The sequence below is a fragment of the Poecilia mexicana genome, unplaced genomic scaffold (assembly GCF_051168715.1).
Source record: "Poecilia mexicana isolate PSO_F unplaced genomic scaffold, ASM5116871v1 scaffold_2, whole genome shotgun sequence".
Classification (NCBI taxonomy): Eukaryota; Metazoa; Chordata; class Actinopteri; order Cyprinodontiformes; family Poeciliidae; genus Poecilia; species Poecilia mexicana.
In genome coordinates, this window is record NW_028263371.1 from 29194369 (window position 1) to 29338547 (window position 144179).

Here is a 144179-nt window from a genome sequence, read left to right on the forward strand (position 1 = left end):
GTGGCTTAAAGAAAAGCAGATCAGTTCCCGCATGTAGTTTTAGGCCTTGCATGAATGTACAATCCAAGTTTTATTTTCCAGCTCTAACCTTTCCGCCTCCATTACAAATTGGCTATAAACCAGCCTGCACATTTACTGATGAAAACTCAAACTTAAAAGCGACTTAAATGTATTTAATGATTACCGTTACATAGCCAATGTGAGATCTAATGGTGGCTTTTGTTTTTTACTCAAAATACCACCATATCAGGACTCACAAGTAAATTTGAAGTGTAAAACATAGTCTTATGTGTATTTATAACAGGTATTTGTATTGCTGCAAAGATGCCGAACTGCAGTGATTTTTACTTGAGATGCACTGAGAACGTGCCTGGTGACCAGAACTGGTCATAAACAAATGGAGGTTCATTTATTTTGTAATCCAGCAACGCCTCATAATTCCTAAAAATAACTATCTATGAGACATTAAGTCCTTCCTAACAGCCAGTAATAATAATAATACATATATTTTTAAGGGAATAAAATGTAGGCGAAGTAAAAGTAAAAGCCTTCTTTCAGTTTTTTCATAAAGCTTGAAAAAAACTGATAATTCTTACACTTTCTCTGGCATCTCTCTAAAAGGACTCTAAAAAATTGTTTACCTTATTTTTTTTTTAAACCAGCCCTTTCTCACTGACACCAGTAGTTAATTAATTGTTCTGAAATCCCCAAAGTAACACTTGAGTTTGTGAGAAAAAATCCTAAAGCCAACCTCTCACTGTGAAAGCCAGTTTGTTCTGGGACTTTTCTGTTTCCTCATATTTCTTTGACCGCAAGACTAGACGCCAGTCGCTTCCTCCTCCAGATATCCCAGGAGGAGATACTGTCATACTGTGATCCCACTTTGAGATTAATGGCAGGCGCATATTAATGCATTCAGGATCTGCTTATTAAAGCAATTAAAACAGACACTGTGTATCCCTTCTCGCTTTGAATCTCAATTTTGGACCAAAATAACCCCTTTTGCATTTTAATCAGATGATTGAAACACTGTCCTGTTTGCGGAAGATTAATGACCTTCGTCGACGTTGCCACAACTACAAAGCGGCAACGCGACAAAGCAGCCTCCCTGCAGAAATCAAGGCTGCTGTGATTCATTCGCACATCAAACGAGCAGCGGCGTCTCAAGCCTTGGCAACAGGTCTGTATCTGTTCAGCAGGTGAAGCGGCGCGCGCGGACGTTGTTTATCTGAGTCGGACGTAGCCGGGTGCTACAGACCTCGCAGTGTTTCCAATTGACATTTCAAAGATTCGGTTCTCACGTACACCACGTAATTTCTCTCCTTCGCCGCCGAGCTCATTAGCTGCTTCTCGCATTCATGCACAAATGTGGTCGAGCAGCACATCTTATTACATGAGCCATCATTGGGACTGATGTGGTCACCGAGGTGTTGTCTTTTCGCCTTTAAATGGGGGGGGGGCTTAATGAAATATAAACCAGTTTTTGTGCTAATTTGTAAAGACAATAAAAAAAGGAGAGGAAAATGAAAAGAAATGGCAAAGCGAGTGCCTCTCATTAACCCAGCTTGGGTCAAGCTGTAAGATCCAGCTGTGGCTCTTTAATTTCTCTACCCTCAAAGTTTGACTTTAGCTTCGTTCTGTCTAATGTTCTATGGAATAATGTTAATGAGGAAAAAGTCTGGTGCTGTGCTCGTCTCATGTCAAAGAAATGTGGATATAACATTTATTTATTAACTGTTGTGTCACAGTTGGGGGCAAAAAAAAGATAAAATAAACCCTGACAATCACATACAGTGGCTTGGAAAAACTATTTATATCCCTTAAATGTTTTCACATCTTGTCACGCAAAGATTTCAAAACATTTTATCAGTTAAAGTGAGTTCATTCAACGCAGCTTTATTGGGTTTTTGCGAAAAAACAAACAAAAAAACAACAACAAACAAACAATAAAATGAACAAATCCATGGTGACAGAATGTGAAAAAGTTTCAGAGGTACAAATAATTTTCAAGTCGGTATACTCCCATTTATTTTTTTTGTGTCTTGTATTGTCTCAGCTGTCCGTCTCTAAGCAGAACCTTGTCTGTCAGACATGATACGAGGTGATTTGACTGTTTTTGTTCAAATATTACGCGACACTCGCAAAACCTTCAAATCTTACCAAGTATTTTTTGCTGTAGTTTCTAGCACAAACATCTTAGTACACTTGAAATAAGACAAAACTAACTTACAAGTAACTTTTCAGGAAGATATAGGTGTATGTTTTAAGTCAATAATTCCTTAACATTGATAAAAAAAAAAGTTCCAGTTCTACTTGCAGATTATTTCATATGTAACATGGGGGAAAAAAGTCTAACAGGAAATAATTTGCTACTGGAACTAGCACTGTTTTTAATCAGTATTAAGGAATTATTGGCTTAAAACAAAATAAAACATTCTGTTTAATGAAAGATTTAAAGTAAACATGACGTAATTCTTGTCAACTTGTTGTTTGTGCTCATCATAAACAAATGGCATGAACTCTTGGATAAATAGATTAAGTTGAGTCCATGCAAAAAAGTATAGTATTTGACTGGCCAACAAGCTATCCCACAATGCAATGTGCCATGAGCAGCAGCAATTAATTAAACCACTTTTTTATTTGTCACAAAAAGTAGCTTGTTTTGTCAAAGTTTGAGCAGAGATACAAATAAAACATTTTACCTTCTAGAAAATACTACATACTCAGATTTATTAAGTTAACTTAAGTTAAACTGTAAACCCAACTTATTGTATTGTTTACAGTGTATATCTTGCTGAAAAGCTACTTGTGAGTTAGCTTTGTCTTATTTCAAGTGCACTAGGATATTTGCACTAGAAACTGGACCAAAAGTACTTGGTGAGATTTTATTTTTGCAGCTGATAGCTTGTCCTTTTTACTGCTGGCCAGCTTAGCGAAGCAGCTTTACGTCTCCAGTCAGAGCGGCTCTGCTTGTTAGGGCAACACCAGGGTTCCCATCAAGCCAAAGTGGTTTGTGAAGATCTGTGGGGATACGCTCACAAATTAATATGGTTTAAAGGCGGAGGGAAAAAAAGGGAAAAATGAAGAAAAAGGCCCGGTTTCCTGGATACTGACCAAAGACGCTTCTCCAATATTTTCTTCTTTTTCCATGCTGCTAATCAGAGTTCAAAGAACCACTGGCGCAATTACTGTCAGCATCTCCTGAGAGATTTCCTTTCCGCTGGTGGTTAGCCAGGTGCCAGGGCTACAATTATGAGCGACTCCGCTCCACACAGGAAGAGAGCAGCTGATTTAATTAGAAGTGAGCAATCGCAGCAACCAGGGTGACTTTTAATTTCCACATACAGGTACCCACTCATGCTCTCGTGGCAGCATGCATGTACCCATCTTAGTTCGCCTGCAAGTCAGGAGGCACAAAATGGACACGAGAAGAAAGAGGTAGAGATACACACACACACACACACAAATCCCTTTGTGATCTGACCACTGCAGCGCAGGAGCACTTTAGAGCCACGGGAACATGTAATGGTTAGCGCTTATGATGTAGCTGGCCTCCCTCAGGTTTTTTTCTTCTTTTTCTTTTTCTTCTTCTTCTTCTTCTTCTTCTTCTTCTTCTTCTTCTTCTTCTTCTTCTTCTTCTTCTTCTTCTTCTTCTTCTTCTTCTTCTTCTCCGCTTTAGTCCTTTTTCAAAAGACTGCCTTATTACATCTGAATCTAAAGACAGCTCTCTCATTCCATTCTCTCCAGGCACTTAGATCCCACACTCTCATAGAAACACATGCAGCAGATACAACTTCAGCCTATTTTACTTTTCAAATATCCTTTGATCCCCCTCCTCCTCCACCAATCTTCTGTTCACTGGAACCGCGCTTGCCGTCGCTCTCTGCTTGTTGTGTAATCAAGCATCCGGAGATCTTTACTCCCACCTTCGTCACCTCCTCCTCTGTCTCGTCCTTCCCTCCGTTTGGAACGGTTCCCACTTGTTGCATGGATTTGAAAAGAGGAAAGATGGCAGAGGTGGTGTTTGTGGGGGTGGGTGGGGCTTATGCATGTGGTAATTTTATGAAATCAAAAGAAACACCAGTGATACTTGGGTCTTTTTGGCTCATATCTTGCTGCTAGTTTGCACAGTCGGAGAACATATAGGTGTTTTACCGTCGGACATGACTGGAAATCCACAACCGCAATAAAAGAAACCAACAGGAGGAATCCAGAGGTACTCTAATGCATGCCTAAATTTTACACCGATGGCTCAAAACGTCACAATTATTAAAAATAAGTGCATGATTATGAAGCTTTCACATTCTTTGTGTCCCTTTAACTGTGATGGATTAAAATCAGCTTAAAAATCAAATTTCTTGCAAATTATACAACACATTTCTTTAAAATCCACTTGTCTCACTTGAGCAGAATTCTGTTTATTTTTTTTTAGGTTTGCTTCTACCAGATGCACACACTTGGTTAAATTAGACACATTTTGCAATGCATGAAATACTATAATATCCAGTTTTCCCTCTGTAATACAGGGTACCTGTGCGCTGAATATTAAGCCGGCTCGAAGAACATCTAATGTCAGAGCAGTGGCGTGTTTTATCCTCCCTGTGCAAACCCCCACCAGCTATCAGCCAAAAGCTAAAGTGACTGGTGCCAACCTTTAAAGGAGATTACCTTGTGTGTCGGTAAATGTACAGTTAACTTTACATATTATGCAAACAGTTTGTCTGCACTGTACAGTTTGTGTCCAACCTATTGAATACACAAAAAACAATATTGAATAAAGGCTTTATAAAAAGGAGATGAGTTTGGAGTTGTTCATTTCCTGAGGTATTGTGTTTCCTGGTGTAAGATTATCGCAAGAGGATTTAACTTACATTTTGCATAATAATAATATATATATTTTTTCAACAGATAAGCAGTGTTCCAGCCTGGAAAACTGATGAAAAGTGTGGAATCTGATGTCAGTATTCGATCAGTGTGGAGAAAGGAAATAAAAGTAGGGAAGAACATGTGTACTTCTGCGCTGTTGTCTAAAAGCCGTGAGATGATTTATTTTTTCCATGTGTCCTTCCTCCCTCTTTCCATCCCTCCCTTATGACCTTACTTTTTCCTTTCTTGCTTTCATTCTTTTATCTGCTTTCTTTCTTCTGTAGATACACCAAATTAGCAAAGTTTGTTTACTTATTGCACAATTGGAAGCCAACTCTAGTTACCTTTGACAAATGTTAGCTCAGTAATATCTGGTAGTGTGTGTGTATGTGAGAACAGGATGAATTAGATTTTGTCTGAGTTAACTTGTTTTAAAGACCTTATTAAACCTCTTTTTACTAGTTAGATTTAATTAGAGATATCGTAAATGGCTAGTTTGTACTAGACGCTGCTTTTGGCGCAGATAATGTGAAGCGACTGTTAGGCTGTTGAACTAACAAGGCGCAGACATTTAATTAAATGCGGCCCCATAAAGGAGGTGATAATGTCAGTTTCTTGTAAAGGTAGAACATATTTTTTGTCAAGTATGTGTAATAGAAGCCAATAGAGATGCAGCTACTGCAGTAAAATGGGTTTTAATTGAGCTCCCTAATGCTACCACTCCCATCCCATTGTGTATCTGTCTCCTTTAAATAGTAATCATGTGGAGTGGGCCCAGCAGACTGCATTTAGCTGCTTCACTACAATTTGATATCCAGGAACAGAAACCAAGCATCATGCTGGCTTACAGCCCTTCTTAATTACCCAAATTGGCCCGTATGTTTATAATTTGTTTTAAATCTGAGCCCACACCTCGGAAGACATAAAATGCAACAGGAAGAGCTGGATCCATGAGCATAATTTGTGTCGTATCTGCAAATCGGCACCGTTTGAGACGAAATTCTCGTGCAAGTGTGTCGAGCCTCCAGAGCACGGCGCGACCCAGGTTGCTTTTGTTTGCAAATAAAATACGCCGAAGAAACATATTTTTAATCGAAACTACAAATCTCCTTGGGGCCACCGCCGCTCCCCCCTTGTTGCAGATCCAAGGTCTGCAGACGGAGATGCAGAGAGAGAGAAGCTCCAGCGGCCTGAAGGCACCATTAAGCCCCTCCACTATCACAGAGACAGATTGGCAGCTTGACAGGCAGGAACACTCATCCCTCACCCACACTGTAACGCCTGGCCTCTTCTAAATGACAGGTGAACCAGCAAATACTGTAATTAGGTGGATGTGATTAAAATTTGCATATGTAAATGTAATATAAATGAAGTGCACTCTAAAGAGCAGCACTGTGTTTAATTAGTGAGGAAGGGGTGGGGGAGCTGTGGAAAACCTGCAGCATTCACATGATGGAGAATCTCGATTGCGTTTTTTTTGGTTTTTTTTATTAAAATCTTTCAACATCATATATCTTATATGTCTGTCTTGAGATACTTTATTACTTCGGGGCATTTTGTTTCACCTTTTCTAATATAAGCTCATAAGTTTCTGTCTTAGTGAGATCAGAAGGTCCCTGCATATATTTTGGTCAAAAAAAATTTCACACCATGTCCTCGGTCGCACTCGTAGATTCATCGCCCTGCAGATAAAGTCAACCAGATCAATTTAAACTGAGCAAAGAGATGTTAGGAATAGATTCAGTTGCTCATTTTATGCATTTTCTGGATGGCTTTTCAATCATCCCATCAATTCCAAAACTTAAGTTTTTCTGTTGCTGATGAAGGACACTGTGATATTTCCACCACATTTTCTGCACGTATGCCATGGAGCACCTTCTTCCACATGCAGCGTTAATTTATAATATAAAATCTCAGTAAAATATGTTGAACTTTGTAGCTGCACTATGTCAAGATGTGAGAAGAGCTATAGGGAAATTTATTTACACTTATAAAACCTTCATTCACACATTCATTTGCTACCTTAAGTGAGATTTACACAATTTATTAAGAGTCCTATTATCCACAATCTATGTTTTACGAATTTCTGAAATGACCACAAAAAATACTGAGTTGCAATAGATGAAGCAAATTGCCTCTTTTAGGGTCTCTATTCTTCAGTTAAAGTCATAATCAATTCACCAAGATTAATCTGATTGATCGTTTCAGCTCAACTCCAAAAGCTCAGTATTTCGAAGCCTAAAAGTGATAATACCTTAATTCTTCATCAGGAACACTGATCATCCCGATTTATTTTTGCAAATAAATCAGATGTGTTTCGCTCAGTCCATCATTTCCATCCAAGCATCAACTAAACCAAAACTCCACGCACACACACGTCAACGTTGTGAACACGCGGCGGCGGCAGCAGCGTGTTTGAGGTGGCACTGAGAGCTCACTTGAGAGCCTGTTTCTGTCTGCCTCATTATCATCAAAGACAACAGACACTCACACGCTCTCTCGCTTTCCTGCATGCACATGCACACGACGGGTGGTTTTCATGGCCGCTTCAAGCTGCCCTGTCCCTCGCTGCTGCTGTCAGGAAAAAACCTTGAATCTCCAAACTGTCGACAAATAAGAAACAAGAGGGGCCGCGTGTTGCACTGACCCTCTCCCCCACTTCACTCCCGACGCTTCATGTTGTTTTCAGCAGACTCGCCAGTAATGAAAACCGCCTCAATTCAAGAGCAATGCGAGAGTCTTTAATAGGAGCTGGAATGAATTTTTCTTTAATCAATAATGACTTTAGAAAGGCTTTCTGCTGTTTAGCCCCCACCAGTGAGGATTTTTCCCATTTTAACCTTTAAAGAGACTCAAAGCAAAAGGCTGAGAAACATGGATAGTTCACACATCTACACTGGATATGAATATGATTGATGCAGTTTATGAGTCTAATAAGGGATTTAAAGAGATCTAAGATGGAAAAGTTGTACATAAAATAGTATATAGAGGACATACATATATATATATATATATATATATATATATATATATATATATATATATTAAAATATATAAATTTAAATATATATATATATACATATATATATATATATTTAAATTTAAATGCTCTTTAAAGTTAATTATGTTTTCTCCACTGAGGCTAAAACTCAGTCTACAGAAGGCAGCCTTGTCTTTTCCCCTCCTAAAAACATTTTAATGCCTTCTAAATCCTTGACGCATGCTTCCTGCTTATTTGAAAGAGACCAATAAAAATATACATATTTTACTTCATGGGATTTGTGTCTTTTTAATACAAACTGATGCTAACCCTTGCGTGTAAGCTCAGGTTTCTGATTTTATGAATTCAGCCTGAAGATTGACATTTCTTCCACTTTTTGCAAGACAAAAGCTCAACTTTGCAGAGCAGCAGGTGCCTTTTTTTCCAGCTCAGCGCCAAAATGGAGGCCGACATGACTTGAAAGGCTGACAGCATGTCAATACGTTTTCAGTTCGCTCTAACCTAAAGCTATGCATGACATTTTCTCTGCATGGTGACCTTTTAAACTTTCTTAAACCTTTTGAGCACAGTTTCATGGTTGGGTTGGATTTGGTACCAAATATTATTCTCAAGCAGAGCAGTTTGAAAATGCTGCACCCCTTTTTCCATAGCATGTAATCTCGTTTTTGCGTTCACGTCAGCTTCACAAACGTCTAATGCTCTGATTTCGTGCCATTTTGGTATCTGGGAAACTAATCAGCTCATTTTAAATGACTTATTTGAAATAAGGCTCAGCCGACGATAGGAAAATTGATTGATACAAGTTTTAATTAGCGCGTTTTTTTACACGAGCGTCAGTTCTTTGCATTATTTAGTTCTCGAGAACGGATCTGTTCCGGATTGCAGTCTGGACGGCGGGTTGGGAAGGGGCCTCCCTTTCATGACAGCAGCTCATCTCATTATCTGAGAAGCACCGAAAGAGAGAAATGAGAACAAAATCAGAGACAGGCAGCTTTTGTCTCGCTGCTTTGGCAATATTGTTCTCAACTGTCATGCAAATGAGGAGCAGTGGACTGAAAAAAAAAACTGTGAGGGATTGAATGGGAGGAGATAGTAAGAGAAAATTACTGCCCCATATGGAAGAAAGGACCGCTGTAATTTCTTTTGGCAAATTGTAATCAATTAGGTCCTGAAAAGCAAATATGGATCTGAAGTCAACAAATATAAACATTTCATGCACATTGATGCATTTCTGCTTTACGTGTCAGCAGTCAGTTTCGGCTTTATATATTATTTGACAACCGCTTCATGATTGCACATCCACTTCCCAAGATTAGGATTTGTCTCCACATCCTGACTTAAATAAGGACTCGCAAAGCTGTGAGTCATGGGGAGGTTTTCACAGCAATCACCGTCACTTCAGGAGCCGCATCGTGTGGAGCTTGACCGCTCTGAAGCTTTTGAAGCATCGCCTTAATCTGAGACTAGATGTAAACTTTGGAAAATTGTTGCCATGAGTTGAAGCTGGAGTGGAAATCTCTACTTGAAATCATCCTTACAGCTGACGTTCGTCCCCCTTTCTGTATATTTGGCTGGAACCTTTTTCTCAAGACAAAAAAAAAGTGACAGATTTCACTCGAAAATTGGCAGCACTAAGCATAATTTAGAAGAAGTGCGGTTCATCAGGGTTTGACCCAATCTCAGAACCTTTTTCGGATCTCTTTCGTCTTTCTTTCTGTTTCTGCCCCCTTCCTGTATGCAAACTGAATAAAGTCCGCTACTAGCACAAAAATCCTAAAAAGTAGTAAGCAAGAACTAAAGAGGCAACATACCAGACAAAAAAAAACACAATGTAAACAGCCCCTGTGTGCACACTGCGTCTCGCAGACCATCTTAGGTGCGGTGCACATTTTCAGAGATTACTACTGACAGACAAATTGGAGAAGAAATCTGACATAAAAGCTTTTTTTTTTTTTTTTTTTTTTTACTGGAGAAAAAAGCTGCTGCTGCCTGAGTGGAAGCATTTTTCTCAGCTGAGTTCAGCAACCTCCAGCTGTTGCTTCTCTCTCCTCTGATTCTGTAATATCTGAAATATCACATTTTGTCTCCATGTCTGAGTCAGGTATGCTAGGAATCGGCGCCGCTTCTTCCGCCACCGTGACTCAAATGAAAATTGAACAGTGAAATGTGTGACACAGCTGAAAAAGGCAGGTTAGCACTTGAGCACATTATTGTTGACTAATACAGCCGTGGGGTATGGGACACGAAAATGTGGCTTAAAATTTAATATGGATGTTTCTTCTGTTTTTATTCTGGAAAAAAATAGAGTAAATGCATTTTTTTCTAACCATTTCTTTGCCTTGATATTGTTCATATTTTTGCTGTGTTGCACGAACCACCTTCACTGCATTTTAATGGGTTTTATTTGATATAAACCTGGATATCTGAACACATTATGACATGACTGCACCATGCTTTGGGAAGGCTTTCGTTTAGCAGGGGCAGGGAAGCTCAAAGAAGTTTTCAAAGGGCTTCGAGAACAAATGCTTGCCACACTTTTCAGATTTTTATCTTTAAAAAAAAAGAAAATCTTGTATCTATTTCCTTCCACTTTGCAGTTTTGCACCACTTGGTGTTAATCACATATTTGAGGTTGTAATATTAGGATTTTGGTAATTGTAGATGCAGGCAAAATATGACATATTTCTTAAAGCTACTGAAGCATGAAAATACTCTAGCCTTGCGCTTGGATATGTTATTTTCTGGATAATATTACTGAGAAGTAAGATGTGGGTTATTATAAAGTCATGAAGGGCACCTCAGCCGCTTTAATATTAAAGTTTTGAAGAAGCCTTCAATATCAGAATTCATAAATATTACATTTTATATGAATGGGATTCCCCCGAATGACTCTCATTTGACAAACACCAATATTCATTCATAATTTGGTATAGTCACGTCTTCTGTTATGGAACCATGCACCAGTTTCTAGCTCTCTAATAATAAATTAAACCTTAAGTATTGGAGCTTGAAACCTGAGCTTATAACACATACAACATGTATGTGTTCACTGCTAAATATTTGACTGATCCGATGTTTTCAATTGCTTTTAATTCCTTGAGTTTGTGAATATTTTAAGATTGCAAAAAAGCCGGGTTAATTATTGTTTTGCCTTACCGCAGTTATGGAAAGCTGAGGTGAAGCAGAGCCCTTCCAGGGGTGAGGAAACCTTTGAGATATCTCGACTGACATCTAAAATAAATCACATCGCAAGAATACACTCCCAGCAATATGTTCCCACTATGTGACAAGATAAGCACAGTGGAAATATCCGAGTGTAATATTTCCTCTTTTAGCAGCATTCACTAATCTTTTTTTTTTTTTTTTTTTCCCCCACAAGCCTAAGACCTTTGGCGGGTAAATGTCACCAGCTTGCTGGGAGACCTGCTGAGTGGCTCTGCCTTTTGAGACTCGGCTGTAATTGTTGCAGGTTGCAGACGACTGAACGAGTAGAGGTCAGGTTCAGACCCAGGCCAGTTTGTCTGGAGTCCTCACAGCTTAGGGAAGGGCAGACAAGGGCTTCCCCTGCTGGGTTGTTTGTTTTAATTTAGCATTTTAATGAATTTGTGAATGAAGCGGGAACACTGCATCTGAGAGTGGGTGGTGTTCTCCCAATTTAGAAAGTAAAAATAGAATTTCAGACTCCTTTGTCGATCATTTATGACGAATGCATAAATTTATGTTCCACGCTGAAGAGCAGGAAGTCAGTGTTACTCAAAATAACAATACTTTTTCGTAGAGAGAATTTTCCTTTTATAGACCAACACAAAGTAGTGAAAATTGTGAATTAGAAAAAAATTATCCCTGTTTTTTATTATTATTTTTTAAATGCTTTAGAATAAAATTGTCGATGGCATTTGTATAAATTCCACTTTAATTTGATACTCATAAGTAAAGTCCAGTGCAACCGACTGCCTTCGAATGTAATCTGATTGCTGCATGAGATAACAGTGAATTTAGAGTTGATTCATTTTGTTATAACTTTAGGAAATTTAGTATTTCAGTAAATCATAGCCTCTGAGCTGCTACTAGCATATTTGACAGAGTTGGTTAATGTAAGCTAACACAAAAGTCTCAGGCAAAAACCTAGTTTTCGCATTAGAAAAAAATAACATTGTGGCGACTGTGTGAGCTACTGCTAGCATAGCAGTGTTAAGTCCAATTAGCTGGCATGTTATTAGGGCCCTTTCAGCCAATACTTGTTGTGATCTGTGTTTCTCTGTGTAGTTATTTTGAGATTTTCTGCATTTAGTCCTGTTTCCCTGTGAGGATCTGTCCTGTCCTCCCTGTTGATTGATCCCAGCTGTGTCTAGTTTCCTGATTACCCTCCCTGTGTATTTAGTCCCACCTGTTGTCTTTGTCTGTTGTCGGATCCTCGTCGTGTGTACGTCATTCTTAGTTTGTCTGCATACCTTCACAGTCGTACTGTCAAGTCCTGTGTTGGTATAGCTCTAGTTTTCCGTCTTCAGTTTTTTCAGTTGCTACCGGTATTTAGCTGTGTGCTAACTTTCTGCCGTGCTGCCTGATCTGGACTGTTTTGAGCATCTTCATTAAATTCATCGTTTTCTTCTACAACCTGGGTCTCTGCGTCTCTCCTCACCACCTCTCACTCACTGCATCTGACAATACTAGCATATTAGCTATATACTATATGACTTTAGTATACCAGATATTGTTTGCTATTGATTGCTAACATGATAATCTAATAGTTAATGTTAAATTTTAGCTAATGGCAGTATAAACTGTGACTAGCATGGCAGGTTCTTTTGGCTAATATGCAAATAGTAACTTATCTTGTACTAATTTGAACATAATACCTAAACTTTGTACTTTGGATGTTTGTTATGAATAGGAAGAAACATATTAGTGTTAGCATGTTTGATGATGTTGGCATTAGTTCAACAGATCAGCTAGCTGTTGCAGGAATCTAGAAGAGTAAAGGAGTCTCAGATTGTTAATCCTTCAGATTGTTATAACTTATTTGGATTTATTTCACTTTTTCAAGTAATTGTTGCAGAGGTCTTCAGTAATCATTTGATGAGGACATTGATCTAATATTGGCAAATAATAGACACTAGGAACAAAATTTCTCAAAAATCTATTAGGATAAAGATTAGATCAGAATTTGTCCTGTTGAATTTCGTCTCATCTGGAAGAGTCGTCATCTTTGCATTTGACAACAGAATAAGAAACCATCCCAGTGTCGTGTATTTTGGGACAAATGCAGTTAAAATGGACCAGAGAGACCTTTGGGAGCAGCCTGTTCTTGACAGGTTTTGTTCCACACTGATAAAGGCAAAAAGTGCATGCATGGAGCAAAAGAAAAAGCCACAGCATGGTCAAAAGTACTAACAGGTAACTCAGCATGTTGATTCATTCAACAAAAAAAACAACACTGCGATGCCAAGTAGCAGCCATATCGAGTGCTTTTTATCCCTCCATTTTTAGAGGTTGGCTTTGAAGCCACGGCTTCACGGTCTGAGAGCGAGGGAGAGAAAGCACTTCCTTTGGAGATTTCTGAGAATAGGCGGCTTTATTTTTGTCTACCTCTACGCGCAGAATGGAGAAAAATGGACTGGAGCAGAGAGTGAAGAGAGTCAGACAAATAGAGAGATCAATGCCTGACCGCAGCAAAAACACCACGCAAAAGAAAAGTGTTGTTTTTGTGGTTAGGTGACCTTGGAAGATGCCTGTGGAGTGAAACATAATTGAGGACGAAGTCAAGAAAATGATACTTTTAATTTGCAGTCCTTTACACACAAAAAATCTCCTTTTGTTATAATTTTAGTTTGATGAATCAGATTCAGACAGTAGATCACATAACGAGACTCTCAGCCTTTTGGTTGCAGTCATCATTCAACCATTTTTAGCCATTTAAGACAGGAAAGTGTGTTCACATTTGCTGGCAGCAGTTGGGAAAGTTGTGTTTGTTTTGTTGCTCTTGTTAACATTTTAAAGCCTCTCATTTAAAGCAGTTGAGATGGTTTGTGACTCAAATCTACCCAAGTCAGGCACCCATGTTACGTCTCAAGGATATAAAAGATAAAAATGTGTGAATAACGGTCATTGTCCATGATTTCTAAATATGTCCCGACAAACCTGAATGGAATGATAATTGGAATTTTTATTTCTCTGACTTGTGTCGAAGGAGTTGGGGAGTAATAATAAAACACCAAGCAGTATTTCTGTCAGAAACTTGCAAGACGGCCAAGCATAAACAAATAAACCCACCTGTTTCCTCCCACATCCCCTCTGCCTGGCGATCTGGCTCTCCTTCTGTTTTTGCTGTCTGTCAGTAAAAGAGACGGTGGCATTTCCAGCTCGCAGACAGCTTCTCCCATCAGGCCTCATGACTGATGGGAGAAGTTCTGTGCATGCGAATGAATGCGAGGGTGCGAATAAACGATTCTCGGCCCGTCCTTTAACACGTCCATCAATCCGTCTGACCATCCGGGCTGAATAAATATCTTTAAAGTTTGAATGCAGCACAGATGCCAAAGTCAGTGACTGAAATCACAGTTGCCTAGAGCCATGTCTGCTGTGGAGATTTTGATCAGCTGTTACTTCACTCAGTACTTTGGTGTGTTGCAGTAAATAACTTAACTAAATGTGTTAAGTTTTGGTATGGATGTGCTGTGAATTTAATAGCATTGGCATCTGACTGATGTTTGGAGAGAGATTTACTTTTGGACATATTTTTACATTTTTGTGCTCTTACAGATGATCCCTTTTTAAGGTTTGTTTATGATCTTTTCAAGGGGAAGTGTGTTTTGTGCTTTATGCCATCTATGCTAAAAAAATTGTAAAATGAAACATAATTATGTTTGTCTCATCCAGAGGACATTGATAAAGTTTGTATGGATCAAATAGCACTTAGCAGAGGAACAGCAATGTCTCCCCTGCAGCCTACGTCCAGTTTCCATGGTAACCAGCTGTGGTACTGTTCTTTGGGTGGTGAAAGGTTTCACTATTTTCATTACTTTCTGCATCTCATGAGTTCATCAGTTTAGCTGACAAACTTAGGGAATATATAAAAAAGAAAGTGTGTGGCAAACCTTTCTTTGACAGTCAATTACTGATTATTTACTAAAGACTTATGGCAATAAAGGAGAAATGAAACAAAAAGTCCTTAAAAATTATAAACATTTTGCATTTAAAATAACCATTGACTGTAAATATGTTCAACCCTTGAAATCCTCAAGTGGTGTAGCTCTAGTTTCATGTGGCTTAAATTCTATAAAAATGAAATCTAATAATCACCTTTTGCTATCCAATCACTAATCGATTAATCTAAAAAATAATCAACAGGTCAGCTCAACGCTGTATTGATGTGTCCAGCAGAAAGGGCTGAACTTGTCACATGTTGATGGTCTAAGTATTTTTTAGCTGCAGACGTATAATCAAGTGTTCACTAAAGGAATGCTGTGTTGTTGCATTATCAGCAATGAAATGTATATTTTTGATTTTGAAAAATACATGTAATTATTAGTTTATTTGCATCCCTTAATGTATTTCTAATGTAGTCTGCAGAACGTGCCATTTCTTTTATCCAACTAATTGTCAGAATAAGCAATTACAAAAATAATCGTTATTTGCAATCTCATTCATCAACAGTGTTTTACAGCACCACCATCCATTTTAACAGAGTTATTTTCATCTCTGAGTTTATACTTTTATACATATAAAAATGAAGACAGAACAAAATACAAAGCACATTTAAGCTCCTTAATCGTCCCAGCTTTCAGACGCACTTGTGGGCCTGTGAGAGGAATCTGTCACAGCTCCGAAAAGTGGGACACAGGACTGTCAGTCACAAAAGAACAGGGGAGGGGACTAAAAAAATTATTCCGCCCCCCCAAATTTGTCAGGCCTGACTTGAACTAATGATGGGTGAGATTCCTGAAGAGATCCTCCCCGTAGCAGAAGACTATAAGTCTCTGTAGCCCTGAACAGAGAGGATGTGGTGGGTGTGAGCCGAGTCTGACAGCTTCCAGCCAAGCCTGCAGCGTCATGTTTCTCCACAGAGTGTTGACGAGCGGCTCTGCTGTCATGCGGACTCCTTTTACAACTGAAAATACTTTGATCAGAGGGCGATGGCAGCTCAGCTGGAACTGTCTGAGAAACCCCCTGCCCCACTCGCTGCCTATCTGCTTGGCTGACCACCCTGAGATATCTCCCAAAACACAATTTCAGGAGGCTGACTCCTCAATGAGATCTTGTAAGGGATATTTAACTTTTTTTCCTCCCCCTTTCTTCTTTTGCTTACTTGGTTTCCAGGTGAACACAACACAGTCTCGGTGCAGCACAAACGCCGCTTTATCTAACCGACAGAGGAGTGGCTGAGGCAGATGATAGATGAGACGCATAAGCCAGGGCTGAATTGTATGGGTGTGAGGCTTGCTTAAAATTCAAAATGGGGAACATCAGAGCAAGGCTGTCAAGCAGTGTGGAGGAGTCGAGATAATACAGAAACGAGAGAGAGAGAAAAAAAGGAGGTAACTCTGTTGAAACATCAAGAAATCCAGCTGATTTGAAGTAAGCCCACCTGTCTGAGGGTTTGAAAACAGAAAGCAGAGGAGAAAGATGGAGATTCAGATGTGCTGGTGATTTGTCTTCTTTTCAACAGCTTATTCTGCTCCGGCTTTTTGTTTTTCCTTTTGGATTCACATCATCGATAATCGGTGTCAATAATAGCAACAGCCTCTAGTGGAGCACTCACTGAAATTTCTGTAGAAAAGTCTGTTTGGGTGTGTGGTTGGAACCAAGAGTGGTGGGATAGGGAAGTGATGCGCTTCAGTGGAACGGGCTGCTTTCATAAGTTCATAACTAGGATATTTTTTTTTTGAAGCATTATGTCTGATCTGGCTTCTGCTGGTGCAGAATTATGATGTATGTCTCACATCAGTTACGTAAAAATCCGATAAAAAGTGACTGCAGACATTTGAAATCTATTGGATTCGTATCTAATTTAGATCCACGTATAGAAGTGGCACAGATCGTATTTTTTTGGGTGAAGAGATCGGAATTGGGTTGTTTAGTCTACCCTGAGAAAATCACATTTGGACCACATTTGCATGCAGTGTGAACATAGTGTTAGCCAACCTCATGTTGTCAGACAGGTTCTCTTTGGCTTATTTTTTTATATAGATAAACATTTGAGAAGACATTTTGTATTTCCTTGGGTTTTCTTCGTCTGATATTACAATTTCTTTGATAATCTTTGTAAGTGTGACATAGAAGCCAAAAACCGACAAAAAGTCTGTAATACTTTGACAGCAGTATATTGTAATGTCTGAGAGCACCGAGGTCTCTCGTTAGGCCTGGAGAGTATTTATTTATTTATTTTTACACAGGGACTGAATAAATAAATAAATAAATAAATAAATAAATAAATAAATAAATAAAGGTATGAACTCCAGGGCCACATGAAGAGGTCAACGTCATGATCATAAAATCCTTCACTGTTCAGCTGTAGAAATGTCTGCAAAGCCTGCAAAACACAAAACCTGATATTATCACCTTCTCTTTGTTCTTTATGTTGCAAAAGCATTTCACGTAATTACAGAAAGCAGCTCCAATAAACCTAATCGTAATTCAACAAATGCAAAAGCATTTTCTTTTTTTTTTTTTTTTTTATGCAGATCTATCCTCCAGACTCTTGTTAAAGCAAACAGCAAACAAGGGAGGTGAAGGTCTTGGACACAGTGAATCATTCCCCAACCTGCAGAAATCGCATGCTCAATGGCATGTTGTGTATTGTAGCCGCTATGTTTTACATCAAAACCCGGGTCCAGCTGGCAGCGATCAGAAACAATAGCAATGAAAAGGAGCGACAAGAATTCATCCTTTTGATAAGATTCTCTCAAACACACCTGCTGCCGGAAATGCCAGTAAAATGTCATCTGTCTGTTTTAGGCTTGACAACATACACAGAGACATTCTTGTTTTTTTCTTTTTTTCTTTCCTGTCTCACCTTCAAACCCAGCTGGAAGGACAAACAACAGAAAATCGCGGTTTGAATGAGTCGCAGGGAATTGAACCAGCTGTGTCTTTCACACCGGATAAAATTGGGAACGGTGAAAAGATACAAAGACTGCTGGGCTATTCTTCATCCCTCAGTCATGCATCTTTGCAGCAAGGCCATAAAGACGTGACTTGGTTTTGTCATTCTTTTTTTTTTTTACATTAGGTCAAGCAGTTTTTATTGTGCTGCAGAAATAAGCCAAAATGTTGACCATAGTGACATCAATCATGTATCATTTTGTGATTTGAGCCTGTGGATTATAGAAAATTACCAACATCCCTCCACAGTGAACTGATGAAGTCGTGCAAAAAACAAAAAGTTGCAATATTTCCTGCTGAATGTTGTTCAGAAAAGTTTTAATTTAAGGCATTATTTTTCATTTTTGCTTCATTGTTGTGTGTCAAATAATAACCATTTGAATTTTCTTGACTTGTACACTGGAAGTCGGATTTTTTTATTTTTAGTAACAGATATTTGTGTCATAGTGCGCAAAAAGAAAGTGCACTCAGTTTTTGTTTTCATCTTAAAAGAAGGACTAACAAAACAGAGTGCAACGGCAGTGTTTAATCTTTTACCACAGAAGAAGAGGACTTGGTTCATTTAATGAAAATGCTATTAGTTATGTTTAAAGCTTCTTTCCAATCAATTTGCAAAGGTTCTTTCTCTTAAGCTCAAGAGATAGAAATAATAAAAGGAAGTATGATTTCAAAAGTAAAATTGTTTCTGATTTAATGCTGAATTTGAAAAATATTGTTATTGATTTATTGTCCAGCCCCAATTTCACCACATGTCATATGTAATCCAAATGAAAATAGAAACAAATCCTGTCTTCAACACTGCTTGAAATCGCTCTCATGCGCTGGAGAAATCTCCAAGCGTCAAGATATCTGAGCAAATCTGAGCGTTGGCAGATCTCACTGGATGACCTCTGTGTGACCATCAACTACATGATTTTGGTGACTAACACACTGGCTGTAAATATTGATTTAAATTGTGTAGCAGCTGCAGAGGATACCGGCAGGTAGGCTGCTCCATTTACAGTAAGACAATAAAAACGTTTAAACATGTACAACATGCAACATGTACTTCTTTTCTGATTCTGTGAAGTGTAGGCGCATGACCAGGCTGACCCCTCCAAGGCTGTCAGGACCTACGAGAACCACGAACATGATGGGAATAGACTGATACCAGGTCGTTTTTTTTTTTTTGTTTTTTTTCACGGAAGTCTTGTTCAATATAAAGGTCAGCAGTGCAAAGCTATTTTCGAGGAGGGGGGAAAAAAAATCACACCCACGGATTTGGGAATACTAGGAGAAATGTCTAGAGAGATCAGAAACCATTTCGTTGTCACTGACCGATGCACTCACAAACACTTCTATACACTCAGATATATCACATCAGACACAAAGAGATGGAGGAGTGTGCAGAAGGAAGAAAAATGCTGTTCCAGTTCAGCAGTCAAGCACCTCGCTGCTCTGGCTTCTCAAATTGACAATTTTCTCAAACTGTTATCCAGAAAGATGAGGGAGCTTCCTTTATATGCGCCCGAAGAGACGGCTCGGCGGACAGGTGAGCAGGTGTTTACTCACAAATGAGGCACGCACACTTTCACAAGTCCTGGACAGAAATTAAACCAGTCGAATGAGATGTTGCAGCTGGAAAAAGGACAACTCAGCGGTAAGATGTGGAGACTAGTTTCATTTTTTCCATTTCATCTGTGTCCTCGCTAAATTCTCACGATATAATTTAAAATGTGAAAATCTCGCTGCATAAAACCAGGAATCTAAAACCACCATAATAAGGCTTATTGAGCAAGCAAAAATGTAATAAAAAGAAAGACTCTTGCTCCCTCTAGTGGCTCTTTTTTCAATGGTTTCATCATTTATTTATGTATTTTTGTTTTTGTTTGGAAACTGGAAAAAGAATAGTAAAATATTTGAAAAAGTGGTAAGTAGTATTTATTTATTTTTGTTCATTATTGCCATGAACAAAAAAAATAAATAGAAAATATGAAGTTAACTGAGACAGCTGGTGATAGGAGCTGGCTGTGCTCATCATGGACAGACGCATGAACCCCCACTGACCGTACGTTCGTCACCAGCTTCGTCTTCTGTCGCAAACTGCAGCGATAGAGTCAGAAATGTCTCGGTTATACGAACAGCATGACACCATTGCTCACGTAACAAATTAATAGTGAGTATAGGTTTTAAACTTGTGCGGCAGCTTAATCTCAGGTGAAGGTGACCTGAAGGTCAAGGTGACCCTTTAACGAGCTTAACGTGATACACTTATATATCATGTTAAGTATATAGCTGAATTTAGCCTGAAATATTTCAGGGATAAAGCCTGAAATATTTTTTAAAACGTACAACGGTAAAATGTTTGAAAAAGTACAATTTCTCAGAAAAGTTCTCATTTCTGTTTTTAATTTAAAAGGTTTTCAGAAGCTAACTATGCATTTAAACAGACGGTTTGTAAACTTCTACCACTTTTAACAGTAATAAATGAGAATCATGAAGCAGGGATGATTTCTGCTTCACACATTTAAGTCTTTGTAATGGCATGATTCTACACATATTGTAAAGTGAATTATTAAACATCAGTATGAATTATTACAAATATATGTGATAAATAAATAAGCCTTTACTTACAATTTCTTTGACAGACCTCTTCAGATGATCTTTGCCATAATATTTACATTTGACAGATGCTCTTAAGGTTTCCAACATACAGCTCCATAAACATTTTAACTCTGTGTATTAAAAAAAAAAATTCTGCCATATTATTAATGAATTCTCACTGATAATAATAATAATAATAATAATAATAATAATAATAATTAATAATGATGATGATGATGATGATTAATAATGACCCAGAAACTTAATAAGTGAGAATGTAGTAATCAGTGTTGTGTTCAAGACCACCTAACCCGAGACCAAGACAAGACCAAGACCAGAGTGTATCGAGACCGAGACAAGACCAAGACTTTTGGGGTCCGAGACCAAGTCAAGACCAAGACCGAAGGGAGTCGAGACCGAGTCAAGACCAAGACCAGCGGCCCGCGCTACATGACACAATAAAATGTAAAATATGATCGAAATTGCTTCTCAAAATAATCTGAAAGATCCATATTCCCATAAAACACCTAGATATTAAATACTTAATACATTTTACCAATATTAAATATTCCATTTATGTGCTAAAAAGTGTGATGGTCTCGTGCCATCCCTAAAAACATAACGCCCTGGGCATTTGCCCATATTGCTCATATAAGAAGCCACCACTGTCTGCACCATTAAACATAGCAATTGAGGCAATGCCCTGACGGTAAATAACGCTCAACCATGAACACTGACCAAGGAGCAACAAGCAAGAAGTAACCAAACAGAAGGCGCTCATCGTGACTGTTTTCACTCTCTATCCCAGTACATGAAGCCAGGTAGTCTGACACCATGGCAGACATTACAGCTGCCACTTTGAACAAAAACAACCAAAGAGCAATGTGCATGCTCTGCGTGCTCTTTCGTTCTTGTGTTTTAGTTATTTGTTAATTTAAATATTAACGTACATAATTAAATGATGCAGTGTACACAGAGCATTACTAGAACAAAGAACGGGTGTTCTGTCAGATCAGCATACGTTGTCAGATAGTCGTACGCTTAGCTCAGATATGCATATGCTGTCATTACCATATGATTTTATTTAATCAGCAACATAGAATCATGACGTAGATCATTATTAACAGTTATTCACAGTTGTATGGCATCCAGCTGCAGCCAGACCTGCTTTAAACACTTTGAAACCACGACAACGCATGTATATCCATCTAGTTATCACATTATGTCATATTATAAACAATTTAATTACTTATTTTCGTCATAACTTGTTGCGTATACTGACAACTACACTGACGGTCGGACTTAATGCGCATGCGCTGGCATGGTACTCACTGCATGTATGCTATTCTGGCAGCGTATGGCTATGTGATAGAACACCGGCTACATCTGTCAGACACGTCATTACCATAAGATTTCATTTAATCAACAACATAGAATCATGACGTAGATCGTCATACACTTTGTTATTAACTGTGTATGGCATCCTGACTTAGCGGTTAAGTGAGTTTTACACGGGCCTGTGTTGTAGTTGACTCCAGCTGCAGCCAGACCTGCTTTAAATACACTTTGAAACCATGACAACACATGTATATCTATATAGTTATCATTGAAAACAATTTAATGACTTAAGTTCATCATAACTTGCTGCGTATGGTGAACTGACAACTCCTCTGACGGTCGGACTTCTTAATGTTTAATGCATGTATGCTATCCTGACAGCGTATGGCTATCTGATAGAACAACGGCTCTCAGTGACACTCCAGTCCTATCTAATAAGTAAAGAGCCGTGGAGAAGAATCGACTGTTTCTGAATGTCACCTCACTATATTGCAGACTTTTGGACATAGCGTTGTCCCATATATGCGACAAGTCAGTCAACACCTCCGCACAATAATTCAGGCAGTGAGTGATAACATTTTTCATCACAATGCTTATGTGTCTCTGTACAGCTAGCTTTGATAACATCACGTTAACGGAGCTTACCTTCTTTGAGCTACTTTTCTAAGTGACGAAAAAAGTTAGACGTTGTCCCCACCGTCTGTGAAAGCGAAGCGCTGCTGAGTTAGCTGTGGCCATCGGATTTCTTACTATTTATGCAGCGCTATTATATTACTGACGATTAGACAAACATTTTCTGCCGCTGAGAGGAAACCACTGCGCATGTCCTGGAGCGCCGCGCGCGAGTGAAAGGTGGGGAGGGGAGGGGGGAGTAACAGAAACACGTAGTTGCTTGGATTTTAATCGGTGCGTTTTGCATCCACTGAAAACAAAGATGTTAACAAATAAAGTGGACAGTATGCTGTACGTTTAGTGATATTTTCACAGTTGCGGTCTTGACTGGTCTTGAAATAAAATGCCGAGTCCTCAGCGCCCGAGACCGAGACAAGACCGAGACCAAATGCGGTCGAGTCCGAGACGAGACCGAGACCATCAAAAAATGGTCTTAAGACCGGTCTTAAGACCAAGACCAACTTCGAGTACCACAACACTGGTAGTAATGCATTCTCACTGATAAAAGTGCGGTGCCAGCTACCTGGGGTGATGTAACAGGTGTTTAATTAACGCCAGGTGGCGCCAATGAAACACAAGTTTCACAAACACAGAGCGAGAAGGTGGCGGTGATATTTACTCAACCGCCAAAGAAGAAGAAGAGGAAGAAGAAGCAGGCTGTTCTGTTTCAGAAACCAACCGGTATAGGTATGTTGTCTTTTATTTTTTTTCTTAAAAAATGCTGTTGGACTTTTTCTTTTTACTGGCTTGCGGCTAGTAAAAAGACAAAAATTTGTTTTATTTACTTCGAAATAAAGCAAATTTACAAAAAGAATAGAAGAGAAAAAAATAGTTCTACTGTAGATACTGGAGTCCTTAATGCCTAATATAATTATCTTGCCGTGTTGTGTGTTTGCTGCAGCGAAAGCTACTTCACATCTGACTTGGATATAAGCAGAGAAAGAAGCGGCTCTTCAACTTACCAAACAAGTTAAGTTTAGCCAATAATTTATCCTCACTACTATGGAAGTTGTTGGCACTTATTGTCTACTATATTAATTAATGTATTTATTATTTTAAATAACAATAACTATATAAAATAAACTATCATGAATTTCACAGAATGTCATTATCAATTAAAATGAACCCTATCTGTGAGGCCCCTATTTAAAATAGGTCCAATGAAAGCAGATCTATAAACTGATATAATAGTGATAGATTTCAGGGCATCCATTTCTGTTGATTTGATAGATTTCGGTCAATGAAACCAGGGATTTGTGCTGATTACTTCAAGTTAAAACAAAACAAAAACGACCTATTGTGGTTGATCAATTTTGTGGAGGGTTGCACTTATCAGAGGGAAACAAACGGAGAAAATAGTACTTTTATTGTGATAAGTTTTAGTTGATGCTTAATGTAAGTGGTGTGTGAATAACATTCAGGAAATAAATTTTAATTTACAATTTTTTTCAGAGCAGTATATGTGTCTGAGGGGTTTTGATGGCATGCAATGATAAATTTATGCTGCCATTGATGGTTAAATATATTTTTTATATATTGTGATAACTACTATGGAATTGCATTAAAGTGTCTTTATTTGCATAAGACTTAACATGATATTTATGTATTAAAGATACTTTTTATGGGAAGTTCCAATGAAAATAAGAGGACAAGTAAGGATTGGAAACTTTTAATGTAGTTACTTCTGTCCTACTGCCAGCAGGTGGCAGTATAAGTCAAAAAACCAAATCACACAGCATCATCTCAAGGACTGTGCAGAAACATTTAAGCAATGAGACTTTTTTTGTTGAAAAAAATACATTTTATTAAAGAAGTAGGGTGGATTATTCCCAACATTTACATTACTTTACGAGCTACCCAATGAATTTACAGGACCAGACAGCGTACAAGTCCTGACCCCAGTTCAGTCAGGTTACGCACTTCAGAGAAATGTCTGCACCTTACCAAAGTTTACCTGCTCTGATGGGGGCGAAGAGGGAAATGTGACTATTACCAAAAACCTGAAATAGTTCCTCCAGCTGCAGAAGTAAAAGATTTGTCACCGAACGGCAGTGCTGTCGAACACGTACCGCTCTGCACCAAACGAACTGCTACTGTTGAAATACTGAAGAGAAACATGAGCTGTTGAAGCAAGTTTTTAAACCATCCCTGACGTCGGATCGCGGCTCCCTCACTTCGCGATCTACATTCGAGACGTATCTTGAGTAAATGTGGCGAACCTAACTTAAATGCTCGATTATCACAGCTGGAATAGACGTGCTTCTAAAAAATATGCTGTCCAAGTAAACATTTTCTGACAAATACTTATTTAGACCATTGATTATTTTTTTTGTTTATGTAGAAATATGTACAATTTAAAAAAGAAACAGTTCCTGTGGTGACGAGATGTGAGGTTGTTGTGGTTGTTGTTTTTTTGACGATTGTATTTAATGATAAGCCTCTGAGAAGGAAGGAACATTTACAGTTTAAAATGAAAAGGAAAGAAACACATTTAAAATACAAATTAAGTCATTCCAGATTCCCTATTTGGTAGAAAAAAAACTATAAATAAATAAATTATGAATACTATTTCAATGGATTAATTTTGCCCTTACGTTCTCTGTAAATCCGAGGGTGTATCACTTGTGTGTCTTAAATCTCACGTGATTGTGAACAAGCTAACCTGACAGTGATCAGCTTTCAAAAGGGCATACATCACTATGTTTTTTTTTATTGAGGAGGAATTCATAGTTCGGCTGTTTACTTCCATGTTTTCTGCACAGATCAAATTCTTCCATCAGTACAGACACTATGCTGTCATCTAGTTAAACAACTGGTTCCTATTTTGAACTAATTATTCAAAAGACTCTGTTAACATGAGAAAAATATTTGTCTTGAAAAAAGGGGGGGGAAAAATTTAGAAAAGCTGGTTGTAATTTGTTTCACACTTTAAATATCTTATTTGCTTTGACTCTATAAATATGATATCCGCCCTTTTAAGAGGAAGTGAAAAATATTGCAATCAGATCCTGATTGTAAATAAAACATCCCCAGTTTGTTCCTTCAGCTTCTGCTTGGTTGTTTGGTTTTCTCCAAACTACTAAAACTTTGTTTAGAAAAAAACAACAACAAAAAAAAAACAAAAAACTCCTGACAGATTTACTGAAGAATAGTACTAACAGTTAATAGATTGTATTATTTTAATATTCCTCTATGAAAACAAAAATGGAAAAGAAATGCACCTCAGATTCAAATTGGTCGCCCTCTAGTGGGAAGACAGAAAGCCACATGTGGTTCCACATGTGCTTCAACACATCCATACACTTTTCTTTTACACTATGTACAGACGTGTGTGTTGGGACTGGACTTGGCAACCAGGCTGAGAAACAGTTTTCCCTCCTTTAGTAAGGCATGCCATGTGAGGTGACCTGGACATCTCGGTCGGACGGCTGCGTCTTTCATCTCTCACTCAAACTAAAATCGATTTTTTTTTTTTTTTTTGCAGAATTCTCATATCAAGCCCAGATCCTGTCAGGGTTGGTCTGCTCCAGATGTTTTTCCCCTTCCATGGCGTCTCCAGAGCGGTGGGTGGAGGTGGCCTGTGTGTGAGGTCACACCTTGTGCTGCGATGGGAAGCGTCGGCCGTCTGAGCTGCGGCCCTCACGTCAGATGTTTGACAGACGGCGCCCTCTGGTGGCGCCTAGCGACGCCCGCAGCCTCGGCTCTCTGGCCCTGATAGAAAATTCAATCAGAAAATTTGGAAAAGTGGTTCAGCTGCTGAAAACTTTGAGGTAAACGCACACACATCTCTTCTCAAGTAATCGACTATTGGGCATTTTATATTTTCCCAATAGGGCAAAAAAAAATCTACCTAAAGTGTGCTGCTGTTGCTCTAAGAGCCCTTCAGCCTCACCTGACTCCTCGCTCCTCTGTCGGTCAGTTGAAAAAAGGAAACACAAGTGAAATTAAAAAAAAAAAAAAAAAAAAAAAGCTAGGTGTAAAACAGAAACTTCCCCACACTCCCTGATCCCTAAGGTGTTGTGTGTGTGTGTGTGTGCGTGTGTGTGTGTGTGTGTGTGTGTGTGTGTGTGTGTGACTTTGTTTCAATTAGGAGATAGAACTGATTTCAAAATCAGTAAATCTACGTTTACAGCTGTAAACGTGGATTAGTTTGGGATTCAGCAGTCGGACCTGTAGTGCTCGTTGAAGTCCAGCCTGAAACTGAGGAAGCGCAGACTCTCGTCTGAACTGGTCATCAGCAGCACTAGGAACTGCTGGACGATGCTCTGAACAGAAGGAAGCAGGAAGAAGTCATTAGCTGCTGGATTACCCAAACGTGGAGTCGGATCTACGACGGGGAAAATCAAACAGAACCTGGTAGAAGTGGGTGAGGATTCGAAGCTGGGATCGCATCTTCGGTATGGTGTCCTGAAACTCCTGAATCCGCCTCTTCTCTTCCGCTTCCTGTTCTGCCGTCACGCCCCATTCGCCCTGAACCAGCCGACAAGACATCAGTCCTGATGGGATACTTCACTGTGCACGGGCAATTCAACGGATAACTTCTTAAAAATCTCTTAAGCGCTGCAGATTTAACTTTTAACATGTTATTTACTTTACATGATAGATTTTGTTTTTGGAGCACAATGGCATCCCAAAAAAAAGCTTTTGAGCTTTAGAGTTTATGACCACTGATGACCTGGAACTGTCATTGGATGTATGGAAGTCTGGTAGTGACAAAAAATAAATGAATAAATAAAAATCAGAGGATATATTTTGGTAGTTTTGATTTTTATTTTTATTTTTTTTTTCAGTAAAATATGCCTACATTTTACACTCTTGAACTGGATTCAAATATTGCGATTTTTATTGGGGGGGTTTATAACTGGATAAAAAAACATCTGTATTTAATTTTTTTTTTTAAAAATAAGCAATTTTAGATAATAAAAATAAGTTAAAGTTAAGATACAAAATTCCTGAGTTTTGTAGATGGTGCCAAGCTTTACCAAGAGCAAAAAAAAAATCCTAGGAACTTTTTTTTTTACTAAAATTTCTGTAAATTTGCTTTAGTTATTAGTTAACTTATTTATATTTTTAAATAGTTTATATACTGTATAACGCAAAAAAAAAAAAAAATCAAATAATTTTATGTTCCATCTTTTTCTCTGAAACTACAGCAGCTGTAGTGACTCTTACAGGTCTGATGGAGTCGCCCAAATGTTAGTTATGCCTTTATCTTAAAATAAATCTAATTTAGTTTTTCTCAGCAATATCAAACATACTCCAGGAACCCTGTGGTGCTCATGAGGTTACCATCATTCTTGCACATTTAGAGCATTGATGTACCCATTCCTTTTTTTTTTGTTTTAAACGGGGAATATCTTCCCAAATAAAGGCACGTCTGTGTGTTTCATCTCACCTCCTCCTCCCTCTGCCGCTTCTTCTCCTCAAACTGCAGCCGCAGGGTGAGCTCCTCCAGCGCCGAGCGGTACAGGGAGTCCTGCGCGTTCTGAAACTCGATAATTTGGTCAAATATGGCCCTCAGCTGGTTCAAAAGGGACTAGGCGGAGAGATAAAAGCAGGAATGAGTCAAACGGCGGGGAGGAAATGGAACGGAGTAGAAAACGCTGCGTCACCCTGCTGTTGTTGTCCAGCAGACATCTGGAGATGATGGTGTCCAGGAAGACGTCGTGGGCAGCGATGATGTGGTCGAGGTCCTGGGCCTGCTGGACTTTGTTCCACAGCTCGTCCCATGAGCACTCCAGCACCTACACACACACACACGTACAGTTTATAGGAGTAAAGTTGGGCATTCGTAACGTGACAACGATGCACAACTCATGCTTCCACAACTTCTTTTAATATTTAAAATCCACTTAATGAACAACGTGATTATTTCGAAGCAACACATCCGTCTGCAGCCGCCGGTTTTCTCTCTTGCAGAGCATTGCGGCGGCAGCAGCGCTAATGGTCTGACCTCGAAGGTGATGTAGTACTGCATCTGGTGGATGAAGTGAACCATTTCAGAGGCCAGGATGTGACACTGGTGCAGCACACCGGAGAGCTCTGGAGGGCGACGGAGGACAGGACAGGTACAGACAAATGACCAAACTGAAGGCCGACGGGAAGTCAAAACAAGGTTAAATTAATCAATTACACAAAAAATAAATAAACTCAAATGAGTGTGATAAATTCCAGTCTAATATTTTTGGAAGAGCAGTCTTGTTTACAGTCTCAGTTATGTTTTCGGCTGCATGTTTTGTTTGTTTGTTTTTTTGTTGAGTGTTCTTGAAATCAAAGTTTATTGGTCAGGGAGCAAACACGCAATGCGTTACTAGGAAACGGCCTCGAAACAACAATATTATCGTTCAGTAATTTGTGGGACAATTTATCATCCCGCAAACTTTTGTTACGGTGACAGACCTGCGCCTTGTTAAAGAATCTGCTTCGCACTTTTTAAAGCTTGTTTTGTTTTTTACATTTCTTAAATCAACAGTTAATATATGTGATAATATCCTGGTAGATGTCTGAGGGCATCAGTAAAGAATAAAACGCATTAATGCCTCGGGTAGTTTAGCACGGTTTTATGTGCATGTGAAGTGCTGGTCGAATTCTTAAAGAGCATTAGCCTTCAAAACAAAGTATAAAGAGTATTTGGGCGGGATTGTGTGTGTGTGTGTGTGTGTGTGTGTGTGGGTGTGTGTGTGTGTGTGTGTGTGTGTGGGGGTGTGTGTGTGTGTGTGTGTGTGAGTGTAAGGTACCAGGCATGGTTTTGAGCAGCTTGGCGTTGCACATCTGTCCCTTCCAGATGTCGGTCAGTGTGTACTCCATTCGCTTGGCCCTCCACAGGAAGTTAAACACTCTGAGGTAGTGGCCCATACACTCTCTGGTGAACACCTGATGACCAGAAAGACACACATCTTAGAAGCGAGTTAACGTTTGATCAATAACTGATTTTCAGAGATGGGCGTTACTGTTGCAATGGGTCCATCGACGTGATAATCCAGACTGAAAACGTCCCAGCCCGTATCACCAGGAGACACCTGAAGGCGAAACGTAGACACAGCGCCACCCGTCGGCAAGAATCTAAAAGAAATGTTTGGATTTCTCGCGGCGAGAACGCAGCGGCACCTCCAGCAGGCGAACGTCCAGCCTCTTTAGGATCTCCGAGTTGTCAAACTGCGCGTTGGTGGCCCTGACCGCCGTCTCCAAGATGCCGGTCAGGTTGTGCTGGTACAGCGTGGTGGCAGGACGGGCGAGCTCGGGTCTGCCAAGAAACGACACGGTTACAACCCCCACGTCCCCGGCTGGACCGCTGGGATGGTTTGATCGTTACGGAAGGCGGGGAAGGTCAGACTTTAGCAGGTCCATGAGGTGCCTGATGAAGTCGCCCTGGCCCAGCAGCAGGTATCTCCTCATGGCCTGCAGGTGCTCCAGCAGCAGGTAGTTGCGGTTCAGGACGTCCAGCAGGTATTTGCTGGTGTCGAAGTACGCCGCGTCGATTTTCTCCTGAAAAGCTCCTTCCAGGTCCGACAGCAGCTCCGCAGCTGCAGGAGAACGAGAGACGAGAGTCAGATCCAGGCATCGACGACGCTCCACACCGAAGTCTTAACTCAAAACTAGCAATATGCATTTATAAAAGCACTTTTCGTTACACTCAGGTTTAGTTGCAAAACATATTTAAGCAATTTACGTGATTAAAAACGCCAAGAAACAAAAAAAAAAACCCGTTAAATTACAAAGACAAGTATCGAAAAGCTGTAATCCAAAAGTGGACTTATCAGATGATGTATGAACTGATAAACAAAACAGAAGGTAGTATCCTTGACTGGATTTCCAGTCAAACGGATCAATGTTTTCTGCGGTACACCTGCGTGTTGCGCAGGAAAAGCTGCAGATCAAACCGAGTCTGGATCAATGAATCCTGGTCTGGCCTCCGCAGCCAGAAGGGCAGAAGGACGAAGCCGGTGAGTCGTAAAAGCATCGATCCCTGCCAGTCCACTAACATTGGTCAATATGACCATCAATACAGAGTGGACACTGATGTCATTAGCATCCCTGACTCCCACAACAACACTGGAGAGTTCAATACTTACAGTGCTGTGAAAAAGTATTTAGTCCCTTTATAACGCATTTTTTCAGTTTTTTTCTTTCTTTTTTTTTGTCACGCTTATCAAAAATAAATCAAAGGAAAAATATTATTTTAGATATTTGATCAGAAATATTTAAGTATGAGAGGAGGAAAAAAAAAAGGAGCAAGAACAGAAGAAGAAATCTGGACGAAGCGAGAGCGTCACCATCTTTCGGCGTGTCGGCAGGTTTGGACGCCGGGGTGATTTTGCCCGGTGGCGTTCTGTCATGACAAACTTGATGCAGGAAGTTGATGGATTTGCCAATCAGCAGGACCTAAGAATACAAAATACATAAATAAAAGAAGATGACTGGTTCTTGTGGAGATTCTCTGCCGTTTCCATGGCGTCGTGTCTTTCGTCACGGAGGCCTGTGGAGCGTCTACCTTGCGAGCCTGGTCCATGGTGATGAACGAGGGGATCATCGACTTCCTGAGGGAGTATTTGTCGTGCCACAGACGATCCGTCTTCACATTTGGGTCTGATGCCACAAAGAACTACAAGCAAACAACAAGATTAAAAGAGGAGAGATTCTTTTGAAGCCTTTGTACACAAAGATTAACTGTATTGTGGTTTAGAAAACATCACCTGCCCACGAGAAAGTCTGTTTTTAAAGAGTATTTTGCAAAATTTAACATGTTTTATGGTATTTCCGTGATATCCAAAGTAAAGTGGTGCATAATGGTGGAGTGAAAAGAAAGCAAAAAGACATTAACTTTTATTTTTTACGTAATTTATAACACAGTTACTCCGCAAAAACTCAAAATCTTACCAAGTTTTTTTTTTTATCTAGTATCTATTGCAAATATGTTAAACTAGACAAAAATACTGGGTTTTTTTTAAGTCAATTTGCTTATTCTAATATATATCCATATTAGATTTTTCAACTTACATTTTTATTGGGATTTGATTTAGCTCCACTCACCAGTTCCGATCTAAAAAAAAATAACTTAAAATATTTTTCTAAAAGTCACAACGCGTTACATTTTTCATGTCTTATCAACCGTTACTGTAGCGACCGTGTGAGGCCTCCTGGGTGATTTTTACTCTGAAAGGTTTAACAATTTAATTTGGGCCGTTTTAAACACACAGCACTAAAATCCATTCCAGCGCAACAGATAACTGTGAATCCATAAATAACCATGCGAGAGAGGCTGAGGGGAGGTGAAAAGGAGACGCATCCATCATGGTGGTCTCCATTACGCCGCTCTCATCAGTTCTCGTTTAAGAGGCGGTCGTTCTCGTTCTGCCCTCTCCAGCTCCACCTAATGCTGCCGTTCGTTGGGGTCAAACATCAGCGCGTTTGAAGGGAACAATGTTCCCGAAACAAGCCATAAACTCTTAACGAGTTTTTTTTTTTTTTTTCAAAACGACCTCGTTAAGCGCGGCGTTCAGGACCGTTTCAGTACACCGATCAGACCCAAAACAGGAAACAACCGCACCTCGTGGTACGTGTCCTCCAGCTCTCCGTCGTATATCCACCTGTAGAGGAAATTGAGAATGGGGTGGGAGACGAGGCTGAGGATGTGCTGGACCAGCGCTCTCATCTGCGGGTCTCCCGTCTTCCCGTAGGCGTGAACCGCGGAGGCCAGCTCTCCTCCCTTGCGACCTGCAGACACGCGCGGATCCGGTCACGTAACGATGAACGCGCCGCATGAAGCCGCAGGAGGAACCCGACCCACCTTGGCAGTAGTCAACGAGGGCCGCCAGCGTTTTGAGTCGCACTTTGGGGTCGTACATCCAGACGAGGAGCCTCCTCAGCGTCAAGCTGCTCTCTGTGCACATGCTCACACCCTGCTCGTCCTCCACCTGCAACTAAAACCGCACAAACATCAACGACACGGCGATGTCAGAGACGCTCCACACGCAGTCGGTCTGCGCGTTTACCTGTGAGTGGAGGACGGAGAGAAGCCTGTAGTATTCCTTCAGCTCCTGATGAAGCGACGCGCAGAAGCTCTGCACGGTTCGGCATTAATGGAGGATTAGCAAAGAAGGAGAAACACAGGAAGGACAAAAACAAACGCAATGCAAACCCAAACACACCTGGCCCACCAGTCCAAAGGCCCGGTCCAGGGTTCTGGCGTCGGTGTACTTCCTGACTTTGTTGTGGAGCCAGCCGAGTTCAGACAGTCTGCTGCTGGTGTCCCTCAGGGACTTGCATAGCACCACCTGGAGAGGCAAAAGCATATCAAGTTGATATCACAGATTTAGCTTCACCCTGTTCAATTTCACTACAGTAATCTTATGGTTTTGCATTTTAAGCACAAAAATGTTTATTTTCTACTTTTAAAAAATAATTTTTTCCTTTTTTTTTTGCATCATTTAATGTATATCTAATGTGTATAAAGGCTTAGGGGGTTAAGTGAAAAATCTGTAGGATAGTAATATAACATTACTTATCATTTATTATAACATTTGAGTAAGTAGGTCTGTGTTGCCTTTGCAGTCGATGAGTCTTTTGTTATACATTTACCTTGAGCAGGTAATGAGCATTAATGGAGAGCTAAAAATTACTGCAGCTTCCATCGAGCGGCCAGTAATACCTCAGAATGCCCACTAAGCATCAACAGAACGGTTTCCCAGCAGGAGCGCAGTTCACATTTAATGACGCATTAAATTTTCATCTGCTTAACAAATCCTTTTATCTGGGAAGCTTTGCGCAGAGGTTAAGTAGGAGAAAAACCCCTGTCCAAAATACCTCTGTCCTTGGCTAATTTATTTACGCCTCCTGTGGGAGTGTGTCCTGATGGAGCACATCGACCAGAGGCCTATGTTTAGTCCCACTGAAAGAAAACGGAACCAGTCCCACCCGCAGCCTCCGCATCGACGGCATGACAACAAAAGCGGCAGGAGACAGGAGGGAAACAAAATAAATCAAAAGAAGAGAAAACAAAACAAGAGACGTTGACGATCGGCCTGCTGAAGCGCCATCAACAATCATCTGATCCCATCGTCCCACTCTGAATGTCGCGTCCAGATCTCCTGACCAGCTGAGGAATTTCAGCTTCACGACTTTCAAACGCTGGCCTACCTTGCTGTCTATTTTGTAGCCGTTGTCCTGGGCGTTCATCTTGATGAACTTGCCATCTATTCCCTGGAAGACGTAGAGGATGTCCCGCACCAGCGCCGCCTCGTTAACCTCACCTGCAGCTGCAGAAGAAGAAGACGACTGGTCAAAACTGGAGATGCGATTTAAAACAAAAACGTTGAGACAAAATACAAAAAAAAAAAAAAAAATTGGTCTTAACAACTTAAGGCACGTCTGCTTGAGAATAATATTTTAAATGTTTATTGCCACACAATTATATTTTAAAAACTAAAAGTTCTCGCTGCAAAAACTTGGAAAGTTACATTTCTGGTGTTGCAACAGAAGTGGGCCAAGCAGAGACCTCCCCAGCACGTGCAGCCCTCTACTTCATGTTGCAGAGACATTTTGGGATTATATTCCTTAGGGATTAGTGACGCCAATGGTTATTTCTGTTTTTCTTTAGTCTGCCTCTGTGAGTTAAATTACTACCACAGTGACATCAATAACTACTTCCAAACAATACTTAATGCTTTAATAAAATAGAAAACAAATCTTGGTCTTTATTAGTTTTGTGTCTTTGTTCACATGACTCACCGGCTGCATCGCCATCTCTGCGAGGTCGGACCGGTCTGATGGTCGGCACTTGTGGCCCGACTGGTGGCCGGGTTGTGGGCGGAGCCAAGATGGCTGAAGGGGAGGAGCTTATAGGGAGCACCCAGGCTAACCGTGAGCCTAGCGTCTGAGTAACTGCAGCTGCAGACTGGGAAGGTTGACTGGAACACACAAAAAAGGTTCTGGTTTGTACTGGAAATAATCTGAAGCTGTGTTGGGAATACTTATTGAGTTGGTTGCCAAAAGAAAATGGAAAAATACTCGAATGCGGCAAAGTAGCCATGGGTTTTTTGGTTGAGAAATGTTTATTTTAAGTCATTTTTGAATTTATTATTATTATAAAGGAACCCTGACATAAATCTAACAGAGTTCTCCTATCTAATTTCTTGCGAAACATGAAATAATCTCCTTCCATTTGCATCACTTTGCACCATTAAGGTGTAGCCATATATTTCAGACTGGAAAACCTTGTTGTCGCTCCTTCCTAATTAAAAAGTGAGCCCAGAGTGTTTACTGGTCACTTTTTGACTGAAGGTCTCCTGAATCATTAATGAGAGCAAATGGAGGTGAAATGGCCTTCAGGTGCCTCATAAACTTGTTATAACATCTCAGGGCTAAGAGGTGAGAGCTAATTGGTTCTCCTTCTATCTCGACTTTTATAGAAACATCAGATTAACAACTGTGTTCTACTGGAAGCCTCTTAGGTGAGGTGTAAAGACAACGGGTGAAGCGTGAACATCAAACCTCACCCAGCCAGCAGTGGCGGCGGCGTTGGCGTGGGTCCATTCAGCGTGTAGACCCCTAGACTCGAAATCCCGCTGGTCCCAACGCTTCCAGACAGGCCGGCGCCCCTTTCGCCGTAGCTCAGGGCCAAGCTCTGGGGTCGGGTGCAGTAGAACGGGGTGGAGTGGGCGTCCCTGGGAAGGGCTTGGGCAAAAAGCGCCCCGTAGTTTCCAACCTGAGGGAAGCCAGATTCAGCCATCTTTAAATTCACTTTCAGCGTCGGATCGTAAAGCTGTGTGGGCGTTCCTCCTACCCTGCTGGAAGGCTTGCGGGGGTCTTCAGACAGGCTGAGCAGCAGGTAGAGAACCGACCAGCGATGCTTCAGAACAGCCTGACAAAGCAGGAAAACATGGATTAATAGAAATGTTTACAGAGGTTAGCTAAAGCTAACAGGAAACACAAACCTGCGTCTGAAGCTTCCTGTGCAGCTCTGAGAACAGAGCAGCATCTGCTTCTCTCCTCTGCCGCAGCACTGCAAAGGCAACGGAAATCAAAAGACAAGTTTCTGCTGCTGCTGCTGCTTTGTTTGTGTTCTTGGACTTTATTCAAATGTCCAATTTAAAATAACTCAGAAATCAGCAACGTCTCATCGTCTCAGTCTCTGAAGTGCCGAGCTGTTTCTGTTTTATCGTCAGAGCAGATCAATGTGTTCCCGCCAACTGTACTTCATCAGCTACTATACAAGTCCACTGGGATTAGTGGCTGTGGCGCAATAAATGTTTTCCAGCGTAAAAAATGAGAACGCCCACATAATGTGGATTTATTATCCGCTCTGCTTTCAGACAATGTCAAAGAATAGCAATACGTAATGATCTGAAGCTGCCATCATGAACAGTCTGAGCTGCACTTACATTCCTTCTTGATCTTCTCCGACACCAGGAACTCGTCTCGTTCAATGGTGGGGGCGTAGTTGCTGCCGATGACTCGCACGGCATACTGGAACTGGTGGGCGACCTCCGCTGCAGAAACACATGATCGGTTAACAAAAGGGCAGCATGTCATCCAAAAAAGTTTCACCTTATATGTTGATGTTTTTATTTGTTTCTCCACACCTGGACACTCCAAAACCCTCATTTAGCTGCTTCTTCTTCTTTTTTTTTGTTTTAAAGGTTTGTTTGCACTAGAGGCCTTTATTCATTAGTAGCTGGACAAGAAGTAGGGCAGAAAGAGAAGGGAAAGACGGGCAGTAAATGGACCAGGACAGCTGCATTGAGGACTGTGCCCTCAGCACAAATTTGGTCGGTTCAAGTCAATTCATGATTTAAAAAAGCAAAAGCAGAAGAAATCTGTGAGGGCAAAATTATTTTTTTATGCCATGGTTTAATCATACTTCAAATTGGATTTGGTTTCAGTCCAAATCCAAGATTTGTTTATTAAATATCAACTCTACTAAATGGAAAGCTTTAATTCATTTGCTGAAAGGGATAAAGAGAGGATAAGGTAAGGCAAGAGAAAACACCTTCATGGCCATTAATTAGCAAACAGGGTCTTCCTTCAATTTATCCACTTTTTCACATTTTATCCTCAACCTTTTGCATTTGTGCTAAGCAGTGTTTAATACCCTCACACTTATGTGCTGCCTAAGTCAAAGTGTTTAGTTTGTGATTTCTGCATGATAAAATGTAAAAAAGTCAGAGGGTGAATTATTTAAAAGCCACTGTCCACGATGACAGCCTCTGGCGTGGCTGTTTTCTATCCTGCAGGGGCCTGCAGCTAGCAGGGTGCAAGTGCATCCAGAAGCCGCAAACACTTCCAGTTACTCTGCACGATGACTAAAATGTTCACACACTAACAGAGAGCTGGGATACACTAGAAAACAGTCAATCAAAGCCATCAGGGCAGTAAATTACACGAACATCCGAGGAGCGGGATGTGCAGCATCATGAGCGAGCTCGCTACGTGCCGTCTGTCCAGTCGCAGCTACCAGATAATATCTCCAAATCATAAGCATTCATTTTAACATGTTGGTAAATTTTTGATTTTGGAAAAATATATAGACATAAACAAACGCCCATCTTGGTTGATTGCAATCCTCGGCCACTTCAACCGTTTTACGTCGTTAAAACTCAAGAAACCGGCGTGGAAACCCTTTAATTATTCATAAATAATGAGAGATCTGACGTAAAATGTTTACGCCGAAATCCCAAGCCTTCCCCGTCGAATCTCCCGATATATTTGTTGTATGTATGGAGTACAGTTAAAACGCAATACATTTAATTGAAACAAAATGGCAAGTTTTTGAATGGAAATTTGGCTTGGAGCTTCCTTGAAAGATTCAGTGTGGTAATAAGGCGGCCAAGCTAACGTTTATTGACGTACCTTCGCTTTTCCCGGTGATCCTGCAACACAGGCTCTGCAGCAGAACATTGGGCGATTTCTGGTCCAGATTTGCCATCCCGTCCGTGGATACTGTATCTGACGTTTCCCTAAATAAGAAATACGTTAGATGGATGTCAACTAACTGCAGCCTCCCTGTTTTAGCAACGCCATCTTGACAATGCAGGTCAAGCTAGCATGGCACAGGAAGTATGTGACCGAGTTCCTTTCAAAATAACAGCACTGATGCTTAACAATGATTAATAAACAAGCTCAAGAGACTAACATGAATCATTTATAATTGCAGTTCCAAAAACATCATAAAAATTATATAAAAAAACGCAAAATAATTTCAATACTAAATACTTAGTAAAATGTAACCAATTAATAATAGATTAAATGAAATATAAATATACAATATTAAAAATAACTTAAATATTGATTGTATCACATTATTAAATATTAAGTTTCTTTTCAAAGTTGCAAACTTGCTATATGTGCAGAACCACCGAAGTGAAACTCTAACTTACATAAAACAAAGACAAACACAAAAAGTGAAAACACAACATCAAAACAAAATTATATATATATATATATATATATATATATATATATATATATATATATATATATATATATATATATATATATATATATATATATACATGAAGAATTAATCAAAAATGACTAGATGTTTAAACAAGTCAACACAAGTAACACAGACACTGAAAAATAAAATAGAAGCTAATAAAATATAATACTGAATTAAAACAATACCTGCAATCATTTTTAAAGTAATTTTGTCGTTTAAAAAATATATAGATTTTCTGATATATTTTTAATTTAGAGCAGGACTGAAACGTTTGAAAATAAAACAGCATAAACTTCCCCAAATAATGGCATGTTTTAGTATTTGTTTTTTTAAAATCAAATTTCTTGTTGACAGAATTTATTTCGAAGGACAAAAACAAGAAGTAGTTACTGTTATCTTATCTAACTTTACACTAATGATTCATACGAACCCGCCGAAAGCGTCTCCAGGAAACAGACAACGGACATTTTAATGAAAATATTTCCCCCTTGAAACAAAGTAGTGCGGGCTGTGGTTCCGATTTGATCTCAGGCATTTATTTTACAAAATACATTAATTGCAATTTGTTTGGCATATTCCACCTAAAGATACTTAAATAACTGATATTATGAATAATTAAAGTAAAATAAATACAGTCAACATCACAACATCTTAGTGATGTAAGTAGGATTATATTTGCTAACTGAATGTTTTGATCAAACAATTTTATCCTTTTACTTTTTGCAAATTAATTGTACATAGCATATCACACCAGTAGAAACTGTAGTAGAAATCTATGTTGAAAGAAGACCAGCAAAACCGAACAGTGGTCATCATCCTGAATTTACCATCCTCACTGTAAATCAATGTCCACTTGATTCTGAATGAGTTAGAATTTCATTGGAAAGTTGGTTTATTTCAATTATTCCAATTTAAACTTGTTTGTAATTATATAGATCAACAAATAGGGTGATATAGTTAAAGCATTTGTTTCTTTTAATTTAAAAACTCTGACATGTTGCTTGTCATAAAATTGTACTAGCAAGCCACCAATGTTTGCATGTTACTGGGAAGCTATAGTGGAAGGAAAAAGTGTTCAACAGAAATAACTACAGTTTTGAGAAAATCATAATGCAAATCCCGTCCTAAAGTTAGAAGAACATTCGGTAATGTGGAGATTGGGGCTCAAAAGTTTTTTAAGAGTCACCTATCAGTGCTGATTTGATTTTCCAGTCAAACTTGCTGTCTGCATATTTAATCTTCATATTCTAAAAGGCTTGCGTAAAAAGAATTGCCATGGCCGTATATTAATATTCAAATATATACAGATTGATTGCGATGCACCTGTAGGTGGACAGTCCGGCCCGCCCCCACTAATCGATAACCAATAAATAACTAAAACAACTAATCAATTACACAGCGAAATCACTAGAGCGCGCATGCGTCCCACCTCCGACCAGAGGCACCACCTGGCCTCTCGTGACGTACATGAAAGCAAATCTGCTTTGGCCACTGCGCGAGACAAGACGATTATCAGTACACGCGCTCAGGTGGAGGGGAGCACAAGAAAAAACCTGAAGGGGGGCCTAAGCACACTTTTTCTGGATGAAGTGCGCTGAAAGTGCCGTAGAAGACGCCCACTGTGCGCTTCCTTCTTGTGGGCTTCGAAGGTGAGAACTGGTCTCCTGTGTCGGGAGCTGCATTCTTGGGACCAAACCCACTCCACTTTAGGAAGAAGACTCGGCTGAGAAAAAAGTCATGGACAGAAGAAGAAAAATAAAGAGGAAGCCAGCGGCTGTGGGGAAATAGAAACACAGAAACAGAAGAAGGGCGAAGTGTTGGCAGAGGAAAAACGAGCAGGATGGGGATGGATTTCAGTACTCTTCGGACTCTCATCAGCCGATATGTAAGTTTTTCTTCATCCTACACCGCCTTTTTCGCCTCGGTCTTCTCCGTCGACCCAACCGATGTGAAAACATGTAAACTATATCACTCGGCTGGTTTCAAATTCAGCAGAAACGGCTACTCGTGGATAAAGTTGCACTCAAGCGAGGGAGTGAAAACACGCGCTCGGACTCATTAAACCGTGTCAGCCCAGCTGTTTTGAACAGAGTGCTACGAATTTGTAGATGCGGTGAAAATAAACCAGTAAACAAAAACAAAACCGTAGATTAGAGACAAAGCTGCGGATGCACCGATCAATCAGGACGGGATCGGAAGCGGCCAATTTTTCCGTGATCAGTCAAAATTCAAATCCTGAAAAATCTGGTTTTGATTTCTTCTGTTCAATAAGTGCACTTAAATCCTGTTTTTGGTCTATTTATCCAGCAACCAAGCGCATGAACTTTGATGCACAAAAAATAAAATCAAAATACTGAAGTGAATGTTTGTTCTGTTAGATTTTAAACTCATCTAAAAATGCAGTTTTTGAAAGAGTGCCAGAAGAAAGCTGCTCAAAGGTACAATCAGATTGTATCAATTTGTTAGACTATAGTTTGTTTTAGTAATTCACATTTCATCAAAGAACCTGGAGAATAGTTTTCTCTGTCTGCCACAGTGACCAGGGGAAAATAATCAATGCATTTTGAATATTAAACAATCCAGTTCCATATTCATGTTGCATTTATTTTTTTGCTATTGAACAGATATATATATATATATATATATATATATATATATATATATATATATATTAAAAAAATAATTATATATATATATATATAAAATTATTTTTTTAATATAACGGCATGTTTTCTGTAACTGTAATGAGGACATGTTGGAAGATAAAGCTTAGCGTTTGTGCACTTGAGCACTATTTTGTTTGTGGTTGAACAACTGAAAGGTGGAGTCCACGTCTCTGAGGTGTTCGTGTCAGGGCATGCAGGAGCTGCAGGCCAACGGTTGTTATGACCCCCTCCCAGTAGAGCGAGTGTACAAATGGAGTAGTCGCATGAATTATGTAATCCACTTGTTTCCTTCCTACCAGTGAAATCAATGGGCAGCAGTGGTTCCAGCCGGCCTGCATGGATGGATGCAGGTTGCATTAGGCTCCAGTAATGCCTCTGACAGTAATCCAGAAAGAGCGAGCTCTACTGAAACGTAGAGCCGCGCAGGTCTCCGTGCTCACCCGAGGCTTAGACACTGCCTCCCAACTGTTGCAGCTAGCTGATTAAATGAAATCCCTGCTGTGTGCAGATTGAAATGGAGCCAGACGCATGCAAAGTGGGGGTAGCAACTGATAGGATGTGGGATGCTGATTAGCTGTGTTGCTGTAATCGGTTCGAGCAAAGAGGCTAGGGTGAAATAAAAGAGATTGCGCTGTTCAGGATAAAAGAAAAAAAAAAATCCTGAACGCCATTCCATTAGTCAGTACTTTCATGAGTCACCAGTCGAGTGATGGTGTGATGAGGGCTCTTCTTGTTGTGTCTCATTGTAGCCATGTTTTTCTAATTGCTATATAAAACTTGCAGTCAAACTGGGCGAGAGCCAATGTGAGATTCTCACAGGATGATAAACAGTCTGGAGTTTGACTTAGATGTTTCCCACATCTGGAGAAGTAAAAAGTAATAAAACGCAGTGTCTTCACATTATTAAAATGTTTTAAATTCATTAAAATAAAAGCAGGATGACCTTTAATATGCCACTTATTGCGTTTTTGTGACTCGAGTCGGTTAAGGTCACCGGTAACTAGCTGCTAACATACTCTTCCTAGCTACCTAGCGTTTTTGCGAGCTAGCAATGAATCGTGACATTCATTGCTAGCATTGAGTGGTTTTAAATTCCATTCGTAATGGTCCTACAAAGTCTTAAGTTTGAGTTGGTGAAAGCCTGTAAATTATAAACATCTTGAAGACATCTTGGTGTGGACGCGTTGAGTCTTGCACAGAGCAGGTGTGACTGATTTTCAGTGAAGATAAAACACGTCATTTCACAATAGAGGCGCAATAAACTGAAGCGAATGAGACGCATAATGCAAAAGAAAACACCCTGTTGAACTTTCAGTGTTAAAATTTAACCTAAGTTGCATATGACCATCAAGCCTTTAAAAAATAAAAAAGCTTTAAAAGTTCAGAACCTCAGTCTGACAGAGTGGATTATGAAAAATGATGAAACAATGCTGTCCATTTGTTACTTTTTTATTTATTAGATCATATTTATAGAATTAAGAGCATAAGACGATCCAAACCCACTGGTTATCATCTATACAGTTCCTCAGCGCTGTCTTCACATGCTCCTAAAAGCCTCGTCTGATGCCGCCATCTCCGATTAGTTTAGCAGCAGTGGGTGTTATGCAAGCCGATAGCTCACTTTAAAAGTGTGACATGCCGACTTTGCAAAGTTTCGTGGTTGTCTCCTGCGTTCAGGCTGACGGAGAACTAAATGTGTTCACTGTAGCATGCAGAGCCTCTGCACTTACCCAGCCGCAGCACGAAGCTGCGCTTGTTCAATTCTCATGTCGTTTTTTTTTTTTTTTTTTAGACTGAAAGTTTTCAGAGTGATTTATATTTTTTCCCCTCTTTTATTCAAGTCGTTCATCCATTTTGCATGTCGTCTTCAGCGGAAAATGATGCATCACTTTGAATAATCTTAAAGATCAGGGGAATTGCATGTTTCTAAAAGATTAAATAATGTTACATGTAGTTGAAGTAATGGGACATTTGTAGCTGTAAATGTCCCATTTAAATGCTCAACCAGAGAAACCCAATTTGGTTACAAAATGTACAGTAGCAACAAAGGAATTTAATTGTTCTACACTTTTTTTTCTCTGCCACACATTTTCCTTCCACTTAACTTTCCTTTGACATTCTTGTGTACAGCAGCTGCTTTAGCACTGATCTTTTGTGGCGTACTCTCCATGTCAATGACTCCAACACACTTTATAAAGGAATCAGTGGTTTCTACGTCTCTCAGCTTCAGAGGTTACAGAACGCACTGAAGTTCGACCACATTTTCTCCCTTCCTGTCTCTGTGTGTATATTAGGATTAATTTTAGAATTAATTTTATTTGTTTTTAGTGCTTCATGGCTTTGCCCCGCCCTTCCTGTCCGAGCTGCTGCATCCCTCCACTCCCTCAGGTCAGCTGATCAGCAGCTCCTGATCACGAAGCGTGAGCTCAGAGGAGACCGCGCTTTTGCTCCTTGGACATCAGACAGGCCTCTTGTTCTTCTTTATCATCTTCTTCTTTATCTTCTCTCTGACCTTTGACATCATCTGAAATGTTAACTTTTAAATTGTTTAGCTTTGTAGCTGCTTTGTTTTATTATTTTAATTCAAGGCTGTTTTAATTTTTTTTAGCTACTTTTCACTAAAATTTTAGTTTATTATGTAGCGACATTTACACCATTCGGTCTTTATTTTTTTTTTACATATTGCTTGGTAAAGGATTAAAATCCTTAATTTTTTTTAATTTGGAGTTTTGACTTGAGATGTTTTTCAATACCAGTTTTCTATGATGTTTCTCCTGCCGGTTCCTGTTTGCCCTCCTTTTTTAATGGATTGTAATCCAAAAAAAAAAAAAAGCGGAATAGTTATTAATATTTAGTAGCTCTGGATCCAAAAGAAAAATCAATTCATACACTGCAAAAACACAAAGCCTTCCCAAGTAATTTTAGTCTCGTTTCTGGTGTAAATATCTTAGTGCACTTAAAATGAGACAAAACTAACTTACAAGTAACTTTTCAGCAAAATATAAGTGCTTGTTTTAAGTAAATAATTTCTTAATATTGATAAATTACTAGCTCCATTATAAATTAGCTTACTCCTATATCTGGTAGCCAGCGTTAATGTTCCGCCATGTTGAGAAACTGAACCTCTCAATCATCAGCATATCAGTGCCAAGTTCAACAGGCTGCACGGAAATTGCTTTTAGTACACAGAAAGTATAAAAGAACTAGTGTAAAGCAAGGTGTACACATGTAAGTCGTCTCTAACGCAACAGTAATTTATTTGCATTAGAGCTGCAATGATTTTCTGATTAATTCTGGCAAAAAGTACTTGGACATTTATTTCCATCTGTGCTCTTGGCTGCAGTTTCACCGTTGCCTGAATAAACAAGAATGATTGCCTTGGATGTCGCATGAAGAGATCAATGGCCGTGACTGTGCAGGTTTAGTTCATGAGGTGGACATAAAACGACTGACTTGTTAAAATCCCAGGGTTTCCAAAAACATTTTCCACCATTAATGTGACATTAAACCTGCTCAGGTCATTTAAAATCAAACTGGGATTGTTTAGGGGAAAATTAGAAATATAAAAAGTTAAATAGACCATGATAATTGAAGTTGAGAGTCCCAAATATAATACGAGAAAATGTCCTCTGATGTGAATCTGGAATTTTTTTTGCTGCCAAAACAGGAAAGTGGAACTTGGTGTTGGTAGCATCATGGTTTGAGTTTCAAACTTGGGTTCTGTGTTTCAAATACTAGGTAACCATTAGTTTTATCGGCCCTCGCAACAGCGAGTCAGAGCTTACACTAGCTTCACCAGAACAAGATTAAAGTTCTGGATTGGCCCAGCCAGAGTCCAGACCTGAATCCAATTAAAAATCGGTGGGGTGATCTGACGAGGCCTGTGCTCAGGACAAGCTCACCATCTGACAGATCTGGACACTCCTTTACCAAATGATTGATCATCAGTATTGGGTATTAACTTAAAACAAGCTCTTGTATCTTGCTGAAACGTTGCATGATTATTTGCACTAGAAATTAGACAAAAATACTTGGTAAGATTTTTTTTTTTTTTTTTTTTTGCAGTGTGCATCCCAAACAAGTATCAGGTCATCTGAGCGACTTTTCAAATAAATTAATGAACTCAAACAGGATTTCTCTTCCCTCTGGCTTCCTGCCTTCAACTCGTGGATTAAAGGGTTACTGGTGGGCAGTAGGTCCTCATCCACTTAATCCAGTTTCCAACACTTCTTTGAGGTCCGTTTCTTCTGCTCTACTTTGTTTTGTAATTGTTACTTTGGCTAGCGCCTAGAGTTAAGCTAATCGGCACACATGTGAGGCATAATGAAATGCTTTAGGGAGGAGAAAAATAGTAGCATGAGGTGATATTACTGGGAGTGAAGTAGTTGTTACTGGATGCTGGAAAGCAGGGAGGTGGAATAGTATTTAGGTGACGCAGAGGGCAGAGGATCGCATGAATTCCTTGGCTCTGTCTCATTTTTAATAATTTATGGGCGGACTGGTGCACAATGCAGACGGATGTTTGCGCAGCCTGTTATTGAGTCATGTATAACAGTACAGCTCAGTGTAGCATTCAGGAAACACCGGGGGTTGCTTGAGGGGATCCCAGAGAAGGACAAGAAGGTTGTAATTGACATGTACTGTTCTTGTGCTTCTGTTGTAAATATGGAAAGACTTTATTTGTGTTCAACTGGCCGCTAACTGGAGTCCTGAGCATTGCCTTATAGAAAAAGAAGATCCGATTTCCAGGAATTCCTTTTTAACCAGTTTTAGGGTGAGCTTTTTGCAAATTTGACATATACTTGTTGTACACTTAGAGTAAAAATACAATTATTTTACTTTTTACTTTTTTGCTAAAGTTGATATACATTGAAGCAAAACATCTAAGCATGTGCCAAGGCTGCTCAAACTCTCCTGAAGAGGATTATGAAACAAGATAGACTTAAGGTCTTGATAGCTTTGCCAACGTTGGACTTCTGCTACTTTGAAGGGCAGCCATGTATCTGAGGCCTTTTAAAGTGGCTTTTAAGTCACGCTTCATGTATGCCAGCATCAGCAGATTTCCTCTCAGCCTCATGCTAATCATTAAACACCTGCTTATCCATTCTGTCTACAATCCACAAAGTGCAGTGGAGTTGGCCTCTTTGCCTAAAGGATTTATAGACTCTCACTAAGCCATTGGGGTCCTGGGATTGTTTCACTGCCTGACTGGTTTTTGCTCGCCTCCCACATGAGCTCATGGGAAAAAACTTGACTTGTTGAGGCTCATTAATATTTTACAATCTGCGAGATGACCAAAATATATTAAATATCACTTGGTTATAACTTAATAAAGAGAGATACAGCGCTTTGCTGTTGGATCCAAGGATAATTTCCCTCACTTTTCAGCTACTTTAGCTTCATAAAAAGTTCCACATTATTCAACTAACCTGCAAACATGAAGTATCATACACATATTAATTTACATATTTTCATTTTTTAACAAAACATCAAGAAACTACAGCTTTTAAAGTAAAGTACTTTCACCTGAGTTGCTTGTGTTTTTGTGATTAGGCACTGCTAGCTAAAAAGTTAGTTGTGCTAACTCCATGGCACTGATGATAAACATTAGTACTGCTAGCACTAAAGTGATACACCTGCATGGTATTTAGCAGGACCTAATGCTAAATGCTGAATTAACTTCTGTTATTACAAACTATATTGCCCTCAACAGGGTCAAATTAGTGACTGCACACCAACCTGCAGTGGCGCTTCAGAAAGTGATTCTTTGGAACATTTAAACAGTTTGACTGGAAACTGTAGCTCATGAACAGTGTAAGCCCCATTAAAGGCTGGTGTTGGAGTCTGTAACAGTGTATTACAGCCCACTAGACAAAAGAGACAGATGATGGATAGCCCTGAGTTAATGGTGCATAAAGGCCTCTATCTGAAGAGAGAGACCAGTAGAATAAATGGAGGTGGAGAGAGAAATGTTTTTGAACTTGGCTCATCATTTTAGCATTGCTCCTGGTTCGTAGGAAAAGTGCTGATGGATGCACGTATGCATTAATGTTCACAGTATAAGGAAATGATGGCAAGTACGCTGTTCCCAAATCCTGATGATGCAGAAGACGTTTACCTCCTTGCTGCTGCTTCTGTTATCCCTGGCCTCTGATTGGTTTGATTGTGGCATTAGCAAATGAACATTAGACGGGATTACGCATTATTTTGTTACAGTAATTCTGGCATTTGTTTGCGTTTCCTTCCAAAAGCCCTGCTCTGAAGCTCAAGCTGAACATCATTGGTAATGTGTTTAATACAGGGCAGCAAAGTGCATGCGCTAGGAATAGGAGGTATTGCATTGAACTTTCAGAGTACTCAAGTGGATTCCCCTAAACATTGATTATTCCGTAACATTATCAATGCACTTTGGCAGCCACCATGATATATAGACGACTGTGATCCTCACTAACGCTGTTTGGCTTTCAGTCCTGCAGAAAACTGAGGCACACAGGGAGAAATTACACAGACTGGATTTCAAATTAATGCGGTTTTGTCTGACGAAACTGAAGAAACTGTTAGTCTGCTTTGATCCATTACATTAAACAATTATAATATACATGCACTATACAATAACCAGCCTCATCATCTTGTAAGATGTAATTTATGTATCATTTTTCAAGGCACAGATAATAAAGTTCTGTACAAAAAAGGGAAAATCTTCAAAAGAAAAAGCTCCCAGAGACATGACGTAAGTAATGGGGCCAAACTCGCATAAACATTTATCTTTTAGTGCTGCATTACTCAAAGGCCCAAATCACAGACCAAATCATTTTTAGGTGCCACGTGTAGCATTTTAGCATAAATAAATAATCACCACATGAATATTTGAGCATGATTGCCTCAGACGGAAGAGGCCGCCACTAAATTTGCAACCTAGTGGTTGGTTGTTTTCTCTTTTTTTTTTTTTTTTTTCCCTGTTTTCACTCCTCATGTACCCAAACTGAGCTTCAGCACTAAAGGAGGCAGAATTGGCAATCAAGTGAAATCCATTAAAACCATAGTAGCTCAATTTTAATGTAGTCTGCCACCTGCCATAATTATTGAACTGTTTGACATGAGGCTTTTTTTTTTTTTTTAAGAAGCTAAACTTCTACTGCTGTAACTTTTCTCTCGTGCCTTAAGTTGTCGTATTGATCTGTGTACAGTAAGTGGCATCAGCGTCTCGAAAAGCTGACCATAGACTGCTGGTGCACTCAGAAGACTGGACCACTTCCAGTTTTGTTTGCTGTTTTGTAGAGAACAAAATTAGCTGTGCAAGTTTATACTTTTCTGTTTTTTTTTTAATTTATTTATTTATTTTTTTTTAACTAACACACATACTTCTGGCTTCAATAACCTGCATTTATTTTAGCTTGTGTTAAACTGTCTCCTTCTGATTTTTAAACATCTGGGTTACATTTCTAAAGCAGCGTTTCCCAACCCTGGTCTTCAAGGCACACTGCCCTGCATGTTTTAGATGTTTCCCTGCTTTAACACACCCCATTTAAATGATTGCAGTTCAGAAAAAAGCTTGTTAATCAGCCATCAATTGAAATCATGTGTGTTGAAGCAGGGAAATACCTAAATCATGTAGGACAGTGTGCCTTGAGGACCAGGGTTGAAAAACACTGTTCTAAAGGATCAGGGTACTTTCATGACTTTAGCACGAAACTTAATTTACTGTAAAACTTTTATTTTAAATGAAAAATCAACCCAACTAGTACAAAAAAACAACATAAACAATCTATAACATTAATTCTTACTGTTACAACTAGTTTGTTGTCTTGGATTGGTTGGAAACTAAGATACGATGTTTTTCCAGTGAAGGAACACGCCATGCATGGCTCTATCAGATTAAGAAGACTCACTGTTTGCTGTTTTTAGTCATAGTAAAAGTTGTTTTAAAAGGTGTGAGAAGTTATTCAATAGGAAGTTGTGCTTTCTGTGTTGAGACATGTTTGCAGCTCATCCAGGCTGCAAGAGATTTGTGACACTTTGTTTTATCCTCTTGTAACTTCAATAACAGTCTAGTGTGTCCCGTGACGGACAGATGCTTTAATTTCGTCTTTTATTTTAAGAATAATAAAACGTGGTGTGACATGTCTTCTGCTCCTGATGGAAACGATTAGCTGGTCACTCCGTATATAACTTTATAAGTAGTCATGCTATGAATATTAGTTGCAGTTTTTGTATCTGTATTTTATTTAAATGAAACCAAGAAAATGCAGAGAGGCGACATTTATCAAGCTGTAAGTATAATGGTGACTTTTAGTGACAGCATTGCTACATGTTTCCACTAATCTAAGCTGTAATTTTCAGGAATCTATCCCCATAGTACCTTCTCCATGTCAGGTGACCAGTCTCATGATAACCACATTATGCTATTAGGTTCTCCCTCAACCCTTTAATCTGTGTTTTTTTCTTTTTCTTTCCCAGGGAGATTTTATTCTCACAATGTGAAGAAATCTCATTACAAGTTCATTATATATGCTGAACAAATATATGCTGCTAGAACATAGCACAGCCATTTATATATTTAAAGAGTTAAAGAGATCAACAAAATGGACAGAATGTTTAAACATGCTAGAAAGGGTTAAGAGTAAAAAAAGAAATATAAAAAACCCCCACAGTTCTGGTGTTTGTACACCAAGTGAGCAGAAACTGTTAATCTGATGTCCTCTGAGCAAACTGATGGTCGTATTTTTCTCCTTTCCCACCGCCTCCTTCTCTCAAACAATGAGAGTGAATGTATCTGTCTCTTTCTCTGCGACGTGAAAGGGCAGCAGGATTCATGGGGACAGGAGCAGAGAGCAGTGAGGAGAAACCGGACCCGACCAGAACCTAACTGGAGACAAATACATTTAACGCAAAGCCCCGAACTGGTGGCAAGATAAAAAAAAAAAAAAAATTAAAATTAAAACATTTGGTTGGAACAATTGTTTTTGTAATTTCAGAGGATAAGTGTCGGCACTATATTCAGTTTAGCACTATTCTAAACAAATAAGCAGCTTGACATTTACCAATTTAAATTCTCAAACTGGTAGGCGTTTATAGTAGAAAAGTAAAAAGTCTTTGCTGACGTTTTTCCGTCCATAGGAAAGCCTCGGTAGCCTGATATAACTTTCACTGTTTTGTTTTTGCCTCGGAGGATCCAGGTTAATTTTCTTCTTTGAGTAATGGAGTTATAGTTTGTCTCCAGATTTAAAAAAAATAGTTCCATGAAACGTTTTTACTGCAGCTTAAATGATTTTGTATTTTTTTGCAGGTCAGATGTTGGAAAAACATTCCTATCATTGGTTTGAACAGTAGGTTAGGAATCTGAGTAACGGCATTTAAAACTGAAACAAAGAATCAAATCTCTAGAAGGATTTGGCTTCATCTGTTGATTCTCCTATGATTGACTTTTAAAGACCGATGGAGAACAACGGGGGAGAAAGTTGGCTGAACTGGTAATAGGAGAGCAGTGAGGTAGAGATATTAAAAGGTCATGAATATATGAGTAATGAGGCAGAGTGAGGCGTCGGTAAAAGCAGGCCCTTCATAGCTCCGTTGGAGTTTGACAAAAACTAAAGAGTTTGGTAAGAGCAGCAGAATGAAGAGACTGATGCAGGTATGCCTTTTCCTCAATATTTCTCTGTTTTATTACTTTCCATCCTCCTGAAGCTTCCTCTGCCGCTCTGCTGTCTATTTGGCAGCAGTAATCTGGACAGCTAATAAAATCAGGTCTCTTATCAATCTTTTAAACTTTTGATGTTCCTGACAATAAGCATGTAATTGTTTACACAAGTAGCATGTCTTAAGTGGAAGTACAAGTCAGCTGCTCTTTAGATTTACTTTGGAAGTTGTGAGTCTGTATTTTTTTAAAAAATGTACCAATTAGACATTCATGGATCATTGCAGAAATGGTCTTGACCTCCCAAGGCTATTTCAGCCGATTCAGTCACAACCGATGACTGCATAGCAGAACAAAACGAGGCGTGGAGCGCAACGTTGTTGGATTGAAATGGTATGTTAAGAACAAAATGGGTGTCAATCTCCCATCCGACTTCAAAACAGAATGTTTGAAGACAACGTTAGGTGATCAGTGGAAAATACCCTGCTAGAGGAAAATCCAGACTGACAAGTGAACCTGTTATTTATTTCTAAGTTATTTGGTTTGGCAAGATAACTTGCTAAACCAGGTGGCAGAGGTGCTAGGGTGTGATTTTGTGTTTATAACTGTATAAGACAGGACATCTGGAAACAGAATAGCAGCAAAGAGGACAGGATATATGTCATAGGAAGAGATTAATTAAAATATAAGGTAAAAGATGGTATAATCTTGTTGAAATGTAATTGCTATATGGGGACTTTATATAAAATTTGTTTGAGAAAGGGCAGCATTCCCAAAACTTTAACATCTATAAACTTTAATTTCAGGTGCATTCATTGGTGGGTGTATGTAATTTTTCCTCTCTCTTGGTAAAATTTTTTTTTTGTTTTTTACCCAGGAATTATAGCAAACTAGTTGCTAATAATCCTTGCCTTGCGTCATTCTAACAGCTGCTGCATTTTTTTTATTTCATCAAAGTTTTACTGCATATGATCTTTGAGTCTTTCTTGACTTTAGGCTAATTCCTTCGTAGCGATTCATTCTTCACTAAATTCCTCTTTGCTGCAACTCCAGTCCAATAATATAGGTCTGCTGAACAGTTCATCAACAGAAACAAACGCTAAAAACTTGTGTTACAGGAACCATTTATTCCACAATTACTCGGACTAAAAGGTTCCCAGTCGTGTATAATCAGAAGCCGTTTCCTGTGCCTAATGACTGTTTTCACTTGCATACATCAGTGGTTTATCTAGATAAATCTTTTTCCTTATTTAGTTGAACTCATCCACATGCGGACATGTGCACGCATGTGGAAATGATTATCTGTAATGTAAATCCTGTAATCAAGCGATGTTAGGAAACGAGACTATTTATAGAAGGAAAGTGTTCAGAACTTGGTAAATAAAGGCAGCAGATGAAGCTTCTGAGGGGCATTTTAGGACTTTTCCTCTGATCTCGTCAGAGTCTTGGAGGTAGCTTTGCATTACCGCGGGAAGTGAACGCGCAGACACCTGGAGATGAAATGCGTGCACACGAGATGTGCCGTTTAATAGTTCGGTCACCCTAAGGAAAACAGATGCCTGATGACCAGCAGGGCTGCGGGTTACTGCTATTGTCCAAGTGCCGTGGACAACCCGAACTGCAGGTTCGCTGTAGCTGGATGAGTCAGCTTTATACAGGTGCAGCGTAATAAACATTAATAGGGTTTCTTACATCAGTGATTCAGCTTAAAAAGTGAAACTCTTACATTACACACAGTAACGTAGTTCAAGACCTTGCTTCTTCAGTGTTGATGATTATCCCTAACAGCCAATGAAAACACAAAATTCAGTTTCTTGTATTTGATTTTAAAGTGAGACCAGCGGTGAGACTTCAGTCAAATGATTTTGGTTTTGTTCCACAAGTTTCTCACAATAATTCGCTTCAGTTCTGACCCGTTTCTCTGGACAGAACTGGTTTATGGGCTGCCATACTTGCACCATTTTACCAGCTCCGACCACCAATATTCCACTCGACTGCAGACAGGACTTTTTAATTATCTCTCCAAAGCCTTGACCGAGTTGTTTTAAGACTCTCTGTATCTAATTTGACTGTAGGGTCATTATTTATCTGGAAACCCATTTGGCCCCAAACTTTAACTTCCTGGCTGTCTTGATAGATGGCTCCAATATTTCCACAAAATGCTTCTTTCTTCCTTCAAATGTAACAATAGTTGTTTATTTCCATTTCTCCATTTTGTCAGAAGTGGTGTGTGCTTAATACATTAACATATGTGCGTAAAATGAAAAACGGTACGACTTAGATTTTACAAAAATGTTGGCAGCCTTTCTATTAGTGCATTTAAACATCTGAATTTGAAATAACCACTGGTTATTCATTATTCTGGCATTTAGCAAATAGAATTTTTTTTTTTTGTTGCTAATGTTAACTGGCTAGAAACCGGAAAATTTTTGTCTGTTTTTAACGTCAGAAAGCAAGAAAAATTACTCCCGTTCTTGAGTAAAAAAATTTACTTAATTCTTGAGTAAAGACAGTTTCTGCATGAATAAACAGTTGCTACATTAAACTACTTCCCTTGTAGTTTCTGCAATAATCTCTTTACATCATCACTTCTGATTTCACAAGCATAATCAGGCGATCTAAGTGTTGAGAACTTCTCAGAATCACGCCTGTCATCACCGGAGGCCGAGTCATATGGGACGTCACGTGAGTGACGGCAGCATTCCCTTCAGAGAAGGCGAGCACGACCAGCAGGTTTAAGGCTCTGTGACACCAGACGAATGGCTTCGCTTGTCCGCAGGAAACCCACAACAATCACTCTTCTGTTCAGCTCAGAGGAGCAAAGCCATGCATCTGTCTGCTCCCTGGCTCTTGTCGTGCATTATTTAGTGTAATATTAGAGCTTTGTCAATCTCTAATGAGTTCTTCAATTCTTTCTCGGTGAATATTTGCACTTTCTCATGGTGTAAAGATTACTATAAAAGCCTGAAAGGTATGTGAAAACGTGGTTTCCTCTTGCTCCTTTTTAGTTTGTGCAACACAGTGCAGCAGGGATTCCTTTGTTTCAAATTGTAGATGTAAAGGCTACAGTAGCATGTTGTAGTAATATTTTAATGGACTCATTTTGATCCTAATATCAAAAACAAAGCTGTACCCAGTGTCTCAGACACATAGTAGGAAGGAAAAAGCCTCTTCTGACCCACATTGGTAATGGAAGCAGGTGAACGTCTATTTCAGTTCTTGTCATCTCGTGATGAATAATCTCCTGAGGTTTTTCTGTCCTGCCGTTTACCCTCGCATATTTCCTTGTTTTTAGTCTTCATTTTTCACTGTATAATTTATTTATTTCAACTTTCAGTTTCTATACAGGCAATAAAAGCTACATCACTGCACTTCCTTTGACTATCAAGTTTAGACGATCTATGCTTTGAACTGGACCAACAACACTCGTACATTTTAGTGTATATTGAAGACTAAGGATGACGAATGACAACATTTAAGAGAAATTGTATATTCCTTGTTTTTATTTCTTCTAAAACACCATCTTTCATAAGTCATTTGCCTTTGTTATAGAGTTAAAAAAGAAATGACTGTGATGTAATGTGATTGAGATTCAATAACTCAATTAAGATTCGTAAATCAGTCTCATTGTCTAAAAATCAGTTGGAAAAATTGAGGCTTAATCTTTCTATCACACAATCTTCACCACAAGAAAAAGAACCACTCAAATATTTCCTATATTAAAAGAAGTTGCAATAAAAACTGGGGTGTGATTTCTTCATATTATGAAAATTCCAGGACTCAGTCTTTGAGGAATAATTTACTTATGTTAGTACATTTTGATGAGATATTGACAAAAGCAAGTTTTGTAGGTGAAACTAAACTGTTTTTTGTGCACTACAATAAAAATAACTCAAGAAAAAAATTAAACATTTTTTTTTTATTCCTTTGGATGACCTTAAGTCAAGCTTGTTTAAAAAGGGAACACCTATCCTGTCTAAATTATCATCTCATTTATGCATTTTGAGATCTTTTAAGTGGTAACCATCTTGGTTACTTCCCCTACTTGTTGTTAGTCTCTTATCCAGGCTAGTAGAAACTTGCAGGTGCAGTTTTATGGCAGATGTGTTTCCCACACACTGCAAGCGACAGAAATGCAGAATCGTCACCGACTGATTAATACCAACATTTTTCTCATGTGATTAAGACATTTCGAGTGTGCGGTATGTGAAAACATAAAATCCCCCAGACAGATTGTCAAATAATTTGTTTAGCTAATTTTCTCTGTTCTCTGCTGTTTCTTTCTGTTGTTGATGTGGAGACTGAAGGTGTCGTCATCTCACAGCCTGTTTTGTTCAGCTGCCAGGAAGGAGCGTCACTTATAAGCTGTTGCATTCAGGTCACCTACTTACTTGCAGTCATTTGCAGGAATATCCACTTTTTGAGAGGATTCATGTGGCTTTGCCTTTGTTTGTTCTTCATCTGCCTGCCTGAAGTTTAAGATCCAAGACTTGATGAAACAGTCCAGCTGTGAAGTTCAAAAGCCTTGGATAGCAAATCATAAGGCATGCTGTAAATATTTATGTCGGTATACACACAAGAAGTGTATTTAAAAAGAGTCAGGAAACTGTAGGTTCAGTTTCCTGACTTGCCGTGTATGCTATGTTGAAATAGAAAATCAACAAATGATTCAAAATTACGTTCCATAGATAAATCCTCTAATAGGTTAGTCTGCAAACAGATGGGGGTTCAACTTTGTATTTAACAATCAACTGACTTGTATTGAATATAACTTTCAAGTCCCGACAACCTAACTTGGCTTTTTACAGAAAGGACCAATTTGCACCTACTCTATTTGACCTGAGGCTGTTTTAAAACTGCATTTGCCAAACTATGCACTGTTTTTTTTTTATCAGACCTTTAAGCATATCTGCACTTGGTAAGAAACGTGTTATGTACAAAATACTGAAAGAAATGATTATGCACTAAGACTTGAATCCTGAATCTCAGACCTGCCCACGCCTCCTGTCACGGTTAAAAGCATAATAGTGACTTTTCATAGGTGGATTATGGGGATTTATGATTATCTTATTCGGCCTGGCCTGTTGGCCCGGCTGAGGCTGAACGAGACAGATGGGGAGCACAGCTGCTTTCTAATCTGTGGCTGAAGCAACACAAACACAATCCCAGGTTGCCACACACAGACTGGGTGTCGCAGGTAGAAAATATTCAACAAATTTTTGATGAAATGAAATTGGAGGCAATTTTTTCTTTTTTTTTCTTTTTTTTCGAAATCCTCAGCAGTGCATGTTTATGACACACTCATGGCCTTGTTTGACGCCTGTTTGTTTTGGAAAGACCTTGTTTTTTTTTCTTCTCTTTTTTAGCCAAGTAGAATTTGAGAGCAAACTGTGGCATGCAAGCATCATCCTTGGACAGCCAAAGTAGATAAACGGTGCATAAATTAGATGTGTGTTTTAGTTTTTGTTGGGATTCTGCCTGTTGCAGTGGGAGATAAGCCACATTAATCATCAGTTGAAACAAGTGCGCGCTCATGTGAAGCCGCAGACAAACATGGATTTGTGTGTTTTACTGTGATTTATTTATTTATTTATTTTTTCCCAGTGTCCTCCAAATGTTATCAGGGCTTGGCAGGCGTCATGTAGAATTAGCTCTGGTGACGCGGCCCCAATGTCAGTGGCACAAATGGTTTTCTGGGGCTTTTGCTTGTAGAGTAATTTGAAGTAAAAAATAAAAAAACCTGTTTAATAAATAAATAAAAAAAAATAAATGCATCCTTCCATCATTTAATCCACCCGTTTATTCTTTCCAGGGTCACAGGGCAGTCACATACACCACTGTAGATCAGTTATATTCTTTATTCCCAATTTATTTAGAAAAATACAAATAAGAAAATAAATAAAAACAAATACAGATGAAAACTAGTAAAGTTCAGGTTTTGTGTTGAACCCCTTAGCTTTGACCTTTCACCTGCAAGAATAGTCGTTCTGGAGGTCCCTTCAAAAATGTCAAAACATAAAAGAAATTTATAAGAAATGTATAACCTGGCCAGTTGTCATAGTTACAGTGTTTCTGTTTTGGCTATAGTGACAACTTGTTTTTTGCGTTATTTTTTTTTTAGAAAAATAATGAATTTTTCCTATTTGGGTCTTTGAGGCGACATAACTATCACTTTACTTCAAGATCGTCTCTGAGGGCAACATAATTGTTTTACAACGACCTCTGTATCTTTTCCTGATGGAACTAGTTTGATTTGAAACATTCACAAAATAGGTCTTTCTTCTTTGTTGCATTTTTTTATGTAGAAGCATTTTTCTGTGGTGAGAAAAGCATCAGCAGCCTTTTTTCTGTCTTGCAGCTTTACAAACCTCCAGTAACTGGAGTTGGTTTCTTTTTCTTGTACCTGAATCCATTTCTCTTTGTTAGAGTTGTTGTGAGTGGGTGGCTTGGTGAGTGGGTGGATCTGGGGGTGGCTAAACTTAAAAGTGGTTGTTTTTCCAGAAAGCGTGGCGGTCAGTGTGAGTGGGCGGGTGGGTGGGTCCAGCTCTTCCTGTTTACTATGGGTTCCTGATCACAGCGGGGCTCCAGGTTTCTGGCTCTAATGCTTCCAGGTCCAGAGGGAACAGCGTGGGCTATTTGTGAAGAACTGGCACGCTCGCACTTTAAAATTGGACGGCTAAAATCTTAGTGATGCAATGAATAATTGATCTTTTGCCATTTTTCTTCGTCGATGGCATTCTGTGGCATTTTTTTATATATATTTGACTATTTATGGATATTGCATAACAAATATGGCTGTTTATTCTTTAAAAATCATCAACCTGAGTCGGTATTTAAGGAATACTTTCAGGCACCCCTTGTCTTTTATACCAAACTTTTAGTAATTCAGAATTTCCGAGTTACTTTTTAAAGCTAAAGTGATGAGATGTTTAGCAGTGTTGGTGGTACATTAAAAAAAAACATTTACTGTTCTGATTTTACCTTTTTAAAGTTTTAGAGTTAAATCAATGGCAATAGCACTTCAACAGTTCAATGTGGGGACAAGATGTAGCTAAACACAGAATCCACATGTAATTGACAAGACAAACTAATGACGGGTAGTTTGTGTAAATACATCCAGTAGTTTGCAGGAGTAACTACAGAGGTAACTTTGCGTCTGACTGCTCTCATGCATGTTTGATGCTGCGGGGATGTTGGCCTCTGAGGGCTGATCCCTGATGGGCTGCCTCCGCTCTCCGCCATTGTAAGAAAAGATGCGGATGCTGAGTGAGGCGGACAGATACAGAGCCTCTGCACTCTCCCCATCCTCCTCTCCGTACCGCACATGTTTCCCTCCCAACTATAAATACGCTCCTGAAATCCTCCACATCCTGAAACACAAAACGCCGATAAAAGTTTATTATCGCGCTCCAGAATGGCTTAAAGTCTCCGGTTACACCTGAAGGCCGAGGGGTCGAGGCGGCTCCGGGTTATGAGCCTAGCTTTTATTTTGCAAAGACGTTTTTTATTATTTGATTAAATGCAGACGGGCTTTCATGTAAAAAGCTCAAATCCGGATGAAAGCGGAGCATAATCGATATAGCAGGGATTGTCTTCGAGGCCGTCCAGGTTGTGGCGAGGGAGGGAGAGAGGGAGGTGAGAAAACCAATAAAGAGGCATCACTGGGAAAACTGGCAGCAGCAACAGACGCCTGCCGTTCTGCTCACTGCAGCAGCTGATGACGAATTAAGACCTGTTTTTGCTAAATTTAACCCTAAACAGTTATTTATTAGGGTGCTATTAATAGCTACATGATGCAAAATCCAGTTACTGGGATTTGAATCGTCTCAGATCAGTGATCGTTTTTTTTTTTTTTTTTTTACGCAAAACTAAGAACCACCATTTTCAAGTGATGACAAATTAGTTAGCAGGATGTGGTTTGAGATAAAGGTCACAAACAAACGCTTTGATGCATAAATATGTACAACCTTGTAATTCCTTCATTTTCAGTCGGGTTTAAATCTACTGCTGCTGTGAAATAACCTGCAGCACATATGTTTTGGTTTGATTTTCAAGTTCTTTTAAAGCACATGCCTCAAGGTAGAAGGACATGCAAAAAGGATGTTGGGTGAAGCAGACGAAGCAGGCAGGTGGGAGAGGAAAGAGGGAACAGGAGCTCTGTGGGGGCGACTTAATTTGGCAAGCCGTTAGCTTTCATGTCCTCTTTCACTGAAAGGAAGAAATCTGTCTATAAGATTGGACATGATACCGTTTTAAAATCTGTTCATGGTACAGCTGGATGCTGATAGAAACTAAATGACTAAATGTGACTTTTGCCACATTTAAACAAATACTTGTATTTTCTCATGCCATCTTTGTCTCATATTAAAATTTGCTTGCCGATCTGAAACGCCAAGTGTGGGGGAAAAATAAGTAAACATAAATCTGTTTATCTCCATCATTTAGTTTGCTCGTTAATTAGAAGTCACAGGATCTAAATAAATGCAGCCTCTTGACACTCAATCTCATTCAGTGGCCACAGATTACTGTCGACTTTTATCAGCCCCGTGTGATTGTCTTTGCGTGTGTTCATCGTCAGGCTGTTTTAGCGAGGAATTAAAAATCTCCCAGAGTTTGTTGGTTCAGGTTGCTGGAGGTGGCAGACTTTATGAAAACAAAAGTGGGGACTGACTGAAGGAAGAAAACAAGACGGGAAGGATTGAAGTTAAGCGGATTCCCTGATTAAGTGTGTCTCTCACTCAGTCTCGGATTAAATAACGCCGTTATTCTAGTTTTCTTTTGCAAAAGCTTGAATTGAGACATAATTAATCAAGCTAAGATGGTGCTGAAAACTGATATGAGGACATGTTCATATAATGTTTTTCTTTGTTATTCAACACTATCCGCCAACAGCAGACAACCTGATTTTCTACATGCTTTAAATAACATTCAAATGAAATGTAACTCAGATTTTCATGCACTCTGAGGTTTTGTTTCTATTATTTTGGAATAGAAACCTCAGCATCACAGATCCTCCACCATACATAACAGTGGGCATAGGATGAGTTTTCTTCTATTTTTTTTTTTTTTTTTACATATTGGTAAAACATATTTGATATTATCAATAAAACCTCCAAAGTAAGATATTTTTTTTGTGTGTGTGTTTTTAAGCACATTTGTTTTATTACTTAAAAGTGCAAAAAAAACAAAAAAAAACTGACATAGTCTGGATGTTACTTGAGGCTTTGTCATTAATTGTGTTTAATATTAAATGTTAGATTGACTGAATACGTGAAATTGATGTGGATAATTTTCCTTGTCGTATTGAAAAGAGAATCACAGTGCCAGACCAATGGATGAAACTTCTCATTCTCTTATCACGCTGTGAAAATGTGTGTGTGTGTGTGTGTGTGTGTGGGGGGGGGGGGAGTGTGTGGACACGTTTCCTGCCGCATTCCAGGCTGAGTCACATGCACATCCTTGTATCCGTGGCAACAAAAACTCTCATTCATTAAGAACAATTCGCTAACTCATTGTAGCCCTCTGTAAATGTCTGAGAAGCCCACTGGGGTCGATTTAGACTGAATAAATAGAGCAGACACACTAAAAACAGGCATGTTTGTGTTGAAGTTTGACGTTTATTTATTTATTTTTCTGTTTTCTTCCTCCTGCAGTGTGCTGGGGAGGAGAACTGTGTGGACACCAGGACGGTTTATATCGGACATAAGGAGCCTCCTCCAGGAGCTGAGGCCTTCATTCAGCAGAGGTTTCCAGATAACAGAATAGTTTCCTCCAAGGTCGGTGAAAGCATAAAGACAAAATAACATGTCTCTCTCCAGCCTTCACTGTGTGGCTGATTCATACTTTGCAACAGAACGCTGGATTAAAACGTTTCTGTAAAAGAAACAGTGTTTCACCGACTTTCTGACTGAAAGGAAAACACTTTGTCATGTTTCTTCTTTGCTGTTTTTGTTTCTGCTGATCAATTGCTTGTTTGAATTGACACACAGATTGAATATTTCACCTCTTGTGTTTCCAGTACACTTTTTGGAACTTCATCCCCAAGAACATGTTTGAGCAGTTCAGGAGAGTGGCCAACTTCTACTTTCTTATCATCTTTCTGGTTCAGGTAAGAATACATTTCATATTTTGTGAAAGATCAGTGGTTTATATGTATATAGTACGTGCCATTTCATTTTTTTTTTAATAACCGTCGAATAATTTAGTAATCGATTAATCGCTAACTGGAGTACAGACTAAAAATAAAAATTTGCTGAAAGAACAACAGATTTGATGCATTTCCTCATGAATTATAAATGTTCACAGACAGATTTGCTCCTTAAATGTCAAATATTCCAATTTTTGGACTATTTTTCATTGCAAAGGTTGCCTAGTTTGTCAGGTTTAGTTCGTTTAGTATTTTCCTACAAAGCTTAGTTTTCATTGAATTTAATACTCATTAACATGCGATTATAGTTGATGCTCAGCAGAGCTTCCTAGATGGATTGTTACTTCCTGCAGCATCTGGATTAGTTTCTTGTCATTGAGAAAATAATCCAGCATATTCTTTCTTGAGGAAAATGTTTACTGTTATGTACAGCAGTCAGGCTGCAAGAAAAGTGAAAGAAACATTTATGTTTAACTCTAAGTAACAAAAGGTAACTTCAGCTATTCATGATAATAAAAGGGGGGAAAGATATTCGGCATTTATGATTCAGATATGACTGTTTTTAGCTTTGTGTAATTTAGTCTTTCATCATTATTTCGTGTTTGTGACCGCAGCTAATCATCGACACTCCCACAAGTCCCGTCACCAGCGGGCTGCCGCTCTTCTTTGTCATCATTGTGACGGCCATTAAACAGGTGAGACCTGATTGTTCTGCTTCGTGTGTCCACATCAGCTTCAACTCCACACATCAGACACTCCTTCCTCTGTGTGTCCCGCAGGGCTATGAAGACTGGTTGAGACACAAAGCAGACAAAGCTGTCAACCAGTGTCTGGTCCAGGTGGTGCAGCACGGGAAAGTGATCCTCAAACACAGTCGCAAGCTTACGGTGCGTGACTGTAACTCGCTCTGATCGTATTTATCGGTAAAACTTTAGCAGAAGCTAACCAGAGCAAAGAAGCTTCCTGGAATCGGTGGGTTAATGAGCTTCATCTTCTCTGTCCTTTCAGGTCGGAGATGTGGTGTACGTGAAGGAAGACGAGTCTTTTCCGTGCGATCTCATTCTTCTCTCCTCGTCCCGAGATGACGGGACGTGTTACGTTACAACGGCCAGCCTGGACGGGGAAAGCAGCCACAAGGTGGGATTTATGCAGATATTTCATGTTTTTTACATTTAATCTGTTGCAGATTGCACAAAATAAACTTATGGTGAAGTCAAAGTAAAATTATACATGGATTCTAAATTTTAAAAAAAAGTGGCTGTATGTTCCTGTTAATTTCTGCTTTAGACACTTTCATGTTTCAAATTTGCACAGATATGTCATATTTCTGGGTAGTTCAGACACAAACAAGTAGCATTTGATCTTTGTTTCATACTTTCTCCTGCTTTGTTTTTACCACTTACACTCTTTCTGCTCTTCAGATATGAACTTAACCTTTTTTCCACAGACGTACCATGCAGTTCAAGACACCAAAGCTTACAAAACGGAGGAAGAGGTTAACTGCATCCATGCCACCATAGACTGTGAACAGCCGCAGCCAGACCTGTACAAGTCAGTGCAACAGACACACACAGTTTGAATTGACATCAGAAACATGTCTGACCTCACGTCTTTTCTGCTCTTTTCTGTCCAGATTCAGGGGCAATATCAACATTTACATGGGAAATGAGCCTGTGTCCAGGTACGCCAAACATAACAAGAAAACTGCCTCTAGTAAACATCCATACGATTTCAGTTTGTTTCTGTCTGATTTTTAGGACATTGTGAAACTCTGATTTTCATTTTATGGAGTTATTATGTGATTCTTTAAAATATAATCTCTTCATCTGCAGCATTCTAGATTTTTGCAGGTTTTGCATCAGAGTTGACTGTTAATTTGGCCTGATTGTAGTTTTTTTGTCAAGTTTATCATTTGCATTTGATTTGTTTAGTTTTGGTTTTATTAGATTATAACACATTTCAATGCAAGATTTTAGAGCGGCAGTGTAAAGATTTGTGGATTTATGAATGTAGAGTAGTACTTTGTGTGACATTTCATTGTATTTGGATGCAGCAGAAAATTTGATTTTTTTTTTTTTTTTAGTTTCTTCATCTGGTTTTGTAATAATAATTATTCTCTTCATTAATGACCAAAGCAACGACCTTAAAAAAGTGTTTGTCCTCCGTAGATCTTTGGCGTCTCAAAACCTGCTGCTTCGCGGAGCGACGCTTAAAAACACTGAATATATCTACGGTAACGCACAAAACGCACCGGAATCTTTACATGTGATTTAGTGATTTGTGTGTTTTAAAACTGCGTTCTTACTGCATTAAGGTGTCGCTATCTACACTGGCATGGAAACCAAGATGGCTCTCAACTACCAGTCCAAATCTCAGAAGCGATCGGCGGTGGAAAAGTAAGCCCTCCCTCCCCACCGTCTCCCAGTCCTTCATTTTTAATTTTAGAAACCGCCTTGTTTAGCTCCGTCTGATATTCTCCATCAAAGCTGCAGCCTGATCATCTTCTTTTCTCACACTGGATTAGATAATCGTCTAATTTTTGCTTAATGCCCATCTGTTCACATCTCAAATCTTTTATTCACTGACTGCTGGTTTGTGAGTCTCAGCGGCTCGCTGCAGAGACTCAGTCTATTTCTTTCCATCTGCCACTGATGGAGTCTTCTGTCCAGATGGCTCGTAGGTGGATCTCATTTGCAGTTTGCTACTGTCGTTTGGCATTTGTCTTCCTTTTAACCAAAATTAACTCGGCTCGATGTTGTCAATGTTTTTTGTTTGGCCAGTTCTTCATCTGCACCTGTCTGACTGGTTTTTCTGCTGTGGATTTCTCAGTTATTTGATTTAGTAGCAACGTTTTTGTGGAGAAATATGAATAAAATATTAATTGATTTAGCACAATTTGTTCTTCCTAAAACAAAACTTGCTGTTGGGAATCAGTAATGAATACACATCACTTTATGTAACAGTGCAGATTGGAAAGTTTGTAAATTATTTTGTGCTTTTTTTTTTGTGATTTATTTGAGCTGCTTGTTTGTCAGGGTGAGAGTATTGTGCAACAACTAACTTAAAAGAATAAAACAAGAATTATCATAAATTTTAATTTATTAAATGTTTGTGTAATATTGACATTTCTTTGACTATTTGAAATATTAATTTGACAAAAACGTAAGGGAATACATACCTTTTTGTGGCACTATATGTAAATGATAAAATCAGAAAACTGGACTGTTCAGACTAAAATAATGTTCGTCTTTATAATGAATTCTCAGCAGCTGCTCGTTGTCTCCCCCTGCAGGTCAATGAACGCCTACCTGGTGGTCTACCTGTGCATCCTCATCAGCAAAGCCGTCATCAACACGGCGCTGAAGTACGTGTGGCAGGCCGACCCCAACAGAGACGAGCCGTGGTACAATGGGAAGACGGAGAGCGAGAGGCAAAGACACGTTGTGAGCTTTCAGCTAACTTCCTCTAGACCCGACGGAACAAATTCTTCATCATTTAAGTTTCTGAGGCTCCTCTTCGTCGCTTTCCTCTTCAGCTGATCAGGGCGTTCACGGACTTCTTGGCCTTCATGGTGCTGTTCAACTACATCATCCCTGTCTCCATGTACGTCACCGTGGAGATGCAGAAGTTCCTGGGGTCCTACTTCATCATGTGGGACGATGAGATGTTTGACGAGGAGCTGGGCGAGCGAGCCGTGGTCAACACGTCGGACCTGAACGAGGAGCTGGGCCAGGTAGAGATCCACTGGGGAAACGTCAGATGCTTTAAGTACAGGAAAGTAAAGGTGCGGTAATCAACTTTGCTCTTTCCAGGTGGAGTACGTCTTCACGGACAAGACGGGGACTCTGACCGAGAACAACATGGAGTTCATAGAGTGCTGTGTGGACGGAAATGTTTACGTACCTCATATCATCTGTAATGGACAGGTAATAATAAAATGGTTACTATTCACAGAATTATTATTCACAGAAAGTTTGCCAAATTATGTTGAATCCCTCTGATCCAAATAGACAAATAAACAATTGCATTTATTTGTAGAAAATTTCAAGGAACCAAATTGTAAAATTTGTGGTTTTGTATCATCAGTGCTGATTAGCTGTTTGTTTTTATTAAATTAATGCTGATTAAAATGTGAACCTGATTAAATTTTGTTGCTCTAATATCTTGAGTCCAAAAACACTCTGTATGGCTTAGTAATTGGAAAAGTAAACCAGAAAAGAAAGATGAATCTTAAAAATAGTAACTTTCACTTGAATTTGTTGTTGCCAGGTGATGCCTGGTGCTGCTGGCATCGATATGATCGACACATCGCCAGGGCCTGAAGCCAGGGTGAGTGGATTCCCTCCCTGACGGTTTTAGGGTGTGTGTGTGTGTGTGTATGTGTGCGTAACGGCTCTGTTCGTCCACCACAGGAGCGTGAGGAACTGTTTTTCCGCGCCTTGTGTTTGTGCCACACGGTACAGGTGAAGGAGGAGGAGACGGTGGATGGGATCAAACATGGCATCCACCAGGGCAAGTCCTCCTCCTTCTACATCTCCTCTTCGCCAGACGAGGTGGCGCTGGTGGAGGGCATGAAGAGGTGGAGCAGACAAACGCATGAAGAATTAAGATCCCCCCGCCCAACTCATTTAGTCACTCACTCCTGTTAAAACGCTCTGTGCTGCAGGCTGGGCTTCACCTATCTGCGGCTGAAGGACGGTCAGATGGAGATCTTAAACAGGGAAGATGAGATAGAGAGGTTAGTGTGACCCTAAACACTCACCACGTCTGGATTGTTTTTTTATTTAATCTGTCTCACACAGTTTACAAAACGATTTAATTAGTAATACAGAGAGAAATGCATGAAAATTTCAAACTTCTCAATGTTGTGCATATTCGCAATTCAATTAGTGTTCCAGCTGGGATAAGAAGATTGCTTTGCATCATGTTTGACCTTTTGTTTGAGGTTTCCTCTGTAGATTCTAAAGGTTTTTGTCCATGATTCACAAACTCAGCTGCAGTTATTTTGCTCTGTATTTTTAACGGCAGGTTTGAGCTGCTAGAAGTTTTAACTTTTGACTCTGTGAGACGGAGGATGAGCGTCATCGTCAGGTCCAGCACGGGTAACGCATCTAAAACTGTATACATATCTTGTTTATTTTTATGCTTTAGTGTTTTTTTTTTTCTCCTCTTACTCTGTTTTTTTTCCCATTTTTGTGAGCAGGTGAGCTGTACCTGTTCTGCAAAGGAGCCGATTCCTCCATCTTCCCGAGAGTGGTTTCAGGAAAGATGGAGCAGATCAAAGCGCGGGTGGAGCGAAATGCAGTGGTGAGGACAAAAACACAACACATAGTCACCCATCCACATTTCCTCAGAAACCCTGAGAATAACTTGAAGACGTTCTCATAAGAAGCAGTTTTGAGCTGTAAAGGTTGCACAGCGTTCGTGGTTTCCACAGCTACATCCTGACCACAGTTTCCAAGGTTACCACAAGAGGTGAATCAGTGAAGCATGGCCCACATCAGCCAAATTTTCTCTGTAAACGTTATAAATTTTCACTTTTTATGAATATGGAGTTGAGTTTGATTAAATGTAAGCAATCCAAGGGGTGTGAATACATTCACAAGTCATATTGCAAACATTTTACATTTTACAGAACCTAATTTAAAAAATTAAAATTATTAAAGTCTAATCTGATTTAACGGTGGAGACTCACCACTCGTGCAAATCCAATCAGTTTTGTCTGATTTCAAATGTAATAAGATATTTGCACTAGAAACTAGACAAAAATAACTGTTAAGATTTTGTTTTTGCAGTTTAAAAACGATTGTCTAAAAAATATTTACTAAAGTTAAAATATCACTTCTTTAAAATGACATTGTAAAGAAACAGGTGTGACTATTTGAGAGTGTGGTTTCAGGTCAGTGTGTCTGTTCAGCTGAAGTAGATCAAGTGAATTAAAGTAGCTGTAAAAACCAGGCCAAAAAGAGGTTCCTCTCTCTTTCTCTCTCTGAGTGATTGCAGCAGCAGATAGTTCACAGCTTTCAGTGGCAATGGAAATGTAGGTTGTGGGTGTTGAACAAGTGAGCCCGGTGCCCACACACTGCACCCTACATTACTCAGAGCTGACAGCGAATGCCTTTATGTTTCAAAGCCTTTTCCGTGTCTGTCTGTGTTCCCTCCAGGAAGGCCTGAGGACTCTCTGCGTTGCTTATCGGCGGCTGAGTCCGGAGCAGTACGAGCAGGTCTGCCACCTCCTGACCAGGGCCAAGTTGGAATTTCAGGACCAGGACAAGCTGGTGGCCGAGGCGTATGACCTCATCGAGAGAGACCTCATCCTGCTGGGAGCCACCGCTGTAGAGGACAGGTAGAGAGTGGTGTAGCATTAAAACTCTGCAAGCCCCAATATCCCAAAGCAGGGTGCTCCGGTGCAGCAAAAACAAACCCAGCACGAGTTTTAAAGGAACTGTTCCGAACAAAATGTGACCTGTGCATGTTTCTGTAAAAATAGTATTTAAAAAAAGAAGTTTGCTTTCTTTATCTCATTATCCCCACATTGTTTTCTGAATTATGTGGTTGAAGTAACAAATCTAATTTAGTTTTTCTCAGCAATTCCAAACTCTATTTCAATAATCTTGGTATCAAAATAAAGCTAAAATTTGGAAAGTGTAAATGTCAAAGCAGATGCTAGTTTAAGAGAAAATGAGAACATAATTTTGAAAATGTTTTTGCATTGTATAAACCTTTTAGAACCATTATGAACAAGACTACAAACATTTAGAAACCATTGATCCACCTGTGGATGTTACCTGTGCAAAGAAAAACAAATATCTAGGTGTTTTTCTCTTGGCACATGTTGGCACCATTTATAAAACTGGGAATTTCCTGTGTTTTTACTTAATAAACTTAAATTAGTTTTTATATGTGTAAAATTGCTTGTTTTTGACATATATATATTTGAAATGCACTCATTTTCTATCAAATTATAATGCGAAAAAATAGAAAATTGCTGTATTTGACTCCAAAATATATACTTTGTTTCATACTACCAGGGTTACGATGTCGACTCAAAAGCTCAGATTCTTTTTATATGCTTTTTGCCAATATTCTGATGTTTCTTAAACCCGTACCCAGGCTGCAGGAGAAAGCTGCAGATACCATCGAGTCTCTCCACAAGGCGGGCATGAAGGTGTGGGTTCTGACCGGAGACAAGATGGAGACTGCGGCTGCTACCTGCTACGCTAGTAAGCTGTTCCGCCGCAGCACCCAGATCCTGGAGCTCACCACCAAGCGGACGGAGGAGCAGAGCCTGCATGACGTCCTGTTTGAGCTGAGCAGGACGGTGCTCCGGCATTACGGAAGCATGCCGCGCGACGCCTCCTCTGGGTGCGTGTTTGTGACCACAGTTGATTCTGTTCTGCTTTATTTAAATAGAAATGCAAAGGATGGAAATATGAGACCATCCAACCATTGGTCTGTGGCGTCTTTCCAGTTTATCCAGTGAGTACATCGACTATGGCCTGATAATCGACGGCGCCACCCTCTCCGCCGTAATGAGGCCCAGCCAGGAAGACTCCAACTCAGGGAATTACAAAGAGATTTTCCTGGAAATCTGCCGCAATTGCAGTGCGGTGCTCTGCTGTCGAATGGCTCCTCTTCAGAAAGCACAGGTAGAAATTATTCTGTGAGGCGTTAACAAGGTAAATCCAGTCGGTGCAACGACCACAATCGCTGGCGGTTTTTTTGTTTTCAGATAGTCAAGATGATCAAATCGTCCAAAGAGCACCCTATCACCCTCGCCATTGGAGATGGGGCAAATGATGTTAGCATGATCCTGGAGGCCCACGTTGGCATCGGTTGGTGTTTATCCAGCATAAGCAAACAATGAAAACACAACTGAACATTTAATAGTTGCATACTACTTTGTTTTAATCCTTTACAGCTTGTTAGTGTTTGTGTTGCTTTTTATTCCTTGGGTTGTTTTCACCAGCCTCGTTGGTTTTAATCACTTCTACATTTTTTCACATTTCAACCACAAACTTTGGTGTGTTTTATTAGGTTTTATAAGATGGACCGTGTGGTTTATCACTGCAAAATGAAAAAATATATATATAAGATTTTTACAAATTAAAATTGAATTGATCCTTTCTGAGTCGATACTTTCTACAATTTCAGCTACAAATATTTTGGGTATGTCTTTAAACATCTACAAACGATTTATTTTTTCTTTTCACCCATGCTATTACTCAAAATATTTCAGCAAATTGTCAATTTGACTCAGGTTTGGGCACCATTTCAAAGCATTTCTCCAGGTAACTTTAGCTAATGCATTTAACTGCAGTGCTGACGTGTTTTGTTTGCTATACGTTTCACTCTAGGCATTATGGGTAAAGAGGGTCGCCAGGCAGTAAGAAACAGTGACTATGCTATCCCAAAGTTTAAACACCTCAAAAAGATGCTGCTTGTTCATGGACACTACTACTACATACGCATCTCTGAACTCGTGCAATACTTCTTCTACAAGGTAATCCGCATTGTATTTACGCTGTTTATGTTACGCCAAAACTCATATTTGAGACATTTATACATTCCTTTAATCTCATAAACTTTCTTCTTCTCCCCCCCCCCAGAATGTTTGTTTCATCTTTCCCCAGTTCCTCTACCAGTTTTTCTGTGGCTTCTCCCAGCAGGTTGGCAATGACAAAATGTCAAAAACCGATGTAAGAAATTCAGAAATAAAGATAAAAAGACGAGCGCGGGTCTGTTTTCTCTACAGCCGCTGTACGACACGGCTTACTTGACTCTCTACAACATCAGCTTCACGTCGCTGCCCATCCTCCTCTACAGCCTCATGGAGCAGCACATCAACATGGACATCCTGAAGAAGGAGCCAACGCTTTACAGGTGGGTTGGTTTTTAAAGTCTGGGTTTTTCCAGGTCTGGATTTGCATGGAGGAGAGTAGTAGGAGACAGAAGGAGTGTGAGAACAACAGCTTCCTAATCCTATCGTAGCTTTACCATAGGGGTAACTTTTAGTTTTAGGAAAAATAAAGGTGAAACATGTAGGTAATAAAACAAATTCACTTGGTGAATGATTTAAAATAAAAACTTATGGAATTTCTACTTAAACCAGTGAGTTTCTAAGTTTGATTGTGAATCTTGTTTTCATCATCAGAGACATAGCCAAGAACTCATTACTAACATGGCCCATCTTCATATACTGGACTGTCCTGGGTGTGTATGATGCCATTGTGATGTTCTTTGGTGCTTACTTCCTGTTTGACAACACCACCTTTACCAGCAACGGACAGGTAACGCCGACGCCTCCATATCAGCCCCTGTCTGACCAAAACGCTGTTTCATTCTTGAGGACATCTAAATAATATCTGTTCAATTAGGACAACTGATGTCTTTCTAATTTTCCACTTTTTCCATTTTTTGATTTGTCTCCAACTCAGATAATGGTCATTTATGTTTTTGTTTAAACATTGTAATTATCTGATTATTGCTTATGTTTCACCACCTTTTGGACATATCTAACATTTGCAGGTAGCCCTTAATTTTTGTTCCTATTCTGTAAATTGAAATACTAACACTATAAGCATATTCAGTGGTAATCCACTTAATATTGCTTCTATCTTTTCTACTGAATACACCTAGGCAGTAATAGTAGATGATCTTACAAGTTGGATCAAAAGCTGAAATCTAAATAGGTTCTCGGATCGCTGCTCAAAATAAAGTAGCATTTCTGTCATCTTCTTCTGTTATGTTTGAGTTTCTTTTCATGATTTCTTTTAACCACCTTAAGTTGCTCCTTTGCTACAAATCTTTTTTTTTTTTAATATCATTTGGGGTTTTTTTTTCCTCAGCTACAAAGTTTATGCTTTTCTTCCTACCTCTTTATTTTTCTTCTTATACTCTTACCTTTGTGTTGCTTTTTCTTTTTGCTTGTCTTTCTTCCTCCCAGCTAATGACAACCAACACACAGATGGTAAGCCTGTCCCTGTCTCTCTGCCATCTCACCATAGTTTCACCCTCCAGCTCCCTGTTTCTTCCCCCATCTAACATACTGATAGAGAGCAGCATTCACTTTCATCTCATGCCCATTCCTTTAAGCTTGTAGATTTATTAAAGGCATTTGTGTTGTTCGCAGACTTCTCTGTGCTTCTTTTATGTGTTAACTTTATGTTAAATGAGTGGATGAATAAGAAACTACCACTTTTTCTCATCTTAGACATTATTCATCCTTCATATAAACATATTTCACAGCTAATGAGCCTTAGAAAGAGGGATAATACTTTAAACAAAAGTGCATTTTAAAGGATGTTTGTAGAAAATGAAAAATTATCAACTCCAATGTATTCTCACATCTTTGTCATTTTTACATTAGATGTTCTCTATGCATGTGTTAAAGGAATAATTCAGGAATTTTGAAGCAATATTCTGTTGAAGCAGAACATAAACGGATAAGCAGGTAATAGTTTACCTGCAGAAGCTGATGCTCTTGGCCTTTTTTAACCAGATGTTTTGACCCTAGATGCTAATGCTAACAGCTAGTCAGACAGCACTCAAGACCAAAGTGAACTTCTAAAGTTTTATGATTCTTTAAACTGTTCTCATGTTTGCATTATACAGTTACCAAAAGGAACTTTCTTTTAATAAAAGTGGACTTTAGTAGACTGCTTTGTTGTTGAAGATTAACATTAACATTAACTTTGTTAGATTTTTAAGAAGGTGGGCGAGTGCAAATATCGGGGATACAGCCAATCAGGGCCAAGGAAAATGAATGGCACTCCTGGATTGGCAGCTTTGCAAACACCAGTAAATGGCATGTTCAATAATTATATTCCACAGAAAAGGAGTGAATACTGAAACACCAATAGGCAGGGTTCCACTGTAATGTTTTTGATTTTTACATTGACTTACTGTTAAATCAGACAGAGATGTAGATCTGCTCAAAATTGCCTCAAATGTTCCATTTTGTGTACGAGTTTCATTCAGGAAGATCTTTGGTGATGCACCACCTCCATCTTCCATTTCCTGTCAATAATAATCAGGTTCAGTGCATCTTCTGACAGACGTGGTGACAGCTTAAAAGTCGGAAGAAAATTGGGTTTGCAGTGTTAAATTAGTCAAACTTGAGTTGTTTTAGGAATGTGTAGAAGTACGCTTTACCATTTTCCATCCATCAGTCATCTGATGACCAGCTCCTCACCTTATTATTGTTACCTGCCATCTGTTTGATTGATTGATTCCTTTCTGAAGCAGTGCTCCTAAAGACAGGTGCATCTCAATAAATTAGAACATCATTAATACACAAAAACATTTATTGCATTATTAAAATAAACAGTACTAAAAATGATATTGTGCCCCAAATTACCATTTGTTGTGGAAAATTCTCAAGAAGCTGAACACTTCCTCAAAACTGTGATTTAGGCCCACTAAGCAGCAGTTCAGGTTTTTCTGTTGTTCTTGGTTTAGGTGTTCCCTGTACAATGTTCTCCTTCCACACAATTTTCCAATAATATCCTTAAATGCAGTGCTCAACTTGCTCTTTTTATTGAGGAGTCAATCGATGCTTGCTGAACAGTCAAGGCAGCAATCTTTATTGTGACTGATTTTATTTTGAACACAGATTAAAAAGTCAAAAATAAAACAAGAAAACAAAAAAATCCCAAAAAGGAGTAAAAAAAACATATTCTCATACCTCCACTACCTGCTTTTATATTCAAGTACAAATTTGTGTTATTCACACATTTGATACAATTCAAATTACAACATCTACAAACAAGATTGTGAAGACCACAACATGTAAAAAAATAAAAATTGATAAATATTCACATTTTCTGGGAAACAGTTTTTTTTGGTTTGTTTGTTTTTAAATGGCCAGAAATAAAAAGATTTCTTTGGGATGCACCTGTATACCGTAACTAATTTTCAACAAGTAGCAGCTATTATGTAGACTGTCACACATGTTACTGTTTCATGGCATCACACTAACCCTTCATGTTATTGACTCTGATTGCATTTAATACAACAAACAGAGAAGTGACAATAACAGCCGCTGGCGCGTTTTATCTGCAGATGTTTGGAAACTGGACATTTGGGACTCTGGTCTTCACTGTACTCGTTTTCACCGTTACATTCAAGGTAACGCAATAATAGCAGGTTATGTTAAAGCTGCCGTTACGAGCGGACATTTACCTGTCCTGTTTTCTTTTAGTTGGCTCTCGATACTCATTACTGGACGTGGATCAACCATTTTGTCATCTGGGGCTCGCTTGTCTTCTTTGTAGTCTTCTCTCTGCTGTGGGGAGGAATTATTTGGTAAATTAAAAATGCATATATAGCATATTGCTTTATAAATAACTATGTTTGTGTCTAATTTCTTTTCTTTTCTTTCCTCCAGGCCTTTCCTGAACTACCAGCGGATGTACTACGTGTTCATGCAGATGCTGTCCAGCGGTCCGGCCTGGCTCAGCATCATCCTGCTGATCACGGCCAGTCTGCTGCCGGATGTGGTGAAGAAGGTGTTCTGGAGGGCGCTGTGGCCCACCACCACTGAACGCATACAGGTGCGTACTACACACACACAAACCTCACCTACCGTCTCGCATATTTACTCATTAGAGGTACCTGTTGTACAGGTAACGCCTGTTTAGTTGTGTTGTCAACAGGCTTCACAATCATTATAAATCATAACAAAACCATTCACTTTGAAGAGAAAATGTAAATATCTTTTTAGTTTCTTGGTTATTTTCACTAAATGAAATATCTAAAGTAGAACAACTTCCATCGTCACCTGTAGTTATGAATGAACAGGTTTCACTGCAAACTACTGATGTTTGCAGTAACTTTTATTACCAGTGATGACGTATGTAGAACCGGTAATTGTGCCTGAGCAGATGAACGCCAGGCCGGGTTACGTCCCTGCTGTGGTGGCTGCCAGCCTTTAATCCTTTGTGTCCTTTGCTCCTTTTATTACTTAGATAAGTACAATGTTTTATTTTTAACTGCTAACACTATGAATGTCTCACTTATGAAGAATCATGTGTCGCTACTCTGAGTTTCCTCTGATAGAAACGTTTGAATCTACTTTGAATAATATGTTACACACTACAAAAACATATAAGCTTGTTTTAAGTCCTTAATATTGATGGAAAAAGTAATGAGTGAAGTAATCTGCCAGTGGAACTAGACATTTTTCCTATATTTCTAGTTAAAATGTGTTGTTCCGATGGCTGACTATGTCACTTATATCTTCCACTTTTTCATCAACATTAAGGAGCTTATTTATACAAGCTCCTATGTCTTACTGCAAAGTTACTTCCAAGTTATTTTTCTCTTACATAAAATGTAATAAAAATACTTGGATAAGATTTAGACTTTTCAGAGATACTGTAAATATTTTGAGTTTGAGATGCTATCAAAACATCTATAGTGACACCACATGAAGCTCATTTCTCCATTGAATGACCTCTTGTGTGTTTTAAGAAAAAAAGAGAGATCTCTATTACTGAGACTTAATTATTTATTAAAATTAATACAAAATTGTAAAGCACATTTATGGTAATAAGCTAACAGTCACTCATTTTTGTGAACTCATTTCTGCTTCCACTCTCTTAAAACTGATGGTGTGACCTTTTGACCTACAAAGTTGTAACTCTTTCCTTTTCCTCCTCCCTCCACCCTGCTGGCTCCTGCTCCTCCTCTACCCCCCTCTCTCCTCCTCTGTGAAAGGCTAAGCGTCGGTGCCTTGCCTCCGAGCCTTCCACCATCTTCATGCTGTCTCAGACCTCCAGCAGAATCAGTTTCTAACCCCCGTCCTCCATGAGGTGATCCTCTGCCTTTCCTCTTCCTGTTCCATTGTCTCCCTGTTCCTGCATCTCCTTCCGGCTTCCTTTGTACGCTGTCAAGCCCGTGCTTTTTTTCTTTTCCAACTGCGTCGCTTTAAAATGTCTTCCCAAACACAGGATGTTTGCTTTTGTATCCACAGCATGGCAGATATATGACAAGGTTTGAGAGGGCCCTGGCCTCCCACAGTTCAGACTCATTACTAGATGGAATAGCTCTCACAGAAACCTAATACCCACACGGTAAAGCTTCAAGTTGGTGGAGTGATTTTTTATTTATGTATTTTTTTATTTCCTTTTTGCCAGGGTGTGATGCTTTACTCACATAAATCTGGGATTTCAAATCGTCATCAAACGCAATCCATCAGGAAATGTGAAACACTCATATCTCTTGAACTTTTTCACGTTAGAACAAACTTTTCTGCCAGGGTTGTCAAACTCATTTACAATTTGGGCAATTTATTATTAGAGCCTATTAAAAAATTAAACTATTAAAAAATTATTAAATAGCAGTGAGTTCTTAAAATTAATATTGAACATCTTTTCACATTCATGTAATTTAACAAAATATTTAAAGCATACTTGAAGGTACAGAGGGCCACATTAATAGCTACGGCGGGCTAGACTTGGGCCCCTGGACCTTCATTTTGACCCCTGTGCTTCAATGTACTTTGGATAATTATGCAGTGTTCACGTTAAATCACAATAAAACACAATTATATACAGTGAAAGGTGAAAAAGTTCAAAAGTTATGAAGACTTGTCAAGTGTTTGATTTCTCATATGAGGGTTTGGCGCCATCTGGTGGCGGGATTTTATGGCTGCAGAAACAAGTGCATTTATTCAGATTGCAGTGTCTTGCATGCTCAGTGGTCGGATTTGCATTTGCATGATTTATTTTTCTGAATTTTTTTGGTTTGCTTTGCTAACCCATGTGAAGGTGACATTAAGGTGGTACAGCTTTCCCCATTAGATTCAGCTAATTTGCATATTTAGTTGTATTTATGAAGCTTCAAGAAATGTTTGTTACAGCCATGTCGCCTTCACCTGCTCTCTTAAAACTATTTGCAGCACTCCAAATGTTTTCGTCTTATCTTTGTTTTTTCATTCCTCACACAGAGCGCCGATAAGCTCTACAAGGGCCAGCTGTCAGAGTTCACGCCCCTGGCGGCTCTCCACCCTCCGCCCAGGGCCGGCGACCACCAGCGAGGCTCTGGAACCCAAAGGAACCCTCGAAGGTCTGACACCCCAAACAAGAAAGTCATGTTCACACGCTGGCAAAGAGCACCAGACTACCGCACCTTCACCCCCTTGCTCCGATTTACTGATGGCTCCCGACTCTCGAGGCCGGGGAATGCCTCCAGTGGGGCGGGGCCAGAGACCTCAGTCTAATTTATTTTGTTTTTGTGGGGTGTTTTGTTTTTTGTTTTTTTTATAAATACGTTTTCAAATAAAAAGGAGCTGAACTGAGCAAAAAAAGGGTTCGTCTTTAACCTCCCAGAGCCTCTGAGCTGGAATCGGACATGTTGCCATGTTGGGACTCGGTGGATTTAAGTCGCAACCCTCAAAACAAAGAGACTCGAGAACTGTGATTTCACTCTAAAATATGTGCACTGGCCCTTTAACAGTATCTGCCTTCAGTGGCAGCTAAAGTGTACTTCATCTGTTATTTCTTTGAACTGTTTTTACGTATTGAGTGGGATTATTATCATTATTATTATTATAGTGACTCATCTCATTCTGTCGTCTTCAGCTGCTTCATCTCTTCCTCTCTCCTCTCTGCCCCGACCTGCCTCTCTCTAGGAATAACTGCTGTTGGCTGTGTGCAAACATGTTGTCCAGAAACTCTCCGTAGGGCTCTGCGCGCAGATCCTACTGCACTGTAAGGAGGCGTGTAGCAGAGAAGGAAAGCCTGAACGCCGGAGGATCAGTCGGTCCTTGTTTGGGAAAGTCTCTGACGCACAAACAAAAGAAAAACAAAGACCGACTTTGACTCCACTTTCAGGCTTTCCTGCTACCTGTAGGTAGTGCTGTCTGGGATAGATGTGTTGTAAAGCTAGACGGTTTTATGTTCAGAGCTTCAGGTGTATAAACGCTCCTTATTTAGCTGTTGGAGATCAGAGATGCACCAATCAGATCCAGATTTCTGGTTTTCATTGAGATCTGACCTGCAGATTCCAGAGTTTTCATTTTAAATGAAACTGTTACAAGATTATGCCCATTGTTATGGATCAAAGTACATCTCTTTGGCCTTTTTATGATCTATTTAAACTAATAAAAAGTAAATTGAGGTACAACATTTTGCTTAATGTGTGAACAGTAGCTGATTCAGAAAGATTGTTGCATCTCTAGTAGAAATGGTTCAGTGTTGCTTTATTTGTTTATCAAAGCATCTAAAAATAATTCCCAAATCAAAGAAACTCAAAGTGCCCCAAAGTCTTAATGCCTTTACTAAAAACTGCCTTCTGAAGTAGGTACCTCATCAGATCTCCAAAAAAAAAGTTTGATTACAGCTTCAGTGATAATAAAACAAATCTAATGTCAATTTAATAATGCCTTGACGGTTTAGAAACCTTTTATTATCTATTTTAGGCACCAAAAGATTATTCACAATAAGAACAGGGAAATTTATCATTCACACTATATGAAAACTTTGGCCTTAACTAAGAACTCCAAAGTATCACTGTATTTACAACAAGAACAAAATGACCTAAATACATTTATTTAAAAAATAAAATTCAATAATTATTCCTACTGCTGCTTATTATAGTTATAATTATATGTCTATGATAGACTCAACCAAAGCGCTTAATTTTATTAGTTTCCAGTTGCTTGTTGCACAAAAGATATTTTTTTATTATGTGGTTTAAGTTGGAGTTGATTTTTAGATGGCTGATTATTCTAGGTTTCTTCTCAGGTAGCTAGCCTGCAGTCTGCTGCTGAACAGACAGGTTGCTGCCAGCTTGTTAGATCACCAAAATCCCCTTCATAGAGGATCTTTGTAGCAGAGTGCTTACTACATCCCGTTATTGTGTCGCCTCACACCCATCTGAGTTATTAACTCGGTCAAGAAGGTCATTTTGGTCAAGAAAATGGCCTTCTAGATGGTGCCATTACAGATGTGAGGTCACATTCCATATTTGGACATGCTTCCTGTTCTCAAAAGACTTTTCTTTTTTTCAGAATAGTGCATTTTAAAATGACTTTTCTGCTTTGAAAACTAATAAAATGACTGATTAGCATTTTTAAAAAATAATTTTTAGGTGTTTTTGCTCTGAATATGATTTGAGTTTATTACTAATTCAAGTAAAAAAAAGAGGCCACACAAACCTAAAAAAAACAGAGAATAAAGTTAAAAAGTCCTAAAGTCAGATTAAAGTCTGCTGTTTTTTTTTTTTTTTTTTTTTTTTTTTTTTTTTTCCAAAAGCTATAAAATGTTACATTTCTCCTCTCTCTTTGTAGCAGTGTCTGTCTTTTTCTCCTCTTCTGTGCTGGTGAAATGCTGTGGAAGGTTTCCCACCTCTGCTACATCCATCTGTCTTATCGTCATCATCATCACCATCCACTGTCCCCTCCTGCTCCTCCTTTGCCACATTCCTCCATTGATTCATCTCTCCATCCATCATGAGACGGAGCAGAGATGCTGTTTTGATGACTTGATTAGGACCTCGATGAACCAAAGCCTTGTTGCTGCTACAGTAGAGATACTTTTAGCTGCTTTACGTTAGGTGCCTTGTGCTAGTTTATGAAATAAATGATTGTTTAAATGCTTTACGGTGCATTAATGCGTGTTGTTGGAGCATTTAGATGGTACAACGGCTCTGCAAAGCATGGCTGCATAGAAGCAAACATGGGGAAATAAGTTGAAAAGTGAGTTTAAGTTGATACTAAGTCGGCGACCAAATTAGCTATGACTTCCACCAAAACGATACGACTGCTTAGTATCTGTTTCTGTGTTATTTATATGCCTGCCTCTGAGACGTTTGTATTACTTTTAGTTCTGTAAAGGACATTTTTTTAAAACATGGATTATACCTGGTGTCTTGGTTTCCTGCTTTAACTCTTAGAATTAAAGAAAATGCTGGATTTTTACAGCTAGAATTCAGTTTTTGCTTTCAAACACTTCAAATCCAAAATGAAATCGACGAACATCCAAATTCAGAAATAAAAAAATCAGCTCTACCAGCTAAAGACTTAATATTTTGACACAAATCTTTACTGTTCTTCTATAATTCCTGACGTCTTTATCTTTTTTGTATTTCAGATATATGCAGTAAACAAACATAGATTGGCATATAAATGTGTGAAAAGCTGCATAGTAAATCCCATCTTTTATTTCAGTAACATGCTCTCATATAGGAAATTTCAGCAATCCCACAAAATTCCCAGTGCCTTTGGGGGGGAAAAAAAAAAAAAAAAAAAAAAAAAACGTGGTCCACATCATAATGCTTCCTCCACCGTTTTGGAGTGTCGTCTGACCAAAGCACATGATTCCAGTTAAATTCCCAGTGGAGTTTAACAAATTCCACATTTGATTGTGATGGTAGAAAAGAAAAAAGATAGTTTTTCTACTGCTTTGACCATAGATGTAACAAAGGTTAGGATAAGTAGCTGTTAACTAATTTCCTTGTCTTTCCTATTTTGAAGAGTGACCAATAGAAACGGGCCTCTATGTAGAGTCATATTTATTTCCCAGGGAAACAGGAAGCCATCAAAGTCAGAAAAATTGCTTTGTTAGTTAAAATTACCAGTGATGGTTCTAAAGCATTTCTTTTTTGTTGTGGGATTTTTTTTTTTTTTTTTTTTTTTTTTTTTTTGCCACTCCTTTCTGAATAAATGTAAAAAAAAAAAAATTTTAAAAATTTTCCCGACTGCTTTCAACACGAGATCATGTTACTGGAATAAGAGATTGATGTAAGGTGAAGCTTTTTTTTTTTTTTAGCACATTTCTACCACGAGAGCAAATAAATGTGGAGGATATTACAGAGAAAACGAGTTAAAAAAAAATTGCCTTTCATCATCTTAATGTCATGTCAGAGCTAAAAGTAAAAGTCAACCTTAAGAGCTGGGATGAAGTTGCCGGAGCTGGATTGAGGATTTTAAAATGAATGATCTCTTAAATTTCCCCCTAAATCAGACAAAATATTGGAACTTAAAAACAGCAAACCTGAAAACTGCAATATTACTTTTTACTCTTTAGAGACAATATTTTACGTGTCTTATATGTAGCCGCGTCATTCAGACTCCCAAATTTGTTGCTACCAAACATCAATGCACCAACGTGTTTATCTGTGTGCGTAGCTTCCAATGTAAACGACCCGTTTCCGTGGCGTCAGCCGACGTTCAGACGCAACCTGGCGCCCATTAGCATCAAATGAGGAATGACACTTTGCTGTAGAAGCGTTTAAAGCCATGAGTCGTGGGTTGTATCTGTCTCCGTTGTCGCGTTGGCGCGAGACTTTCTAAACCGGCGACCTCCAGACAGAATGCTACCGTTTCTGTTTTGCAATGCATCATTGTAAAGAAATCTGTACGTCTCACTAACTAATGGTATCGCCTAACTGCTGTACGCTCAGATACAGTAAAGACAAAAAAATATAAACAGTATATACGTGTAGTTTATGCTAACTGTTGTACAGTTTTGGGGTGTTTTTGTATACAGTTTTTAAGAGTATTAAGATTTTATTGTGGATTTTCTTTTTTTTTTGCCAATTTTTCTTTAGCTTTCAATGGCACACGATTGTACATTTGCTCTAAAATAAAAGCCACAAGTGGATGTATGGGGGAAAAAGAATTGTTTTGTGTTTTCATTTTTTATTTTCTTAAGACACATTTATGTATCAAAATTAGAATTTTCTCAGTTTATTTCAGCAATCAGTTCAATTGTTGTTGTTTTTTTTATTTCAAGCATTTACTCCTGTTCATTTTAATCATTGCTTAAAACTGGTTCTGGAGCGACTTTTCACAAGAATGTTCACATTGCAGCCAGTTTCCTGGACAGACGGTGACTATGGTCCATTTCCTGTGAATCGCCACCAAAGTCTTGCTTCACAAATCTCTTAAAAGCTGCAACCACATCCATATCACTCCAGTACCACTTTTTACGACACCTTTTCCTTCCACTACATTTTAAATACTTATTTTGTCTTCTGTAAGAATCAACTTTTTCTGAGAAACTTTGTTTTCTTGACCATTTGAGACATAAATGTTTAAAATATGCCACTCTGTGTGTCTAAATGCCTTCACTGGTCCCAGAGTGGCTATTCAAAGTAATCGTCATAACTCTACTTCTTCAGTGGAATGACAGAAATAAATTCACTTAAGACTTTATTCTAATTTATTGACCTGTGTGGCAATGGATTTTCTTATTGGTGCAGTTTTTTCAAAAGCCACAAGGGAGCAGTATAGTGTTTTTTTTACACGTGTTTAAAGCTACAAAGCAATCTTGAAAGTTTTAAAAGATGTTCAGATACAGTCTGAAGGTTGAACTGAGCTGTTTGCTCACGTTGCTGCAAACTTGAACCAGTTTTTTTTTAAATGTTACATGAAGCTGAGAGAGATGGAGGGGGGGAAAAAAGATGAAAATGTATTTTACAAATTTTCCCTAAAGTTGCTGCAGGGCTGCTGTCTGCTCCATCCGAGGACGTCAACAAGATTAGGATGAAGGATTTGGATCGATTGGTTTCCCGTCATCCTTTTCACATCCCATCTGCGCTGATCTCCACGTCCTCTCCTCCACAGCTGGCAGCAGATGAGACCTGCGAGTGCGTCTGACAAGGATGGGAGAAATATCTAGGGCAAGACTGTCAGAGGTGAAATCTGGGCAACGGTTATAAAAAAAATAATAAATAAAAACCAAAAAAGATGCACAGAAGGGAAGCAGATAGAGGGAAAACTGGCAGAGCGTTTCCATCTTGTGCGTTTGAGCGGGATTTTCATCAAAAGTTGAAGCGCATGCAGTGACTCACCCAGTCATTTGCGAAACGAGAGCAGAACGACCGAAGTCTTTCTTTTTTTACGGCCTGTTTTGTCGAATCTAAAAACCACTTTAAACTTCAAATATAAATAATGCAGTGTGTCTACCTTGCAATTTGTTTTTAGGCTGCATTACTTAGAACACACTCTAGAATATATAGGCGTGTGGGTGGCGTAATTGAAGGTGTAACCAAGTTCTTTCCAAGCTCTTCATCACCTCTTTAGACTCACCTTGAGCTGCTTGGGGACGGATAGCTGGAAGCGCCTTGGTGTGTTCCCCTGGTTGAAGTATGTTTAGCAGATTCACGCAATTAAACGCCGACTGGCAGTGATGTGTAAACGCAAGGTGCTACAAGCATCTTCAGCAACAGGTGATTTGTTAAAAATACAAGATTTCTATAGATTGTAATCCCATTAGACTGCCAGGCACCTAGAGAAAGTCGTGTTTGACTGTGAAATAAGGGTTAAGGGAAAAAGTTTAGCTTCTCCCGGATTATGATTACACGCTCTCTTTCTGAAAGTTAAACTAAGTAGCTGACTTAAATTAGCACAAAGGGCGGCAATCACCGGAGAAAGAGAAAGCTGTCTAAAAGTAACAAAAATCCTCCTACTTGTGTAGTAAATTAACAAGTATTATTTTAGACTTAGAGGTTTTGCAATCATTTTAATCCTCCTTTATAAAGGATTGCAGAATTTTTTTAGGTTTTGATAAATTCATACAAAAGATTTGTCTAAAACATGAATTACTTTTAATGTTTCTTCTTTGCCCCGGTTAAGAAAAAGTTTTAGAAAAAAAAAATTAATTTTATATATATATATTTAATGGCTTCTCGTCTTTATCTTTTTATGCTTTAATATTTATTTTGCATCTGCCATGACCTAATGTAGCATTTTCTCTAAATGTTTTAAGTGCTGAGAGCTGTGCAAATGACAAACATTTGCAGCTCAAGCCACTTGGCCAAGAAAACATTTTTTTCCTTACAAAAAGTAAATGTGCAACATGAAGCATTTGCAATGGTGTGAAAAAATGTGTGTCCCACTTCACATTTCTTCAGATTTGTTCTTTTTGTGATGCTCAAATGTTTCAGATCATTAAATACAACAAAAATAAGCTTTTTAGTCACCATAATCTAACATAATTTGCCTAAAAAAGTGCATTTCTGTTGGCTGTTTCGCTAACATTAGCAACATTAAATGTACAACGGTGCATACCCCAAGTAAGGAGTTGTGCAGTCTGCCACAATCAACTTCTGTGGATGCAAGTCTAACACTCAAACCAGACTTAAGTCATTAGACCCTGACCTCTACCCACCACCCACAGTTTGATCCTGTGGTTATAATGTCACACTTGTCTCTTTTCACAGCATTAAATGGAGGGTGGCAATGGGGGCATTCACACGTGAAATCTATGAATTAGCTGTGAAATTGCTGTTATTTGCTGCTGATTGTTTAGATCTCGGGTTTTTTAGGGCCACTCCTGCGGCCGCACAACAAAGGGACTTTCTCATTAGTGCGGCCTTGCTTTTAAAGGGAAACGATTTCAGACACGCACACCCCAACAAGAACGATTTATACATTCAGTCTGTGCGTGATGTCGTTTGACTAAATAAAGTAATCAGATTTTTATTTACCTCTCTTTTCATTTTCTCATCTTCCTTTCTTACGTTTCCCATCACCTTCTGCCTCTGTTTTCTATAAGTGAGGGAAATTGTGCAGAAACTTAATTCCATTTGTCCTCTTGTCTTGTCATGTTTTTTTGTCAAACTCGTCAATGTCCTGACACACAATGGAGTCAAATACAATACAATACAACACAGAACAATCTCAGTGCTCCGGTTGGCAGAAGAGTGAGGGTGGTGTAGGCGTCTTGGTGAGTACGCACAAACAATGTTATACCCAAATGCATTTTATTCTCTAGGTCACTGCTGAATTTCAACTAAATATGACAAAAAAAATGAACAAAAACACACGAGAAAATATTATTTTTGCATCTTATTTTATTATACAAATATGTACATTTATGGTATGTACTGCTTTGTATTTGGCTACCACAATAAACAAATCAAATTACATATCTTGCAATTCATTTGGTTATTTAATACCAACTGGTAAATATTTTGTTTTAGATTTATATTGTTTTTATTTTAGTTGAATTTTTACAGTATGAAAAGAGTGAAACAGCGCCCCTCTGGGCTGTAATGTGTGCTTCGTGTTATTCTGCGGGTGTGGCCGAGGAAGGAATTGCAGCGTCACGGAAAAGACGCCAGGTGAAATTTGACTCTAATTAAAAACTAACGTTTTACACAGAAACTGGACATCGACGCGGCGCTTTTAGGACATTTTTTTGAAGTGAAATATAAGGCTAGTAAAAACAATAAAATACAACTGATAATGAAGAAAAGCAATTGGGTTACGGTTTGGAAAACGTTTTGTTTTTCTTTTTGTCAACAGGAGCGCCGTTGAAGACCAAAACTGGGAGCAATTCATGGAAAAAAGATGGGAGAAGTTTTGTCAGTAAGGTCTCCGTCACAGTAAACATCAACTGTGAGTCATATTTATAAGCATTCTTTAATGAAGTTTTCCTCAATGTCTCGCTGGAGTTGCCAGTTTGCATTTGTACTGTGGAGGTTTGTTGTAAATGTGTTGGGTTTTGTATTCTTTTGACTCATCTATTAGATTTGTAGTTTTCTTTAGGAGACATTTGGTCACTTGTTCCAAAAAGAAAAAAAAAAGAAGTTTACTCAACCTGGAAAAATCAAGAGAACTCAGAAAATCCCCTAAAAGCTTTCCCACTGTAGTATATGTCGCACAGCATTATGGGAACAGCGACATGTGTTTTACGGATTTTAATGAGGTATGCCTGCAGCCGAAGTAGACGTTTCCAAAAGAAGTGCCACACCTGGTTGGTACAGATGATCAATCAGGTGTGGCACTGATTGTCATGGTAGTCATGGTGACATTATGGGAATTATAACTTCCAGAAAAATAAGTAACAACGTCTTTTGATTTCGTTGTCCTGTCAAAGGTGCGCTTGATTTGTTGACCTGGACCGTCGCAGATTCTAACAACCTGTTGATATTTGCTGTCGCATCACATCAGTGAACACATAAATATCCAGCTCAGCAACTTTACGTCAAAATTAACTTAGCATAATTTATAAGGAACGTTTTTCAAAATAAAAGCACTTCCTATTAAGTCATTAAACTCCCTCACCCCTAACATTAACTAGTGTTAATTTTTCTTTTGAGTGTAAATGTAGTTATATTTTTAAAGTGTTAAATAATATACCTTTAATTTTCAAAAATAAATCACAACAGTGAGCTATTGTTTAAATGTTGAATGGTGTTTTCTGACAATTTTTTTTAAAACTTGATAGACTCGTTTGCATTCACCTGGTGTGAGAATCTTATTTTAGACATTGAAGACTTCAGTTGGATCACATTTTAGATTGTTAGATGTGATTTAAGTGAGCTAAGCTGCTGCTTGTTGATGGTGATGCTGCTTATGTTACCTGTGCAGCTACAGGTCTCATATGAAAATGGAAATTGTTGCTTTGGTGGTGCAGATATCTTTACTTTTAGCTAAACATGGTCTGTTGCTTTGTGTGAACTTGTTTAGTTTGGGGTTATATTGATTCGATCTGACCTGGTTGTCTGTACCAAGACATAAGCCGATTTAATAAATTTCCATTAGACGACTTCACCTGTTTGGAAATATTTCAAGGGCAGTCATGGTGTAGAAATGAAACGTGTGCAGCTGAAAACCACACTAATTAAGTAAGAGGGTATAATATAGCTGTGTATCAATATTGCTATTGTAGATAATACATTTAATAGTCAATATATTGTTCTGCTTTTCTAAAAGCAGCTGGATCTTCTCAGACATTTTTGCTTAAAGGTTTTTTCTGTAAAAACTTTGAAACTTACTCCAGGTTATTATACAAGGAGAATCTCAGGTCTAGCTTTCATCGGTATGAGTTGTATCCAGTTCGGCCTTTGTGCTTTAAAGAGCCCAGAATTGCATTGAGAAGAGAGGTTAAAGCTTGTTTCACATCGGCGGGGGCTAAATATGGGACACCTCTCACTGTCTCCTCGAACAACTGCAGAAGCAAACTAATCTGATTAGCACGCATCCCCCTCTTCAATGCTGAGTACCATCCAAGCGCCCGCGGCAAGAAACTCAACATTTTCTGCCGTTTTCGGCGACCAGCTCATCACGTTTTCTCTAAATCCCAGATGTTTCGAAACAGTTTGTTCCTGATTTCTGTTATTTCAGTCCTTCTGTCCTTCATCCGGATCCGATTCCCTCTCTCCATTCCTGACCCCGTCTGCTTCCAGGGTTTATTTTCTCGCATTCGGTCCTCCTTTATGCGCTTCACCTTTTTTCCTGCAGACCTTTATGCTGATTGATTTTTATGCCTCTCCTTATCGAGCGAAGCAGCCATTGTCAATAAATATTGCCTGTCCTCCATCTCTGCTCAGACACACACCCAGCAGGAGAGCGAGGAAATTCAGTTTTCCTCCTTTTCAAACTTCAGACTGCGTCCGCATGGTTTCTTTGGATTATTGACCTCGTATGCCAGTCCTTACTTATTATTTGGGAAAACATGCAGTTGTGATATTATTGTTCATGATTATTGCAGTAACACTTGAGAAAAACTTCATTCTCTTTCTGTAAAGATCTTCAAAATTATACATTTAATTACACCTCTAGTGAATTATTAAAGCTTGTTTTCTTGATAGGATGCAATATTTGGTTTTGTTATGCTGAGAAGAACTATTAATTCTGTATGAATTTCTGTCATATTCTAACTTTCACCCTATTTTAGTTGAGAAACATAAGTATAGACAGGATAGCCTTTTGTTATTTTGAGTCTGAAAAGAGAGACATTCATAAGTAGTTTTTGACAAAAAAACTTTATATTGTTAGGCACAAATACATGGAGTTGTAAAAGGTTGTAATCTCAAATATGTAGGAGAAAAAGAAACTAAATGGTGAAATTTTTAGTTAGAAAACACTTAAAGAAGAAGCCCGACGCCGCTGCAGCTTCTTCAGATCGTCGTCTTCAATGATCCAGGACAGAGAATAAGAAAAGAAAAAAAAGTGAATGTGAAGGAGCAAGGCCGCCGAGAGAATAAGATCTTATAATCATTGTTTGACGGTCTATTTCTCAGGCTGTCTGTGCCGATGTTTCACTCTCTGAGAGGCTCCAACCTTGCACATAATCAATTAGATTGGACAGAGGATTCATAGTTCTGCCCGTCCTTCCTCTGAACTGGATTCACCGGAAGACAAAAGACCTCACTTAGTGAATTCAGTCTCTTACATTCACACACAGAGCCGGAGCCCGTCCGCACACACATTATCCAGCATGTTTACCACTCATCACAGTCCTCAGTCACGGCTGAATTGATCCAATCTGAGCAGCCTTGGAGAACTGTATTCAGTTGTGCTGGCATTCATTCGCCTCTTTCTTCCTCACCTCGCTTTTTCTCTGCTTTCTGCCTCTCCAGCCCTGTTTTTCTTTCCCTCCAACCTTGTGCAACTCTGAGCGCTGCTACTCTCAAGGTGGAGCTGCTGTCAGAGGGACACGTCTGGGAAGAAGTGCCACTTCGTGAAGTTTTCTAACCTTCGTGGAGTTTTCAAGGCTCGACAAACTCAATGAACTTTCCTCATAGACTGAGTTTAATTCTGGAGTGAATGGGTGGCACCCACTTTTTTCTCATAAAGCTTCTTTATTGAAGATTTACAGCTAAAGCTACTTATTTATCGAATATAATATATGCTTAAAGCCTTGATTTCACCATTACGGACCACAATTCAACCTATTGTGTCTTTTGCATCAGAATATAAGTATCATAGCGATACTTTGTGCTGGTTTTGAGAAAAATAAGTTAATTTAGTGTCCAAAAAGATCACTGGATCTAAATGGCTACTGTGGACTAATATGTCCACTTACTGGAGATATTGGAGATACTGGTCCAGTAATGTTCTCTTGTTGAAGACTGCTTATATAAATTGTTTTCAGGCTCCAACAAATATCTTGTTACAAATGATTAAGGTGTTTAATAAAAATAAATATCTTTTCCAGGGGCACCAAAATGTAATTTAGCTCTTTTCAAACTTTTAACACACATAACTATTAGAGTGATTATTGTCTTGCTGATGAACATATGTCCTTGGGACATATTGATAGGGTCGAAGCCCCCATGTTAGAGGTCTTGGATAATCTCCCTGAGCCGCAGCTGCCTGAGAAACATCCCTGATCCATTACCTTTCCCTCTTCCTCTCCTTTCTCAGCAGATATTTGATAGGAGTTGAAAGTCGCCTCTTTGATTCAGCGTTCAGTCTGCTTCTCTGTCAAAGACCCACAAATACACAGTCAAGCCCTGATGGATGATGTACTATGAGAACAATAAAGCTGAGTAATTACTGTGTTTAACTCAGGACATTAATACGGCCCCACGCCCTGTGAGCATGTTCAGGTTGTAAGGTGAGGTCAAGACTCATCCTTTAACCTGTCCTCAGGTAGACAATGGCTCCATTTTTACCCAATTGTTGAGAGAATTGGAAGGAAACTTTTGAAAAGTTGCCAAAAGGAAGATATACGCCAAGTATGTTTACATTAAATTGTGTAAAGCAAAAACTAAAAAAATAAAAAAAATAGACTGTTTATTCATGAAAATAACTGTAAAGGCTGAATTATATTATCTAACCTTAGCATTTTATCTAATTTTGATATAAAATCTAAACTTAACTGAGTGGAGTAACTTTATGTTGGTCAGCATTATTGATAGCCACATGCTATTGACACCATTTTTGCTCAACTTTTTTTTGGGATAAACCAGCTGTATAACGTAGGGCTGTGGTTTGAACGTTGTAACATTTAACAGGTAGTGTTTCAGTTGCTTGCTGCACAGCTTTCCTACACAATAGTGTAAAATTAAACAGAAATAATTTATCTTGTCTTTTTAAAAATGTTGGATGACATTTTAAGATATATTTGGTGTTTTTCAGGACACAATATACAATCCGGTGCACATGAGAAACCAACTTAGTTTACTTTTATATTTTTTGGCCCTTGTCCCCTTTATGGGCTCTGTAGAAATCTCTCTTACGGTAGCACCTCCTGACTGACTCCCTCGGGATTTTTGCTTGGAGAATTGTTTGTTTGCTCTCATGGTCTCCATCTTCAGACCACAAGGCCTCAACCACAAAAACAATTTGTGTTTTTTCAGCCCATCGACTTCCAGTTAACCTGAGCCGCTTGAAGTCAGAGCTTTAGCCGTGTCACAGGTTGACTCCACACACACACAGACACACACGCGCACACACACACACACACACACACGCACACGCACACACACACACACACACACACACACATCCCCGAGAGACTGAACTTGATCCCTGGCTCTACTGGCTTGTCAATCACTTGTGGGATTTTCTTACGGATAATTGACAGATGTTGGAGCCGGTCCCAGCGGCGGGTAAAGAACGCTGGAGCAGCTCGGCAGGTGAGAGCTCCAGTGGGCGTGTCGGTGTGACAGGTGAGGTCTGAGTACAAGGAGGGAGGACCTTATCTGGTAGCAACTGATCTTAGTGGTTAAGAGTGTCTCTAATGAGTGTTTCTTTGACCGAGTAGGAAGCTCTCTTTTGTTATTTTGTCTTCAGAGGATCAGCATTTTGTTTGTGTGGGGCTGAGGTGCCAAACGTCACTGGACAAAACCCAGACAACTTCAGAATCACAATGGGGGGAAAAAACAACCTGATTGTTTTGACTCAAAGGTGATTTTAGAAGCATAAAAATATAAAAGCATAAAAACACACATTACATCATCAGAAGTTTGGGATTTTTTGTGGAACAGTAGAATATAGACAAGGATTTGTGCACGTTTGTAATGGAAATGCAGCTATCAGCTGCTCTAGATATTTATTGTTTTCATCGTTTGCCTCCTTAAATTGGATGATTTGTTGTTTCCTTCATGCGTTGCTCATTTTTAATTATTTACTCAATTTATTCTTATAAACTTTTGTTTGATTTGAAACAAATTCATACTTCATGGATCTAATGGATTATTGATTAAGTTGCAGCAGAACAGGTGCATTAGCTGAATCTACTGTGGAGGGAAAGAGAGGGAGAGAAAACTTTGATCCAGAGAGGAGAAGTTTTCACATAAACTGACTGTTTTTCTGCCTGGTCCAGAGCAGTTTCATAGATATCCTGTCTTGATTGACCGTGTGAGTTCCTCGCAGAGGTTAAAGTTCAACAGATTTCAACTTGAGCGCAGCACAGGTTGCGTTAAGCTTCACACACCTCCAGGCTGAGCACCAATGAGTCATGATTGATCAGAAAGAAGAGCATAACAAGTAAGATTTAAATAAGTTATTTTAACTTAAAAAAATAAATGAAAACACATGATTTTATAATTTAAAAAAGAATAAAATTCTTGGAAAGTGAGGCACAAAAAGGTCAGCCAGGCTTAGAAGGCAATTACACTTTTCTAAAGTCACAATTTGACTATTTTTCTTTTACATTTTTTTATTTACTCTGATTATCTTTGGTTGATATCAAATTGTGTTTAATCAAAAACATTTAGGTGTGACTAAAGGCAAATATTATTTCACAGCGCTGTATTCACAAATAAAAAATACAGCATAAAGCAGAGTTCGTATTTAGTGTTTCAACTCTCCCAAAAAGGATACAGATGCATAAAGTTATCTTTGTTTAACTTCAGTTGTGATGTAGAAAATTATGTTATGGATTTAGAAATATTACAAAGACACCTTTTTATTTATTCAATTTTTTCCTGAAGGTTAGTCTTCATCTGTTCATCCTCCTGCATCTTCTTTCCCTCTCATTGTCCATCTCCCTCCATCATCCCCCCGCCTCCCCATCTCTCTTTTCTTCTCCTTCAGTGACAGTAAACAGCCCTCCTGCTGGGCGTCTCCTATTACAGCCTCCGTCCTGATTCTCCTGCTTCCACTGTCGTCCTCTATTTTTTTGTACCCCCCCCACCCTTTTTCTTTCTAACCATCAGTCGCTCTGCCTAAAAGCTCAAGGCCTTCTCTAGACGCCGAATCAAAAGATACAAGAGCTCCAGAACAATCACAGAGCCAGAAAGAGAAGGTGGCGGTGATGAGGTTGGAAATAAAGGTGCTGGTGATCATGTCGATGGCGGCTGAAAGGAGCCTCTGATGATCTTTAACATGACAAATACAGCAATAATATCGAGATCAGGGCCGTTGATGAGAGGAATTTATGCAGTAATGTTACTATTATGAAGAAAACTGCTATGTGAAGCTAAATTGAGTTCTTCACATAAGGTCAGAAGTAAAAAAAAAAGGGGTTTTACTGCATTTGTTTTGGAAATGCATTTAATTCACTATGGCAGCTGTTTGTTGTTGATGGACCGATGACTGCTAAGTGGCGTTTCAGTTAACCTCAATTAGATCATGAATAAAACAGGGACATACAGTACGTACAGCAGATCCTGGTAAATTACTCCCTCTAGGATTAACCCAGGTTGTTGACTGCTGAGCTTAGGGTGATGAAGTTATTTTATATTGCTTGAGGGAGAATTTAGTGGTTGGTGGTGTAATTGAAGCCTAAATGTCTGGTTTTAGAAGCTCACCTGGATGCTTTAAAGTGGAAAGCAGTGGCAAACTACTTCCTGTTTGAGTAAAGAGAGACCGGCTTCCATAAGGCAAAACTTTCTGAATCATAATCAAAGCAGCTTGCCACCGCTAGAGCCCTGCAAAAATATTTGTTACAAACCCAACTTCAATCAAGTGTAAAAAGAATATTTAATCAGAATTAGGTTATAAAACCATCTTTGAATTTCTCATAAACCTACCAATACAAGATCATCCACTTAAACTTGGGACCTTCTGCAGTCCATCGTCTAAACGGTGTTTGAATTATAGAGGGGATTACAAGTAGCATGCTGTGCACAAGGCAGTTTATCAGGTTGTAGTTTATCAACAATTTTACATGTTTTTCTGCCTTAAAAAACAGAAATGCTTGGCAAAAAAAGCCCCAACGTGAAATCAACAATATGCAAACGCTCCAAGAATTCACAAATCATGTTTTCAGGGGAGCTGCAGTCGTAAGACGAGGCAGGCTCCCTTCGGTGCACACTGTGGCTCCTGGGTAAGAGGCGACGGTTCGTGTGTTTGCTGATCTTGTGTTAACAAATTACCCAAAGGAAGCAAGCAAATTAATTAGCGCGTACTTGCAAATTAATCAGTTAATCAGAATGTAGGAACAAATTGCATATTTGCACAAAATAAACAGTTTGTGCATAATGTATAAAAATTTGGCTCCTCTTTATTACTACTATGCAGATGATGAGGTTTTTCTTGCTGTTGTCTTGTAATAAAGGAAAAAAGAGATTAGGGATGTTTTTATGAACATATGATTTAAAAAATAATCAGGTTTCTGATTTCTTTCAACACCTTCTCACGTCTGAGACAGCAATGGTTTTGTTTGGTCGTACAGTTGCAGAGAAATATTTGTGTTCATTCAACCTGAATCTGATGGTCTGACTTTGTTTGATTGCATTTTATTCTAAATCAAAACTGTACCACAACATATATAGCTTTATCAACTTAAAATCAAATGATATCTGATAGTGAGACTAAATGGATCTCAAAATTATATATAACGTAGGAACAAGTCAGCAAAAAGTATTTGGTCAACGAAAATGATTGTAGGTATTGTTTTGCATCATTCCCACATTAAAAAAAGGATAAATGCATAAGCTACAGCCAAATTCTATGAGCTCTGCCCAAGAAGAGTTAACTTATTTGTTTAATGATTATATACTTTACTAAATCTTTGAGATGTATATTTGACACCAAAAACAATTAAATGCACATTTAGTAATAAAATCAGTTCCACTTCCTGTTTTCAACAATTAGTCCCTTGATTGTATGATTATGTTTCCATAACAATAAAAAACCCTCCATTCAATATAAATTTCTGTTTCAACTTAAAGGTTTTTGACACTTGACATTATTGTATTTTCATATACTTTTTAATTTAACCTGATGCCAGCTGTGTGTGTATGCATCTCCTCATATCAAAATTTATCAAGTGTAAATGCAAAAACTGTGTGCCATGGCTCTTCAGCAGGGGAGGAAAAGTCAGAAATCTGAGAAAAATAAAAAATTACTCTTAATGCTTCCCATCTCCCACTCTGTGGGTCTGGACGGCGTCCTGCAGAGCCTACAATCACGCACACACTCACACACACGCACACACACAGCACGCCCAGCCAGGTCAGAGCCCTGAAGCTTCAGTGGCAACTTGGAGGGCCAGAATAATGACTTCCATAATGTCTTCCTACAGTGACGGGAAAAGAAAGTGTGAGAGGAGAGGGAGCACTTTCCTTCCAGGACTGTAGGAGTCCTTTTGTCGCTCACCCTGCGGGAGCTTTTAGTCCTCGCCGCAACTTATTGGTTGTCCAGCCGTGTGGGTTTGGTGGCTAAGAGGAGGAGGGGGCGGGGGGGCGATTGATACAGTAAAATCCTCTAACCGTGAAGATTCAGGGATTCAGAGGCTGTTTGTGTTGAGTGGAGGTCAAACCTACAGTCGATCGGCTTCCCTCCCTGTGTCACCTTTTATTTTTCAGCACTTTTTTTCTCCTCTCCTGAATGCGATTGATCGTTTTTTTTATTATTATTTTTCTAGCTGATGTGAGTTTGCAGTGGTTCAATATGTGATTTGTCATGTCATTGGCTCCTGCCAGTTGAGCATCTGGAGAGAATTAGAGACAAACGTCCTCCAGGTTGATAAAAATACAATCAACTAAAGCATTTACTCACTTTTTAGCTTCTTTAATATAGCATGATCATGCTATATTAATATTTATAAATCATCCAGTCTGTCTGTCAACAATCACTCAAAGGATCCCAATTACAAATTTAAAGGATGTTTTGTACCTTTTTCTGGAGTTAACTTATCTGATAGTAAAACTAAAATAAATATATTTACAATGAAATAGAATATGTGTAAGAAAAGCCAGCAGAAACTGGTAATTAATATAATCAGAAATGTATTGTATTACTAATCATGCAGCATTTTAACTCATTTGATTAGTTAAAAAGAAACACAAGGAGATCTATAATAAATCTTACATTCATGATGAGCATAAAACAATACTAATGCTATTTCTAATATAATGTCATCACTAGTTTTAAAAATAATGTTGGTGTTACTTTTAAGAGTAATGCTAATGTTCTAAAATAGTGAAAAACACTGAAAAACAATTCTAACATTAATTCTTAACATAGATGTTAATTCTAAAATAAGGCTCTTTCTAAACATAATGCTGATTACAGCAGTAAAGTTATTTCAAAGCTACACATTCGGATATAAAACCGTCTCAGTCAGACACACAGCCATAAAAATCTCCAACAACACAGAAAAAAAGCTACTTGATTTTGTTTTTTTTCAGAATAAAGTTACTAGAGAATCTGAATAGTCGCTAAATATTGCGACCAAGTGGATAAGTCGGCAGCTGTGCTGCTTTCATCCTGATCACAGCCTGCTACTACACCATTGGCCACACCCCTCTGTGTCCCTTGGCTCCGCCCGCTTTGGTGGGATTTTTCACAATTTTGTCAGAGGAAGCGTTGTGCTTTCAGAAGAGCTAGTTACATTTTAAAGAAAACCATAACTGTACAAATTAAAAGATTTGTCGCAAACAAATGTCAAACTGAAACGTTTTTCGTCAGTAAAGGTTCAAATACAATGTGTGTGTGTGTGTCTTAAAAACCACCAGGAACTGTCAACTATGACACAAAACCATTTTAGTAGATTATTCAGTCCTAAATAAAACAAAAACATATTCAATCATGATCTAATTGCTTTTTGAAAGCCAGTGATTACAAATCCAAAAGTGCTTCTGATTCTGCAGTAAAAAGTACTTGAATACCTTAAAAGCTGTTGAACCATGAAAGGATGAATACAAACAAAAAACGCATCACAGAGATAGGCCAAGAAAGATGTCACTGCTTAAAAATAGGAAAGTAAGAGCAGTATGTCTCAACAAGGGATGTGTAAAAATGGCTATAATTATTTGTGACAAATTGTAAAATCCCTACTGAAGGAAATGGGACTCTGAGCCAGAATACGTCACCCACTATATTTAATAACAAGTACATGAACATATTGCCTTGGGAAAGTCTCCATACCTTTTTACCTATTCCACATTTTGCCATGTACAACCTACAAACTACAATGCATTTTATTTGGATTTGGAAAAGCATCAAATGAAAGAGAAAACATGTCTAGACCTGCAGTAAAACCTGCAGAAGACACATACAGAACAGTCTGTATGATGTTAAAACATTGTCCTAACAGTGATACAGTGGTGGCAGTATGATGGTGTGGTTATCATTTTGTTCATAGCAACACAAATGAAGCCCAATTACTTGTCAGGGACTCTAAAATATTTGAGATCTGGGTCAAAGTTCAACTTCCAGTGGGACAGCAAATCTGAACACGCAGGCGGCGCTGTAGTAGACTGACTTTAATCAAAACTCTTAGAGCGGTCCAGTCAAAGTCCAGACCTAAATCCAGCACAACTAATTGTGGAACCTTTTCAAGTTTTCCAGATTTCTAAATCAAGTAAATTAAGATTATTCATACGGACTCTGATGCGTCTTTGCGGCCATTCGGACAAAACGTTTTACGGAGCAAAAGAGGTTAAGACATTCAAAATTCAACATTTAGTGAAGACATTATAAATAGAAGAAGAGCCATTTTTATAGGTGAAAGGTCAAATCTGATGTCTCCATGAGGTACATCGTCTTTATAATTAACAGTAAATACACACCACTCAGCGGTTTGTCATTAATGTTAACGAGTGAAGGAAGAAACATAACTTCTATCTGATGGTTTTAGAAGCCACTTTTCATTTCTTCTTGTTCTGCAAGAGAAACTGAATGTATTATTGTTGCTGTGTAGGGTTGCTGTTTTGCTTGTTTGTGCCTAAGATGAGTCTCCTAATGATGCAACCTGCTGCAGCTGTACTTTTATGACTGAGCTGCATATCTGTATCTGTGGAAGCACGTTTGATTAGATGATTATTTCTAGACAGGATAAGTGAGTGAAACAGAGACTCTGTTGACTCTCATTCAGGTAATCAACGCACACATGCCATGGCACACCACGCTATGCCAGATTGCATTACCTGCCTCTTTTCATAGGTACATAATGAGATCATGGAAACACTAGATGGATAGGTGGACGGAGGAAGACAAATTGAAATGTAGCGAGACGAGAAATGATGGAATATAAACTTTAGAAATATTTCCGGCTCTGAAAACACCTGCTGGGTGATTGCGAGCGGAAATATGGCAGCGTTCAACCCTTAAACCGTCTCTCAGTGATGACAGTCGGGCAGAGAGAGAAAGTGATGTGTTAACACAAACTGGGCAAGATGGAGATAAACCGAGAGGGAAATCTGGTGGCCTGTCAGCTCAGTTCTCTCTGTCAATTTGTCCAAACAGAGGAAGCTCATGTTGCATTGGAGATACAGGTAACAGGAGCTGGACTGGACCACACCTAAGCCACAGGTACCGGCCAACCCTCCCCTCCTGCTTCACAGGCGCACAAGAGTCATACAAGAGTTTGCTGAATGTATAAAAGGATGGTTTGTTCTGAAAAGCTCGATAGATCTTGATTAAACAATTCAAAAAGTATGATGTAGTATGATTTTCTTTGGTTAATAACAATGATGGCAACCAAAAAACAAACTCCTGTAATTCACATAAAGCTGCTTAAATAATTTCATTAAAACCTTCATTTCCATTATTTATAATCCTGTTTTAGTATTTCCAGATGTTTTCTAGATTATTGCAGTGTTTTATTCAGGGATTTAATACAAATAGAGCGCTACAAATAGCAGCCACCCTCCCCCTCAGACCTTCTGCAGGAAAGGTGTTCCACACACTTCTTTTCTTTGAATTATAATGTTTTCATATCACAGATGGTGACCAGGGGCCACTGAAATGTGAGTCTTGGAGGGAAAACATGAGACTTGACATGTACATTAAGCTGTAATACAGTGGGAGTGTGTGACAGCTGCTCTGCTTATTGTGCAAAGTAAATGGCAGCGCCATGATTAATATAGTATTTCTTTCTCACTGAGCTCTGAGTAATGGCCGTTACAATGGATGGGAACTCTTGGAGGACAAAATAGTTCTGTGAACAAAGTATTTACTCCCTTATACATTTCTACTGTCTGTTCCTTTTCTACTTTCTGATGATTAATCTAGTAATCGGATAAAAAGTTACTAATTTTCTAAACATTTTAATGCAATATATTGATAGAGTTCTATTGTTGCATTGCTCAGTCTGTTCGCTGAGATGCTTCTTTTCAGCTTTTTCCATAAATATTGAACGCTCATTTCAGAAAAATATATCTGTTCTCTGTAAAAGTTTCAATTTTTCCTTTTTGATCCTCGGTTTAAGTGTAGACCAAAAGCCAAAGAGTTGCAGACGTTGAGTACAGCCCTCACAGTTAAGCAGTACATTCATCAAACCGGCACAGCCTGCACCACTCAGGAGTTTTGTTGGAACTGCTGGTTTGTTCTGTTCGTTAAGATCAGCCCATTTATAACCCAGGATTATATTTTTTCCCGTCTGCGCTACCGTCTTAAATATTTTGATGCCAAACCTGCCAGACTGCTGCTCCGATGGATTTCAAATGTTCCAAGCGAGGAGATGAGATGGTTTCATGGCCGCATTCCTACAGCTGCCTTCATGCTTTATTACGCGTATTATTCTCCACATATTGCCCTGGGTTATCAGGCTGATGCAACAGTCAGCAAGCTGACTCCTTCATTCCTCTTCCTTCCTTCATATTTCTTCTTCTTGTTTCTTCCCCTGCTTCTTTACTATATATGTTTTTCTCTAATTCATTTTACTTATTCATATTCCTTATATTCCCCCATCATTTCTATTTTTTTTTTTTTTGTTAATTTGTCCTTCCATTTTTTGAAATTGAAATTTTTACTTTGTTGTTCTTCACCTTCACAATCCACAGTAACTTTTTTCACCAGGTTTCTTAATGTCTTTCATTTCTATTTATTTATTAATGTTTGTTTTTTTTATCTGTCGTTCTACTTTTTGTTTTCTCTTTAATTCTTCCTCTCGGTCTTTACATAGTTTTTTTTTTTCCTGCTATGGAATGTGTGATGAGCCTCCAGCTAATCCCATCCCTAAAGCACCTTAGCAACGCTCGCTAAGGGAATTTGAAGGGAGCTACACACAAAAAAAAAAAAAAAATTTAAAAAAACACACAGACATGCACAAAGCCCAGCAAGCAGCCCCCTATTGGCAGCAAGTGGATCCAGGGATGTACTAATACATCTTCAAATGTGCTTTTTAAAGCGTTTGGAAAAGCTCTGTGGTTAGGCGATAACTCCCCACTGGTTAAAGGATGGATGCTCCTGTTGTGTTTCAGCTCTGCTTTTTCCTCCCTCTGTTGTTTTTTTTTTCATCCTTTACTCATCCCTCGCCATCGCTCCCCCTCAGCTCTTTCCCTCATCTCCACCGACCATGTTGCCGACTTTAAAAAAAAAAAAAAGTTTGTGTAAACATGATGTATATTGTGTAAAGTTTCCTCTTTGTTCTTCAAAGTCTGCATGTTGGGTTTGATCTTGTTCGTTTTCACGAGCTTTTCATTTTACGATGGATTTACAGTAGAGTTAACTATTGGAGTTATTTAGGATTTCAAATCCATCCATTCTGATCACTTAACTTCATTTCCTGCATCCATGAAGTCTCAATTTCAACTTTTCTGGGATTTGGGGTCATAGTTCAGGTTTGTTATAACTTTTGAGATGCTCATCAACTGTTTCTGTTTAGAAAAGCATACATGAGCAGCACAATGTTATAAATATAAAGAACATTTTATTGATGTAGCATATTTCACCAAAGTTGCGAAGTGCTTCAAAAAGAGTACAAAAATTGTGTTTTTACACCTGATAGTCTGGTGGACTCTGTTTGTTTGGAGACCAAAATTACAAAATGTATAACATTTTCAGCTACTGCCGTTCTCTTTCTCACCGCACTATCAGCTGAACCAAAACCTGTCTACCTCTTTGCCTGCGGTGGCGCTGCACCAAGAACTACTGAAGGAAACAACACAAAAACCTCAGAAGACACTGAGCCCAACTTTGTTCTTCACAAAATGTTAACAAAAACATCAGATTTTAGCAGCTGTAGGATTTTCTTTTGAGTCTGTTTGCATCGGATGCAGAGAACACGGATGCAGATTTGTCTTTGCTATATTGACATTGACCATCACTTTCAATCCATTTCACAATTATGGACTACTTTATAAGGTGATCAGTAAGTTTTAGACTTATTACACTTTTCATAACAGCAGTAACTTAATTTGCCTCACTTTGTTGGATTATAAAGACCCTTTATAAGTTTTTCACCCTAAACAGTGACAAGTTTCAGTTATCAAACCAGGTTGAAGTAAAAAATCTGTTACTTTCAAATGTGGTTTAATCACAGTAAACAGATTAAGCTGTAAAGGTGATAAGATTAGAGTATATGTGTGTGTGTGTGTGTGTGTGTGTGTGTGTGTGTGTGTGTGTGTGTGTGTGTGTGTGTGTGTGTGTGTGAGTGCATATACGCTCAGCTACTAAGGCTATAATGAGAATCTGTAAATACCCTCAGTCTGAATCCCTCTCCATGTTTAATCTGAGTCCATAACTACTGGCTGCCAACACAGATCATCCCCCTGTTCTTACACGCACACACACCTACACACACACACACACGCACATATCCACCAGCAAACACACGGGGGATATCAATATTCAATATGCAGCATCCGCAAATAACACAAACAGGAAAAGCATTTATAGATGACGACGTATATTCTGACAGATCACTCATCCTCTTTCTCACACACAAACATACACACGCACACACACACGAGGAGGCCTACATAAGTGGATCAGGGAGGTGGGTGTGTGTAGGAAACTTCAGCCAGGCTATCACTAACAAGCATGCTTCCCTCTCTCTCTATCCTTTATACAGCAAATCCCTCCACTCCACGCCAGAGATTAGCATATTGTTTTACACAAATGTGTGCGCACACAGTTCTGCACGCTCACGTCGATGGTGTGTGTGTGTGTGTGAGCATGCAGAGCAGCCTGCTTTGGCGTAGCAGGGCTGAGTGGGATCTGTGCTGATGATCTGAGGGTCACAGGATGTTTCGGTTCGCCCCAGATCTCAGGTTATCAAATCAAACGTCCACGTTTCAAACTCACTTTGTTTTATCTTTGTGATGTTTTCCTTTTTTTTGTTGTTGTTAAACTTAATGATTAGTGGTTTTGTTCACTTTGAGTGCATCTTTGCAATCACTGGCTTGGATGCAGGACTTGATATTATATTTCATGTGTCATGCAGTCTAAATCAGTTTGCAACTTTTATGTTTGCATCTAACCTTCAGCGGCTTTGAAACAAACCAAAAAAATTATTTTGTGATGTAAAAATATATTTGTTTTTATTTGCCACACAGTTCAGCTGGGATCTATACATTTCTTTTTACCAAAAAAATATTTAAAAAGCTGCAAGAAGCTGGTTTGATTAGTGTGCACACTCTTATCTAATACATTTTGTTAATCCTTTAAATATGTTTGATATGAAAAAAAGAGATCATTTAGCTTTCATTTGATTGGTTGAAGCAGAGAGGCATCCTAACCTTACAGACCGGATATTGACCACATCTGAAGCTGTGTCTCAGATATTATTAGCACACAAAAGTAGATCTCTAATTCCTTCGAACAGATGAGCATTGAAAAGGATTCTCATAATGTAAACAGGAAGAGGCTGAGATGACATGAGACAAAATGCTAAGTGTTTTCCTAATAATCAAATCTTTTCTTTTTTTTTAAGTAGAAAAAGCAGGAGAAGAGAAAATTGCTGGCAGACTAAAGAGTGCAGCTAATAGCTTTCTGCTCAGCGTCTTACCTTCACTACCAGAGGTCAACGTGTTTCAACGATGACACAAAAATGCGCATTCCTAATGTTGTTTGCAAAACGGCGCACTGAAGTTTGTGTTTTCATCAAAGGAGCATCTTTCCCAGCATGCTTTTAAATGGTTTAAATATGATGTAATTACTTTTAATTCATACAGTACTTGTATTTGTTTCAGCTCGGTCTAAAACTCATTTATTTAAAACCGCAGAGGTATGCTTAGATATATATATATATATTAAAAGAAATGACCACCTGAAATCATCTTTTTATATAGAAATGTCAAAAAATACGTTCAGTGCCTGAAAGATTACAAACAAAATCTACTAAGCTGTGAATGTTGCAGCTGATTCGACCGTATCTGCATTGCTTTAAAAAAAAGTCTTGCCATCCCTTCAACTTCTCCACATTTTGCTACACAGCATCAACAAAGCTGAATATATTTTACTTTGATTTTATGTGAGACACAAACACAAAAATAGTTCATAATTATTAATTGGAAGGAAAAAAAACATGTTTTTAAAAATGATAAATTAAAAAGTGTGTGCATTAGTATTCAGCCACCATGTTTGGATTTTTTGTAGAATCACATTTTCCTTTACTGAAGGACAGATTTGTCTATCACATAAAATTCAAATAAAATAGTTTTGAATTCTTTGGCTACAACACGACAAAATGTGAAGGAAAACTGTATTTTCTCCTATCTGTGTCCCCCCCCACCCCACCCCTTCCATTTTTAAACTCCACTGAAAGTGTAAAAGTATCACACTTTGACTTTTAGGACTTTCAAGTCTGAATGTGTGAACAATTTGCTGCTAAATACTCTCGGCCAGCCTTATTCTTGATGAATGGCACTAATTGACCAGTGTTTTTGGCCACTACTCTGGTAGGAGATTGGAGAGATGTGAACCAGATCTCACCTGCAATCTGCAAATGACAGAGCCCCCCCTCTGCAGAGGTGAAAGGAAGAGAGCGGTTCATTGGCCTCTGGGCTGGCAGGAGACCTTTTAACTGCAGTGATTACCTTAGCCCCAGCTACAGTTGTAATCATGTTAGTGTTTCCCGCTCTCTTCCATTCCTTCCTCCTCTGTCACCTGCTTTTTTTTCTTTTCTTCTCCAGAGTGCCCTATCCCTCCAGGAAAAGTACCATGGTGTTTAGGTAATTGGCTTGACAAGACTTCACTTTTGCCCCCGCATCTATAATTGATTTAAAGGTAGAAATGCTGAAGCTTTTTCTCACTTCCAGTTGACCTGGGCACACGAGCATCTTAAAAAAAAAGAAAAAAAAAAAAGCCTTTTCTACACGTTTTGTTGTTGTATTCTTTCCAGCTCTGACATTAAATGCTTTATATCAATTATTAGATTTTAGTTTTGTAGGAAACAAAAGATGCAAAGCAGTAAAAATTGAGGAACCTTGTTCATTTCAGCACCTGGACAGCTCCAGTTCCAGTGAAAACAACGTTTTATATTCATTTCAAGAGCTTTTACATTTCAATTATGAATCTGTAACATATTCAGTTACAAGTAAATGATCATAAATCAGATTAACTGTCCAGGTTTAGTCGTCTGGATGTAGTTTTAGGTCGAACCTGTCAGGATTCGATCATGTCGAGGAACCAAAAGTTGATGCAAGAATCTGCTCAGGATGAGGAACAGCTGAAAGTAATTTTAAAGGAAGAATCAGATTCATGAGATAAGGGCTGAAAGAAATAATCAAAATACAAACCCAGATTACAGAGCTGACAAGACCAGTTTTCTTTGCAACAAAGCAAGTTTATTTGAGTTTATACTCTAGTTTAAGCTCTTCACAAAGAAAAACGGGTCGAATGTCAAGAAATTCGCAATAAAAGAAGAAATAAAAAAGATGAATTATTAGAAAATTTAAGCATTATTTTAGAAATTTTAAAATGGAATAAAAAAATCCCCCAGCTGAAACACAAAAATATCTCAAGATCTCAGAACTTATTATTTCTGGATTTCTTGTCTGTTTTTATACTATCCAGCTAATTGATTTTAAAATATATGATGTCACTCTAATAATTCATTCTTAAGTTTTTTAACAGTTCGGCTTCATTAGATGGGAGTGAACCTAGTTTCTCCACTGTCAACCTGATTGTACATTTTGCATAATGATAACTACAGGAGTTACCCTGATTCCATCCAGTAAGGGTCCCAGTCTTTGTCAGTGAGGAATGATTTTAGTATCATCTAAACCTGTGATGAGGATGAGCGTGAGCCTTTAGTGAAGGACTTTATGAAACGTTTTCATGAAGTCTACCTGCATCTTAACACCTGAAACACAACATGATGCTTTTGGTTTGAGGAGATTTTCTCACCTTCCTTCCAAGACCAGAATTAACAGCACAAACACAGAGATGGTGGAAGAATATAAATACCTTGGAAATGTTAGAGATGATGTGATGAAACTTCATGTTAACATGGATGCAGTCTTTTAGAAGAGCCACAAATGGCTGTATTTTCTGAAGAAGTTGCAGCTTTTTAAACGTCTTCCTTTATTGAAGCAATAATGGGATGGTTTAGATCAAGACGTGTTTGTGTGCTATTTAACGGCCTAGTCAAAGTCCAGAACAAAATCCAATAAATTTGTTGTCACTTGACATAATCTGAAGCAAAATTCTGCATGTGTGTCTTAATCCAAAAACAGAAAAATGAAAAAGAGAATAATGCAACCTGAAACAAACATTTAACTGTTGAGATTTTTTTATCCTGATTTTGATTTCCTTTAGGTATAATCACAATAATTGTAACACTGTACAATGAAACCTATTAGTGATTTATTGTATATCTGATTTAGGCGTGTAAACACGTCTGTTTCTCCTCTTCCTAGATGGTGTGAGATATGAGCAGAGTGATAACTCAGCAGAGAAAATGAGGCAGACTTTCAGGCAGCAGCAGAGGCTGATGGAGAGAGTCAGACGGAGAGCAGCGAGGCTCCCTCAGCAGCAATAGGTCTGCTTTCGGAAAAAGAAGGGGAGGAGGGGGACCCTCGGATTAAGAGGCTGAAAAATGGTTAAAACGTGTCAACGTGTAATTGCATGATAAGGCCCCCTCGCAAGGAATCTGTTGGCCCTGTCGCTATTTTCTATGGCGCCCCGGCTAATCTCCTCTTGCCACATTCAGTCTTGTGCAATCGGTCCCCCGTAATCTCCCCTGACAGGACCGGGTCCAACGACAGAGGTGAGGGTTTTTATAGGAGAAGAGGCAGGGAAGTATGCGGAGGCGTGATAAACTGACGCCGATTATCCACGTTCAGGACATCAGGAGCGCACGGGATGGGGGCGGGGAGGGTTATGGAGAGAGAAGTGCCAGAGCGGCGGTGACCAAACATGTGCCAAGCAGAACATGAGGAGAGGAAAAAAACCGGGCTGCGCCGGGCTCAGCGCCGCTCCTACTGGAACCGGATGCATCAGTCAGGAATATTCCTCACTGACAAAGACTGGAACCTTTACTGGATGGAATCATCAAATTAGGAGCCATTAATAAGCCTGATCAAGTACATCATCTTCTACTAAAAGCTTCCTGCTGTACTTTGCAAACTCATAGAAAGAGGTGGGCAGAGAACCCAAAATTATACTCAAGTAAGAGTAGCACTACTTCAAGATAATTTTACTCAAGTGAAAGTAAAATGTTGCCATCCAAGTCATTACTCGAGTAAAAAAAAAAAATTTGGTAAAGTCTATTCAAGTACTAACTGATCAAAACTTCAATTTTTAATATATAAAAGTTACATTGCAAGACAGACTAAGAGAGAAAGAAATGTGGAAACGTTGGTGTTTTAAAGATTCAAATGAAAATGATTCATATAAATACCATGATTACAAAATAAAATCAGGCAAAAGAAACATTTTTCAAATTAATTTCTTTCAACATGAAACTCAGGAAACTTTGACAAAAACTTCAAGTGTGTGTCTGCTGACTTTTTATTTTTGTTAAAACAAGTTTGTTCTTCTTTCAGTGAAGTTACTCGTGTGGGCAGAGTAATCAGAATTTACTGAGGTAAAATCACTCCAATGAAATTAAAAAGCAATAGAAATGGTCCTAAAAGTATCTTCACCCCCCCAAAAAGATGTTGCTCAAGTAAATGAAATAAATGAAACTGCTCATTATCACATTTTCTTACATTACAATCACAAACTTTGGTCCATTTCATTGACACTGAAATGGTCTAATTCATTGAGATTTCATGCAGTAGACCAACACAAAGTGGAAAAAGAACAGAAGATTATTAAATTAGCATTTAACTCCTTTTCTTCCTATAACGTCTGCTGATTTCTGGAGCCTGAAGTTTCTTGGAGAACAAGCAAGCAGACGGGTCAGCGAGGAAGTTCTGGAGAAGTTTGAAGGAGGTTCACTTCCAAAACGTGTGGTGGAAATCTAACAACGTCACCCTGAATGCACCTAACATGAAACACAGTGCTGGCAGCATCATGCTGTGTTAAATCTGGTTGAAAGTCTGTGGCGAGACTTGGAGCCTGAGCTTTAGTTGTTCTGCAAAGAAGAATGGGCAGAAAATTCAGTCTTCTGGTGTTAATCAGTGGGGCTAAACACAAACACACACCACATTTTCCGTGGTGTGTGTTTGTGTTGAAAATGAAGATCCTTTATCCCCACTTCAACAATATGTTCTACTGCAGGTCTATCAACTAAAATCCCAATAAAATACATTGAAGTTTGTGGTTGTAATGTAACGAAATGAGAAAACATTTATATTTGTTTGACTGGCTTACATCACAGCTGATGATCAATAGTCAGCTAATGTTTTTTGTCTTGATTGTATTTTATATATTTGCTCAGTAATTCAGTCAAAGCTTAAACAGATTATTTATTCAAAAAAATTCAGTTTTGATCGACTTCCTGAAAATAACCCCAATCATGTGCAACTTATGCAAAAAAAAAAAAAAAAAGCCTAAACAGCCAACCTCAAAAATGTTAACTGAATAAAATATAGAGAGGAACTGTAATTTATATATTAGTGAACATTGTGAGTAATATGAAGTGCTGTTTTATGTTCTTACTTATGGGTTTGCTTTTCTTTAAGATTTGATATGCTTTGAATGAATAAATAAATCTGAGTAAAAAAGTAAAACCATAAAGAAACTCAAGCCCGGCATTAAGACAGCTGTCATCTAGAACAGAAGCTCCTCTTTAGTCTGACGGAGATTAATACGCTTTGGGTTAATTTCCTTCTTTAGGAATATCTGAACAGAGAATCATTAGGCACAAAAATGAAAAACGCAAAGTTGATGCACAGTTTCACTGTGTGTGGTGCTGAAGTTACACTGGCATGATTTTTTTTTTTTAAGTTTGAGTCCTGAAAAAACCGACTGATAGCAGCAAAAGTTTTCACACTAGAAAAAAAATCCAAACAGATTATTTTTAATATTCACCTGAATTTATTTCCTGGCTTCCCTATCGTGTACCTCTCATCTGACGTAAATCAGGTATAAATATCGTGACCCTATGTTTCATCCAAGCATATTAATGGAAAGCTTAGTGGAAGAAAAAAAAATGTGATTTTGAAACAAGCCCACTCAAGGGTTTTGGACAGCTTCATAACATGTGGACCGGAACTGGATGTTTACAACGTCACGTCCCTGAGGGAAGCCACTCCTGACCAGACCCAGTCAGAAGTCATCTTACCTGAATTGGGAGAAAAAGGACTGGACTGTCCTCTTATAGATAAAACCAAATATTTGCATTTTCTTTACAAATTAAGGTCTCAGGGTCTGAAGGAAGAGTGCAGAGTCTCAGAATCCACACAGTGAAATGTTTCCACAGTCACTGGAAATGTGGGGATTTACTGCTGGTCCACTGCGTTTCATCCAAACCAAAGTCAGAGCTGAACTCTGCCAGATGACCAGCTCTGTGGACACGCTGGTTTCAATTGGTGCAGGACTTGCTGCTGCCCATGTTGCTAAAAATAGCAACACCTGGTTTGAGGAGCGAGGCGTCAGGGTTCTGGGTCGACCCGCGAACCAACCTGACCTGAACCCGCGTGCAAGTCCTTTTTTTTTTTTGTCTTATGTAATGTTACAGATGTCATTAAATCACACACACACAAAAAACTTTTTTCCTGATTCACCTATGTAATATTAAAACAACCAAAGCTGATGAGTGAAAGTGATTTAGTGAAGGAATCTAATGTTCAATGTTTGATTTTTTTTTTGGCCACATTTTCTCAGATGATTGTAAATTGAAACAGATTCTTAAATGTTTTCAGGGTTTGTGTTCGCTCGAATATTTTTGTGTTTTAGTTGCAAGTTATTGCACTTCCTTTCTCCCCCCCCCCTCCCCTTGAATTCTTAAAATAATTAGTGAAATATCTTCAATTTAGTCTGGAGGACTTCCCAGCTTGACTGGACTGGATTTGCGTCCTCGCTGCCCCTCTTGTTTTCAGGTTCAGGCCCGAGAGGGAATTAGGCTGATAGAACCAGGGGTGTTGTTGGCCGGCCTTTTTGTCAGCCGTGACCCTGCGGTCGCCCCGGCTTACACCAGGACTAATCCCCATTCTCCTCCAACACAAAACCCCCCTCCCTCTCCTTGCCTCCTCCTCCCATTCATGCCCCCTCTCTCTGCCCCGGGGGCCTCCGCTGATTCAGCCATCAAATTTAAAGAAGGAAATCATTTAACAGCCGTGGCAATTAGACACACAGTAGCAAAGCGCTTGATGCTGGAGGTCAGGGAGGAGGGGGGAGATTTGAGGAACACAGGTGGTAATAAGTTTGAGGTGAGCCCAGCTGAAAAATACAAGTGAAGCGACCGGGGGATGCTGTGATCGGATTGGCTTTTGTTTGAGATTTGGACTGCTGAGGTCACAATCCTTCAGGCAGGTAGACAAACAATGATGCTTTTGGCCTAAAGGGGCAATTAAACAAACGGGTGTGAGTGCAGTTAGTTCAAGACTCCTGGACTTGATGATGCTGACAAAATAACATGAAATCAAATATTACTGGAAATGTTCCTGTTAAAATAAATTTTAAAAATGCTTTAAAAAGTAGTCAATATACAAATAGCAATTTAAAATATTTGAGCAAGGCTAAAATCAAAATAGCAAATATTGCAATTAAATGCATCATATTTGTGATTTTTCTCATTTTAAATCCACAAAAGAAGCTGCAAAATAAATATTTACTAAAACAATAGGGAAAATACCAGAATCACAAAACTTTGCACCCTGTGTGGTGTGCTAAGTTTTTATAACACAGTTTTACAACTGGAGAAAAGGAAATAAACACAAAAAAGAGCAATTTTAGGCAGACCCACCTAAAACATGAATAAATTAATTTTATCAAAATTTTCAACTGAATATTAAAGTACATAGGCGTTTCTTAAACAACAACAATAAAAAAAGAAAAAAACATCAGTTGTTTATATTTTTTAAGTAAGACGGATTTACAGCATATTATTTTAGGCCTGCCGTGCAAAAAAAATATATTTATCTTAATTTTTTGTAACAACTCCTGATTTATTCCCGATTCTGGTGAACTGACTCTAGGTTTACAAAAGAAAAATAAATTAGTGCTCCACGTTGTAAATGCGGCTTGCTCGGCCCTCTTCTAAAATGAAAGTGATTAAAAAATAAAAACACAAACTGTAACGTTTCTCCAAGAGACAAAGAAATCTTGGAAAATTTATTAAAGTCAGCGCTGCTCCGGCTTCAGCTGCAAAAATGTAGATTTGCCTTTTTGTAAATTATGTATACAGTTGCATAAAAGCGTTTTCAGTAGGCCTATTTATTCACAATTTACAAGATTTTACAACAACAGGAACAAATTCAAATTACACCGACTCACATGTTTACAAGCATCAAAACTGGAAATCAATTTAAACTGCAGCCTGTAACTTTTTTTTCTTTCTTTCTCCACACCGCTCTGCATTTATTATACGCTTCCCTCTTTAAAACATCCTCCAAACTGGCTGGTGTCTGTAATTCCGCCGAAATGTCGGAGAATAAAATAAGCTTTAAATTGCACCAGCCTGTACGGATTATAATTTAAACGGTGTCAGAAGTTGGCAAGCGATCTGAGGCGCTTTCGGACAAAAAAAGATCCATCACTTTTTTTTTTTAAATAATTATTATTAAAAAATAAAATTAAATTAAAAGTTCAAAGTGATTGCATTATCATGACTGCAGCCGCCTATAATTTACAGTCCATCAGCAGCTGGAGCCCGCACGTGGAGTGGAAATATTTGGTTGTGTTCGCAGTGCTTACAGTTCATATGGACGTTTTAAATGTGCGTGAGGGGAACCGTCCCGTTCACCGCAGCGGAGCCCCCGCTCTGGTAGTGCTGCGGGTGCAGCACATGCAGTCTGCTTTGAACGGAGTCGCCGCCCGCCGCCTCGCCAGTGGGCAGATACATGCTGATCATGTCCCTCAGGTCTCCCGTGGGGCACGGCGGCGGTGCGCGCGCCGTGGAAACGGGCGGGCTGACGCTCGGCTCCGATTTCACGAGCGAACCCAGAGTCCCTCCGATGGCCCCGGACACGGGGGAGACCCCGGAGCTCTGGTGCTGGTGGGTGTAGCCGGTGATGCCGCCGTAGCCCGGCGGAGAGGCGCTCATGTAGCTCTGAGAGTTCGAGATCGGGCTGTAAGACAAAGCGCTCATGTCATACCTGTGCACCGGCTGCGGGTTGTGCGGGTGGTGATGCGGGTGGTGGTGGTGGTGGTGCGGGTGATGGTGCGGGTGAGCCCCGCTGCCCGGGTGTTGGGTGTACGCCAGCTGCGCCTCCTGCATCATGGCGTGAGCCGCCGCTGCTGCGGCCGCCACCTGACCCGAGTACGTCCCGTTCGCCCAGCCGTTCACATGCGAGGCGTAGCCCGCGCTGGCCCCCACATGTCCCGCTCCGGGGCTCTCCAGCCGCTGCCCGCCGCCCATCCCCACACCCGGCGATGAACCGAGGAGTCCGCCGGCAAGTGAGTACTTGTCCTTCTTGAGTAGAGTCTTGGTCTTCCTCCGCGGGCGGTACTTGTAGTCCGGGTGTTCCTTCATGTGCATGGCCCGGAGCCGCTTGGCCTCGTCGATGAAGGGTCTCTTCTCCGCCTCGGTCATCACCTTCCACTCCGCGCCCAGCCGCTTGCTGATCTCCGAGTTGTGCATCTTGGGGTTCTCCTGTGCCATTTTCCTCCGCTGGCCCCGGGACCACACCATGAAAGCGTTCATGGGTCTCTTGATCCTCTCCTGGGGGACCTTCCCTGCGGGCCCCCCGCCTCCTCCTCCCGCATGTCCCCCCGGGTTGGATGGGTTGGTCTGGGGCACCACGGGGGAATGCAAGTCCGTCTCCATCATGATGCTGTACATTCACCTCGTCTTTGTAGGACAGAGTCAGACAGACAGAAACATTCAGCCTCCAAAAACACGGAGGGAAGAAGTGACTGAAATCCACTCAGAGCTGAAACTGCAGCGTCTTCCTCCTCCGTGTCATCCGTGGAATGGGAAGGACTTGTTGGAGCGGACTTTGGTTGAAGCTGAGCCTTACTGGGAAAAGTTACCGGTGCGTGCCCGGGCCGCGCGCTCTGACAGCAGCTAAATGAGCGCAAGGCGGCCAATGGAGAGGCGCGACCGCAGACGTGATTTGCATGCAAGGGGCTCGAGGTTCTGGTGACGTCGGAGCGCGAGACCTAAAAATTACTCCCTCTGTCATCGCTTTTGCGCGTGTAGCTAGAAAAAACACGACAGGAGCGCGAGTCCAAAAATGAGTCAGGAGGACTGAGCGATTTAATGGATCATTTTTATTATTTCAACTTACAAATCAGAAGAAAAATGTCATTACAGCAAAATGAAACTATGCAAATAAATAAAATTCAGGTAAAATAAAATCAACTGAAAGTTAAATTATTTATACAGTTTTAATCAAAACAAATTATTTCGAAACGGCTTTATTAATTTTTTTTTTAGCTTTACGCATGAAATATACAAATATTAGTGGGCGCCTATCCCTTCTTGATAGTAAATATGTAGTGAAAATGGGGATTAATATATTTCTTTGAAAAACTATTGATATATAATTCTTGTATCTGCTTGTATCGTGGAAGACTGTAGCTGACCCTGCCTATGAGTTTCTTTTTCAGTTTTTTTATTTTACTATTTAGTTATTTTATTAATACTACATTTATTTATTTATTTATTTATTTATTTATTTATTTATTTATTCATTAAAACCACATTTAAAGCTTATTAGAAAACACACTAAACAGGCATTTTCACGTGTTTTGATATGCAATTTATTATAATAAATTTTACTTAATTTAAGTAGCTCACCAAACCCTTCTTTGTCTAAATTAGGGTTACAGAGCCGTCTATTCAGAGCCACAGGTGCTTTTTTTGTTGTGCTCGTTGCTAGGAAACAGGTGAGTGACGCTTAGAGCACGTGCCATTCAAAGCACATCTTTTGTTTGTTTCAGGACTGCTGAAAAAAGGAGCGGGGTAGAAAAAAATAGCCTACAGTAATCCTATAATAAATGTTGGACATGTCGCAGCCTTTAAATGGTTTTAATCAATTAATGAGGCAGAATGCTGCTTCAGGAGTCGAACCAGGCAGGCCTGCAGCAGGCCATGCTTGGGTTTCATCACAAAAATAAATGCTGAAAGAGATCATTTAGTCCGTCATGACCCGCAAAACACCACTTTAAAAATGTCAGATGATTTTGTTGTCTTTTATTTTAAACAGTTCTAGTCTCCCACAACAGCTAAAATTCAATTTCACCAAACTGTTTTACTCTTCTGGTAAATATATAACCAATTGAAATTTATAGTAAACCCCCCTGCCCCCCAAAAAACAACAACAACAACAAAAAAAAATTAAATACAATTTAAAGAAAGACCATTCAGAACATCTGTAACTAAATGTGTCTTAATGTAAGCTACAGGAACAGAGAAGATAAACGTTTGAAATTATCAACCTTGAAAAGTATTTCTTTTGTTTTATTTTACATATAGGCATTGATTAAACATGCAAAACATTCTGAATAATATATAAAATACTTTTAAAAAGTATACATTCCCTTATAGATTTCTTTGATTTGTGTTTTTTGTCACACTTAAAACATTTAAAATGAAAAATGTTCTTACCAAACAAAGACAACCTGGTTAAATATAAAAAGCAAATTTCAAATGATGATTTTCTCTCTGTGGTGAAAAGTGATTGCACTTTAAACCTTGGAGGCAAAAACTGCCAATGAGTTTTTAAAGTCCCTGTTGAGATATTTTGGTCTGTTTTTCTTGTGGAATTATTTTTAATTCAGCCACATTGGGATTTTCAGCATGAATAACTAAAGGCCAGATTTAAGTTCCAGCCTTTGACTAGGCCTCTCCAAAACATTAGTTGTCATCCATTGAGAGGTGGACTTAGTACCGTGTTTTGGATCATTGTACTGTTGCATAACGCTTGAGATTAAGGTCACAAGCTGAATGTCAGACATTCTGCTTCTTGGGTTTCCCAGTAGAGAGCAGAATAAATGATAACATCATTTACAACAAACTTCTCAAGTCTTAAAGCCACAAAGCAGCACTAGCTACCTCTATATGCTTTGACTGTTATGATTTTTTTTCTACATGTTCAAACATACATGACATAAAGTCAAATTTTCTCCTATCAGTGTTAAAGTTTTTCTCTCCATATTGAGCTCTAGATGTTGTACTGGGTTGTTTCTTGACCTCCTGGCTGAGTCATTGTTGAGTTTTTTGAGTAACTTCAGTCTAGGGAGGGATTGTCATTGTTCTATATTTTCTCCATTTTTGGACGAGCCTTTAAAATGGGTTTATAACCCTTTCCAGACTGAGTTTCTCATCTGTACTTGAGTTAGTTAAAGATAACAGCAGCATAACATGCAATCTTTATGCCAACTTCATGTTGTTTGGCAAGTGATATTTAAGTGATTTAGGTTTAAAACTGCAGGGTGTGACCTTTATAAAAAAATATTTTTTTTACATATTTGTTGAAACTGTCACTGTCATGACAGTATGCCATGAGACGTGAGATAATCTGTAAAACAAATTGAGCTGCTCTGCCTTCTCCTAGTTACAACTAGAAGCGACCAATCAGAGCCAGTGCTAAGACCAGGGGGAGGGTCTTAGCGCTGTCAGTCCTTCTCCATGTAGCACTGCTCCGTTGCTCTATGCTATGCTATAGTATCTTCTTGATAGATCCTGTTGTGAATGCTCAGGCTAGTTAGCATAGCCATGATGATGGAAAAACTGTTTTCCTTTAACGGTAAATTGTTTCCCTGCCATTAGCACACTTAGCAGCAAGTACACAGGACTGATTGACAGCACTAAGACCTTCCCCCCCGACTCTGATTGGTTGTTTTTGGTCAGGAGCGGTGCATTTCTTAAGATAGAAATAGTTGCTCTGGGAACAGGTGGAGGAAATTGATCTTTTGAAAGATTATCTGTCTCTTAACAACACATATGTAAAAAACATTTGCTTTACATACTGCAGCTTTATGTGTGGATAGTTAAATGGATTTCAGCAATCATATTTATACATATAACTGTAACGTGTTTCGGTATTCCAGTCTCCTGCTCCCTTGGCGTCAGTCCTGTGCCGGCTCTTTGGAGCCCTCTGGGATTTTGCCCCCAAAGTGGCATCTGTCAGGTGCTGCTCGGCTCTCAGCAGGCTGGTGAGCCATGTTGGCATGGCGAGGACTTTTCCTCCTTAGCTGCCGCGTTGCTCGTTAAGAGGACTCCATTGTGTGATTGCTCTGAAAGACTCGGATATCACACGTGTCTGGGAGGCAGAAATCAGATCAGGAAATGGACAGAAATATTTTACATTGACCAAATAATTATATCCTGTCAGTAACAATGCATTGCTCTATTTACTAATGTAGTATTTATTTTTTTGTATTGATCCAGGAAGGAGAGGCAGTTTGTCAAAAGCTTTATTAAATTACCTCTGGTGTTCAGTGTTGAGGTATTTAGTAGGAGAATCAATTGACAGCTGATAAAGAGAATCAGCTTCATCTGGGATTCCAGAGCCACTCTGGTCGCTTCATTTACAGTGCGGTCTAGAGCAGGTTGACCTTTCAGAGCTGACGGCTTTGTGCAACTCCTGAACAGAAAAAGGGACACCACTGTGACAGGCTTTAGCTCTGTCACGCCATATTCCTGTTTTAGCTCCTGTCTGTCACTTTCTGCCATCATTTCTGGCTGCCGGTGGATTGTGACTGAAAGTGATTGTTATGAAAGCCAGCAGTGGTACTTTTCCACTAAACATTAGGGGAATGTGTTAATAAAAGCTTATTTGGTTGAAAGTTAAACATATAAATGGAGATAAACATTTATTTGCAAAACACACTCAAAAGAATTAGTCCAAATGAATAATTTGAAGTGAGTTTATCTCAGTAAAATGTCCCGCTCATGAACACTTTTCCATCTTTGATCTAGAAAATGAATCTGGTTTGGTGACAATGATTTGACATCAGCATCAAGGTTTGAAAAAGTATTGAGTAGCAACAGAAATAAAGTTTTTCTGATGTTGGACTCACAGCCCTAGTTTTAACAAAAATAATTAAAATATAAAATTAATTTTTGAACACATTTTGGAGTCAGTTGGGTAAAAAGGAGGAATGCTGTTTAATGTATTAACTCACCTTTCCTGATAATAATAATAATAATAATAATAATAATAATAATAAGCAGGTTAAATAATATCTTAATTCTTTCAACAAATGTACATTTTCTAAGCTTTCTAAATTTTAAACTATTAAAAGACAGAAGGTTCTTAGACCATTATTGAAGAACATGCTCTCATTTGTCCACTAACATGTATTTAGTTGGTAAAAGTTTGAAAAAAGTCCAAGTCAATCTTGAGTTGATCCATTCTGTGTGTTCCTGTTTCCTCCTGGGAGCCTGACTATGGAGGATCACATTAAATTAGTTTTCTCTTGAAGAATCCATATCCTCCTTCAGTCAGTAAGAGTTAAAATCTGCAACACACAAAACATACAAATCAAGACTTTTGCTACATTATTTTTATTTGTAAGTTGCACACTTTAAGCTGTGAATGGAGGATAAAAGGAAAGAAATGGGAGCAAGAGGAAAAAAATTGAGGAAGCAAATAATTGAAAACAATTTCCAACCTCAGAGTTGGTAAATGTCTATGATGAAGTTGATTGCAACAGTAAACATCCTCTGTTAAGAGATCTATAGCAGCTCACCTTTGCACAGCGCTCTGTGTTAATGATGTGCAGAGTTGGAGATTACTGCTGTGACGTTTTCTAAGTTCAAATCATGCATTTCAGTGCTTTAAACATCTGTATTTTAGTAAGTTACTCTACAAAATGCAACATGACTGGATCGTAACTATGGTGATATCTGATTCACTTGACTTAATATATTTGTGATTTTCCACGAACGTTATCAGACTTGTTTATGGCATTGCTGGGTCACTGTGTGGTGTGGCTATTTATTAGTTTGCTTGTACTGTAGGTATCTGATATCTCATCAGTCAGGTTTATAACTAAGTGTACAATATGGGGAAAAGTATTTGCTCCCTTGTATGTTTCTTTTGTTTCAACTTAAGTAAAAACTATCCAAATAAACTTGAAAGCTGAGTTTAATTCCATTTACATTTCACCCAGACAGCAATGCCTCCAACTGAGCACTGAATGTATTCTGTGACTATTCAGTAGCACCTTGTCCTTCTGTCCATTCGTCTATCTGTCCATCTATCCATCCGTCCGTCCGTCCGTCCGTCCGTCCATCTGACATTATGCAGTCACATGAATACTTCAGAGCTCCTCTAAAAGATTTTAACAGTTCCAAAAACCAAGTATACCTTAATATTCATCAATATGCACAGTTGAAACTCTCTTCATGTCCATGGTCTTCCTTATCTTGTGGGTTCAGCACATCAGCCAATTGTGTGTCAAGTAGCTTTGCACAAGGTATTTCAGTTGAATTCACTTAAAATATTTGAGATATGTTAAATGGAAAAAAAAATCATTAATTTGTTTATTTCCCCAATTAATTTGCAGTTATTTTCCACAGAATACTTAATTGAGAATAGGCGCGAGTCCAATGAGACTCGTTTCAGATTAAAAGTACTTTTTAAAAACAACCTTTAATCAGGTATGAAGAATATTTTTCATTTATCCCACATTCTTGTAATCAAATATCTGTTCATTGGTCTGATGTAATATTCTAATCTTAAATGTCTTGTTTTCATTAGCTGTATGTGAGAAATCATCATAATGAACAAAAATAAAGGCTGGAAAACATCAGTCTGCATGTAATTAATTTGTGTAATGCATTTCACTTATTGAAATGAGCTACTGAAATAGATTGACTTTTTAATGATATTCCAATTTATTGAATATGACTGCATAATGTCATACCAACTCTCTTTTGGAAGTTGCAGAAATATTTTTGGTGAGTCCACAGCAAAGCTTTACCTGTGTGGAAAGTTTAGCATTTCATTTTTTTTTTGGTAGCAAACAGTTCTAATGCGTGTTAATTGTAAGGATGAAAGGTTTTTATTTTCAGCGCCTGTCAGAAAGTTCCCTTGTTTCTGTGTCTAATTTCTAATTAAAAATAAATCTGTGTTGGACGGTGTCTGGAACTCGCTCCATTAGGCCTGAGAACACACAGCGGCCTAATCCAATCAACGGCATTTCTCCTGTGCAGCAGCTGACACTTTGTTGGTTTTAGGCTCTCTGTCACAGCAAGCTGTCAGCTCCACTGCAGCTCCACAGCACTGACAGAGCAGATATAGGCAAATAGGAAAGCACACAGCATGAATATGCAACCGTGAGCTCTGACATGTTAAAAGGTTTAGAGAAACAGTTGAATTGATTCAACACTGGGTTCCTGGGTTACTGAGGGTTTCTTGGCATAAGAGCTAACAAGACAGAGACAGCATAGCTGAATCAAACATCTGCTAGGACCTTTTTTATTTGACAGCCACACAATGAAGACAGTGTTTTTTTTTATTTTGTCGTAGGGTGTAACATACAGTATGGACAGTGCTTCAAATGTTGTACGCAGTTATTATTAGAGCACCATGAACATACATTTACATTTTCTGAGAAGCTCCATGTGAAATTGATCTGCATGATCAAACAGAAACAGAAATCAGTTGACTAATTAGTCTAAGTCTAATTAATTGAGATGCAACTTTGAAAATTGTAAGTTGACTTCTTTAATGTTTTTATTAATAAATTAGCCAGTTAGCACCGACCTGCACCAGCCATCATCACAGAGCCTGACATCCTCCTCCTATCTATTTTACGCTCTTCCAGGTGTCAGACTAAAATGGCCTGGTGTACAAGTGCTACAAAGCATTAGCACTCCTCATTTAATCATCACACATCCTCCTTTGATTGATGCCTAATGAATGGCTCGGATTGTGGTAAGAAGACTTGTTAATGGGTTTTGTGTGTCTGTCAGACATTTGAGGCTGCACTCAGAAATCTTTGCTTACTCCGAAGCTCCGAAACTGTGTTTCTTATGAAGAAAATACATTATAGTTTTCTTGCCGGACAAAACACCCTCATTAGAACCTGTGGGGTGTTTAGATGGGGTTTTTGTGTTTCTTTTATTTTTAGATAATGTGCTTCCTAAAGGGATTGTTTAAACCATTTTCAAGTAAGGTTCTATGAAAGGGTTACAACTTGCAGCAGATAACTCGCTTGGTGTTTTTATTTAGTATAAATTCAGATTAGTTTGCTGCAGAAGAGGAAGCTAACAGCTAATCAGGGAGCGGCCAGGACCAAAATGAACTTGTCCGTTTCTTAATGTTACCCCGATCTCAAAACTGGCACAGCAGTTTATGCAAGAATTATTTTTGAAACAAGAATTGTAGATCTTTATCATTAAATATATGCACTTTTTCTTTTTGCCAAATTCTACTAGGCCACAGATATCTAGCCCTTAGATACTGAAACTAAACAATAACTAAACTAAACACTAATTTTTCCTAAATATTTATGAATAGCACTTGCATTTATTTTTTTTCCCTTTGATTTATTGTGATCTAATTTGGATCACAATAAATCCAAATCAGCCTTTTGCCAAACAATAAATCTTTTGGTCGAGGCTAAAACTATTTAGCTCACATACAGGTGAGTTTAAGAAAGTGACTAAAACTCAGGATCCTGACAGTGGAGTTTTTTCTGACTACTGTAAATTCTAAGGAAATAAACCACACTGTTACATAAAAATATCTATTTTTATCTCACTCTACATCAAGTGAGCTAAAACAAATAGCAAAAGCATTTATTTATAAACTTATAAATACTTAAATTTGGCTATCTCGTGAATCGCTGATTTTATATTTAATTACATAACCACTGTTTGCTCTGGTTGCTCTGGCAACATGAAACCATTCATCTGCATTTTCTGGTTTAGCCTCAGAGATCTTTTGAGTTTTTAGACAGGTTTTTTAGAGCCTGTCTGAACTTTTTCATGATGATAAATACTTTATTTTCATCACCATGGAGCTGATTGGCTAAGTCTTTCCACTTAAGCTGTTCTCTAATCATCTGATATGGTACTTTTATGTTTTCTTCCACATCTCACTGGTTTTGGCTTCTATTTTTTTTTACGACATTTAAGATGATTTTAGTGAAGCAGACTGTCATTTTCTGTACTTCTTCATGTTTTTCCCTTTTTCTAATCAACTTTTTAATCAAACTATGCTGTTCTAATCAACAGTTTCTGTAATGACACCATTTTAGACAGATTTTCAGAGAGGAATATATAGCAAGGTTGCAGATTTAATAAACAAAAAACCTGACTGACTTGATATTTGTGCAAGAGCTAAATTAGTTTTACTTTCTAAGAATGTGACACTTAAAAGATATCACTCTTAACGAAGCAGCTTTGACCTTTAGCACTCAAATCTTTATTTCTAATCGCTGCTCCATCTGTTACACACAGGTCAAACACTGATGATGCTACAGCTACATTTAATCTGTGCTCCCCCCCTGCTACCACCGCTGCACACACACATTTAATTTAATTAGAGCTTGTGTGTCCTCCTTTCTGCCAGTTTTGCTGCGGCGCTCGGGAGCAGCCAACATTATCACTGATTGCTTCTAGATAGGAAGGAATATGATTAGACCACGTGTTCGGGTGTTTGTGTGTGTATAGGAACTGGGCAGAAATGTGACGGTGTTTGTTAGTGGTGAGAAACGAAGCAGGCCGAAGGATGAGGAGAGGGTTGGATGAAATGAAAAAGAAGGGTCTTTCCATCGTAAATGTTGTGACTTTGTCCAAAAACTCTTTAGGACGACTTGTAGTTGCTGAACTGAGCTACTTTAAAGTTTGAGAGGAAAGCTTCTCAAACTTTCTTCAACTGTAGGTCAATATCTCTGTAGGGATGTAAAAGTCTCAGTGCCAGGTATCGCAAATGCTGGATGACAACTATTGCTAGTGCAGATTAGATATCCACAGCACCTCAAACCTGCTCCATGCACATTGATGCAGTATTGAAGTTCAGAATATACCAGAGGATGACGACAGGTCTACATCAGAGCACCGATAGAGCAGCTGAACAGGAAAAAGATCCTTAAGCTGTTATCAGTTTGATTTCCAAATGGACAGAAGATAAACCTGAAAGCTTTGATTCTTTGTGTAATAAGATTAGTGTTATTAAAGAGAGGAGGGAGGAGAAGGAAAGAGAGAAGAATAAAGATATGACCTTTAAAGAGCAAGGTGAGCAGAGAGGGAGGAACCCTGCTGAGGAGTGGCCAGAAGAAGAAAAAGAGAGAAAGAGAGAGAAAGAGAGCAGGGTGGGGAGCGACCCTAGTGAAAACAGATTAGTGGACCATGAAGTGGATTACCAGCAATGATAGTCCCTCAGAGAGCGGTCGGTCCAGGCCAGCGCAAACACCATGAACACATCAAATCGATCTGTATCAGTCCAACCTGTCGGTCTAATGCAAACACACACATAGCTGATTGATAGCAGTGGGCTCAGTTTTCTAAACGTTAAAACTCAATCAGTTTAGGTCAAGTTTAAACTTCAAGTAGTTTAAATGATCTCCAAACTACAGAGATGTTGCTTGAAAGAGAGAATACGTGAAAAACATTTTATGTTCAATAAGCTTTATATTATTACACTATTTACCATATTAAACATAAAAGCAAAATTATGTTTTCTTGTCTAATTGTTGCCTGTTGGCAACATTGTGCCATTTTGGAAGAACCTATTGAAATTAATTTGTCAAATAACTATTTTAGTTATTAGTTTTTTTTCACAATTTAATCAAGATGATGTAATGAAAAAGAAGGTAGAAATTACAGTGCTGTGGGAAGCTGCGACATTATTTGTGTTAAACAATAAAAATGTATATTTTTCTTGTTTCTCTTTTCTCAGATTCTCTGCCAACAACCGTCAAACGATGCTTGAAGCTAACAGAAGGATCAATGAAGGGCCAGCTTCTTCCACAGGTGAGGAAATATTAGAAATGACACCCCAACAATAGTATGACAAGGGGTTATGAATCATTGAAACTAAAGAGTAGTCCTGACTGATTCTTCTCAACTATAACAAATTAAATGAGGTTAATTGGAAATGGTAAAGTCCTCTGTGACTACCAACAGTTTTATGGACAATTTAATCCAATTTCAGCACAAAAGTCAAACTTTTTAAAACAATTTCTCAAACTACAGGCACAAACTATGATGTATTTCATTGGGATTTAATGTGATAGACCAACACATGATGTATAATTGTGAAGTGGAAGGGAAATTATTGAGGGCAAATTAACAAGTGCAACTGATGAGGGATCAGAGACTTCAATGTTAAACTGAACTGAGCACATCACATTTAAAAGGGTAAAGGTAACTGATGTACACGCAAGAATGTTTTGTTTTTTTTAGATTCACACAGAATTAGATTTCTGAGAAAAAGGTCAAAATTTAGAGATTAGAGTCCTAATTTTTTTCCAGTATCCCTAATCCTCTCCCGTAGATTTTAGCTTGCGTTTTAAAAAAAAAAGTACAAATGGTTCTAGTGACACAATAATCTTACTTTTATGCTTGTTTTTCATAGTTTTAGGCTTGCTTAAGCAGACACCTCTGTGTGTGTAGACGGTGCCGCTGGCCAAGAACAGCTAATCCCATTTAACACAAACATTACAACGGCTAAGTTTTACTGACACGTCTGAAAATTGTTCTGTGGACCAAAACGTTCGGTCAGCTGAAGCAAAGAAACACAAGCTGGAGTCTTTCTGGTCTTTCCTAAATGTTCTCTACTTATTTACAGCTAGAATGCCTTGAAGTTTTTTTCAGTCTGTATTGTGGAGGATTTTCCTCCAGAGAATAAATCGAAGAATTTTTGTTTCAAGCTGGAAATTCCTGTAAAGGTCAAATTGGTCTCTAACAAGCACACACACAAATCAATAAGCAAATGAAATGATAAAAGACTCTAAAGCCTTCCTTCTTGCTGACATTTCTGTCTTGCCTGCTGAGGGGAAGTTTTGATACGAGGGCCCCCCTAGGTGGAGGATGGGGGTCCACTCTTTCTCTGTCTTCCCCTTCCACTCAGCCTAAATGAGGGCTTTTTCGCAGCTGTTGGTGGGGGGTGTCTGCTCCAGGAAGAATGAGGACTTCCTGTGGAGGGCCTTTAAGAGCGGGGCTGAAGGGTCTGTCGCACGCTCACTCTCTCTCTCCCACAGTTTGTCTCGATGTCTCTCGCCCGTCCTAAATGGGGTCAAGCTTCAAACCAGGACCAGCTGCTTTCAAAGACCCTAAAGAGCAGTTTTCCACCTGCCCTTTTCTCCCCTCCCTCCATAACCTTTTCATCACATTTTCTTGTTCGCTTTTCATTCCTCTCTCCACTTCCTTTCCATCCCATCGACAGTGATGCATCCATGCGCTCGTTTACAAAAGGGACAATATTTCTGAGATGATTAAGGAAACAAAGAGACAACATAGAGTGCTGTGAAAAACTTGAGATTTATTCTGGTTTTGCTGTTTTGTCACACTTAGATGTTTCAGATCTGAAAAGCAGTTGGAGTGTTTTGGCTGTCAACACTTCCAGATGGCCAGCAATGAAACATAAAGAGCATGTTTAAGGTTCATTTGAATTGGATTTTAGTTCAGACTTTGACTAGACCATTACAAAACTTCATTTTTGTATTATTCAGAGGCAGCCTTGCCTTGATGCTTTGGATCCTCATCCTCCTGTTGAACCACAGTGTGACTGTGGTTAAGGTCCAGTACTGCAAGCCAAGCAAGCCCAAACCATCATACTGCCACTACCATGTTTTAGGTGAAATGCAACATGACTAACATTTTTCTAACAGGCCCATTTTTCTCTTGTCATTTCACAGATTATTTTCTGTGAATTTTGGGGATCATCTATGTTTTTTTGGCAAAGGTGAGTTTGAAGGTTATGGTCTTTCAGCATTTAGAGACATTTTATAGAAATAGATTATGTGTTTGGTTTGTGAAATTGAGCTCAGAATCTGTCTAAAGCTTGCAGTTTATTCAGTCGGCTTGTTTTGGATTAAAATAAGTTATATAATCTGAAATATTTGTGACTAGAAGGAAAAAATAGAAGGCAAGGACTAAATACATACATTAGCTGCATTTCCATTAATTATAAACTTGGGCAAATGAATGAAAACATGCCAATTTATGTAGTTGCTCCAACTCCTGAATAAGACACTGACGACTAATAAGAAGTATTTTTCCTGTAGCTGTTTACATCTGTTCCTGTCATGTTTGAGGACTTATTGTGTAAACAAGCATGATTTTAATGTCATTTCTTATTTAATGGAATCAGCACAATTGTGAAATTGTGTTTTCTTTTTACATCAGCAGAATATCAACAAAGATTTGCACATATTTCTAATGGAAATGCAGCTACTGTCTTTTACTGGGATTTTACATGAGAAACCAACAATGTAGTGCATAATAGTACTTAGCCTACTGTATTTAAATACCCCTCAATGTTTTCTGACGTTATCTGGATGTAATTCCATGTCAATATCAATGCAGCTGTTGAGTTTTTAAGACATAGTTAGGTTATAAAACATATAAAAAGAAAGCATTTCTCAGGGCGTTATGTTATTTTTTTTTTTACCAGTGACCTGGAGGACGCTTCTAGTCTTTTTATCCGTTCCAAATGTCTGCTGTCGTTGAGAGAAGGCATTACAATCATTTTTAGCTGAAGCAGATTTGATGCTTAAATAGAAAAAAAAACTCACTGAAAATTGGATGAGGAAAAAAATGCAAGAGGGAACCTCCCACTATTAGCTGGAGCTACATACCTGTCTCATTTTTACAAGGTGTCCATGTCTTCTTGATGTGTTTGAATATTGATCGATAAGTCCATTAGAGATGCAGAAAGCTCTGTACCATCCATCCTCTCTGTGTTCCTCTCCACCCAGGCTGATTCTAAGCTTCCCTTCCATCCTGGGTTTTATTTAATTTGTTCATATAATGGACATGAATGAACATGAATGAACCCTGGGGTTTAGGGCGACCAATGAGGTTGGGCCAGCTCACCAACGTGTGTCAAAAGAGACACAATAACTGGCTTTATTTTTGATTGGCTTCTCCTTTTTTTGAGAATGACTTCCAAAATGCGATGTCCCATTGTAGGACCAGAATGAAGCTTAACAATGCAGCATGGGCTCCATGAGGAGGGGGTTGTTAGACTTCTAGATCCAGGCTTTAGGGCTGTACTGGACAACAGTGTAGTGTAGTAACTCTGCCTGGGGTTAGATTCACAATGGGAGGGCTTTAGTTCCCATTGTGGAAGCTATGTCAACAGAGAGGCTGCTGGGAGCATCGCTGGCTGGCATGGAAAAAATTATCTGTCTTACACGTAACTTTATATATAGGAACAAGGTTCTTAAGAGTTTTAGGTGCACAGACAGACTGATGTAAACCTGTCCAGTTTGTTACAAATCATTGTCAATGTTTTTTTTTTTTTCTCTCCAGCTTTCTGACAGTCTGAAGAGACAAACAGGCATCTGTTGCACAGTCAGTAAAGTGCTGTGCATTGACTCCAGTGATTGTGGGTTCAAACCCTGGTTGTGGCAATGTCTGAGTCAGTGTAAAAATGTGCAACAGCAAGGTGGAGACAGAACACCGGTGGAGTGGGGATGCATCTGTCCTCACTGTTTACAGAGAGAAAGACCTGGACCTCAAGATCTTCCTGTTGTAAGATGTACCAAGACTAAAATAGGAAGGCATCCTTGCTCCACCTGTGCCATTTGACACTCAGAAATTTTTATTGAAAAGAAAGTTTCTACCTCTACTCCAAGATTAAGAAGCGTAGATTAGCGTTTGGTCTGATGGCATCAGACATCAATTATGAAGGACATGGGTTCAAATCCTAGAAAGAATGTCTATTTTGTCAGTCACTTTCAAAGTCACCATTGTTACAAGATAAGAACTTTCCATTTGTAGATTGAGTTGCTCCGTGTTTAAGTTTCTGACTTTATGGTTCTTCTGAAAGTGGACATAAAAAACAGACATGGACGAGGAGTGACAGTAGATAATACAACTTGTATAGAAAGCACAAAGTTTGAAAAAGTTTTGTGAAAATCACCCGATCCAGCATTCAACTCCAAGTAGAGTTATCTATATTTTATCAATAATTGTATACAAAAACACAAATGCACTACAAGAACACATCAATATGAAAGAGAACAATCTCATAGAGTATTTGATATGTCAACAAACATAAAAAGTCCAAGTTCAATGTCTGGAAGAGCAAATAGTTTTATCAAGGATTGAAAACAGAGACAAATGTGCTATAAGTTAGAAAAGAGAAGGTTCTTGTGGTGTGGTGGGATTGTCATCAGTTCTTAAACCAAAAGGTCATAAGTTCATGTCCTGGTAGGTTCTCTGAAAGGCTTTTTGATTTGTTGGCTTGTTTTTGCCTTTTGCCAACATTGACTGCAGAAAAGATAAATGCACTGCAAGACACTACCAAAGTGTGGAAGTTAGTGTAGTCTACAGGTTATGGCATCAGAGGATAAGGGTTCAAATCTTGCTAGGAAAGAATAGTATATACCTCTTTGGTCAGCATTGTTCTGTCAATATTGACACCTGGAAAGAGGAATGTGCCATGAGAAACTTCTAAACCGTGGAAGGTTGTGTAATCCACAGGTTATGGCATCAGATGTCAAGTACAAAGGAAAAGACTTCAAATCCTGGAAAGGATTTTTCGTTTTCATGCAAAAAAACAAGAAAATGAAAAATCGGCAGTATCACCAAAAAACTCTGAAATCGGTGCATGGAAAGGATGTCTATTTTGTCAGCATCTTTCAGTCACCATTGACAGCAGAAAAGATAAATGCACCACAAGAAACTTCTAAAGTGTGGAAGGTGGTGTGGTCCACAGGTTATGGCATCAGACCTCAAGTACAAAAGATGTGGGTTCAAATCCTGAGCTTGGTCTGTAAATAATTGGTATTTATTGGGATTTTAGATTAAAACACACAAAATTCTTAAAAATCAGGCAATATGTTCAGAAAAACATGGTCTTTGCTTAAATATGTTGTTTTTTTTATCAATCTATTTTTACTCCAGGAATGCACCGATTTCAAAGTTTTTTGCTGATACTACCAATATTTCATTTTGTTGTTTTTTTACATTAAAAACAGAGAAAATGAAAAATTGGCAGTATCAGCAAAAACCTTTGAAATCGGTGCATTTTTACTCCAGGAGTGCACCGATTTCAAAGTTTTTTGCTGATACTGCCGATATTCCTGTTTTCTTGTTTTTGGAATATTGGCAGTATCAGCAAAAAACTTTGAAATTGGTGCATTGCTGGAGTAAAAATAGATTGATTAAAAAACAACATATTTAAGCAGAAATCATGTTTTTCTGAACCTGTAATCTTAATTGACTCATGATGAACTTTGTGTCTTTTAATGTAAAAATCCCATTAAGTACAAATTATACTGACCAAGCTCAGGATTTGAACCCACATCGTTTGTACCTGAGGGCTGAGGCCATGACCTGTGGACCACACAACCTTCCACGCTTTAGAAGTTTCTCATGCCGCATTTATCTTTTCTGCTGTCAATATTGACTGAAAGATGCTGACAAAATAGACATCCTTTCCATGCACTGATTCAAAGTTTTTTGGTGATACTGCCGATTTTTCATTTTCTGGGATTTTTTCATGAAAACGAAAAATCCTTTCCAGGATTTGAACCCTTGGCCTTCATACTTGATGTCTGATGCCATAACCTGTAGGCCACATGTTAATCTATGCCTCTTACTTTTGAAGTAGAAACTTTCTTTTCAATAAAAATTTCAGTGCCAAATGGCACAGGATGCCTTCCTATTTTAGTCTTGGTACATTGGTCAATCTTATGGTCTTTCTCTCTCTAAACATGGGGACGGACGCATTCCCACTCCCCTGGCCTTCTGTCTCCACCTTGATGTGGCACATTTTTACACTGACTCAGACATTGCATTTGGAGGTTGCCACAACCAGGGTTTGAACCCACAATCACCAGATTCAGAGCACAACACTTTACTGACTATGCCAACCATTCTGCTGAACAGATGCCTGTTTGTCACTTAAGACTGTTAGAAAGCTGAAGAAACGCTTAAAAAAAACATGAATGACTGCAAAAGTCACTTATGTGTCACTTCTTACATGAGCTCAACATGTTCAATTCAACCAACTCTAGCTGTTTAAATTAGGTCCTTCCCCCCAGGCAGAAATACACACAAAACTACTCTACTCGTCTCCTGGGTGCAAAGAGGCAACCTCAAAGCTGAACAAACAGTAGTGACCAAACACAAATGAACACATGTACAGAAAAACAAAACAGCAGCATACTTTGCAGCTCTCATTACTAGCAAACACAAAAGGAGCCACTGAGTCAACCCACAGAGGTTCAACACTCAGAAAAAAACAGAACTCTCCACAATCTGCTTCTGCACTAAAACATCCTCAATGCAACCATTTCCCATCATCTGTTTGGTTCACTTTTTTTTTTCCTCACCATGCAGGGGAGAACAGTGTGGAGTAGGTAAAGAGGCTGGTGGACATCTCTGGATTCAGCATCAGCAGTCTGACATTAGCTGCTATTGTTTCTCTGGGAGATGAAGAGAAAGAGAACAGCTGTTCAGCACAGAAGCATCAGAAAGTCGAAGCCTGACGTCATGAGGCAGAAAAAAGGTCATCAGTAAAGAACAGTAGCAGCACAGAAACAGAAATACACATTGAGTTGGAATAGTTACGTCTAAATGAGGTGTTTTCATTGAACCTGGACAAAAATACTTCATAAAATTATTCAAATCAATTTGTTTTTTTGTGAATTTTAATTTATTTTAAACAGTTTACTATTTTTTCACTCTATTTTATGATGTTCCTCTGAAAGTGTACTGCTCTCCTCACACCTTCATATTTTCACTTTCCAATCCTCCAGCATCCTCACACTGACCACTAAAGACTCCTATTATCTTGTCTACACCTGTGATCAGAGCAAATGCACAGTCCCAGCTAATGACAAGCCCCCCGGCTGACCCGCTGACCCACATCACAATGAAGAAAGAAGCAGATCGCAACAGCTGGGCAATAAGATGAAGGGCTTGCTTTGGGTGATGAGATAAAACGAGTTACAAGACGGTAATGGAGAGTTCAAGAGCAAGACAGGAGGACGACAAGAGGAGATAAGAGGTTAAAGGAAGTGAAAAGACTGCAGAGTTTGTATTGGGCATAAAGGGAAGTAGTAAAACGGAAACTGGGTTGGGAATAAAGACCTAACATTTCCATCCATATGACTATTGATGTTATATTTGAGAATGAAATAACACTGCCAGGTATGTGGAAATATCTTGGTGCACTTGAAATGACAAAACTAACTTGCTAGAAACTTTTCAGTAAAACATAGGAGCTTATTTTAAGTAAATAATTCCTTAATACTTATTCTACTGGCAGATTATTTCACTCATAAGACATTTCTCCCATGTTCTAAGTGAAATAATCTGCCAACAGAACTAGTACGTATGTTGTAGATCATCAAATAGATCTGATTCTAACAGGATAACCAGAATAAGTACAACAAGCTATTTTCACGTTGTTGAATTAAATGTGAATAACCCCCTTTTTTTTGATAGCTGGGTTCAGTTACAACAAACACACTCAGGCCTCCTCATTACCAGACATATAGAAAGAACATATGTTACATAGAACCCACCTGACAGCACAAAGCAGGCTAACACTTGTCCAATAGCAACTCATTATGCCCCAATAAATAATTTCCAACAACAAATGAGAAACAAATTCACTGATTCAACAATAAGATGGAGAGACTGGGCAAAAACCACCAACAAGAACAAAAAACTGACTTTCTAAATCAGATTTATCTCCAAGACTCCTGGGAAAATATTGGGAAAGTTAACGTCTTGTTGTGTCTGGCGTAAAACAAGTATAGCGTTTCAAAAAAACAACATACTGACCGTCAAACATGGTGGTGGTGAGATTATCAGCTTCAGGATGTCTTGGTGTAACTAGAGCAAAAAGCACAAATCTGTAAGATGGCAAAGACTTTTTTGGAACAAAATAATGTTTTTTTCTATATAAGCCTAAAACAAACCTTGTTCTTCTTACGTGTGACAGAGGAATGGGAAGGTGCAGGATGAAAGCTGCAGAACAACTCGATCAGTCAACGTGGACAGATGATCAGGATAAGAGAAGAAGAAGAAGCTCTGTCCATCAGTCTGTCTCTCCAACATGAAGACCAACCATCATCATCCCATCACTCCTCAACTAAACATACACACACACACACACACGTCATTCCATGTGGTAGCACATGCTGTCAAACTGCACTGATGAGATGTCTATAACATTCTTTCACTTTGACAGAGAATCTAAGTGTAATTTTAAGAAAATAAAATCCCCAAAACACAAATCTTTTCTACATCTCTACCTAAATCTTTCACTCTGTCAAATAAAAACAATATTTCTCACATTTTCAGAAAATGCATCTGACATAATTTGATGTTTTCTCTGAAAAACAAAAATTAAACATCAGTCGATCTGACAGGTGAAATGTCTCAAGTTGCAAAGCAGATCACAAGCAGCCTAAAGATGAAAATCTGAAGAAACCAGCTTGGATATTTCTTCCTGCATCATGAACTTAGAAATAAAAATCATTTTGAGCGTTTAAGAAATGATGTACGTTGCTCTTCTTCTTTGCTTCCTAATTAACTACATTTTCAAGGCATCAGTAAGCATCCAATCATCTCCAGTTCAGCCCAACTTTGTAAGAGCAGTTAAACCTCAACAAAAACTTGAAAGGGTTCAAAGGTGAAGCTCGAGAAAAGGTCTATTCATTCAAGAGCTGCAGCTGTTAAATTATACTTTCCTTTATGAACGTCTCAATTCGACTCAAACTCCTTTTACCTACTAACTACAGGAGCAGAGAAACTCTGAGCCTGTGCTGCTTTTCTTCTGCTGTCTCTGCCTTCATCCTCTGGAATAATGAGATCGACATTCACCTCCATACATTCGCAGTGAATCGGTTCACACACTTCATGCCTCAAGGCCACATATTTACACTGTGTGAAAAGAGGCCATCATAATTGATGTTAAATATGACGCAAAACAAAGATGATTATATGTCTCCATGCATAAAGTCAACCTCTACTTAGAAATGAAGATCACCGTTTAGTTCATATTTATATTTTCACTGATCAAAACTAACTCAAAATCCTATCAAAGATCTGCTTTAACAATGAAGCTACAGAGACAATAAGTCACATTTCCTTACTGCAGACTATGAGAAGATTTTAAATCTTCAGATGTCTAAGTGGGGACGTGTTACAAACATGTACTGTGAATCACCTTTTTCATTTTTATTATTCTCTTCTATAAAACATGCTTTCTTTTAAAAATCTACAAATTAACAACTTGAGTAAACACTAAAAACATGTGTGAAGCAGAAAGAAAGGCAACACAGGGTTTTTTTTGTTTCTGCCTTTTCCTCAAACACACACACACACACACACACGCACACACACACACGCACACACACACACACACACGAATTTGGTATGGGAGCAACAAAGAGGCCAAGAGGAGGCGACGGTTATCAGCTGCTGTAGGAAATTAAAGGGACGGTCCGCGGTTAATATGCAGATATGCAGATGGGTTGACGGAGCCCTCTCTCGCTGTCTGTCAGTTGTGTGCCAACCCCCCACCCCAACCCACACACACACCTAGAGGCAGGTAAAGTGTGAGGACACAGTGTGTATCAGTGTGCAACACCAGATGGGATGAGCAGGTTGATTAATCTCTGTGACATGAATACCAAATCAGAGGCTGAAAAGTGAGAGTGAATACAGATAGGGATGATTGAGGCTGTGATGATAATGACAATGATGGCGGGTGCGTGAGCGTGTACGTGTGATGCAAACATCCCCTCTACGTTCGATTAGATCACGCTCCGGACTGAACGCGCTGGTTCTTCAAAGTCTGAGTTTCGGATCGTCACAGGAATCATTAGGAGATATGAAACCGCAGTCAGTTCAGCTGATCAACTCAGATCTGCAAAACCTCACGTCGTTTTCCTGGCAAAGGAAACTTGAAGTGTGAATATACAGCTCTGGAAAAAATTAAGAGACCATTTTACTTTCTATATGGATATATTTGAGTGAAATGAACATTGTTCTTTTATTCTATGAACTACTGACAACATGTCTCCGAAATTCCAAGCAAAAATTTTTATTTATTTGAAGAAAATGAGAAATGGTCAAAATAACGAACAAGACGCAGCGCTTTCAGACAGTTTATAGATATCAAATAATGCAAAGAAAACAGGTTTATATTAATTTATAAACAGCAATACTAATGTTTTAACTCAGGAAGAGTTCAGAAATCTAAATTTGGTGGAATAACCAAGAGGTTTTCAATGGGGTTCAGAGAAGTGGGCTCTTCATTTTTTTTCCAGAGCTGTAAATTTATAAAATGTTTTCTTAGTGTATGATTCACTCAATGTGAATTCTCCAAAGCTTTTTAACTCTTAGAGCTTGTGTTGCCTGGATAAAATGAAATAACTACCTCGTTCTTAACAGGTTTTGAAATTAAAAAGTCTTCAAATAAACAAAACAACATCTGTCATACTTTACTGGTGTCATTCTAGGCCCTGATAAGCTCTCTATCCGCTGATGTTAGTAATGTACATTTCACTAAGCATGTTAAAAATTATTTGGGCTTCTTTTCCCAAAAGGAGAATGTTGCAGAAAACGTGAGGATTATTCAAATGCAACTTGGGATTCAAACCCAGAACCTTCTTGCAGCAACACCAGAATCAATCTGCTGGAAATTTCAACCATTATCTTTTATACATATGTAAGTCTTCATATATTAAAGGACTTTTAAACAGCTTCTTTTTTTATGAAAGTGACAATGACCAACAAATCAACTATATTGGTACAATTTTGATGCTAAATCAATCAATACATCATATGTATTGATTAGCAGAAATCTGAGAATCTGGAGTAAGACTTGGGCATCAATGTTCACAAAACGCTCAACATCTAATCTGACTGAGATTCAAGGAGCAATAAGTAAGAGTTATAGTCTCTAAATGAGCAAAGCTAGAAGCTAAAGGAAAAGGAAGAGTATTGACTGAAAGGCTGAATGTAGCTCCTGCCTCACTTTTCAGATCTTTATTTTTCCCCTGATGTCTCTCAAAAATACACTGACATTTATGGTTGTAACGTGACTAAATGTGGCAAAGTTCACCGCAATGTAAAAATAAGCATATAATACAAAAGGCCCCTTCAAAAGTTCACAGCTTTCTGTACCATAAAAATTTTTCTTTTTTTCCATTTAAAAAGAGGAAAAGCCATAAAGAGTCAAAGTGAACATGATAAAAACACACTCCTTAGGGGAAATGTGAGTCAGGGCCACAATGTTGTTATTACAGATTGATATACACTTTGGTCCCCTTTTATTCAAACAGCTCACCTCTCAAAATCAGATGCTCAGAGCTCTTTTGATGACTACTTTGAGCTGAATGCGTGTTATTACAGGTATTACATGAAATTGCCAGTGTTAGGCGGAGGGGATTATGATGCTTTTGGGTCAATACTTCCTCTGAGGTGTTTGGCGGCTGCAGCTGAGGAGCGATTAGACCTTTTGTCTGTCAATCTGCTTTCATATGGGGTGGTTATCACACACACATTATAACCACAACCAACTGCACTTTTGTGGTGATTACAGCCTTGGGTATATCAGGCCCTTTCAGTATGCTGAGAGGTGTCAGTGCGGCTTCGGGCCGTCCCACAAGCACACAGCTGCTTGGGCGAAAGATGACAGGTGAAAGAATTTAAGAGCTGAAATTATGACTTGATAAGCTGAAATCTGCGGGTATATGGGTATTCATCAGCTGGTTCCATTTCTCCCCCGTTTTCCAAACGGATTTTTTCTGAGAACTTTCTAAGCAACAAGTCACTTATGAGTTCAAGTGCATTTTCATTTTTACTGCTCTTTCTGTATTTCAAGGAATATCTTAGTGATAATATACAGAGGTTTCCTTTAGTTTTTTTTTCTTTGTTTTTTTACTTTTTTTTTTGCCACAATTTCTTCAAACACTTATACAAAATTAGAAATGATAAATACAAAAAGCAACTACAGTAAGGCACATTTTTTTGATATCCAGACCCAAGTCAGAGTATTTCCAGGACTGCACAATCAAGAAATTACTTAAATAGAGCCTGTCTAACAGGATGAAGGAGGTGAGATCTCCAAAAGCATCACATCACTTAGGCTCTGACATCTATCAGTGTGGAAAGTGAAGCATTACCCAGAAATGGAGCAAACATGGAACAGTGGTAAACCTTCTCAGCAGTGCATAGCCGACCACAGTTGCATTAAAACCTTAATCAGGTTATAAAAGAGGCCAGTACAACATGTGAAGTTCTGCAGGCCTCACTTCAGGCTTAAACAGTCAAACTTGACTGTGAGACAATAAAAAAAGAGACCGGGTTAACATGGGGCTGGGAGTGTTATTACCTGTCACTCCTTTGGTGCTTCAAGACCTGATTTTCACCGAGGTTAGGGACCAGAGCCACTCCTGAATACTTGAGACCAACCAGTATGAAGACTTATGATTGCTTAATTTAATCGTTCCAACACCAAATATAATTTAACATGCTTTAATACGAACACTGGAAACAGTCTTAGCTCTACCACAGAAACTAATATCTACAGTCCTCCTTTTTCCCGCTTTTGGGGGTACAGCCAATCAGCACCAAAGAAAATAAATGTCCCTTCTTGATTGGCTGCTTTGCAGGTGCAGCCAATAGCGTGTTGAGTATCATTTTACCTGGATATTTCAGCTTCCACAATACATATTTCTTAAAATATTTTAGACATGAAAATAACTTAGTTACAGTTCACTGAAAAACCTGCAAATAGGTGGGGGTCCACTGTAATGTGAAAAGATGCAGACTTTTTAAAATGTTCAACTTTTTTGTGTAAATACTATAAATTTGTGGTGTTTTTACTCTAAGTCTGGCTTTTTCAGCAGAACTATTAGACGCTTTATCAGATCACATTTCTAAGTAGAGAACGTAATGCAGTTAGTTAGATCCCGAGTATTGGACTGCTGCATGCCGTGCAAATTAGCTAATTATTAATTAACAGTATCAATGAAAGCACATGAAGACTATTAAATTTATCTACTATATTATTTTTTTTCTGAAAACTTTCAAACAAAAGTGAAAAGCTTTTCATGCTTTATATTTTCAGTCTAATAATGCACTTAAAAAAAGTCTCTCTGTTATTAGTACAGCACGAGCTGGAGTAGAGTGATGTTATTAGAAGACCCAGTCAGGCTCACAGTAGGGGTTGAGCCGACTGGGTATGCTGATTTCCACTTTACTTTTGTGTAGGCTAATAAAAAAATGAAAAACCCTGAGCCTAATGGGATTTGGTGATAAGAAATTACCAGCACCGGGGTCCTTCTCTTTTGTCTCTTGCTGGGTGTTCGGCGGCTGAGCCAATAAGAGAGCGCCCAGGACCGCCGTTACCTTAGAGACGGGAGAACACAGGCCGCGGCACCGCCATGATAAACGAGAGCTGTTTGTCAAAGTTCTCTTGAAACACACATACATGCATGCACACTTCAGTCTGCTACTAATGTCCCCTCTTCTTACCATTCAAACAAATGGTGCATTTAGGCTTACATTACATCTGAATGGACATTGAGAGGGGAAAATTGTGTGAATTTGTAATGTTTTTCTGTCTTTTTTCATTTTTTTCTTTTTTTGGCAATTTCAGGAACCAGAACTGTTAAAAAACAAAACTGTGACACAGCTGAGAAACATTTAAGAGTATTACATATATTCTTGTATTTCTTTCATTCAGCTCTACATTTGGATTTGTAACCTAATTTAGTAAGTTTGGATATTGTCTGCACATTTTGTGCCAAGTGTCATTTGTAATTATTGTGGGAAAAATTTGCTTTTCTTGGGGCTAATTACATTACAGCGACTTAAAAAGTACTTCAGATATACAAAGAATTCAAAACTACAACTACATAAATTATTACAGAGAAAAGACAAGGAACCTGGGAAAAGAGGAGGTGAAAAAATAGCCTTGATAACCTAAGAAATCAGCTGAATCTGAAGCTGAATTTGTTTCAATGATGAGTAAATCTAGATTCCTCCCAGTTTCCAGCTTTTACACATGAAACCAAGCCTAGATATAGTTTTTATAGGTCACAGTCATTAGACGTTCCTCTTTTCTTCCTGTGTTGGTTGCAGCCTATCATTTTCTTTTTAACTCCGAGGCCACGGAGCTGAGCTGGAGGACACAATGGCAACAATGGGAGAGAACAAATCCACATAAGATGGATGAGAGAGGAAGACAAGAAGATATGCAGAGTGAAAGGAAGAGACACACTCCTTGGCTCGTCTCTCTCCTGCAGTGCGCCAGCTCTATAGCAGAGTGGAAAACAAGCAAATTACATAGAACGGACACAAAGACGGTGTCCTGTCATCTCCGCCTGCCAGGAAAGATTTCCTAATTTACTAGTAGTCCACTAGAGGGGCTGTCCTATTCCATGTCTGCCACTGCAGGAAACAGACAGAGACAGGGTTTGGTTTATGCAGCAGACCTCGACAGACATGAAGACCAAACTTGGATACAGTGCAATACACCATCTAATCAGGCCTGACTGGAAAGCGCAAATTAGAGCTTCTAGACATGGAGAGATGTAGTTTGTAACCTATGGGAAAGGATGTCATTCAGCTTTGTTTTATTTCCTTTGTAAATTCTGGTTTGAGACAAAAACAGAGACACCCACATGCCTCATACGGGACAAATCATCTGATCCAAGTCATTTTCGGAGCATCAGTTTGTAGATTTTCATGCCTCTTTCTTTTCTTTCAACTGTTGTTTAACTGCAAACTCAACTTGTTGACGTGTACTGGAAGGCTGCAACAAAACTTTTGAGCTCCTGCGATAATTTTGGGATAATTTAGCAGCAATAACACCTTTACTTATTTCTACCACCAGAAATGATCCGTACTCAGACAGGCCAACAACGAGCCAAATCCTATCAGTTAACATCATAGTAATGTGGAGATATTACACCAATCACTGCAGAGCTTTAGCAGAGAGAGGGTCAGAAATTCAGCCAAAAATCTAGAAGTGAGTCCACATCTATAGTCTGCAGTCAAAAGTACTTGCGGGACAATATACACATGAAATATGTTTATAAAATAAAGTAGTACAATATTTTGTTGTTGTTGTTGAAAGAAAGTGGTGTGCTAAAACCTGAAAAGGAGTTTGGTAGGTTTGCTTCACTAAAAGAAAGGAGTCCAGTTTGGGGTCATTTGGATAATACATGTAGAAAAATTGATTCTATTGCAGCACAAGAACCGGATCTGGGTCAGTCTTTCTCCGAAAAAACCTGCTGTGTTTGATTGAGCTTAATAAATTAATAAAATGTAGACTTGAATGCATTTAAGTCTGCTAAAAGTCAAATGTGGTTGAATGTGGTCAGACTTACAAGGTTAGTTATTAAAAGATGAATACTTTGTCAGACTTGCTAGAAAAATAAGCAAAATTTACCAGTCAGAAAGTAAAAACCAGTATATATTCAGTCTTTTCTCTGTTTTTTGCTCGTTTTTACTTTTTTGTTATGATGCGTTTAGATATTCTGATGTGAATCACAGAATATTTTATATGTTTCACTATCAAATCTGACTAGCTGGGAGACTCTTTGTAAGTAATTAAAGCTGTTTGCTGAATACAGAAACCACTTATGTCTTACCACTTAAAAAAATGCAGCTAAATAGGATCAATTTCTTGAGTTATTATACTCTGGCTTATTGATTTCTCTCTCTTAACCACCACAGAAAGGGAAACAGACAAAAGCTGAAGTTTACTTCTGAGAAATCATCTTTCAACCTGAATGTTGTCGCTGTTACAGCATCACATAGTGAATGCTACTAATTTCAGCTTGTAGGGGGAAGGAAAAAAAAAATGACAAGACTTGAATGGGCCTTGTAAGTGTAATGATCACACACATGCACACACAGACACACAGCCCCAACAGTAATGACATTTAAATGGCTCATTTGAAGATAAAAGGCCCGCTAACATCAAATGGATCCTTGTTATCATAATGGCAAACAACTAACAAGAAATGAAGAAGCTGCATAAAAAGACATGCCTCGTATTTGTCTCCATGAACACAATAAGCAGGCAAACAAACATTGCTAACAAACAGCGATCTAAACTGTCTATTCACACGGACACATTATGGAAATGTTTGCCTGTTTATGCTCCACCGATAGCTGAAGGAAATTAGGGTGCATTACAATCAACTCTGTGGAGATTTTCAATTAATTTTTTTAAGCAGGCTTGACAAAACATTATGCTACAAAAACAAAGCTTGAATCTTTCGACCAACAACATTCCCATTTGAAAGGGAGGTTTATTGGATGTGCCATTGTGTTTAGAGTGAGACCCAAATTAGCCGAAGTACTAGGAAACGCTCCTTTGTGTTTGTTGAAGCAGTGTTTACTGGCTTCTGTAAAAAAAAAAAAAATAAAATCTTGCATGTATTCATCCTTTTTCATCCATACATTAGGTTTGGAAACTGTTCTTCACAGGATGAATTTCCTTCACACACAACTATCAAATACGAACAAGCATCAGAAGTAAAACAGGATGGAGCTTTGATGAAGGATTTCTTCCACTTTAAATATTTTTCTGGTTGATTCCTTCAGAAGATCAACAAAAATGGCCATTTATAAAATTACATTCAATGAGGAATTTTCAAAATTATATAACGAGGATTCCTAACTTGTACTGTGGATGTTTTATTAATAATTAAAGTGTCAAAATGCAAACAGAGTGCTATTTTACTATGAGCCAATTTTGAATGTAAGGCGGCCATATTTGATTTTGAGGTTGTTGTTGGTGACAAGACTTTCCCATTTAAAATGCAAACATCTTGGGAACCCTTTTATGTTTGAAACTGATTAAAATTATGATGACAGATTAAACTGCATCTCCAACGAATCCAGACAATAAGACTGAAAATGTGGTTTCACACATTTACTTTACTATTGTAAAGTATATGTCTTGGATCTACCTAATGACATTTTAGAATCAGTTTAATAGACTTTCAGTAATTTAACATATGTCACAACAGATCACAATTTTGGAAATAAAAAAAATTTAATCACACACAATATCTATATTTCCTTTTCTCTAAACTTTTTTAACACTTTTTGCTTGTTCTGTCATTTTCATAATTAACCACAATTTCTTCCCCCACTCCATCTCCAACTTTTCTTTTATCCTCTGCTTCCTCCTCCTGCTCCTCCTCCTCTCTTGGAGGATCTCACAGTAATAGGCAGGTAATTTCCCACTATTACAAGTCGGTACATTAGTCTCTGCCTGCACTATTTACACAAGTTAGCAGTCCAACCGAGCCATTTATGGCAGATCATTATAGCTCTTGGTGCCCCAAACGCTTGGGAATTCCAAGATGAAATGATGGCTTGAATGCATTACCGTGTGTGTGTGCGTAGGTGTGTGTGTGTGTGTGTGTGCGTGTGTGTGTGTGTGTGTGTGTGTGTGTGTGTGTGTGTGTGTGTGTGTATGTGTATGTGTGTGTGCAGGTGTGTGTTTATGAGCAAAAGATGGGAAGAAGATGAAGGCGAGATCCCACATTAGATCCTTTTAAAAGCCCAACTCAAGATATATGATACTATTAAGACTTTTGAGCACCAATTACACCAGCACTACTTTAAGTGGCATCCCAGTCGTTCCATTTTGATACATTATGACGATGGTTTCATATATTACAGCAGATCTTCTTTAAGATGTTCGGCTGCTGATGGCACGACCTCAAAGTGCTGCTGACAATTTGGCTAAATTATCAACCCTTTCGCATTTGGCTGCTGCCCCCTTTTTTGGGGGATAGAGTCGTCTTTAATAAATGCTTCCCACCTTCCAACCCAACACTTCGTGAAAATCCCTTGCCGCTTCCATTTTCACATCTTTCTATCCAGTTGTGCAGGACTGTAACTTGATGTTTTTACTGTATTTTTATAGGGGTTTCAAACAAAATCTAGATTCCTGTGGAGGAGATGATTTATAAGAAGTCAGTCATGTTTGCGATGTTTAGAACAAAAAAAAAGAAGAGGAAATTCAGATGCACAATGAATTATAATCAAACAATTTATTTCAGTAAATTCAACTAAAAAAGTGAAACATATGTTATAAATATTCTCTAAAAGCAGAGTGATTTATTTCAAATGTGTTTGTCTGGTTGATTTTGATGACTGTGGCTTATATAAGAACAATAAAATGGGATCTTTAATATAGAACTGTTACAGATGACATGCAGAAAGTCACTAAATATATCCACAAGGAAGGTAAGCAACAAAAGGTCATTGCTAAAGAAGTAGGATGTTGCATCCAAGTATATTCATTTAAAGTTGAGTGGAAGGAAAACATGTGGTAGATAATGGTGCACAACCAGATATTAATACTTCAAACTGTAACAGCATTTTTATATTTTTGCCATTTTTCTTGTCTCACGTTTAAGCATTTTGATTTTTTTAAAGTTGTTATATGTGGAGTAGATCAAGTTTTACTTTTAATGAAATAATAAAATATAATATTACAAACTGTGTTTATACTCCTAGAATGCAAATCAACATAGCTCAAAAACAAACGTTTTCCCCAGTTATATAGTTAAGATGTTGTGTTTGCCGCAGCTGCTGCTGCAGCTGCCGCAGCTGCTGCTGCTGCTGCTGCTGCTGCCCTCCTCCATGATGGAGCAGACAGGGTGTTAAACTGCGTGTCAGCTCTGTAATCGTGTGTGGGTGATCCTGTAATGTGGTGGCTCTGATGCTGTAATGATGACTTCAGAGGGCTTCCCTGGATGGAGTGAAAGCAACACACACATCCCAGTTTCACACGCCGAGCCGTGGCAGTATCAGTGGGACATTGTCAGGCCAGACAAAAGGCCTTATCTTCCCTTCTCCTTTCAGTGTGGGTGATTGGCCACGAGGAATGAGCAGAAAAGGCCATGTCCTCCACCAAAACACTGCAAATGTCAGCCACCTTCCTATCTCCATGCAGCTTGTGCAGGGTCCCTGTCACTGTCAAGAGTCATGAAATCTGGGGTCCAAAACGTTACAATAAAGAAAACATGTTTCTTTATAATGCTGAAAGTCCAGGTTGTTGCTGTTAATTTTGGCAATATCTAAATATTTGAAAGAAAATAATAGATTCTGTTTAAAACTTTTCTGTTTCAGGTATGTTCTGGTTCGTAGTTTGCAATAGAAACATTTTCATGTCAAAAGTCCAAAAAAAGGCACAAATGAAAGCAATCACAAAGCAGCCAATGATGAAGCAGAAAGTTACTGAGCCACAGACAGAGCAGGAAATACAGAACATGATGTGAACCATCCAGTGAAGCAGCAATGGCAACATTTCCACCTCAAATGTGAGCTGTAAAATAAATGTTTGCATGAGGATTTGTCCAATGAACCAGGAGAAATGCAGTAGATGGAAACCTACCTAACCAGCACCCTACTTAAAACATTAAGAGCTCTTTGTATGTAAACACAGAACATCAGAGGGGGGAAAGTTGAATGTTTTGTGACAGTCTCCCCTAACTGCTTATAAATGAAAAAAAAAAAAATCATCCTGTAAGACAAGTGAAGAACAACAACTTGAGTAGAAATTGTGGATGAAAGACTTAAGGTCATGTCACCAATCTGGTATTTCAGTATTTCAGATATTTGAAACAAAAATCTGATCAATAATTATCAACATCAACTGATATCAAACACATATACTGTGGTACATTTTTCAGCCATTTGAGGAAGTTAGTTACTTTTTCACACTGAGCCTGGATGGTTTACAGAGCTTTTACCTTGACAAATGAAATAATTTGAAAACTGCATGACCTTTAAAGAATTTAAACGCATAAATCCTAAACGTTTAGATCTGACTGTAAAGGTCCAGGTAAAGTCAGGATAAAGCTTCATTTCTATCTCACGATTTCAGTTTATTCAAACATAATCTGTAGTTACGTTTGAATAGAGATAAATGAGCCTTTTGTTGATTGCTTGAATATGACAACATAGACTTTGTTTAGACAGTAAATCATTAAAGTCTGGTAAAAACCTGATATCTGGCCTTCATGCGGCTCCACCGCCTGCTTGAACCATCGGAAGAGTCAAAACTAACCAGCCTGGTAACTCGACTCAGGCCTTCTTCTGGCCTCTCTTCCAACTTTTCTCTCTTCTCCTCTGGTTGAAGTGACAGCTCTAAAACATCATTCCTGCTGCCAATCACGTGAAGCTCTCTCTTCATGAGCTTTCCATCATTAATTGAAGGATCATTTTAGCCACAGGGTATGGCTGAGGACACTAATCAAGACCTCGTTAAGGGTTGTTAAAGGACAATTGTCCATAATTCCTCTAATCCACTGGATATTTAATTAATTAACCACCAATTAGAGAACAGCAGCTCTGCAGCTGGCAGGTTCAAACCAGACAATTTCAAACTGGAGCTGCTGTGCCATTAATTAGTATTGGAGGTATTTTTCAATTCCAAATCGGTAAGAATTATGAGTCCTGCTGCGTTGGAGTCCAGGAGGACCCAATTTTAAGTTCAAAGGTTTGATCAGCAAAATCACAGTGCAGCTTGAAGGCCACCTTGAATGCCGTGCCTCAACGACCCGCTGTGATCACCGTTTAAAATGTCGCAGAAGTTTAATCCAGCTCTGTTAGCCGTTTCAATCAGGTCCAAACAAAAGAGAGAGGTCGAGAGGTTAAAATGTCGACAAGCAGGATTTTTTTTTTTTGTGGGGGAACATCGAAACTTTTTGTCACTGTTGTGTATCAATCTTTTATTTCTACTTTTCTGGTCCAGGAAAAAATATTCAGGCAGTTTAATAACTACTGGTGTTGCAGTGCAACACATTTATTTGTCTTAATCCTAATTTTTGGCTGCTTGTTATTATTACTTTCTTCTGCCAGACTTGGAAGAATTTAACATCTGTCACAATTGGTGATTTTTTTAATCACTAATAGATTTTAGAAAGGCAATTATGACTGGACAGTAAAGTTTGTGGTTTCACTTAAAAGCTAATTCTGCTTTGTGTGCACAAAAATCGATGTTAGTTGCCACGACAGAGATGAAGTGACTTTTGGCTTTTACTTTGATTTAGTGTATAATAATACATAAAACTGACATGTCAAGACACAATACTGAGCTGATGAGAACGAGAGAAATCAAGATTTTAAGATTACTTTAAAGAAAGAGACCTTTATTTTGTATATATTTATAGTAGTCAAGGAATCTTCTTTTTCAGCTCCATCAGGTGAAGCCAAGCTGACCGCTCGCAAGATAGCAGTCGCCTCAATGGGAAATATTGAGGTTTTAAGTTCTGAAACAAATTAAACTGAATTTTCATTTGTTTATATGCAAATTGTTTGAGAAAGTAGGTGATGAAGTCATCCTACAGTATTAGCTATAAACTGGCAGCCCACCTTTAAGCTAAATGCACCAATTTTATCTCTTAAGCTTCACTTGGTATGATGTCTTTTTATAAACAAAATGTTAATCTGGATACTCATATTTCGTTGGTATGTTTTGTTGCAACTAAACACAAGTACCAAGAGGAGGAATTAAATAAAAAATCTAAATAAAGTAAAAACAAGAAGACGCATCAAAAGTACTAGTTAGTGCATCATGTGATATCAGATGTAAGTGCACCTGTAATGTTTTGTGAGGTTTGCTTTATTTTGCTGAAATAAGTTGCAACAAAACTGAGACATAACTACAAAATGAAAAGGAAGGATTTTAAATATTGCATTTTGTATAAATTTAGGTATTTGTTTTAAAATTTGATTCATGATCAGAAAAGCAAAAAGAGATCAAAGTGTTGCAAAGAAATCTGATTTCTGAATAATCAAAATCCTTCATTTTATTTAAAAACTGACACATAATTACATTGACCAGGATTCTTCCTCCTGCTTTGGTATTTCCAAGCAGCCTGAGTAAGAGGCAGCAGAAAACTATGAGGAGCCGTTTAGGACAAAATTTACGTTTTGTCTCTCACACACTACCAAAAAGTCTCGCATACTCCAAAAAAGTAGCCTCGCATACTCAAAAAAATTACGTTTCGTCTCTCACACACTACCAGAAACTCTCGCATACTCCAAAAAAGTTGCCTCGCATACTCAAAAAAATTACGTTTCGTCTCTCACACACTACCAAAAACTCTCGCACACTCCAAAAATTACGTTTTGTCTCTCACACACTACCAGAAACTCTCGCACACTCCAAAAAAGTAGCCTCGCATACTCAAAAAAATTACGTTTTGTCTCTCACACACTACCAGAAACTCTCGCACACTCCAAAAAAGTAGCCTCGCATACTCAAAAAAATTACGTTTTGTCTCTCACACACTACCAGAAACTCTCGCACACTCCAAAAAAGTTGCCTCGCATACTCAAAAAAATTACGTTTCGTCTCTCACACACTACCAGAAACTCTCGCACACTCCAAAAAAATAGCCACGCACACTAAAAAAATACTAAAATGTCACACACACACAAACGTTAACTTTCTCGCACACATACACTGCTACCAGCTCGCACATTCACAAACGTTAACTGTCTCGCACACATACACTGCTACCAGCTCGCACACACACACACACAGACGTTTATCTCTCACATACACAAGACTAAAGTTGAACACACAGTACTAAGACTCGTTTTTTGAATGTGTGAGAGCGAGACTTTTTTTGAATGTGTGAGAGTCACGGAAGAGGCGGGGCATAATTTTTGGATCAAACTGCGCATGCGTAGATCCTAAACCTTAAGTTTCGATTGTTGACTCACTGTATGTTCTATTACTTAGTATATTTGTGCTATATATATTTTAAATATATATAGAACGTTTAATTTTCTTGTAGATTAAATGTGCTATAGAAATAAATGAATTTGATTGATTGATTAAAAATAGCAAAATTGCTGTAGTACAATCTGTCCACTGGGTGCCAGCATTACAGGAATTATTAAGAGGTCTTGTGAGAAATTCTGTTCCCCCGTGAAAATCTGTTCCCCCTGTGACGGGAGCGCGCATTGCAGCCAGAGACGTGGATCCGGTGAATCTGACCATTTTCACGGCGCTTCTGATCGATTTCTCGGTAAAAACTACTCATATGATCATATCAATGTGTAACTTTCAGTTTAATCGGCAGCTATCAAAATAAAAATACATACATAAATAAACGAGGTCCGGTGTGTGGAGGTCTTTTTTCGCTGTTTTGTGTTATTTTGAAAGCGAAGAAAATCGATCTTTTTTCAGCTTTTGTCTCGTAAGCCTGACAAATAAAAGTCAGTCAACAAACACAGGTTCCCAACACATAGTGTGCATTTATAATTTTTCATTTCTGATGAAGGAGGAAGGAGATTAATATACCTGCAAGATCTTTTACTTTGTTTTCAAAATATTTGCACTATGTTTGACATTTGTCCTTAACATAGTTTAATATAAGGTAGCTATTGAAAGATAGTTTCAATATATTTATATATATTTAAAAACACAAATATACTAAGTAATACAACATACAGTGAGTCAAAAATGGAAAATTATAGTTTAGGATCTACGCATGCGCAGTTTGATCCAAAAATTATGCCCCGCCTCTTCCGTGACAACTCTCACACATTCAAAAAAAGTCTCGCTCTCACACATTCAAAAAACGAGTCTTAGTACTGTGTGTGTGTGTTCAACTTTAGTCTTGTGTATGTGAGAGATAAACGTCTGTGTGAATGTGCGAGCTGGTAGCAGTGTATGTGTGCGAGACAGTGAACGTTTGTGAATGTGCGAGCTGTTAGTAGTGTATGTGAGCGAGAAAGTTAACGTTTGTGTGTATGTGCGCGAGCTGGTAGTGTATGTGAGCGAGCTGGTAGTGGTGTATGTGAGCGAGAAAGTTAACGTTTGTGTGTGCGTGGCTATTTTTTTGGAGTATGCGAGAGTTTTTGGTAGTGTGTGAGAGACAAAACGTAATTTTTTTGAGTATGCGAGGCTATTTTTTTGGAGTATGCGAGAGTTTTTGGTAGTGTGTGAGAGACAAAACGTAATTTTTTTGAGTGTGCGAGAGTTTTTGGTAGTGTGTGAGAGACAAAACGTAATTTTTTTGAGTGTGCGAGGCTATTTTTTTGGAGTATGGGAGAGTTTTTGGTAGTGTGTGAGAGACGAAACGTAATTTTTTTGAGTGTGCGTGGCTACTTTTTTGGAGTATGCGAGAGTTTTTGGTAGTGTGTGAGAGACAAAACGTAATTTTTTTGAGTGTGCGAGGCTATTTTTTTGGAGTATGCGAGAGTTTTTGGTAGTGTGTGAGAGACAAAACGTAATTTTTTTGAGTGTGCGAGAGTTTTTGGTAGTGTGTGAGAGAC

At 38.7% G+C, this 144179-nt stretch overlaps 4 protein-coding genes and 1 long non-coding RNA gene across 10 annotated transcripts in view; 2 read left to right on the top strand and 3 right to left on the bottom strand.

The window, feature by feature from the left end:
- The window catches only part of LOC106905396 (fibroblast growth factor 14-like), a 49286-nt gene extending 48830 nt beyond the window's left edge, over nucleotides 1-456 (top strand). For both annotated transcript variants that reach the window (XM_014970236.2, XM_014970242.2), the window contains exon 5: nucleotides 1-456. This exon is cut by the window's left edge and continues 2393 nt beyond it. The gene's annotated coding sequence lies outside the window, so the exon portion shown is untranslated.
- A 23883-nt stretch (nucleotides 457-24339) lies between these two features.
- On the bottom strand, nucleotides 24340-37604 carry tubgcp3 (tubulin gamma complex component 3). 2 transcript variants are annotated; one of them, XM_014970154.2, is made up of 24 exons: nucleotides 37409-37604; nucleotides 35941-36048; nucleotides 35494-35561; nucleotides 35343-35420; nucleotides 35056-35264; nucleotides 34289-34467; nucleotides 33698-33816; nucleotides 32710-32835; nucleotides 32554-32622; nucleotides 32349-32481; nucleotides 32109-32275; nucleotides 31053-31163; nucleotides 30835-30943; nucleotides 29895-30084; nucleotides 29669-29804; nucleotides 29512-29580; nucleotides 29299-29434; nucleotides 28515-28603; nucleotides 28174-28305; nucleotides 27957-28097; nucleotides 26915-27031; nucleotides 26732-26826; nucleotides 26454-26469; nucleotides 24340-26272 (listed from the first exon to the last, which is right to left on the bottom strand). In XM_014970154.2, the coding sequence occupies exons 1-24, from the start codon at nucleotides 37482-37484 to the stop codon at nucleotides 26201-26203; spliced, it is 2745 nt and encodes a 914-aa protein (XP_014825640.1). In that variant the 5' UTR covers nucleotides 37485-37604; the 3' UTR covers nucleotides 24340-26200. The 2 variants fall into 2 exon arrangements, with proteins under 2 accessions (XP_014825640.1, XP_014825653.1); XM_014970167.2 differs by lacking the exon at nucleotides 26454-26469.
- Nucleotides 37605-39422: 1818 nt separating this feature from the next.
- On the top strand, nucleotides 39423-80069 carry atp11a (ATPase phospholipid transporting 11A). 4 transcript variants are annotated; one of them, XM_014970093.2, is made up of 31 exons: nucleotides 39423-39882; nucleotides 59951-60073; nucleotides 60316-60405; nucleotides 61059-61139; nucleotides 61224-61331; nucleotides 61453-61581; nucleotides 61892-61995; nucleotides 62078-62125; nucleotides 62613-62677; nucleotides 62759-62840; nucleotides 63737-63887; nucleotides 63980-64177; nucleotides 64257-64370; nucleotides 64714-64773; nucleotides 64857-65023; nucleotides 65111-65182; nucleotides 65473-65546; nucleotides 65648-65751; nucleotides 66609-66790; nucleotides 67558-67809; nucleotides 67916-68093; nucleotides 68177-68279; nucleotides 68802-68947; nucleotides 69054-69113; nucleotides 69200-69327; nucleotides 69599-69734; nucleotides 72508-72573; nucleotides 72647-72750; nucleotides 72833-72998; nucleotides 74164-74258; nucleotides 75395-75492. In XM_014970093.2, exons 1-30 carry the CDS (start codon nucleotides 39838-39840, stop codon nucleotides 74239-74241), a joined length of 3414 nt encoding a protein of 1137 aa, XP_014825579.2. In that variant the 5' UTR covers nucleotides 39423-39837; the 3' UTR covers nucleotides 74242-74258; nucleotides 75395-75492. The 4 variants fall into 4 exon arrangements, with proteins under 4 accessions (XP_014825579.2, XP_014825510.2, XP_087870055.1 ...); XM_014970024.2 differs by lacking the exon at nucleotides 74164-74258 and adding an exon at nucleotides 77738-80069 and having other exon boundaries at nucleotides 39424-39882; nucleotides 75395-75513; XM_088013929.1 differs by lacking the exon at nucleotides 74164-74258 and adding an exon at nucleotides 74420-74519 and having other exon boundaries at nucleotides 39424-39882; nucleotides 75395-75481.
- A 27929-nt stretch (nucleotides 80070-107998) lies between these two features.
- sox1b (SRY-box transcription factor 1b) lies at nucleotides 107999-111939 on the bottom strand. Its single transcript, XM_014970259.2, has one exon. The coding sequence runs from the start codon at nucleotides 109581-109583 to the stop codon at nucleotides 108513-108515; it is 1071 nt and encodes a 356-aa protein (XP_014825745.2). The 5' UTR covers nucleotides 109584-111939; the 3' UTR covers nucleotides 107999-108512.
- A 7108-nt stretch (nucleotides 111940-119047) lies between these two features.
- On the bottom strand, nucleotides 119048-127724 carry LOC106905433 (uncharacterized). Its single transcript, XR_001415124.2, has 3 exons — nucleotides 127674-127724; nucleotides 126215-126307; nucleotides 119048-119161 (listed from the first exon to the last, which is right to left on the bottom strand). It is a non-coding gene; the product is annotated as an uncharacterized LOC106905433 (long non-coding RNA).
- Between the last annotated feature and the right edge of the window lie 16455 nt (nucleotides 127725-144179).

Excerpts from the sequence above, each read along its gene's own strand:
- tubgcp3 (XM_014970154.2), bottom strand. The coding sequence starts at position 37,484 with ATGGCAAATCTGGACCAGAAATCGCCCAATGTTCTGCTGCAGAGCCTG. Across the intron at positions 32,276-32,348 it reads CCTCGTTGACTACTGCCAAG|GTCGCAAGGGAGGAGAGCTG; the intron begins GTGGGTCGGGTT and ends GCGTGTCTGCAG. Across the intron at positions 27,032-27,956 it reads AGCGGCAGAGGGAGGAGGAG|GGCGAATGGGGCGTGACGGC; the intron begins GTGAGATGAAAC and ends CGGCTGGTTCAG.
- atp11a (XM_014970024.2), top strand. The coding sequence starts at position 39,838 with ATGGGGATGGATTTCAGTACTCTTCGGACTCTCATCAGCCGATAT. Across the intron at positions 62,841-63,736 it reads AAGCGATCGGCGGTGGAAAA|GTCAATGAACGCCTACCTGG; the intron begins GTAAGCCCTCCC and ends CTCCCCCTGCAG. Across the intron at positions 68,094-68,176 it reads CTCCTCTTCAGAAAGCACAG|ATAGTCAAGATGATCAAATC; the intron begins GTAGAAATTATT and ends TTTTGTTTTCAG.
- sox1b (XM_014970259.2), bottom strand. The coding sequence starts at position 109,583 with ATGTACAGCATCATGATGGAGACGGACTTGCATTCCCCCGTGGTGCCC.